The sequence below is a fragment of the Pithys albifrons genome, chromosome 1 (genome assembly GCF_047495875.1).
Source record: "Pithys albifrons albifrons isolate INPA30051 chromosome 1, PitAlb_v1, whole genome shotgun sequence".
Lineage (NCBI taxonomy): Eukaryota > Metazoa > Chordata > Aves > Passeriformes > Thamnophilidae > Pithys > Pithys albifrons.
In genome coordinates, this window is record NC_092458.1 from 57,387,579 (window position 1) to 57,531,757 (window position 144,179).

General features: G+C 40.8%; 1 protein-coding gene across 7 annotated transcripts; it reads right to left on the bottom strand.

Moving 5' to 3' along the window:
* Positions 1-19,319: 19,319 nt before the first annotated feature.
* Positions 19,320-110,624, bottom strand: TSC22D1 (TSC22 domain family member 1). Of its 7 annotated transcripts, XR_011697336.1 has the most exons (6): positions 110,119-110,623; positions 106,669-109,508; positions 79,170-79,276; positions 76,439-76,500; positions 72,421-72,606; positions 69,344-71,459 (listed from the first exon to the last, which is right to left on the bottom strand). XR_011697336.1 is itself a non-coding variant. In XM_071550787.1 (4 exons), exons 2-4 carry the CDS (start codon positions 109,473-109,475, stop codon positions 20,471-20,473), a joined length of 3,117 nt encoding a protein of 1,038 aa, XP_071406888.1. In that variant the 5' UTR covers positions 109,476-109,508; positions 110,119-110,612; the 3' UTR covers positions 19,320-20,470. The 7 variants fall into 7 exon arrangements, 4 of the variants coding, with proteins under 4 accessions (XP_071406888.1, XP_071406878.1, XP_071406911.1 ...); XM_071550787.1 differs by lacking the exons at positions 69,344-71,459; positions 72,421-72,606; positions 76,439-76,500; positions 79,170-79,276 and adding exons at positions 19,320-20,728; positions 21,777-21,828 and having other exon boundaries at positions 110,119-110,612; XR_011697334.1 differs by lacking the exons at positions 76,439-76,500; positions 79,170-79,276 and having other exon boundaries at positions 72,421-72,674; positions 110,119-110,624.
* Positions 110,625-144,179: the final 33,555 nt, after the last annotated feature.

Consider the following 144,179-nt stretch of genomic DNA (forward strand, 5'->3'; position numbering starts at 1 on the left):
ACCTCCTTCCCTGCTCAGTGGCTGCCTTGGGGATGGGGCGCTGCCAAAGTCAGCCCTGGTGCCAGCAGGGACCTGCCCCAGGACCTGCACCCATGGGGTGAGTACTCAGGGCCAGGGGAAAGGAAACAGAGTCTGTTGGAAGACACTAATGATGCTGAAATTTAAAAAGGCAAGGAAAAGGAAGAACAAAAGGGAGACAAAGTAGAAATTCAGTTACACTCCAGAGCCAGGGGGAAGGAGTCTGTCTGTTACTCAGCTTTTACTCCACTGCTGTTAAGCTTTACCCGTTAAATGAATCCAATAAGTAATTATCAGTATATGCCAGCTGTTATTTTGGTTCTGGCAACATCTGCATTTAGAGAACATCTGTTTTATCTGTGAAGCTGTAAGTGCTATGGTTAACATATTGGTATTTAATGTTTGGGGTTTGGTTTGGTTTTTTTTCTAAATATTCAACCTGTTCTGTAGTACCATGCTAGCAGTACACATGAAAATGAAACTCCGCAGTCCAAAATTACTATAAATTAATGAACTTCTCCTTTCCATGTTTGTTCCCAGCCATAGAGCCCTCTTCCCCCTGCTTCATTGTACTGACTTAAAATAAACTGAATAGAAGTTGCAACATCTTAGCACATTTCACATAAGGACATTCCTGGCACATGCTGAAAAACATCTCTTCTAATGGTTTTGGAGGGGGAGGGTAAACAATTTAGCTGGTGGCTGGGAGGAGATTCCTATATCAATAGCAACTGAAGCACCTCAACAAGAGAAAAAGAGGAAACTTTCTGAGACAGAGATGTTATTGAGTTGTTGAGGCTTTCAGGTCTCAGGGCATCTACTATTTTATTTACAGATCCTCTGTGACTAAATATTATTTTTCAGTTACTATATTGTGTTTTACAGTTGGGCTTCTTATCCTCCCTTCGAAGCAACATGACCACATATGAGGAGCATTTGTTGTTTGAGGTTAGAAGATGAAACCAACAGAGTTCCTTATCTTGTCTTTCTGTGTCTGTTTTTACATGAGCTAGTAGACCAAAAGAGCAAAGCTCTAACAACCAAAAACTCCTTTTTCCCCTCTCCGCACCCATATTTTTGAGATCACAGTTGGAGAAGCCCCTTGTAGGATACAGCTGCTTTCTCTGTTTGGTTTTGTTGTCTGCAAACCAGGTATGAACATTCTTCTGAAGGGTGGGCAGCAAGGGGAAGCGGTGGGCTGAGTTGGAAGGTGGAAAGCAGTCATCAACCTGGCATGGTTCCTTCTGAAACTTGTGTTTGTGGCTTAGGAAAAAGCTCTGGAATATTCAATAAAGTTAATTTTGCTGCCTTTCCTCCTCAGACTTTCAGCATTCAATATTTAATTGCTGCTAAGTCTTGCTAGAAAACATGCATGGACATGAAAGCTGGTCAGAGTCTTGCTTGGTACCTGGGATACTGGTGGTTATCAGGTGCTGTTCTCATGGACTATTCTTATGCATGTTGGCATCTGGTGTGGGAGGGTATTGACTGTCACTGCTGTTTTCTGGATTATCTTTAATCACCCTCAAGGGAAGACTTCTGGGTGAGCCTGGGTGACAACATTTGCTCTTGTGTTTCTTGTTTTAGGTTACAAGCTTATTAGAGACTTCTAACTGGGATGAATTGGGCCACTTTCTCAGACAGGGATGGGGGGCCCTGGGGGGCTGTGAGCATCTGGTCCCTGAGCTCCACTGTGCTCTGTTTGTACCCAGAGGCCTTTCAAACCCACTCAAGCTTTCACAAGGCTCGAAGTGCTTTCAAAAGCATTTGCTTTTCCCATGTTCCAGGAATCACACTGAATACATCCAAACATGACGTTTCTATACGCGCATGCTGGTACAAATCATTGTGTAAGGTTATCTCCTTACACACGTTCAGCAATGTCTGGCCAAGCTGGGGTTGGTTTTTAGTCCTGAGCTTTAAGAACTGGGGCTGCTGTGGCTTTTTGACTCCGTGACGTTTTAATAAGAGGGAAAATATATAAAAAAAGAATATTACCAGCTTTTTAGGCATATCTGATAAGCTGTCATTATCTTCAAACTGTTGTTCCTTGCCAGAACAAAGTGCCCAGCCGTTTCAAGCATCCTTGGGCAGACAGCACAAATGCTGCTTCCTGTTCTTCCTCCCTGCATGTTCGTCACCCTAATCCAGTCCTGTAGGAACAAAGGATACAAACTCTGCCCCAGAGCACCTGGAGCACCAGGATGCCAAGAAAGAGGAGGAGAAGAAGCAGTGAGCACAGGGGCTGAAGTGTGTTCCAACTGAGACCAAGTCAACAGCACACAGCTGCATAGGTCACCTTATCTCCTGAAGCTCATAGATAGATTTGGGAGAAAACATGATTTTTTTCTACCTGTAAATGATCATCCCAATTGACAGATGGATTTCTGAGCAAAAACATGTGTAGTGTTGAACCCTGAAGGGGGTTCATTATTTGCACACAGTCATCAGCAAATCACACAGAAATTTCGACTGAGAAACAGAATTAGTTTCATTACCTGGAGGCCCATCTGAAAAAAAAACACAGAACTGATAATGACATAGGTTTAGTGCTGGCTCTCAGAAACTCCAACTTTTTTCTTTAAAAAGTTGGCCAGGGGAGCTGTGTTTAGAAAAACATTTCCTGATGGTAGAATCCATTTCTGAATCACTTCGTGAGCTCCATGCAAATCCAGGTGGCTGCACCCCAGTAGGTGACTTCTCCCCAGTGCTCATCACTTATCTCAAAGTCTAACCTGAACTCTGTTCCTACTTCAGCTTTGGGCCATTGCTCTTAGTCTGTCACCTCAGAGTAGAGCAACAGCCTTCCTACATTTCTGTTGGTACCTGTCACTAAAGCTGTTCCCATCCTCTCACTTCTTCCCAGGGATGACTCCGAATGACCCCAGAAGTTACATGCACAGGCCTGTATCTTATGTGTATCAGAGCTAGTTCTTGTAATCCTTTTCTAAAGCCCGAAGGTGAAAACCACAAATTGGCTCTCAGGTTGGTTTCTACACCTTCATTAACCTCATAGCTTTTACCCTTAAACTGACTTTCATAGAATCATAGAATGGTTTGGGTTAGAAGGGACCTTTGAAGATGTAGTTTCACTCTGCCCTGGCATGGGCAAGGACACCTTCTGCTAAAATAGGTTGCCAGCCTGGCCTTGAACACTTACAGGGATAGGGCATCCACAACTTCTCTGGGCAACCTGTTCCAGTGTGTCACCGCCCTCACAATAAAGAATTTCTTTCTAATGGCCGATCTAAAGCTACTCTCCTTCAGAATGAACCCACTACCTCTTGTCCTATCATTGTATGCCCATGTAAAAAGTCCCTTTCCAGCTTTCTTGTAGCATTTTTTTCCTATTGCACCACTCATCATGTCACTTCCCAATGTTTCTTTTCTGCAACACCATGGCATTTAACCTAACATTTACCTTGCTGATGACTTCTCCCCATTCCATCCTGCAGGAATTGGCAGGGATTTAGGTTCACATCTCCTGAGCCCCACCCAGGGAAGCTGATTGCAGGAGATGATGGCGTGACCTTCCCACCATGCCTGACTGGGACTTTCCCCAGTGGAGACTCCTGACACACCAAGTCACATCTGAAAGGCATCTTCTCAATAGCCACTTCATCTCCTAGACTGAGCAAAGCCTAATGTCTCTTGCACATGAGGATGCAATAGCAGTCTTCCTCTCTTTCTTCATTAATTTGCTTCTACTGCCAGTAAAAGCCACCAGCACCCAGGGCAAGTGTTACTTGGCTGTAGCTGCAGAGGAGATGAGGGACCAAATGGCACTGCATGGTGATGGTGTGAGTGAAGCGGAGATGTCCTTCCTCTGAGGCATCCTGACAGGCAGCATCACTTCCAGAGCACTAGCCTGGGTTCTGCTGTGGGTCAGTATGAGGGCAAGGTGTCCCATCCAGCACCAATGTCATCCCAATCTGTGGGAAGGTGTCTCCTCCTTCCCACTGGCTATTGAGGAAGTGGAGTGACTCAGGTCTAGCTAATTGATAAATACTTAGAACTACAACCAGTATATCCCACTCAGATTAAATTAGGGTTTCCAAAGGGCCCAGGAGAGAAAGGCATCCTGTGGATATGCAACGTCACCACTGCTGAAGGTGTTCTCATGTGCCTGCAATGGCAGGAGGCTGAAGCAAATTTGCACACACTGGAACTGATTGCAGAGCCTGGTGACTTCCCTCATTCCTCTTGGCGCCCCCCCCTCCCCCCCCTCTCGGTTCAACTGTTGCACAAAGTCAAGGATTGACAGGTCTTGCAGCAAGTTCTGAATCACGGGTTGAGAGCACCCTTCCTCCAGATGCTTGCAGAAGATGCAAAGCATTTGGGTGCTGCAGGAGGCAGCCAATACCCACTCTTCACCCTGCTTCACCCTTTGTGTTCAGGGCAGATCTGATGCAATTGCTTTTGCCAATCCTCAGGGGACATTTCCCCATCTAACTCCATCCACATCCCCACTGTGTGCTTCTGAGAGCACCCAAAATCCAGTGCTGGTCACAGGCCCACATGCAGAGGGGAGCTCAGGACTCTGGCCCTGCTGACGGAAGAAAGCACTCTTCCATGTGCCCTCCTTGCCTTGGCCCATCTCCTTCTCCGCTTTATTTCTTGTGACAAATTAACTGCGCCGGGTCTGTGGAAAGCAGCTGGAAGAGTTTCATGCAGGCAGTGTTTTTCTCCTTTATACCACTCAGCAGGCTTCAATCTATTCACATCTTCCTTTCTCTTCCTTTTTTTTCCCTCTCTTTTCAGTGAAACTTCCTACAATTTCAGCTTTTTGGCTGACTTGAGGCTTGAAATCTCTCTTTCCGCTTCCCTATGCTTCCTCCTGTGGTAACCCTTCATGTGCCATGGCCTTGTTTGCCAGAGGTGTGCTATGAAGAGCATAGTGGAAAGCTGCTGCGTTTTTGGCGGGAAGGATGCCACCACTCCCAGGTTACCCCCTTAACCTTCTAGAGGAGGCAGGAACATCAACTGTTTCACTCTGCAGATGCACAAGGGAAGAGATCAGGACGCCATGAATCCAGTACCTATACAGCTCCTCAACGTCTCATGGGTTTTCCAGGATACAGTCATTGTAATCCAAGTGTCAAGCTGTCAGGACATATTATCTCTTCTCCCCAGCTGTCCCTGTGGGTTTTGGATTTGTCATGAAGTTACCGACACCTGTTCTGTGTGATTGTATGCCTCTGAAGCCACCAGTGAAGAAAAAAGCTTGATGCCCCAGCTGAACATCGTTCCCTTTCAGTACCCCATTGTCCTCATTTCTCTCTTTGGCTTTTTCCTAATATTACAGGCAAAACTCAACAAAAACACATACAAGGAATCTTACAGTGAAAAGTTTTCAGGACACACTACAAGCTGTGCTGGCTCCATCCTGCAGACAGGTCAGGCAGGTAGATGCCCAGCATCTTGGAACACAAGAGGGCTGCAGGTTCAGGCCCTCAGGGACAGGCAGGAAGTGCAGCCACTCTGTGTCACAGCTGCCTCAGAGCAGCTGTGCCTCAGGCTTGGACATCCCTAGTTTTGATGGCATAATTACAAACACATTTCTGGCCATCTCATGCATTTTGAGGACTTGCCACAGCCTGATCCAGGAAAGGCAACAGTCAGCTGCTTTTCCATTTGGCAGATGCCTGTGCAGCTGGAAACCTATGCGAGGACACCAGTGTGATGTCCCACCACCAGCCAGCCTTGCTGCCAGCAGCAGCCTACACACGTCCAGCACTTTTGGGACATGGGTAGCCACAAACCCAGCTGTTGCTGTATGGTTGGACTAGATGATCTTTGAGGTCTTTTTCAACCTCAGTGTTTCTATGGTCAGCAGTGAGAGGTTCACATTATTGGATAACAGCTAAAACAGGGCAGGATGAGTTATCAGAGGTGAATGGAATTCCTTACTGGGCTTTTACCAATCTACATAACAACAAAGACCTGCAACTGAAAGGACTTTTTTACTTCATATAGATTTTGACCATATTGGGAAACCAGACTGGAGCTGCTCTTATTTCCTTCCATTCATCACTACCTTGTGTGATGACTATGTATGTCTGTTTCTGGATGGTGTTCACTGTGTGTACACTATCATATGAAACCGTTTGATGCTGAAATTAATATTAAAATAATAATGTTAATTATAGTAATGTTAATAAAACCAATAACAATATTATTAATAATGATATGCTTACACATATGGTGTGACATTGGTACCCACTTCCCAAATAGCTAGAGTCAGGCTTGAGTCAGACCTGGAGCTTAGCATGCTGATTCCTGGAACAGATCCTCAAGTACTACAGACAACTGTCTCAAGTTTATGCTCCAGATCGAGCACCTCTTTCAGGTTTTATTTTTGTTTAAGAAATGTATTTGCCAAAAATAGACTCTTGCTGATCTGGAATGTTTTTGGACATTAAACAAGGCAATGGCTACAACGCAAGAGTCATCTTTGTCACAATGATCAACTTCATCTCTCTTTTTAAACAAGCCAAGTATTTCCAGCCTCGCAGCCCTGCCAGCTCCACGCACCCCCATACTGGCAGCAAAGTGTGGGGCAAGTTCAGCACCTGGCAAACTTGGTCTGGTCAAAAGCAAATGCCAAAGGAAAAGCCCTCACCAAAAGTTGCTCTTAGGAAATGCTCTTTCCTGCTTTTTATCTGTGGTTGAGAGTTCTTTTCATACAATTTCATGGCATTTCATTAGTGCTGCACATTATATAAGAATATTTTATTTTTTTTTATTCTGTTCCATTTTAAAACTATTAAAACCATCTGCCACTTAGTAAACACTAACATATTTTCTTTTCTAGATCAAAGTGTCTCCTGTCTGTGTTTTAATGGAAGTTTGACATTATTTTTTTTACAAGACAGGCAGGAGACACTTTGATCAGATGCCAAACTGTTTCACTACAACAAACAGGCAACACTCTGAGCTAGAAATGATAAGATGTTATTATGCGCCATGATGATTTCATGACATGTCAGCCATGATGTTAAAAAAAACCCTAGAGAACATATAACTTTAAAAATAAAACTGTGAAATTCCAGATTTTTTAAAAATGAAAAATTTATGAACTGAAAGCATTCCTTTTATATTTTTCCTCAGATCTCTGACCATTTTGTACCATTTTGGACTATTTTTTTTAACCTTTTCATTTCATCAAATTAGCATCTTCTGTCAAAAACACTACATTGAAAAAATTCTGATGGATTCTACTTCAAAAGCTTTTTTAAAGTCTTTTTTATAGACAGGAGTTTATTGTCCCTGTCAGAGAAGAAAAGAATCACCTGCTGGCTCTTTTGTCATTCCTGAACAAATTAATTGCTTGAGTATTATTTCATCCATGTTTCTCAAATGTCCTGCTCCCCACTGCTTCCACCAACCCCCTGTACACATTTGCCTTTTATCCTGGGATGCAGAATGACTCCACAGAGAGCCCATGGCTTTCCAATAACACAAATACTTCAGTTACACAATGGGAAAACAAAACAAAAAAACCCCACTAAAACCAACAAACCCCATGCACATTGCAATATCTGCTTAATTTGAAGAGAAGAGCTCTTCCATAGTCAACTATGCTAAGCACCTGGACACCACAGAGGGACTGGGCATGAGTGTGCAGCCCCTAAACATGGGAGCTGCAGGTGGAGCAGGTAAAAACAACCAGCCTCTCTTTCTCCTCCTAAAAGCAGGTCTTCTGCTTTGTCAACAAAAGCTATTCTAGCTTTCCATGTTGGGCTGGTTTAAAGGTAAACTGGCAGGAGAAATGAACCCAACTCAAAATTACAAGTCAAAATAACAATACAAAATAACAAGTCAAAGTTACAATTTAAATAAAAAAATTAAAATAAATACAATGATAGAGAGAAAAAATTGGTTTTAACCCACAAAACCTACATGTATAACCCAGCACCCTGGGGCAATATCAGAATGGTGTTCATTTGCCCCTGTGCTGAGCACCACATGGTCCCCTGAATGCAAAGTGAAATGAAAGGAACACCTGCTGGTGCAGATGACGGTCACAGTCTGGTCAAGAGTGGCAGTCGAAGTCCTGTGGAGGTTCTGGTCCTCCTCTGGGGCAGATGAGTGGTACCAGAAGTCCCCAAAACCCCAAGATTATATACCCTCAGGTTTGGGTGGGAATGCCCAGCACCTCCCCCAAGGTGAGGAGTTTCACAATGGGTGATTTACTCTGTGAGTCATGGGATATTTTTGGAATCCTTGATGGCCCATTAGCAGACATGGACCCTCAGGCTGCATGTGAAGGTGCTAACAACTCCACAGAGGGGTTACCACAGCTCCAATCTCACAGGCTTCTTTAACACCCAATCTGTAGCCTGAGGGGTCAGGTATGCCCTGGGCAGCTGCTGCAAATGGTCCATTTTTAACAGTTCATCAGAAATGATACAGAGGATGTAGAATACACAGTTTTGGTTACACTCACACAGTGATAAGCTGGTCTCACCTGCTCTAACTAGGACACATGTGGACAGCCATAGCTGAGGAAAGGTTAATTATCTGCTATGGACATAGTACCTGGAGGGGATGTCCACAACCCAGGATAACTGGTAGTAGAAGGACAGCAGCACACACAAGGGCAGCCTGTCTCACCAGTGGGAAAAGATGGGCACTCTACATCTAAAACTTGCAATTTATTTCATGCTGAAAGAGGTGAGAAGTTTCACAGGCCCCGACAAAAGTTGCATCAAAGAAAAGTCTAATTGGGTATTAGGGAAAAAACAAACAAACAAACAAAAATGAACACTGCAGAAACTGGAGGAGGTTGCCCAGTAGGGCTGCAGATTTTTTGTCCTTGGAGATTTCCAAAACTCAACTGGATGCAGCCCTGAGTGACCTGCTGTAATGCCAAAATGAGCCCTGCTTTGAGTAAGAAGCTGGATCACATGATTTCCACAGGTCCCTTAAAGACTCAGTCATCCTACATCTATGTTTTAATGTCCTTGCAATTACGTGGGATGAACCTCAGGTCAGGAGGTAACAAGTCTTGGGTTTGCCCAAGCCTGGTCTTGTGTACTTAAGTGCAGCAGCAATGGCATTTGCTGTGGTGGTAGTGCAGATAATAATCTCCTACACCACGCACGTGCCATCAGAAGAACAGCACTCAACCCTTCTAGGAGAAAGTCCTTGGCTTCCCAGGTAGCCTCATTTCAAAGCATGCATTTGAATCAGTCTGGGATTGAAGGACTCCTATCACAGCACCAAGGTCAGGAGTAGACCCAAGACAGTACCAATCTGCTGGCATTTTGGCACAAGGAGTTGTCTCTAGCAACTGAACCACATGCTGGTGCAGTGTCAACACATGGAGCCCAAGCACAGCCCAGGTCACCACACACCAGGGTTCTGTGCCAGTATGAGCAATACAAACCAACACCAAGCATGGGCCATCTCACATGTAGGTCTGCTTTCCTTCCCTGATGCTTCAGGTTGGCAGGTGTCACTGCCCCAGAGATGACTTTCCAACATCACTGGAGCAAAGGCTGCTCAAGAAATTATTAAGCCTTAGATCTTCCTCTTCCCTTTTAAATGTATTTCATTTGGAAACAAAAGCTACAGGATTGTTGTGCATTTGTCATTTCAACCCAGCAGTAAGTATCTTAATGTGCAATAAACATTATTGAGAGGAAAGATCAGAAATACAGAGCCTGGCAGAGCAGAGGTTTGAGTTGGGCATGGCAAATCAAGCGAGAGTAATGCTATTATTCTATCATTCTAGTTTTCCAAACAGCTCTCCTGCCTTTTACTATGCTTCTGATGCACTCCTGCAAAGACAATATGTAGGAGACTGGGGATGGGGTCATTGCAGTGGCTGGTTATTTTTGTTCAAAATGTCTGTTGCTATTTTTCAGTCTACTTAACCAAGCCAGTGATTTCTACAAAACAAAAAAGTCAGTGTGTTCTCTTGACCCTCCAAAACACAACCCAAGCTTTAGGAAACCTATTGTCGGAGAGTTCTGGATCCACAGACCGGCCCTCACTGCTGGAGCCACTGTGAGAAAACACCAATGGCTATAGGGGGGCTGTCCTGTTGGGCATGGAAGGGCATTAGCCCTGGCTGCCTGGGCACTTTCTGTAAGAGCTCAAAGGAAGCAATCTTCAACAGAGCAGGTGGTGACACACACTGCCCATTTGTAGATGCTATAATAAAAGCACTCCAGAGTGTCTTTTGGGGTGAACAAATGAATGGTGATTTTAAGAGGCTCACTAGAGTTGTAGCACTCTGCAACCCCAACTTGAATGCTGCTTCTCTTCACCCGTCTGCACAGCTGACAGAGAGGGGCCCTTTGCCTTCCCCATTTTTGTAAACAAGCTTGCAACCTTTATTCCTGCCTTAAGGAACAGATTAAATTGCTTTTGATGATCTAGAATAATGTCATCCTTTATTACCTCTTCAAAAGCAATTAGTATTTCAGCATGATTATTTGCAGATATTATGAGTCACCAGATAAAACACTTCAAATACAAAAATGGTCCTTGAGAGGGAAATAGATAAAAGTTACTTTAAGGTTAAAAATCCAGCATATGTTTAAATATCATGAAACTGTCACACATCAAGAAAAAAGCCTCAGTCCCATTTTGTGAAACAGGAAGACTGACCCTGTGTTTGTTTAATCCCAAAACCTTAATTTTTTGCAGGATCAGGGCACCATAACACCAAAAGCAGTTTGTGTCACTGCCAGGGCACAACAGCAAGTTAGATGCCTCATGATTTCAGAGCTGCCAAACTATCCGGAATGTCAGGCCTAAATATGTTGTTTAATCTGAAGAAATAATTTTGGATTTTTTCCCCTTATTTCTTTTCTGATTTCTAGCTTGATGTATTGCAGCTCATTGATATTTTCAGCTCTTTTACCCAGAAACAGGAGGGTAGAAGCTGACTCATTCTTGATAGAAAGGTACAAGTCTCATAGGAGCAGTATTATTTCAGCAGCTTGTATTTTAATAGGAGCATCAATTCTGTACTGCATTATGGTAAGGTCATCAGAAATTAGCAATACTGAAGGTTTATCTGGGGTTTGCTTCCAACATAGATGAGAGCTGATATATACTATGTCTGTATTGATGTTGCCAAGTAGCCTCATTGGCATCCTTCAGACTTAAGTATAGATAGAAACAGAGGCTTGTGAAAATTTATATAAAAAATAAAGGTTGCTCTTCTTTTCTCTCTTTTTAAAAAGAAAAGAGAAATTAAATGTCTGAGAGTTTTCATCCATAACATCTCAAAAGGGTGTACATGTTTTCATTTAAACCTTCCCCTAGCTTGGTTGGTCTTCTGGGAGCTGGAACAGGGATGAACTGCCAGACTCCTGGAAGGACTCTCTCTTCCCTCAGTGGGCTAGGGTACGATTTTGATTATGTAAACCACCGGAAATTACCAGGTGTTTTTTATTTACATTAGTTTAGGTTGAGGGGTTTTTAGCATTCCTTTTGATTAATTTAAATGCCCATCATAAATATATATCAAGAAAAGGCAAAGGATCTAATCTTCTTTTAAACAACAGAGTGTTGATATGAGAGTTCTTTCCTCTCAAAATTATTAACAACAAATAGCTGTATTTTCACAACCCAGGAAGAAAACTTCTCAGAAGAAACAGGCACTTGCCACTGAAGCAATGTGGTGAAATGCAAAGCTGTAGCATGGGTTGATTTTACCTCCAGGTTGCCTATGAGATGCCATACTGAGAAGAAATAAGAGTGCCATGGAAAATTAAAGTGTTTCCCCTGGGTTACAAGGTGCAGCCCTCTCCCCACCCCGTGTGCCTCAGCACCAGTTGGGGCAGCTGAGCATTGCAGCTTCTCAAGGGAAGAGTGTGTGGGCAATGGCCAACTGAAAGCTCTCATGTCACCCGGTCTTACAGACCTTGTACCTCCTGATCCAATGGATCCATTGGATGGTCTGGGGGGTCTGGACACGTACATCTGCTCTGCCAAAACCCAGATTGTCCAGGAGCAAGTTAAAACACTGCTGGTGTTGAGGATGCTGCAGTAGAAAAGAAGACCCAAACCTTCTCGCTGTCAGCTCTCTAAAACAGATAGAGGCCTGTACCAGACTTCCCCTTCCCTGAAGGTTTCACTTCCTTCACTTATTAAAAATATATTACAAGAACAACATAGTGAGAGAGGAAACAAAAAGAAAAGGTGTGCTGTCCTCAAACCTTTTCAAATTTCCCCTCCTCTGCATGTGGTTCATCATGGTTGCCTGGCCCTGATATTTGCTCCCAGACCTTGCTGGCTACCAATGCCACCAAAGCCGCCCAGACCAGAGTAAAATCAATGCATACCTCTGACATTTTCAATGCAGGTATTGGGATCCAACAGGTCACATCAGAATACAGCCTCTCCCATCAGCTTTCTCTGTCCTACATCTACTTGAGCACCACCAGTTCTGACTTATTTGTGTCCTATTTGGAGCTGCTTCAGTTTTCCTCATGTGCCCTGGCGATAAAAGTACTGCTGCTCCTTAGAAAATCCAAGTGCATTTATGGGACTTAAGTAGTAAAGAGGAGTAATTTACTTCTGAGTAAACAGGCTGACCTGGCTCTTCAGTGATGCCAAATTTTTACTCTCTCCCGCTTTGCAAGGAAGAGGAAATGAACTCCTACCAGCCTGCTGTGAGGAATGGGTCCTCATTTCAAGCATCTGTAAGCAGGGCCAGCAGGGCAGGAGGGAGGCCAAGCTGGCAGCAGAAGTGCAGAACACTGCAGGCTGCAGCACAGGTGAGCCCAGAGAGAGCATTCTGGCAGCAACTGGTTTCAGAGATCTGAGATCGTGAGTTTAAGCACATATCTAATTGAATTGCAGATGTCTTTTCTGATGGCTATCTGGGAGCAAAGCTTCAATTAAAGCAGCAGCAAAGAGGCAGAACAGGTCGGTTCTCAGTAATAAAACTAATGGAAGGAAGAGTGGCCATTTACTGCAGTCTTCACAAGGAACATAATGCAGGTAGGTACTTTTAACAAGATTTTTTGGGGGAGATGAGGGAAATCTGAGAGTTCAAGACGGATACGCAGCTTCCAACTCCTAGAGATCCTAAGTGTATGTTGGACTGGAAAGCAGCTGACAGTAATTTAAATAATCCACAAATAAGCTCATCTCCATCCCTTCCCATGCTCCCTGATGAGCAGCAGATCACTTTTCCATTCTGAAGGCCACAGAGGTTTGTTCTTCTTAACTTTGTTTTTTAAAGGCTGACAAGTTTTATTCACTACCTCTTTGGTTACTTTCAAGATGAAAGTCAATTTGCCCTGAGCTTGCACTTGCCAGATCTCAACTTTCACCATTTTACAATGCCTTTAGAGCTCCAAAAACAGAGAAGTTGAGCAGAGCTCTCAGTCCACCCAAAGTAGAAGACTGTAAATTGGAGAGTTATGACCTTTCCCTTTTTTTTTTTTTGTTTTTGCCTGTAGCTACTTTCTTATCATGACTTGAACCACATCCAATATGTATTACCACATATACACATGACTGAAAAACCTCTCCCACCCACAGCAGCTGAAGAAGTAAAGCTGAGCTTCAAGACAGCCTAAGAATCTAGCTCAACTCAGGAACAAGATTTTTGAGAGCTGTTTTCCCTTTTCTCAGTTGATTGTTACACTGTACCCAAATACCTGCTGTGCAGCAGTTTGGAGGCCTCTTGGCCATATCCTACTGAAACTCTATTGCTTCTTGGCACAACACAACTCTCCTGGGGGGCATCTCAATGGACAATCACCCCCAGGGATTCAGTTTCAAGGAAAATAATCAGAGTTTTGCTCATTTTCCCTTTTGAACAGCTGCCCTTTTCCGACATATTTACAATGTAAGGAAGTCAGTTTATTCATGGTTTGGCTCTTAACTTTGTTGTTGAGTTTGGCTTTGCTCCTGTTGGAAATTGGACCACAATTCAGGAGGGCAGTTGACAGTGTCTGCTGTAAACTCCTTGCCCTGGGATTTTCAAACAGGCCATTTGTTGACCTAGCTCAGCACATAGTAAATAAATGCAGTCATAAGAGTCTGCTTACTCATTGCAGGAAAAGAATCAGGCCAGTGGCAGGTGTTTTTCAAAATATCCACAAACATTTCAAATACTTAGGTTAGTTCCAGATTTCCCAGGAGCTCCCTCCAACAACCATCCTCCATTTAATTTCATACATCTGAAGTACAACTGAATAGCAAAAGTTGGAATTGGGTTCATTTCCTTGAGCTTCTAACTTCTTTCAGGTTTACCCTGGCAGAAAATTCTCCAGGAAGTTAAAAAGCATAACCCTAAAGAGAGTGCAAAAAAGCTAGAAATAGTGCATCACCTGTAAGATGTAAACTGTTCCTAGTGTACTCAAGATGCTTAAATGACACATATAAAGCTAAACAAGTATGCAGTCAGTCAGCAAGCTGAAGTGCTGCTATTTCACCCCACGAGGAATTAATAATAATTAAAATTCTTTGTATTGAGATAAAGAAATTCACTATAGCTACAAAAATCAAGGGTGGTAATTCCCAAATAGTCTTGTAATGTTCTTTATCCGGTTGAAACACAGGAAGCTGCCTCCCAGGCATTGATTATTTTTCCATAAGAATTAGGGAGAGGCATCTCTAAGACGCTGCATTTACTCCATTGCTGCTGGGAGATTTTGTCTGGGTGCTCTCTGGGCAGTTTCCAGACATGTTATTGAAGCATATTTCTCTTTCTTTCCACAACAGTTACTTGCTCGCTCCCCGCCCCGTGGGACTGGGGAGAGAATCAGAGAAGCGAGGAAACTCATGGGCTAAGATAAAGACAGTTTAACAGGTAAAGCAAAAGCTATGCTTGTGTGCAAAGCAAAACCAGGAATTCATCCATCACTTCCTGTGGGCAGGCAGGTGTTCAGCCATCCCCAGGAAAGCAGGACTTCATCACGTGTAACAGTGACTTGGGAAGTCAAATGCCATCATTTCAAACATCCCTCCCTTCCTTCTTCTTTCCCTGAGCTTTATAGGCTGAGCATGATGCCATGTTACAGGATATATCTTTGGTCAATTGGGGTCAGCTGTCCAGGCTGTGTCCTCTCACAACTTCCTGTGCGTCCCTAGTCCACTCTTACTGGTGGAGTGGGGTGAGAGGCAGAAAAAGCTCTTACTCTGCCTCAGCACTGCTCAGCAGTAACAGAAACATCTCTGTGTTATCAACACTGTTCTCAGTACAAATCCAGGCTATAGCCCCACACTAGCTACTATGAGGAATATTAGCTCTATCTCAGCCAAAACTGGCATATTCTCCACTTCTGATTCCTTAACATTTACATATTGCTCAGGTCCAACCCTATCCAATACATCCGTATTACCCACCACCACTCTCACCATCCTTTGATGTAATACACAGGTATCGTTCCCTTAGTCAATGAACCACCCCTGAAATGTCTGTCAAGTGTCCACAAATGTCCACAAAATGTCCATTGAGCTTATTTATTCCATGACTTTGGTCTCCATCTGTTATGATGGTCACTCAGGACAGGAAAGATGGTGTGTTCTGTGGAGCTACTGGGCACCAAAGCCAGCTCGGGTCACATTACTGCTGCACTTTCACTGCTTCTTGTAAGATTTGTCTTCCACGTCTTACAATTCCTGTAACACACAACTCAAATTACAACAATTTCAAGGTGTTTTAATTACAATCTCCCCCTGGTCCTTTGGACCTGACCATGGGGTTTAACATTGAAGTTAACTCTTCCCCTTGCCTCTACTCTGACTTGGACTTTTCCACAGGCTGCAGCCCCTTAGGAGTGTCCCTACAAGTGAAGCCTTATCTATGAGACACAGTCTCTTCAGGGGTGTACCTGCTATGGCATGGACTTACCCACAGCCAGTCGCTTTGAGGTACGCCAGTACAGACCAGCATAGTCTTATCCATGGGCCACAATGCCTTCAGAGATTTACCTGCTCCGGTCAGTCCCTTCAGAAGTAAACCTGCTCCAGCATGGCCTTACCTCTTACTGCAGTCCCTCCCAGGGATGTATCTGCTGGGCTTGTCCACAGCCACACACTTTGAGGTACTCCAACGTGACCTCAAGCACAGCCACTGATGCTTTGAGGTGTACCTTCTCCAGCATGGACTTATTCTTGGGCTACAATCCCTTCATCGGTACACTGCTGTGGCTCAAACATAACCACAAACATGGATGCTGTGAAATGCACCCGCCCTGCTTATCCAGGGCCACAGATGCCTCAGGGTGTCCTGCTCCTATGTGGACTCATCCACAGGTCCCAGTCCCTTCAACTCGAATTCACACTGGACTTCCAGCCTGTCCAGGACAGCAGTAATGCCCTGGCTATCTGCCAGTCCCAGCACATCGCCATGGCTGTTATCAAAATGCTCCCATGCACAGCAGAGGAAGGTGATAAGCAGCACAGCAGCACAGCTAGCAGCCACTGATGAGAATTAGACTCTAATATAGTCAGGCAAGAAAGCCCCATGGCAAAAACACAAGCCTGTCAATTAGTAGCTAAACAGCAGTAACAGCTATAAAAACTGATCTGGCACATTCCGAACAAAACTGATGTTATTTTGAGCTCCATGTTGGTTGATAAAAGGACTGCTGTGGTTTAACCCCAGCTGGTAACTAAGCACAACAGGCTCCCCCAGTGGAAGGGGAGAATCAGAAAAGTGAGAAAACTTGTGAGTCGAGATAAAGGTAGTTTAACAGGTAAAGCAAAACAAGAAATTTATTCACCACTTCCCATGGGCACGCAGGTGTTCAGCCATTTCCAGAAAAGTAGGGTTCCATCATGTGCAACAGTGACTTGGGAAGAAAAACACCATCACTCTGAACATCTCCCCTTCCTTTTTCTTCCCCCCACTCTGTATGCTGAGCACAAGACTATATGTTACAGGATATCCCTTTGGCCAGGCTGGGTCAGCTGTCTGGGCTGTGTCTCCTCCCAGCTCCTTGTGCATCCCTAGTCCACTCACTGGTGGGGTAGGGTGAAAGGCAGAAGAGGCCTTGACTCTGTGTCAACACTGCTCAGTGATAAGAAAAAGGGCTCTACTATCAACACTGTTTTGGTCACAAATACAAACCATAGCCCCCAAACCAGCTACTGTAGAGAAAATTAACTATCCCAGGCAAAGCCAGCACACACAAGTATTTATAGAGCCCCCCCAGAACCTGAAACTGGACTTGCCTGAGAATTATTTGCAAAAAAAATTATTGGGTTAAAAAAAAAAAGCCACAAGAGATAAAAAACAGCAACCTGGTCTCAGTGATAATTTGGTTAGATCAGTTTATCATATTGCTGTTAAAAATGAAGCAAGCATGCAGCTAATGGACAACATGAAGTTAAATGACAAACAGCTTGAATACAGCCTAAGGAGTGACTGAATTGGAGATACACAGAGAATAAAAAGGTTGACATAAAAGAGGTTACATTTAATGACTCGCTGTGGATGAAAACCTGAGCATCTCACAGTTTGTACAAACCACCGATAACATTTGATTTAAAGTTCTTTGGAAAGTTATTTGTTATAGAACAAAAGGAAAAATCAAAACAATTCATTCCAGAAGTATTACAACACAACTGAAAACCATCTAGTCTTTGTTTGGACTTCAAGTGCAATTTTAGTCAATTTGATTCCATTTCATGGAGAGGCTGCAGCTTTGACAGAGCTGTTGCTAAGATCATCTCAGCAACAGAATATTGCTCAGACTAACTTCAGCAATTAATAAACAGCTCCAAGAACTAGCCCCATAGTTTTAAAACTATCCAATACCTTAAACTACCAGATTTGCCATCATCGATTTGCCACTGTTTAACACAGCATACTAAAATTATTAATGTATTGCCTAATAAAAAACCTGAAGAGTTCCAGATCCTTCATTAAAAAAGTTAAATTAATCTTGATTTTAGAATATGCTAAGGCTGCTCTTCAAACAAAGTTGAAGGAATAAACCCAGAGCTCAATTTCATGTATAAACAACAAAATTCTTTGCAAATTTTGGTAAACAAGGCGTGTGAAAAAGTCAATCTGCCTGAGTATATAAAAAAGTCAATCGTCACAATGTTAAGGTCTAGAAGCACTAAAGAAACAGAATCTAAAAGCAACTGGAAACAATTAAGCCCTTTAAAAAGCACTAAAATTAGCATTCCTTTTGTGGGATCCAAATAATTCCAGTGCTGTTCTGCCACAAGGGCCATCATCAATTTCTAATTTTAGCTTAATCCATGAAAAAAAAAAACCCTCGCATTTCTCTCTGGTGCTTCCTCATTAAGAACACTCTTAAATCATACACTGAAATCTCGAGAACACACACTACAAATTCAAATTCACACTCCCACAGAGACACACCCATGTATGCACTTGGATATGGCAATCCCAATAAAGGCAATTCAGCTACTTAAGCTGTGATCCAGCAAAGCAGTGCCTGAACTGCTAAATGATGAGGATCCACCAAAACCAAGAATTCAGCTATAAATTACACAAAAGGGTGACCTGTCCTACACCTTTGAACCCTCAGCCTTCCTGTTTCCTCTGCTACACTTGATTACTCTCAATAACATGAAGCTCTACAAGAACAGTATTTCCTGATTGTCACTACATAGAACAAGTGGTTATATATGACCCTATAAAGAAATGTTTGTAATTAACCCTTACATTTTTAAGTTAAAATAATTTCTTGTATTCACATTGTAAGCAACCATTGTAAAACTACAAATTCCTTTGCTCTACTGGTTGCAACTTATTGATCTGATCACACCTTAACTATCGTCATTCACCTAGACATTTGTAGGCTTTGATTCAATTTAACCATCATTACTATTTTTTCCAGATTTAAGGAAAAGTTTTATCTACACACAGACCTCAAAATTCCTCTCAGCGTTTTTCAGAAGGCAGAATTAATACTCTAATACAGGCTGACCCTCTGGGATGCTGCAGTGCTCAGGGCCTCTTTCACCCTGAACTAAGGGTGCAGGATCTGCTGCCAGCAGGGGATGACCAGTGCCCAGGTGAGGGCCGTTTCCCACTACAAACAACTTACATGTCATGGCTGATCACACACCAGATGTCTGTGCTCCTAGTCCTGACTGCACCAAAACCAGCAGCTTTGCTTAGTCAGGCCTCTTACTCCCCCCTCCTTTGACTTCACAATCTGTGTTTTTAAGAACTCTGGGAAACAGGAGCTGCATTTTCGGCTGAAACTAAAGCTCTGAAGCCAACAGACAGGATCCTGCACCCAAGACTCTGGCTTCCTGACCTCACTGCTCATGTAAAACTGCATTGCAACATCTAGAAAATAACTGCAGTTAACACCAGTACAATATACAAACAGTGATTTATCAACATTGTATGCTTTATTGAAAGTTGACAAGTGCAACAGTTAAATACATTGACGTGTTACAACTGTAGAGAACATGCACAAAAACATATGCATACTACTATACAGATCATATGCAAAAAATCCATCCTGGGAAATCCAATTTTTTTTTAATTCATTGCTAGCAGGGCTTGATAATTTTTGGAGTGGTTTTTCCCATCTCGAACCAAACTACAATGAACAATGATTTACTTCAAGATTATCAGCAGCCAGCGAACTTCAAAAGTTACACAAACAGCATAAATCTGCCAAATTCTGAACAGTTGTATAGGTGCATTCTTATTCATGTAGCATAAAAAAAAACTTTTCAAACTTCTTCAGATCAGCCAATGAAACAACTAAACTTCAATCTGTACAACCTAAATAGTTACAGTTTTCTATTTTACAAAGTAATTACACTAAATACACAATATACAGTAGGCAATTAACCTTCATTGTAATTATCCTATGACCCAACAACTGTATGTCACCTACCTGCTTTCTATATATAATACAGCTTTATGCACCTGTCCGCTGCTTCAGAAAATGGTGCAAATATTTGCACTTAAGGTTTCAGGTGACAGTTAAGTGTTAAACACTGAAATTACCTTTCTCCCTCTTCCTCTTAGATCCTATACACCAGTCCATACTTTGGAACCCCAAAGCACTAGCAAGGGGACTGAGCCATCGCTTTTTACTCCAGTCTATTTCTTCACATTTCCAACCTCGAAAAGCACTTTGTATCAGCTGTATCACTGGATGAGTGGAAGATTTAAAAACAAACCAAAAAATTTCAGGCATGCAGCTTCATTCCTCAGCCATTTGCAGAAGCTGCTCAAGTCCCCAGTGTATTTGTGCTAATTCTCTGGTAGAAGTTTATTTTATTCAACCAACCTAAGAACAAAGACTCCTTCAAGCCAAAGGGATAAGGGAGGAAAGAGGGAGACAGATAAGTGCATAATACAGGGGGAAGAAGTCTCTCCTGATGTGTGCAAGTCATGGAGTCCTCAGTCTGGCTTGTAATGTGCATTGAAATGGATGAAGTGTGGCTGTAGCGGATTCCCGCTAGTCCTTCTTGCTCTGGGCAGTCCAGAGGCCAACAATCACGACAGTAGTGGCATCTTGAGCTATGCTGAAGGCCCTGACCCCTGTGATGCCGGCTGAGCAGGCTGCTGTGTTGTCCCTTGTGACTGGGAAGAGGAAGGTGGAGAACCAGTCTGCAGCTGTGCTTGGAACTGGGCAAGCTGCTCTGGGCTGGCAAGTGTTTTTAGCAGAGTGTTTTCTTGCTCCAGCTGGGAGTTCTTCTCGATCAGCTCTTTGATTTGCTCTTTGAGGACTTCCACCTCCTCCCTTACCGCATACATCAAGTGACTCTTCACCAGATCCTGAAACGCAGAAGGGAACGCGTCCATTAGGAAAGCAGCTCAGCTTTTTAGGAAAGCCAAGCCTTCCCCCTTCCCAGCTCCGGTGTGTCCCCAGCTCTGCATCCCGCGCCGGTGCCGAGCCCCCGCCGTCCCGCCCCGCCCCCTCCCGTCCCGCACGTGGGAGCGGCGCGGGCACAGGCCCCGCCCCCGGTGCAGGCCCCGCCCCCGGCGCGCCGGCCGCGGCCAGTTCTGGGCGCAGGCTGCCGCAGTTCCCTCCCTCCCGCCGGCCGCGCGCGCCCGCGGGTGACGTCAGGGCGCAGCGCGGCCAATGAGCGGCCGAGTTATTTATAGCCGGGAGTTAAAGGCTGGGAGTTTGCCTAGCAACAGCCGGAGAGGCTCCCGGGAGAGCGGCTCCAGGCACCGCTCCAGTAACAAAGGGCGGCCGGGCCCCCGGCACCGCGCTGGGCGGGGGCCGGGACAGCGGCCCCCGAGGGGAAGCCGCCGGCTCCGGGCACCGCGACGCCCGTGCTCGCCCGCCGGGAGAGCGGCACGGCGGCGCAGGATGCCCCGGCTGCAGCCCGCGAGGGATGCTCTCGTTTGGCGTGCGCTCTCCTGCGCTCGGGGCAGAGTTGAAAAATGAAATGGAAAGTAGCGCGGAACGCCCCCTCTTTGCGGGTGTAAAACCCTGCAGGCACACGCCGCTTTCTGCCCCAGCAGCGCCCCTCCGCCGCCGCATGCAGCCGCGATCTATCGCCTGGGGAGGCAGGAGCCAAGCGCAATGCCGTCATTCCTTCCCCGGCATCGATACAGAAACGTGCGCATTCCTCCCCGCGGGAAGCCTTTGATCAATTAAAATAAATTACAGAAACAAAAACCCAAAAAACAAAACAACCTAACAAAATCACACATACTGAAAAAAAAAAGCCCCAGAAACCAAACTCGTCTTCCCCCCTCCCTCCCCGGTCTCGCTACTAAAACGCGTCCTCGCAGGGGTTAACCATCGCCCGCCGCATCCCCATATTGTTTACTGCTTCAAACGCGAACGTTTTATGTCCCCATCGGTACATACCATCGCTTGCTCGATTTTGTTGTCGATAGCTACTACGCTTGCACCAGAGGAGCTGCAAGAGAGAAAGAAAGAAAAAAACCCATACATTAGCAGCGGCTGAATTATTTAAGAGACAAGAGACGCGGGCATTGGTAGCCGGCTGGTTGAGAAAGTCATCCTCCCGGCTGCCCTGCCGCCGCCTCACCGGGATGCTCCAATGCAGCAAAGCAACCTGTGCAGCCCCCGAGCCCCCCGCCCGCAGCCAGACCAGATATCCCGACATCCTGCCCCTCAACAGACCACAAAGATGGAGCTCAATGGCAGGCTGCGGCAGAGGCGCTGGGCGCCGGGGAGGGCAGCAGTCCGGGGGGAGAGGCAGGCGCCGATGCCGCTGCTGCGGCTGCCCCGGACAAAGGAGCCAACCCGGCGCTCACCTGCCCCGCCAGCACAGCCGCTCGGACACAACATTTATTTACCTACTGTCGAGCCTCAGAGACGAGTTGTCTGTGCCCAGCAAGGACGATAAGAACGAAATCGAGAAGTGTCTTAGTTGATAAACTCCTAGATCCATTGCCACCGGTCTACAACATTGGGCATTCATGCGACCGCGGCCAGAAACGCTCCACGGAAAAAAAAAATTAAAACCCAGGTCTCGCTCCTCCCGGCGGCGTGTGTGCGTGCGGGGCCGCTCCGCCGGGCGAGGCGGGGCCGGGACCCTGCGGGGCTGCGCTCGGCCGCTGCGAGCGGGGTCAGCTCCGCCGCTCAGCACAAAACCCGGGCATCCCGGCCCCCCCCATCATTTATGCGCCGGCGCCGCCTCCCATTGGCTGCACCGCCCGCGCCCCGCCCCGCATCTCATTAGCGCGCCCTCGCCGGGCCGGCGGCGCCCCCGCGGGACGGGCTCGCACGCGTGGGAGGGCGCGGGGGGGAACACGGCTCCGTCCTCCGCAGCCGCAAAGCCCGATAAGCGAGGTGGCGGAGCGCGGCTCGCCGTGCCGACCTGCACCCGCCGGAGTGGGGGAGGGGACGTAATTAAAAAGAATTAATAATAAATAATAATAATCGTAATCCTAATGATAATTAGCGGGCCCGGGGAGCGGCGGGGAAGCCCCGCACGGGTCGGCGGGAGCGCGGGACGCACCGAGGGGCAGCCCGTGGCCGCGCCGACACCGCCACCTATCGTCGCGCGGCAGCGCCGCGCCCGGGGACAGTCCAAGAGCGCTGCTCCCGGTGCCCGCACCGCCGCCTCGGCCCCTGACCCGCAACACTCAGTCCCGGAAAACAAAGCCCAGACCCGGCAGCTCAGCCTGTGTCGCCCGTGCAAGGCAGTAAACGCAAAATACACACACACACACACGCATGCACACAGATAAAACTGTTTCAGACTCCTACTATTCCCCTTTATCCCTTACCCACACCTATGAAAAAAAAAATATTCAGCTACCGATCGTCTACAAAAAGCAACACAAACGTGTATTTCCAGCACGCCAGCTGACACTATGCTACAGTAACAGGTAAAATGCCTCTTCACTTATTTTTAGATTGCACCATACGGCACTTACAGTCTTAAAAGTTGCAGCAGTGCATGCATTAATAAAAAGATTCTTCCTCCACTAACTGTGGTGATTTTCTCAACGAATGTTTATGCTCTCGTGTGTCATGGAACACAGCAATTACCACCACTGCCCATTCAAGTGATCCTCTCTACCACTCACGGCTTAGAAAGAGACCCAATTCTGAACTAGAAAAAGACCCAATGCTGAACTAGACCACCACAAAATACTGCCACAAGAAACAGACAACCTCTAAAAACACGGTTTTCTAGAGCTGCACCTTCATCTGTCAGTATATTACTTAAAGACACTAAAAAAAAATAAAGTCAAAAAACTCTGCCATTCTCCATAGCAAACTTCTGCAAGAGCTACAAGTCACATACGTCACAGGTGTTGCTCCCAGAGAAGCAGGAAAGCCAGGAGGCATGGAATAATCATCTTAAAGCTAAATTTAGCATTTGTGTATCTGCATCATCCTTCTTAGTTTATTTATGTTGTCCTAGACTACTATTCTTTCATTCAGTAATGCCAGCAGAGTAGTACAAATTAATCCTATTCACAGGGAGGTCACATTTAAGAATAAGAGTTCCTCATACACACTTTCCCAATATCACATAGTGTTCACATCCCCCAAAGACACAGCTCTCATCTCGCCCTTTGGATATCTGGGGAAGTTGCACAGGGTAGCACCTAGCAGGCTGAAAATTACACAGAAGTGTAACAGCAAGTAAACTGGAAGCAACACATTAGAACACATGCATCAAGCTCCAGCTTCCCACCTCCTGATGGACAAACATGAGTAACCACGTGTGGAACATACACTTCACCTGACCACTTTCTCTGCCAGAGGTTACTTACTACACACGATAGTACTAATCGTATTCAGGGATCAAGTGAGCCGTTTGATAAACAGCTCCAGAAGCACATCATCTGTACTGGAGTCTGCATCAACTTTGGTCCTAGACTTGATCTAAATTAATGTTTTATGATAGGTTGGCCTTGAAAATCCGTAATATATCTGGAATGACTCCTCTCCATGGCAGTTAGTCAGGACAATTAACGAAACTGCAGCTGTACACAGGCTCTGGGGCAATCTCCGTCCCTGGAAGTTCTTAATCAGAAAAGGGGCAGAGTAGGTGTAAAAACAGGTAAGTCCTATCTCTGCTAATCAGGTTCTTATCAAAGAACTTGAACTCACAGACCTGAACAGACATACCCTCGAAACACCTGCTTTGCTGTTGCAGGACAGACAGCAGATATTTGTATGTAGTTTTATTAACAGAAGTAAAAATAAAGTAATAGATGCATTCCAAGATGATTGTTGGTGCTGTCATAATGACTGGTAATTATCAAATGCCATTATTCCACTTAGGGCAGAAAAATGATACAATTCTCAGACTCAATTAACAATAAATAACACTGCCCTCTTTATATTAATCTTCACAAAGAAGAGATAACAGATACGATACTAAATCATATTCCCACTAAACTCATTAACCATGTTCCATTAACTTCAGTGGGCTTTCAGCAAAATCTGTCATTTATTTTTAGATGCCTACAAGCAGAACTGTGATTCAACAGAAAGCTGTCAGCTGCGTAAGTAGGATTGCATATTAATATGCATGTTCTGCTTTGCTCACTCCATAAAAAAACAGACCATAAGTGTCCCTTTAGGGCTGAGAAAGGTCTGAGTGTTCAGATCGTCTAGGAAATAAAAAAACCCCACATTATATTGATTACTTTCATCCCCAAAATGGAGTGAAATTTGGGGAGAAAGAGTGGGGAGAGCACCACTATCTCCCAGTGTTCTCATCTCAACAGCACATTATCTGCCTGAGAAGGACAGAGACTGAATTGTGTCAAAGACACAAGGTTGGGCTTTTGCTGTTGCTTTAAAAAAATGACTCATTTATGAAATAAAACAGATGGAAGGTTTAAGGACAATAGTCCTCCAAACTCCATTTCACACTAGAAGGGCGTCTACTATGTTACTCAAAACCTTCCAACAACCTCTTTTAATACCTATTAACAGATAATACAAGATACTAGACTCCTACAAAAGCTTATATTCCTGGGAGCAGAGGTGAGAAAGGCTGCAGAATTCCTCATTTCTGTAAAGCTACTCTGGGTCTGCACTGGGCGGGACAAATTCATGCCCCTGTTAGCCCTGGATATGCGACGAACGCGAAGGGCATTTTTTGAGTCTCCTCATACAGGATCACATGCTTTGGAAGCCTGCATGTCTACGGAGCACCCGAGGTGTTTGCAATCTGTATAAAGTAATAGATACTCCAGATGAGTGACTGAGAAACCAGCAGGGGAGAGTACAATATAGCAAACAAGTAGCTCACCAGCATCTTTGATCCTCCAATAAATTGACTGCTTCAGTTAAACACATTTTGAGTAGTCAAAGACTTTAGTATGCGTAACCTTTTGTAGTGTTTCAGTTCTTAAACACTGTTTCTCCCACTAAATAATTTCCCCTGGTTTCAATTTATTCATGCAAAGCACTTGAGAAAAAAGTCCTTTTCATCTTAAGCACATAATGAGGGAAGCTGCAGCACAGAATCATTTTGTCTCTGTGCAAGTCTGGTTCGGCATATTTCTTTGCGTGTTAAAATACTCTTTCCCCTAAAAACACCTATCGTTCAAGAACCTTCTCAAAGCATGCTCCCTTTAGATGAAAACATTAAGAGCCCTAGATAAGCATCTCCTGAACTTAAAATAAATCCTGTCTTTTGACTGTGTTGCAAAGGCACCACATCAGAAACCATACTAGAAAGCAACAATTTCTGTCATAGCACACTTTCATCTTATCCTATAGACAGGCTCAGATCATGTGGACTTCCAACTACAGAATAACAAGTACTGAAGAGGTTAAAACCAAAATCTGCTATTTACTCAAGAAAAGGTTACAGCAATTAGATTCTCCCTGACATCTGACTGTGCATTTCACTTGGCATCTAAAAATGGTGAATGGCACAGTATTATTCTCCCTTAAAATTAACAAATTCAAACCTCTGTGTATTGACAGACACCCTCCTTCCCCTCCAATATCCAACTTACACAAAAGTGCTCCAACCTAATAACCAAAAGAGGAAACTCTGGCTGCAGTTGACATCAAAGACTAAATGTTTATTTCAATAGGCCATAATATTTTTTCTTCATCTCAGTAAAGGTACATAACTGGAGAAGCTGTCCAAGGAACTTTTTTCTCACAGTCAGTCATAAATATTTTTTAACAGACTAAGGACCAAAAAAAAACCCCTCAAAATCCAAAATAAAACAAACAAAAAACCCCCCACAATAAAAAAAGAAAAAACACCATAAGCCCTCCACTTATAGTCTAAATAAAGATCAGAGAGTCTCAACCAACTTCCTTTTCCAGTCCCAAACTTTAGCTAGGATCTTGATTTAAAGAAGTCAGACCACTGGGAACTTACTGCTCAGCTCCAAAGGCTATTTATTTCATTTCTGGATTTAATTCTGCAAATTTCAATTTACATGCTTCTGCTAAATTTAAGAAGCTCTTGCTATGAGATATTACTCTGTCAGTGTTCCTAAATGTGTCCTTTTCCTCCCCCATAGTAAAGTTATTTGCATCTATAATTTAGATTATTTGTTGGTGTAGGGTGATGGCCCTGATAAGGCCTGATGGGTTGAGGGAAATGCCTCGGCCCTTCTGGAGAGATGCTCCAGAGGACAAAGGGCTTTCAAACTGGTAAGATTAACAAAAGATGGAGTGTTAAGACATAGCACGGCCTTCTTTTGCCATATCTTCAAGGGCCCACCTCACCTCAGGGCATCACCATCAGCCTGCCAACAGATTGACTTAGCCACACAAACCACATGGAAGAAAAAAAAAAGGTATAAAAAGTGTTTGGAGTTTAAACTCCAGTAGGAGAGGGAAATATGCCAGTATCTCTGTGAGGGTAACTGCTGCAGCTTGTCCGGAACAATGTAGGGGTGAGGAGACCATGTGCTTTCTATTTTTTCTAACTTTACTTTCTTCCTTTGATTCTTACTTTATAAGCATTTCTTTTACTAAATGTGTTTTGCTACCTTAATACTAATAACAGTAAATCGCTTCACACTTTGCTACTTTATATTGGTTATTGCTTTTTGCTATTCTTACTTTGCAACTACAGTAACTGTCTTTACTTTCAAGGTGCAGTTTCTTTTTTTTTCAACATGTATGTTGATAAGAAGCAGCTCTGCTCTTCCCTTTTGTTTTGTGTTACAGAGAGAGTGGTGTGCAAGATATTTTATTGTCCTGTGTTATTGAGTGTCTAGATAGGTGTTTTAGGTGGCTGTGTTTTTAGTTAGTAGTTCTTTGTTGCTAGTTTCTGTCTGTTGTGAAAATGAGATACGTTGCTGTATTGTAACTTGAGTGTGTTTGTAGAATGTGTTTTGTGCTGGTTTCTTTTGGGGTCTTTTATCATCAATTCAATACAATCTTGCAGCTGAACGTTATCACCGGCAAAGCAGAACCCACAATAACTGTCACATATTTGTATTAATAAATGTTATTTCGGGAGCTGTTGTGAGAAAAGTTCTTTTCTCCCTGGCTTAAGTGTGGCTTCAAGTTAGAAATCAGAATCCCTTCCAACCTGTGGGCTGTCCGTTAGTTGACAGACAGTGTTGGGAAACATAAGGCTCTGATTGTCTGGAAGCACTTACGGCTAATAACTTTTAATACAGTTAAGACTAGAAATCTTTGTATTTCTGTCTCCCTCCTTCCTTTCACATGACAGTTGGCTATTTTAGTTCTATAAAAAACAGATAAAAGGGAAAGCTATGCAAGATGCTAGCAAAGTGCTATATTTATAAATTCTTTTTCTTTTTTTTTGCCAGATGTGCAAGCATAACTAAATAAATATTTAGTGGAAAGAATACATACACCCTACTAGGGCTCTGGAAATAACCTGACAGCATCTCTAATCACAGTGCATACACAGAAGTATCATGCTGTGAGCTCTGCACAAGAGACAGGAGGCTGCATTTAAAGCAAGAGGATAACCATGCAAGATCAAAAGACAAACAAAGTGCAGTTCTTACTGGTTCCTCTGAGGATATCTTCTTTCTCTTTGACAGGTAACTAATTGCTAAGTCAACCTCAGTTGTTTTTAATGAGAATTATAATGATTCTACCAATTTTAATGCTGACAAAACAAAACATTAGGTCTATATCAAATACCTAGATATGGACAAACACAGATGATCCACTCTTTACTGGTCAGAGAGAACTCTGCAAGAAAATGAGAGTCATCTTAAAACCATCTGGATGCTTGGGGAGGGATGTATGGCACCCCTTTCCTGAGTTCATCCATAGATAACCATCTAGCAATGCAGCTGAGATGAAGCTGAGATGTTTGAGTATATGCACTGAGTTTCAAAGCCTCCCCACAGAGTCATCTCAGGTCTATCATAACTCAAAACCTGAAATTACATCCAGATGCTACTCCACTTTTTTAAAGTGGTTATACATTTTCAGTAACATGTGACTTGGGAATCACAGGCTTCCCTAATTTCGGATCCAACCTTAAAATGAGTAAGTAAAAAATATGTACCTTCATTTAAAGTGAAAGACCTCTTTAGCATCCCCTAAAGTGCCCTTGACCGACAACAACAAAGGGTCCTTCAATTATGTCAGCATCCTGAAACTTTCAAGTGAGACATCTGAGTCAGGAATTGATTTTCTTTCCTCCAGAAAGCTGCACACAACATCACTCTGCACACTGACACTGTCCCCAGGATGGAAGGGGAAAAGACATTTAGTGTTATAAATCAGCATATATATAGAAAAGTGAAAAAGTGTTACAACCGGTAAGTTTCACTACCCAAAGCATGGAGTTGAAATTAATTTTTTTATTTACGTGAAATTAGGCTTAAATAATTTTAGATTTAACTCATAAAGAGTGTTCAGTTCCCTGGTCTTTTGTGTAGCTTTCACGTGTAATGTTACTCAAAGGCAAAGAGAACACCTCAAAGCAAACCCCACTTACTGTAGCATTTAATCCCATTTTTTTAAACTGTACAACAGATTTTTCAAGCACATACTCCAAAATTAAATGAAGAAGGGAGGAAAGAGTCACTGGAGCATTTCAAGTTACACTTAACAAAAGAACATGGCAAGCATAGGAAGCAATTTGGCACACTGACATGATGAGCATTTGGAAAGATGAAATTTTCTATATTAAAAGGCATCTCTGACCAAAGGGACAAAAAGCCCAGGAGGAACTCCAGGAGAGTGGCTAACACCCACCCACCTCAGGCTACCTGGATAGCACCTAGTGAGATTTAGTAATCAAATTAAAACCCAACCAAATTAACCTGAAACTGCGAAGGGTCATCTACTATTTTTAAAATTCTTAATATCTTCTATTTCCTTAAGGCTGCAGAAAAGTCACACCAAGTCTCATGAAATGGGAATACTATGTTCTACTGAGTGGTGAAAATGGTGGAAGTGGGGGATGGAGGACCTTAAGGCCCTCCATTTCTGCCCTCCTCAGACCTTTGTAAAGCTTTCACCTGGTATGCCTTTTTTTCTGTTTGTTTTAACCACTTAATCCATTCTTTCCTCTTTTCCCACCTCCTCCCCTTTTTCTAATTTTTCCCCTTGAAACTATATTAAAAATCTTGGACTGGCTAATAATTTAGTCATGTGTATTAAAAAAGTATTTATATGGCATTAACAGCTGGCCCACACTTCACACATTTGCCCTTTGATGGCCATTTTTCAGTGCAACACTTGAAATCATGCCTGTATTCCCACACTAGAAGCCTATCATGCTGAAAGCCAACTCTAAGTTGCTAGGAACAAACCCCAAAACTCTGCAATTAACCAGCGCTGTCCTATGGTCTTCAGGAAGTTTGGGAGAAGTTCCCTACTCCAGCTTTTACAGAAATTAGTACAAACAGCCGATGATGAGAAATATGGAAACGAAACATAAGGTAAGACCTCAGTGTGGGAAATGATCACTTGGAATGCAGAATCTGATCAGATGAAGGTTGGCCACCTCCTAGTTTTTTGAGGTGGCAGGTAACTCATCATCACCCTGCTGTGCAGAATAATTTTTTTAAGGCCATTCTGTTAAACAATAATAAACACTGCAACACGTTTACACGTGTAGGACAATGAAGATGATAAGCTGTGAGTTCAACGGCACTTTTCTTCTTTATCCTCTATCCAGCTGATCTTTTACACTCCTGCAACTTTAATGAAGTAGGTGAATGACTTTCACATTAGCTCCCCTGGCTCTAATGCATGCATATTACACAAATTTGTAATGCCATATTTCCTAATCTCTGGGAGATCAAAATACTCCACTCCAGTTATGTCTCAACCCATGGTTTATCATTTAGTGACCTTCTAAAACAATACAGAGAAAATTCAAGACCTGCTGATCCAACCAAGCAAAACAGCACTTTAACAGGCTGAGTTCACTGTAGTGCATTTAAAGGTATTTTTATACCTGGAGATTTTAATTTATAGAAATCAAACCCCATGTATCTCCAACCATTCAGGAAGCATGGGGAGAATTTCCATAAACACACAAAATGTGACCTGATTTACTGCACAGCGCCGTATCCCAAAGTCTTGCTCTCCTTTATCAGCCACCAAATTGGGCATTTGCTGAATAACTTTTTGCCTAACCTGTACCTTCCCCCTACCCCCTTCCCCCTTTCACCCTGCTTCCTGTGAAAACAAGGATATGAGAGGAATTTGATGAATGCCTATGCTCCAACTCTGCACAGCACTGAGAAGCAGGTACAGCTCCACTCTGGAGTGGGAAAGCACTCACAAGCTTCTTAATCCTGGCATAGCTTCAGTGAATTAAGAGACACAAATCTTGCTGACTCACAATCGCAGAAATCCCAATACAGTATCTCTACGTAAATTCCATTTACACTCTCCTTGATGAAGGAACAAATTGTAAAGCAATACTGATTTGAAATAGAATGCAAGATACCTGGGAAAGTATGTAATACCATGAAATGAGGTGAGCTTAAAAATTTAAAGACCAGTATTTTAATTTGACCTGACTGTGCCTTAGGGTTTTAGAGATGTATTACCTACTTTAGCACAACACTTTGTTCTTGCAGACCCGCCACACTGCAAACCACAAAGAACAGAACACAGATGTGCTGGCTCAGCATATTCTGAACATGTCCCTGGAGCACCTCCTAAGCCAGAGACTGCAAATAGCTGGCATTGGTCCAGGTCATCTACAGAGCGTCCATATATCCTGAAGGCCTGATTCTCCTTCAAGTGGGATTGAGACTTCCTCAGTACCCTACTGATCCTCTAAAGGAACCTCAGGCAGTTAGAAGCTCTCATTTTCCACAGGACAGCATCTTCTAGCTTATAAGCAGCAAGTACCTCAAGACATTGGATTCGTGGTGACCACACAGGGCAGACATCACTCACATTTAGCTACCCTTGAGCCAGACATTCTGCAGACAGCAGAAGACATACTCTTAATCTTTTAATACATATTGCGAAGGAAAGATTACAGCATATTACTTCATACCTAATCAGTATCTGGGCAATCGTCTTTATGCAGAGGGGGCTAAATTTATGATTGGCACCTTGTTTATGAAGCAGTCCTGTTTGCTCCCTAAAACTGCTGCTGCCTCTTTTCTGGTGGGTATAGACCTAAAATGTTTCATTAGACCTTCCAAGGGTCTTTCACACAAAACAAGATCCAAGACTCATGTATATAGTATCTCAGGCACGTAACACTTCTGAAAAACAATTACTTCATCCTCCAGAAACCACTGTTACTACAATGATACCCTGAACCTCTCTAGCTTAAAAAATTAAAACAAAACCCAATCCCCACAAAAACAAAACCCAAACAACTCCAGACTCAGAAGTCTGAGATGAGTAACCCACTTAGTAATGCATGGGAGCCCAAAACAGCTCCCAGGTATGTTTCCTCATTCTCAAACAGGCTGTTAGCTAGGGGGCCACTCTTCTACAGGATCAGCCACAAGCTGCCACACTGCTGTCAAGACGGGACAGAGGGAAAATCCCTGCCCCTCTTCCAGCTCTGCCAATGCAGCCAGGGAACCACTGCTATAGTGTCCCATAAAGCACAAGAGGACAAGTCACCTCTTCTAAAACCCACCCTAGGCAACCTCCCTTCCAGAGAGGCATTTCTGCTCCCACACAAGGTACAGAACAGGGAAATTCCTCTTTGACTCTTCCCAGCTACTGCTAATTGCCAAAGCCCTTGGCCAGGTGGACAGTAATATCCATCAGCAGCTCAAGTACAAGCAACGTGACAACTATAAACAAAAATATTATGTTTGACTCACAGGGTAGCACTGCTGCAACTCAGACAGGTCCTGCCTCAAATTAGTTTGCCCAAACCTGTTTTTCAGTCCCATTTCTGAAGAAATCAGCATTTTAAAACAGGCTGTTGATAAACTGAAGCGGGTAGAAAAGAACTACTGAGCTGATTCCGAGACTGGGGTTTGGGATATTTTACTTATACAGATAGACTGAAAGATGTCAAGGTACTCAAAAGGATCTTTGAAGGACCAAGATGCGACTTGAGTGAAAAATTACCTTTAAATAGAGGGTTGCCAGACTTTTGTTGTATTTTTTCATATTAGAGTGCAGCTATTTAATATTTGCTTCTTTTAAAAACTGTAGGAATGACTAGTTCATAAAATATAGTGGGTTTTCTATACCTTGATATTGTCAAATCGTAGGATCATTTAGGTTGGAAAAGACCTTTAAGATCATTTTGCTGAGCTCCTGCACACCCATGTAGCCCCCATTTCCAGCTGCCTAGTGCTTGACAGTTCTCCAATAGCACATGGATCACTTTTCCAAAGCAACCTGATGGAGCTCCAGAGTCTAAAGTCTGGATCTTTGAGACTTCATTCTCGCAGCCAAACTTCAAATGAAAACTATGTATAAAGTATTACATTTTACTAATGGTCCAAGTTCTTAGTATGCTCTTAGCTGCCCTTGACTGCAAGTGGGAAAAGATTAACCAACTGTGTCAGTATCCTCTAAGTTTCAAAGGAAACGCCTGACCCTGGAATTGCTCCTCCTTCCTCCAGAAAGATACATACAACTACATGTTCTCTCTCAAATTCTGCATCTAACCCAGGAAAAGGTAAATGCTTCTTTGTATTTGACCCAGGCATTCAGCAGGGTCAGTCTGGGGAGAAAATATATAACCATATACAATATTAGCCAAGAACAGCTGCCAGAGACGTTAAACCTTCTCCTTCATTTGCAATGGTGACATGACAGGCAGCCAACTCTAACTCGCCAAAAAACAACTAAGAGAAAACCAGCATCTCTGCAAGGGAAATTAAAGGAAACAAAAGCAAATGAGAATTAAACAAAGTAGCTTGCTGAACAAGACTGCAGGAGAAATTGTCCACATTTTCTGTATAATGTTAACAGATGCAAACTTTGGTCTATGACTAGAGGTGCTATATCACCCTTCTACATGTATCAGTAAAAATCAGTTTATAGCAAAACCTCTGAATGCTGCAGAAGAGTTAAGGAAAATCACACATCTACTCCATCACATTTTTTCATTACTCATTTTGAGGAATAGCTTGGTTCACGGTAGGAAACAATCTTCTCAATACTTCTTTCTTATTCAGTAAATTATGATGACACCAGTCATTGCTGTATACATGTTGCTCATACATGACATACTTGTTGCCATTATATATCAATTGCTATTATAGAATATTTCCATTAGACTGGTTCCTTAGGCATTCAGATTAATTTAGTATAATTTTCCATGTTCATTTGAAAGTTCAAGCATTTTTTCAGAAACTGTTGATTATTGAAAAAAATAAAACTGAGCTTTTAAAAAAAGGCTTTTAATGTATAATTTTATATTCTTTGAAAAGGTACCACTCACAGAGGAAAGCTATTCTCCACAGGTGATACCACAAACACAACATGACAGAAACGTCAAGTTAAATATATTAGTATTAGTTGATATATAGGATTAAGGGGCTTGGATTTCAAAGGTGTGGCATAACAAAAGCACCAGTTTAGGAGACCAGAACTTAGGAACAAACTCCATGCTCCCTCACACAGATGAGTATTTGCCTTCTTTACAAAGAAAAACAACTCTGCAACATGAAGAGTCAGGGCATTTTTCCCCCCCACTGTCATGTATTTTTAACTCAGTAAAACAATTCTTCTAATTCACTAAGTTACTTGGTATTTACTTTAAATACTAGAAAGGAACCACATCAAAAATATGTATTTCATATTTCACTATTTATATGGAAAAGGAGGTTAATAAATGAAACTTGTAGAAGACTAAGCTGTATTTTAATGTCTCTCCATATATTTAACAAGACTGATTAACTAAACTTCTCTTTCATCATGTGACAAAACAGAAGATAGTGTATATTATAAATGAAAAGTATTTGAATGAATACAAACTTATTTCGTAAGTTTTAAATCCTGTTAAAATTCTCATTTTTCGTTTAGTATTGTATCACTTAAGATTTGGAATAATTGAAACAACTTTTTTTTTTAAAAGAGGAAAGAGAAATACTGTAATGGCAAACATCTTATGTGGGTTATTTTAATTATTGCAGTAAAAATATTTCAAGACCTGTAGATTTTCACTGAATAAGTAAACAAGTCTGCATGGCAGTACACTCAACCAGTATGATATTTCTAGCTTGAAATAGGTCTAATAAGTGCCAAGCACCTTGATTTAGAAGAAGCAATTTTAAATATTTGCACAACAAAATAGTTAAAGGAACTATTAAAAAAAAGGAAAACCAAATCAAGCATTTACATATTAAAAACTTAATATAAATACCTCTTCAGATGCTGTTCCAGTTCCAAGAATAACACTTTCATGGTTATTTGGTCAGGACCTTGTTTCTGGAGAAGTGTCACTTTCATTGATGTATCTATTTAGTACCTGCTGATAGTTTCCCCGGGACAGAGGGTCGGAACAAATACCTCTCAGTCCTTGGTGGCCACAAGATTAGCATTAGCATTCCACTATTAGCCATGGGTCCTGAACTCTGCAGCACTTGCAAGAATTGCAAAGCCTCGCCCGTTAGAGATTATCCATTTGCTTCAATTCAAACTTTGCTGAGTTTAATAGTGGTTGGTCATGATCAAGAAAAACAAGAAGGGCGAACAGTGACGACACCACAGATCCCAAGATCACATGGTGTTCTGTTACATAAAGCATCAAAAGAGATTAAAATCTTCATGATTATGTTTTCACATCTCAAATATATCTTCTTTCAGCAGTGTCAAATTCGGCAACTCTGAAGCTGACTCAGCTTGCTCCTACTTTTTGTGAAGCACACGTTAACCAATACAGGTAGCTAATTCGGCTTAGAGATAGGAAGTTCAAGTTGTACTGTTTCTCAAAATAAAGTTCTCAGGCTTAATGGCAGTTCTAATTAGACACAAAATTGGCAGTACCCCTTTTGCCAGGAGATACTTTACATTGGCAGATCCTCTCCCTGATTGCTACTTTAAAAAGAACCAGTGATGAGAGTATGAGACATGCATCTAGTTAGAGACTTCTGCAGATCAGAACAAGATAGCAACTCATCATATATCAAGCCAAAAAAATCAATCAACTATTGCATTTTCTTCCTCAGCGAAACACAGATCCCCATAAGGAGGTTTTGGTGCATTGTAGTAACTCTGTACCATGTAACTATAGAATCATAGAATCAATTGGGTTGGAAAAGACCTCCGAGATCATCAAGTCCAACCCTTGGTCCAACTCCAGTCCATTTACCAGATCATGGCACTCAGTGCCATGTCCAATCTGCGTTTAAAAATCTCTAGGGATGGTGAATCCACCACCTCTCTGGGCAGCCCATTCCAATGCCTGATTACTCTCTCTGGAAAGAATTATTTCCTGATGTCCAACTTAAATTTCCCCTGGCAGAGCTTGAGCCCGTTCCCCCTTGTCCTATTGCTGAGTGCCTGGGAGAAGAGACCAGCTCCCACCTGGCTATAACTTCCCTTCAGCCTACATGTGTAAGAACCGTTATCCAACATTGTTTCAACCTAAACATATTCCTTCCTCTACCATGCTGAATGCTTTTCAGTGCCAAGAAAACTGACTCCCCACAGTACATTGTGGTGCAGCAATCAAGATTCATTTTCCTACTCTACAGGCAAGCTGAGGAGCAGGAGATAACCCCTCACCATGGAAATAGCCAGCTACTTGCAGAATGACTGCAGGAATCGCCTCGCCCCCCCCCCGCCAAGACAGCATGGGCATTGACATTACTCTTCCATCAGACCGGAACCACAAAAATGCAGAGGCAAAACCAGAAATTGAACATATCAAGTGTGACTTGGACTTACTGCTGACTGCTAAAGTGATGGCAGATGCGTCTCCTCAAGCAGATTTGCCTTCTAAGACCATATTGGAAAGAAATCAAATGAAAGAGTTGAACAAGATCATAGAATCAAAGAGTGGTTTGGGTTGGAAGGGACCTTAAAGATCATCTACTCCAAGCCCTCTACCACAGCCAGGGGACTCCTTACAACAGCAGGCTGCTCAGGGCCTCTTCTAGTCTGTCCTTGAACACTTTCAGGGACAGGGCATCTTCAGTTTCTCTGGACCTCCTATGCCACTGTCTCACCACTCTCAAAGCAAAGAACTTCTTCCTAATATCTAATCTAAACTTGCCCTCTGCCAGCTGGCTCACAGCATGGCCATAAACTATCTATTTGCATTTCTGTTCTACTTTGCCAAGGCAGTGAAGAAGTGATTGACAGCAAGAGAAGCAGGTATTACTCAATAAAAAAAGAAAGGAGTCTGGCTTGGGGAAGGAAGGGAGGGCTAAAACCAACTCTACTTATTAGAGCCAACAAATCTACCATCACAAACAGGGAATATTTTGTTTAGGTGGTAGTGAGGAAGCAAACAAAAGAAAAAAAATTGTAATTTTTTTTCCTTGGGAATGAGGGATGCAGTGAGATTAGTTCTCTATTCCCAAAGCCTAGAGGCAATTCAGATAATTTGAACAGGCCATCAGATGTACTAACTGTGAAGCAGGGCAGAATATTTTGCCTTGTACGTGCAAGATGTTCCTCTGAAGGCACACCAGGGAGATTGAAGAAGTTACACTTTACAATAAATGTTTCTCTCATTATATCAAGTCTACCTCAGCACAGCAAAGGAATGGGAAACAATCATGGCCATCCTCTTGCTCCCTCTGAAAAGCCATGGAGGTGGGGCTGGCTCAGATGGTGGAGCAGTTGTATTCCTGGATTGTGGTCTTTGGAGAAGAGGCAGGCTATGGCCATAAAAGAGGGATACTTACTCTGAAAGCAGAACTAGTCTTGAAAACTTGAAGTGGAGACTTACATGGTACAATCACATCTAAAAGAGGGAGGTGGGTCAGGCTTCAAGGAAAAATAAGCGAGGAGCAAAGGGATCAACGATTATAGCAATCAACTATGAAGACTGCCACAGAACATTCTGAGTTGGAAGGGACCCAGAAGAATCATCAAGTCCAACTCTTGAGTGAACGGCCCATCAAGGGATCAAACCCACAACCATGCTGTTCTTAGCACCACGCTCGAGCCAACTGAGCCCAGTATCACAAACTTCAAAATTCAAAATGAAATATTACTTATAGCAAGGAGTTTTGCATATTTCAAAGAGCTAAAGCATCAAGCTGACTAGAAGAATGCTCAAAACAAATTACAAAAAGCTGAACTAAGGTAGAAATTTTAATTTCAGTGGAGTCTTTACATATCCTTCCAGAGTCAGAGACTCAGTACAATAGTAATTCCTAATGAATCCTACTGGTTACTGTATCTTACATATCACATATGCTACAGCTTCCCTTGAACATTCTATAAAGTACAGAGCTGACCTTCCCCTAACCTCTGTAACATCCTTCTTGCCCTCTTTATTGCCTGTATTCCCCTCTGCAAAGCTGCACAGTTGACACCAGGTAGGAGAACAACCTTTCTCCACAACTATTGTGCATGCAGTACGTGCACTGGTCGCAGGTGTTTTCCAGGCTGCCTGAAAAAATGAGTACACATCGAAGTATGTTGGAGAGGAAAAGGTATGAAGGCAGCGATGAAGGCAGTGATGTTAACTTTTCCTGCAGACCGTCTTTATTCCTCCATTCCTATTCCAAGATGCCCTCTGAACAGGAGCTCTGTCACACTAGCAGCTGTGTTATGAGAGTTAAAAACAAGGTCCAGGAAGTTATGCACATCTGACCAATATATCACTCATCTCCAATGCTGCTCTGATTCAAATCTGAGTTTCCTGTATAGCCAGAAACATCAATAAGTGTTAGATTACATAGGGGGGAAAGCAATTTCTTAAGGGACACAAATCTAAGCACTGAATAAACTTTATGGAAGATTAATAACTGTACTATCAGCCCACAAATAAAAAAGATACTGTAAACAGCTCTATTTACAACATCCTTCTTATGACTTTATGCTAAAATCCTTGTAACTTGCTCTGCTTATTAAAAGAAACCATGTCAGAGTCAGTTTGAAAGTGAAAAGCAAATACATATATACAGCCACGCATGTATGATGCAGAACTACTGAATATATTCAGCTGCTTCATTCTGCAAAGAATCAAGTTCACTGCCAGACCCACAAACAAAACACATCGGTAGCTCCATCTCTGGTAACACTAATCACCTTTCCTCATGCTTCAGACCCGACTCTGCTGACGACTTTATAGTCAGGCAACTCTGACAGGCTTCATTTGATGCTACTTCTTTAGCTATGTCAAGTAAAAGAGTTTCTATAACCACTGATCTAAAAGCATCTGATTTAAATTCATCACCTTTTCACTTGGGGAAGGGGGCGGATGGGCAGTGTGTGGGTGTGTGTGCAGGTGTGTGTGTGTTGTGCCCCAGAGGAGTCTTATCAGTTCCACTTAACCACCTTGCTGAAAAACAGCAAAGGATTTGCTTTGTCAGTTACCAGACTGAAAACAAATTAAACTTCAAACACAACTGCTTCAGAGGCAGCTATTCCGATAACTACATGATTTTTCTCATAAGCATTTCCCATAAATTTGGTTAAAGCTGGTTACAGTGCATTCAAATAATTAAAGGGATTACTCAGTTATGTGTAAGTCAACAACTTACAGGCAACAGAAACCACAAAGAAATTGTAAGCTTACTGGATTAACTAATCACTTGAGCATTTATACTGCTTTGAAAAATAGCCTCTAGCTGCAACTGAAAAATGCCTGAAGCACAAGGATCTTCATTCTTCTGCATATTCAAGAATTCAGCATCAAGCTATGCTTTCCTTCCTTTGTCCTGAACCATCCCGGCTCTTATATAAAGTGACAGATTGTGCACAGATGAATTATCACTCTGGGTACATTAGAATGTCAGATATGGGTAAATTTTAACATTTAACAAAACAAAAAACACAATTTTATGCATGATAGCATCAGGGTACCTAGGTTCTCCCCCACCCATAGTTCTTATACCCAAAGAGGACAAAGGAGCATATTTTAAGATTCTTAACATGTACTGTAGACAGTTTTGCTTCAAAAGAAACCAAACCAAACCACCGGCCCAAGTTAAAATCTAATCTGTAGAGTGAATGAATCTGGCATTCAGCCAGCAGAATTTACTGTTTATGTCAGTCTGAAGTGTAGCACTTCAGCCCAAATTCCTCAGCTGTCACACATCACTGAGTGAGCTGCCATACCTTCATGGTTAGTTGGTTCATTTTCCATGTTCTACAGAGGACTTCAGAGACAGTTTGAATAATGCAGATGTCATCATAAGAAAAGCAGAAAATAAAGCACAAGCCAACCTTTTTACTACACAGAGAAATTACATTACAGCACCCTATGGTAACCATGTCCATTTTGATGTGATGAAACAAACCAAGAATTTAAAATTCTGATGTGCATATGAGTGCTTGATAAAGCAGAAAATATACCAGATGTTCAAGCTCTTCTAGAAACTTTAAAATTACAAACATGCAACCCTTAACATATTTAAGGGTTAAAAAGAATTACTAAAATAGTTATCCAAAATTCACAGAAGTCACCAGGACTCAGATTTCCTAAGTTTCTTTTGTGATTACAGCACAGTCTCCAAGACTATGATTTACAAATACAGCAAACAAACCTTTATATGAAGTTATGGGAAATGTCCAATATACCATTTGCATCTTAACTTACAGATTTTTTTAATATTTTGTTACCTTCCACCCTCTTATCTTAAATAATTTCTTTTCATTTAAAGAAATTACCAACATCACATAATTCTGAGGACTTTGTAAAACTCTGCTTGTTAAATTCTGAGTTAATTCCCCAGGGAAGAGATATGTTTCAAACTGAACTTCAAGCATTTAATCACAAAGAACAGACATTGTCAAAGCATATTCAAGCTGTGGAACTCTGTTAGTACTGGGACAAAGAGTAAAGTATATTGAGGGGGAGGAGCAAGTAATTGAGGGCATTGGTACTTAATACATATTGGCAATTAGAATAGTTACTGTTTACTGCTTTTTTTATTGTGGAGATGAGTAAAATCAGATTAAGCCCAAAGGAGATAAGTATAGTATCTACTCACTTCTACAGCTAAGGCACCTCTTTACCCTGGCTATGCTATGTTATCCTAGTCTAAAGCAAGTACTTCTTTCCTTCATTGCAGCACCTGTGAAACCCAAAGCAGCAAAATTTCTGATTAAGGGGAGCCTGATAAAAATGAACCAGCAGAGTAACAACAGCTCAGCATTTTTTGATCTAAGGGACTGTCAATTTATTTTGCATGTTAATCAGCAGAATACAAAACTAATAATGAAGGATTTGCAGGTATTCAGCCAGACTGGAGGGGAAGGAATCCTGTCCCTCAAAACCTGTCTTTGGTGGTCTTGGCATTTTTTAAATTAAGCATACAAGAGAAAAGTCGAGAATACTACGAAGTAGCCAGAGAATACTATAAAATTGCCAGTCATATAATCTGTAAATGAAGCCTCCCAGTTGAGGGTAAATTAATTTCAACAGGCAAATGCAGCATGAACCAAGACTCAAAGTTTCCTACTGCAAAGTGAGAAGGGCCATTCAAAACCTTCACAGGACAATTGCAGAAAAAATTGCTGTGCTGTCCAAACCTCCAAACTGAGACTCAGTATCACTAAGTGTTGGCTAACAGAAACCCATTACAGCTCTTACTGGATATTCTTCCTCAGTAATTTTGGAACTTTATGAGACTAAATTACAATAGACATTTCTTGGGTACTTTTGGTGACATCTACATTAAAAGGAGTAAATTAAAGAGTTAGATCAATGTAGTTCTAACCATTATCAAGATAGGAAGAATTTTTAACTCCACAGCTCTCTTCCCCTAGATTTTCCTTTCTTTCAGATTCCAGAGAACAGCCTGTATTCAAACAGCTAAACCCATAACAAGGTCCAAAAAGCTTTGGAAGCCATAAGGCTTATTTCTAACAGGTCAGCCTGTTTCAAAAAGGAGACCAGTAGAACATGGCCTCTGAGACACCACATAAGCACCAATTCATACAGGAGTAACCAACCCCTTCTGGTAACGCAAGCACAGCAGTTATAACATGACCTTCAATGCTCTAAAGCAAACTGCAGAGATGAGAGACACCAGGGTTTTCTGTGCCATGCCAAATAGTTTCCCATGGAAGTAGGAGCAATGCTTTGTCATCCTGTTTCTCTGCTTCAATAAAGCTGACACCCTGCAAGACGAGATCAAGCTAAAAAGTGATTCTCTGATGTGTAAACCAGAGTAATGCCCTCCAGGAACACCTTGCTCCCAAAGAGAAGGCCACCCCACCAGGCCCAAGCATTCAGCTCCTGGACTACTCCAGGACCTCTCACGAGCAGCACAAGGCAAGTGCCATGCATCCAGAAGAAAGAAAGGTGTAACTTGCTGCTGAAAGTGAAAACTTTGGAGTCTGCCAAATGTTCTGTGTTACCTGTTCACATACAAATAACTTCCATGGTGCTGTAAAATCTACTTAAGTGCTTAAAGAGGTTGGCCAGTAAAACATCAACTAAGTGACACTACAGGTGACAAACTAAATACCTTGCCATTGAGACAATGATATCACATAATTTTTTCCTGTAAAGAATCCCATCAGTGGCCCACCAGGAATTATTATGCTACATTAGTTCCATAGTCAACAATACCCTAACATGAAGCATTAGCTCCTTTAGCAGGCATTGGAAGACAGCAGTAGTCCTATACTTCATTATTTTTACTGTGAACATTTACTCTGTATCTATTTTGGTATTCTTCTAAACTGATTTGTGTTATTTCAGAAAAGACTGAAAGTCACTGTCTTCAATTTTCTTATCTGGCTATGTAACAACAGCCAGCAATTCTGAAATCAGCAGCTTCTGACAAAGCATTTTCTTCAGAGACCTTCGGACCGTATTTTTGTTTCTTCCCTTATCAGTCAGGAGCACAGAATGTGACAACATTGCAGATGTGCTAAAATGTCCCTGAAGCCAGAAATTGGGACTTCAGTTCCTTAGCCAGTGATTTTCTTGAATTTAATTGCTCTAATCAGGTGAGTAAAAACCTATGAAGGTCATTTGTGTAGACCTAAATAAGGGTTTGGGAGAGTATGACCACATCTCAGAGGAACAGAGATTATTTTTATATACACTATTATTCATGAGACTGAGAAATGTATATATAATGAAATTAAATATTAAATAACAGAATCATAGGAAAACTATTTGGAACAGATTCGGACACTAGAAAAGCACATCAGTGGAGTAAAGAAAGATATAACAGTAAGAAGCAAAGAATAGAAATAAAAAGCCAAGTGGAAGTAGGGAAGGACTAGGGAGAAAAAGTAGTCAGCCCAAGCCCAGCAGCAAGGAGAGCAAAGCATTAAAGAGAGAAGGGTCAGGAACTGCATGAGAGACTGAAGAGGATAAAGGAATTACAGGCTAAAAATACTCAAAAGAAAGGTAGCAGCAGATGTTATTTTTGTTTTGTACATTTAATACAACATCATAAAACCCCAGAAAAAGCATTTCTGAATATACCATTTTTCTGGTAAAGAAAGCAAAATATAGGAAGGGAAGAATTAAAGAACTAAATCTACAGCAAGCAGCTACCAAAGCCCTGCAGTTTCCCTTGGCAGACCAGCAGTGCCATTGATAAACCAATGCTATGACGTTACTGTCCTATGATGACAGCTTTTGGGAAAGAGAAAGGGGAAAAAATAGAAGTTTCAGACTTTTAATCCTCCTTCTCTGCGTACGTGAGCAAAACCATCCAGCCTATGACGACTCTCTCCTTAATTCATGCTCCAAATACAGTGTACTTGAGAAACGCTTTACTGTGAAGTACCAGAAGTAAATCAGTCACATTTGCCAAGACCTTTATGTGGCTCATCTTACCCCTCTTGAAAGGGCTAAGGTGACAATGCTAGGGTAGCTCACTCCAAAACAACGCATAAAGCCCTGAAATGTGCTGTCCTGTCTTTTGCAGCCATGCACTAAAGCATCACCACCATCCACGTTCTCCTGCCAGGAGCACTGCAGAACCAGCAGCCCTTGGTTTAACCAGCAGGGCAGGTGCCCTTCAGTGCAGGTCAGTTAAACACCATTCAAAGCAAAAACCCAGCCTACACCTACCTTTCCACAAACACAACTGATTTGGTCACTGCAAGCCTGAGGATTTTTTAGGAGTGCAGCATTCCCCTGTGAGCTGCAAACAACACACTGCTATTTTTGCTCCTCTTCAGAGCACAGACATTTTGAGTGAGGAGGACAAATGGATGAACACAAAGCCAGTTTATTGACCTGTATGTATTTCAGCTGTAGTTAATAATGGCTAACACTTCATACTGTTAACTAAGAAATGCACCAGAAGTGGTAAGGATGATGGGTTCTAAATATATTCAAAAGACTCCCTATATTTCAATTTATGAAGTTAAAAGAACTGAGAGTTCTTGTCCCCAAGGCATTTGGGGAGATGATGGATGGATGGATGGATGGATGGATGGATGGATGGATGGATGGATGGATGGATGGATGGATGGATGGATGGATATCAGTTTACTACTTTCTCCTTCAGTGAACAGTTCAATATCCCATTAAACATTTGCAATGATTCTTATTGGTGTATACATACTGATCTAAGTCCACAGACATAAGTAATCTGCTCAGGCATTCAGAGCAACAAGCTTTCCATTGACAAAGGCTGAACTTTCCACATTTTAGTAACAGCTATGAACACAGCTAGCAAGACAAGTTGAATAACATTTTTTCCTCTCACTCCATTACAATCCACTACTGTATTTCACAATGGGCTCCAACTAACTGCCATGAAAGGTTCTCCTGCTTTACCCTTCCCATATGTTCTTGCCTTCTCCTCTACATTGGATCTGATGGAAAACAAAGAATTACCAACTGCTACACCATGTGAACAATATAAAAGTGAAGGCAGAAAAGAGTGGCTGGCAAAGTGGGAAAAGTGAGACTGTATAAACATTTGTCATTCTAGGGTGCTTTCCCCTTCCTTACACACATGTGCCAATTCCACTATCAGAGCATAAAGTCCTCCAGGAAACACCAGGCAGGACATGCTACCACCAAAAAGCAAATAGGAAAATTTGTTAGTATTTTCTACCAGGCTATTTTATTGTTAAAGGAAGAGGAATACTAAGAAAAGCAGATAAGGAAATAAATATCCCTGGCTAATTATCTGTTCTAAAGAAACACATCATGGCAGTGGGATTTCCCTTTTCCAGGCTACAGGTGCGTGGCATGTCTGGCTCAAGATTCATTGTGCACTGCCAAGCAGAGGGCATGCTCCGTAAACACAGATACAAATAGACTGATATTTACCTGTGTCAGAAGTTTATCAGAACAAATGAAGAAAAACATTCCAAAGATGATAAGCAGGTAGGCAGAAAGGACAGCAGAAAAGAGAAGAAATATATCAAAATTATAATCAAAGTTACCATATTAAGAGATACACAAGAGCAAGTAAAATTAATGTTAAATCTGTTACTTCAGGGTTACTCAAGAAGTGACTGAATCAATTGTGCCTAGGAACAAAGAGGTATTGAATCCATAGATACAACATTATGCAATTATTTTATTCAAAAAGTATTGTTAGAGTATTGGATTGGTCACATGTAACTGTGTCTAGTCCATTCAAAGGCACCCTTCAAGATAAGTGAACAGTTAAAAAACAAGTCTGCTTGCAAGCTTACTGAAAATAATTCACACACTGAGTATCATGCAGCGTTTCTCAAGGCTCACTTTAGCACAGACAAGGTTAGGTGTCTTGAGGGTAGTACTGAGGGTCCCTGCCTTGTCTCCACTAATCACAGACACAGCCCAGCAGAATGAATATCCTCAACCAAGGTTAGCCTTTATAAATATCCTTGCCTCTTATAAAGCCGATTTTTCAGTGGCCAACACAAACCAAACCCTAAAAGGAAAGCTCATAAAACAAAGCGCAGGTACGCAACAAACGAAAATCAATTCAGTGGACTAAGAGAATTCTGGTTGCTAAAATCCATTATGCACAGCACCTACTGGTATTCTGACTTCACACAGTTACTCAAACTGAGACCCTTACTGGGGAGGAGTTTAGTAACACCTTTTCTATTCCTGTGCTTCATTCTGGCTTCTGAGCCCATCCATTTCTCCTTTCCCACCTCTCCTGTATTGTTTTCTCTGTTCTTTTAGGTACTTATCCCTTTGGTTTGGTAAACTGGCACACAGTAAACCTTCAGATGTTCTCCCTTCCCTTATTCCCAGAAGACACAGTTGACAATGATATTCCAAGCATGAGGGAAGCATAAGAAGATGGGTAGAGGGTGAAGATGATGGATATCAAGTATGCATAACTCCTCTGAGCTACAGCTGTGTCTGCAGGAATGCAGAAAAAGAGTGTTCTAGGACACCCCACTGTAAAGAAAGCTGATATCCATAACACAAAAAGATCAATCTGGCACCTTTAAGAAAGCTAGAGACAACAATGTTTTTTTCTTTTTTTTTATGCATTATCCTAAACTGCACAGACTAACCTTAAAAACATTTTAGCTTTATTTCTACTCAAAAAGAGTGCTCAATATCTAGCAGCTCCCATTGCTCTAAAAAGAATAGGAATTAAAAATACACAATGCTTCCATAACCAAAAAGTCCCCAGTCTCACTGCAGGAAGGCTCAACATGGTCACCACTCAACTCTACCCCTTGAGGGCTCCTTATATGTGGAATTATCTGTTACAGTCACTCTAAGACAGAAAAGCCTTCCTTGCTTATTAGCTAAGAACTCAAAGTATAAATACAAGTATAGACCACTCATTATTTTTCTTCCAAGCTTCATACACTTTGGGAGTTATTCAATCAAAGCAATAATTAAGGATGCCTTGAGAGTACCGTACCTGAGCAAATTGTATTCCAATATACCCCACTGATGACATTGCAGACTCAGTTGAACATCACTCAGCCCTGGCAGCTTTGAAGCATTTTCTGCTTGTCCTTCTTTTTGATGCATTCCTCCTTTTGTGGTCCATGGGCTCCTCTAGTCCTTACAGAGGTCAGGCAAGCCCGTGGTGACAACTTCTCCCCAAAAGTCTAGCTCTAAACATCTTTTAAGTTGAAAGCTGAATAGCGGTGAAATTTAAATAAGAAATACCAGACCAGGACTCTGCAGAATCAATCTATTAGAAGGTGAAATAATCACCATGATACATAATGCAAAAAGCAACCTTAATGCAATTAGCTACTTCCATTAATCCCGTCTTCCCCAAAAGGAAAGGCCTGCCTAACTTACTGAGTACCATTTCACAACTGTTACACACCATCAGAATCTGCATCCTTGTGGGGCATTGCTATCCCTTCCCATGTCCCACTAAACTTAACTATTGTTAGCTTGGTCAGAAGTGAATTCAACTGCGTTTCCGACTTGCAGACGCGAGTTATGTACGCGGTTTACATTATAATTGGACAACACTCAAAGAAGCAGAGCCAGGCCCCAGTAGGTCCCCGCACCCCTGGCAGCGGTTATTTAAGGACACCGCTCCCGGCGCCAGGCAGGGATGGAGGGATGGATGGCGATGGCTCAGCCGCGCCACCTGCCGCCCGCGGCCGCCGCCGCTCGGCCCCTCCGAGCCGGACGCTGACACACCCGCGGCCGCCGCCGAGCCCTGCGGGGTCGCTCGCCCCCCTACTCCCCCCCACTCCCCGCACAGACACGGGCTTGGCGGGGAGCGGGGGAACATCCCTTCTTCCCTCCCTCCCGGAGGCGCCGGGACAGCCCGCCTCGCCGCCGGAAAGGCGGCAGTGCCCGGTCGCGACCGCCAGGGAGCGCTGTGTGCCCGGCCGAGAGTCCCTCCCTCCCTCGCTCGCTCCCCGAGCGGCACCGCACACCTGCGGCACAGAAATACGGAGACACATCGGGGCATCGCAAGTAACGCGGCGATACGCCATCCCCCCTGGAAACGGAGGCACGACAGGGTGATTTAGCCTGCATTCGCACAGACACAGAACCATCTCCTTTATACACAGAGGCTGGGTATAAGTAAGAGCATCTGAGCAGACAAAACCTGACTGACAGTGGAAAGCAGGTTCTTGGATGAGCGTGGAGCACAGCCCAGATACAGGAAACCAAGACTTGCCAGGCACATCTGTCCCCAGCTGCTGTGCATCCCTGTAAGCCTGGGCCACGCACCTGCAACGAGCTGATATATCCCCACCTAGTAGTTTTCTTTTACTCCTGAGTCACTGCATGAACAACATGCCACAGGGAAGCTCACAGGGACAGAGTCCTGCCAAAAACGTGAGAGAGAGAACCTCTGCCCTGGGACATGTTCCCACCAGCATCTCCTCTCACTGACTGCCCCATGAAATGGGGCCTCCAGGATGCTGTACCAACCCTGCCACCAGCATTTTCCCCAGGGCATCCATCAGTCACTCACTACACTTTCAGGTCTAAAAAGAGCTTAGTGCCAAAACCTCTGTTGGTTTTTTCTTCTGGGTAAATACGTGAGGCTTTGTGCATGCAGGAGAAGCCCAGATAAATCTCCCTGGTGTTTCACATACAGGAAACCAGCATAGCTTTGATTACTGGAGCCTGCTTGTGAATAGAGGCAGAAAGAGACAGTGATCTGAATCAGACTGAGCACACCATGTTTGCCTTGGGAGAGGTAACCTGCAGAACACAGCAGAGAGGCTGCAGTACACCACGCTTGCCAACGCAAGGCAAGCTAAAGCAATGTGCTCCCTTCTCCCCCCTCTGTCCTCTCATCAGCAAAATAGCCAAAGGTAGCAAGATACACTGGTGTTACACCAGAAGATCCACACTTGGTGAGAAAGGAGAAAAACAAACAAACAAAAGGATAATTTAAATTTGGGGAGCAATAATGCGTAAGAAAACTATCTTTTATTCCCTTCAAAACACCGAATTGGCAATATTTAAAAAACCTTCTCTTTTCCCCACTGCAAAACTAATCTAACCTCTCAAACTGAAGTAATCCTTACATTACTTGGATTACTAGATTCCCTCTAGTGCCTTCCTGAAAACTCCCCTAAATTTACTCCTTCCTGTTGGTAGGAGGTCACTACCCAGTCCACAACAAACACATGCCCACAGCACTGCAGCTTTATTGAGAACAGACTCACCCTCTGGGCCAGCCTCACAGCATATGACAGGAAACAAAAACAACCCCAACAGTTGTTTTAGCTGAAGCTGCCAAAGGGTCATCGCACTCTCACCTCCAACTCAGCCCAGCTCTGCTCCTTGGCAGTACCTTTGAGAAAACACTAAATCAGTGAGAGGCTGTGAACTAATGAACACTATTCCTGGGAATCCCTTGCTGAACCCAGCTTAAGAAAGCACACAAGTGTACATACACAGGGCACACAAGGGGGGCGGTATGGCAGAACACAAAGGTTTTAGAGTCTTAATTTCCAAGACTTCTTACTTTTAGAATATACTCTTAAAAACGAGGGTTTATGTTTTGTTGGGTTTTTTAAATGTTTCTTTATGAAAAATGTGACTTTTAATGACTACAACTGTACAACTGCTTTCAGTGCTGGTGAATATGCAACTCGGTGTTTTTCCTTTTTGTGAACACACAAACACTTGAAGGTATTGTTTCTTGTTGCTTTTTTCCCTTCCTTGTTTTTTTAATTTGTTTGTTTTAACAGAGCATCAGCCAACATGGCAAGGACTCCTTCTTCAACTGCCAAAAGCATCACCAGTATAAAAGTGATGTCAGCACTGTTTTGTTAGTAACGTTGGCTTTCCCTCTGAAGAGGCAGAACATACACATTGCCAGGTCAAGCATTAATGGAAACCATTGTTAGTTTTCTTAGCCCAGCGGTGTGAAAGCTTGTAAGACAAGACAACATCATCAAAAAATATCTAGGTTCACCTCAAAATCCATATGCTCAGAAACTCAAGTGACTGAAGAAACAGCAAATGTAATCACAAAAAAGGGATTAAGCCTTGACTTTTTTTGCTCTCCTATACCTCACCTTTCCCCTCACTAACTTACCTACTCATGCACTGGAAAACAGTATTTTGCAGAAAAAGATGTGCCTGCAGAATTGTGAACTCAATGAAAACCAAGTACTTTATGCAACCTACCCTTCCAAATTTAGTATTGAATCAACTGTCATAACAGGATTTGACACAAGAGTCTGAATCTTTTGTTACTGTGCCAACCTGGAGTTTTGTCTACTATGGTGGTTTCAACACTGCACGTAGACTCCATGAGTTATCTGATGAAACCCGTATTTACACTTTTAATTAACAAAGCAATGTTTTATTCAATTATTTCACTGAATCATCTTAGTTTTCCTGAAGTAACTGAGTTCTTTCTACTGTCTACTTCAGACAAAAGTGAAGCAGGCAGTGAGTTTTTCTTCATGAGAAAAATCTCTGCAAACAGACCTTGGACAGGAAGAATACTGAAGGACAAGTGTTCTTAATTGACCAAATATCCATGCTATAGGTTCTACAATTTAGAGAATTGAAAGTTTCTACCTGCAACATATGGGAACAAATAATAACATGGCAGGCCCAATAAAAAGAAAAAAGCAATCAAAAAAAAGTAGCTAAAATGTAAGAGTTCCAAACTAAGTTAAGTATGACAGAGGTGTTACAAAATTATAGAAAAAATTAGACTGAAAAGGCCCTTTGGCTTTTATCTAGTCCACTCTCCTGATTAAGTGAGAGTGGGCTTCAAAATTCCTTCAGGTTGCCTTCTGAAGCAATTGAACAAGAATAGACAGAACTCAAAGCTCATGAGCACTTCTACCCTGCCTGACAGACCACCACAAGTTGGAAGGTGCCATCTAAAAGACTCAACCTTAGGAATGCTGCACCCAAAATGGTCCAAACTTCATGTGGACCTTGCAATTCAGACCAGCAAAGGCGACACATTTGTGATGCCCTACCCTCAAATAAAACAGCACAAGCTAGTTCTTGAAAGAGCAGAAAAAGAAAGAACAGAGCATGGGAAGAACCAGTAATCAGTTTCCAAAATATTACAGCTCTAGGATATGAGAATCAGGAAAACTGCAGTGAGGAAAGTACAGTAGGCAACTCCTCAGAACATACTGTATATTAAGCTATATTTCAAAAATTGCTTCAGCTATTTGACTTCCACACTCCTCACTCCCGGCTGGAGACCAAACCAGAATCTCAGTTCTCCAAAATCAGTAGCCTTGCCTTTAGTATATCATACCCATTCTCTTATGACAGTTTAAGATAAGAGATCACACTAGCCCAAAATATGAGGGTAACTCTCCTCCCTCTTGGATGTTTTTAAGAAGGAAAGTCCCATGCCTGCAGACTTTCACTGGCAAGGGTAATAAGGGCAGCAGCTGAAGACAGCAAGAAACTCAGCACACGAAACCTTGTCATAAATCGTCAACTTACATTTGAACTGGGGAGGGTGAGGGGAAAGGGAGAGAAAGTGAAAAATTATATGAAAACACAACTGAATACATCAGTCACACAGAAAGCAACAGGTTTTATAGTACTGTCCCAGATGAAATCCTGCTGTCTTGCCTTGCAAATCTAAATACTAGTTTCTAGCTCTGTATCACCCCAAAACCTCAAAAACTCACCAAAGTAACTGTATTGCCAGATTATGCAAATTAGATTCAATTAAGTATTTAAAAACAACGGACAGAGATAATTATATTGTAATTAGGTATGATGTCATGATCCAGGGTGCAGACAGCATTGAAAGAAGGCTATATCCAAACTGACATGAGAGATGCTATCTAAAATAGAACCCCAAGAGACTGATCTAAAACATTAATGCCAAGTAGAATCCATTTCAAAACGCTACATCTGCAATACATGTGCAGACACACATACACACACATATATATATGTAATATCACACAAAAAAATAAAAAAAGCCAGGCAAAAATTAGAATACTTTGGTCTCAAATTCAGGTTAAAAACATGCCTGTGAATCTGCCTAAGTTTTATATGCTCTGGTGCTGTTCTGTAATACTCAAATGACCACTTCCAGAAAGTTCATTACCTGCATATCTTGGGATTGTTTCCTTCATAATTTATCACTCTGAACCACTGTTTCTGTCCAAGTGTTTAGATCAATGTTGCCTGAATTAAGCCACCATTAGCAGTTTGTTAAAGTGCAAATGTACGTGTTTAATTAGCAGTTCAGTGGATACCGATCTCTACAGTCACTACTGGAATTCAAAAGCAAAATACAACAGCAAAAGGGGAACAGAAACATTAGGGGTTTAGAAATCAACATTGCCTTCATCTGTATGTGAGAGAAAAGAAAAGCAGGCAGGCTACATGAAGAGTTAAGACTATGTAAGTGAACTGGAGACAAATCTTAACTTTGCATCATCCTATTTCACTTTATTCTCAAAATGTCTGTGTTATGTAACTACACTTTTAAGTGTTTTTGAAGTCTATCAAGAGCCAGTTACTTTTTGAATCCCACGTGCTCTTGTCTGCAATGACTGCCAAGTGTAAACAAACAAAACGTCTTTCTATAGTTTCTAACAGCTGAAGACTGGTATTTCACTGTTTCAATAATCTGATGGTCACAAACTTATAATAGAACTTTCCTCATGTTTTTTTCCAAAAAAAAATAAAGTTATACTCTAAACTGAGCTCTAACAGCAAGGTTAGAGACATGCTGGAAATGTTTGCAATACATGTTTGCTGAGGTTAAGAATAGCCCAAAGATAAGCAGTTGCCTAAACTTGGCAGTTATGAACTGGAACTCTACACAGGCACAAAACATTCTTCTGATGCTCAGACTCATTTGTTCTCAAACACTGACTGTCCTGGCTCCAAAGCCATACACAAGTTTAATGAGGTGACAATCCCATGCTGTCACAAAGTTTTGAGAGATTCAGGTCACAGAAAAAAAAAGAAAAAACAAAACAACAAACCATGGGTAATTTGACACAACAGGAACTCACTGAAGAGAATTAGATAATAGGTGCTGAGACTTGGGTTTTTCCCATCATCAAGATAAAAATCCTATTTTCTTCACAGCATTAAATGAGAAGGCTCACACTTGGTATCAGAAAATGTGTGTATATTTGATCCTTGAATCTTGGAAAGGATTTAAAGAAAACCTCTGATAAAACACATTCTTTTCAGGAGAGTCACAACCATTTCTTTCCCAAAGCTTTCAGAAACTTGAAACATCTTAAGGTATCTTACCTTTTATATGCATCCCTATAAAACTAAACTTGGAGGAGTAGGTTAGTGCAAAAAGGAAAGGTTTAGCAATGCACAGAATGTCATCGATGGCAATTGAGTAACTCTGCCTTTCATCAGCAATAGTGCCATATTGAATCTATCTTCATTAACAGCTTAGAATTTCCCACAGTGTTTGTCAGAAATACCAATCTTGCAAATTTAGCATTATTTGATCTCACATACCATCTATACCATTCTCCTGAAGCCACTGTAATCTTATACTGAAACAATCGTCAGAGCAGCAATAATTCCCCCAGCCCCTAAAACACATCCATCTTGTCTACAGTTAAATGTATTTTATTTTTACCTTACACTTAGAAAAATAAAGAACATGAATGCCTTTTTTGTAGTCATTATTTCTGTTTAAAATTTGATAAACAACATACATAAACACCCTGAATACAGACACACTAACAGTAACTTGGGTAAGAGTAACTGTACCTGCCTACTCTGCATTACATTTATCACCAGTTAGCATAATATGTAAGGGTCCACTAAGTTCAAATGATTCCATATTAGGAAGCTGCACTGCATCATTTTTCAACTGATTGTAACTAAACTGGACTTTTCCCTGGAACTGGTGATCAGTTTCTGAAAGCAGATAATGTACAATTATGTACAGATTCTTCACCGAAATTAGTCAGACATGAAAATTATTCCATCTTCTTTCATTTTTTCATAGATTCTGACTAGGAAGTAAGTACTCAGGTTTCCATTAAAAGCAAAAACAATGGTATTATGGTCTCTTGAGAATATAAGAGGCTTCTATTTTCAGTAAAACAGCGCAGCTTCACATCAGCATGCAGGACCATTGCCATGTCATTGCATTTCCCAATCATTTAGAAAATGGAATTTCCAGATTTAAAAAAGGGCAGGCACAACACTCTGGATATTTGCTCATCAGATGTAATCAACAAAAATTAAATTATGACAATTTAGACTCAAGCTTTACCTCAAAACCTGTCTCCCTGTCTGTGTACAGAAGACAACTTTTCATTCTTCTCTAAAATGGCTGCATCACAGAGCTGACTTTCAATGGGAAGTCCCTCTACCTATTGATGGATACTATCACTAAAAATACTTCCTGGAAATCAAGTATTGAATAAATTTTGAAGCTTAATGGAAGACCTGTTTTATTCCTCGGATTGACTCTCAAACACATTAACAGCATGATCCTCAAATATTGGCTAATAAAAATGCCAACAAAAGACAAAAGAATTACAAAAAAAATACCACTCAGAAAGGCAGAATAATATTCAAAATATACCAAAACACAGGAAAGCATCATCAACACAAAATAATAAAAAATATATATACAGCTTAAAAGAATTTCAAGTTTTTTATTCCTTTCTTACCCTAAAGACCATGGGGAAAAAAGGGAACCTTATTCAGCTTCTCTCTTCTCCATTTCATGGGAAACAAGTTTCATGTTTTCATCTTGATAATTACTACTTTTATCTTTTGTGAATTATAGTCACCCATTTCCAACTGAAACCAATGCATTTATTAACTTAAGTAAGAAGGCTTTGGGCTTCAAGTCATTAAGGATTTCAGAAATATAGGTTAGACTATCTATAATTAGCATTCCTGATGATTTAAACATGGTTTGATGATTACTAAATTCATCATGTTTAAATAAACACTTCTGACTCCGCATCAGCAGAATAGAGACATTTTCATCAACTAATTTAGCTTTAAGACTTTTTGGCAAGCAAGAATAGGAAAGAACCAATAGCTTTGTAAGATCAGTGAAGGCAGGAATAGACATGCAACTATGTTAACAAGTAGAAGGGAAAATATTATCATGAAACTGAATCCAGAACCATCGCAGACAACTGTTCCCATACCCCAGTGCTTTGCATTTTAAAGTGACTAATTGGTAAGCAGACACTACATAGACAAAATAAAAAGTACTTATCTAAGTATTCAGGTAAGGGGATCTATCCTTTTTTATTATGAACAAATACTAGCATGCTTTAGAAAAGTCACATTGTATCTTGTAGAGGCTACAGATCATAAAATGGAAAACATTTGTTTCAGTACAAAGTGGTCAAAGAGGATGAAGCTAAGGATTTTTGAATCAAAGATTTAGTCCTATAATGGAGCCACAATATTCAATTGCCAATGATGAGCAGGAGACATCTCAGGAAGTCACCTGCTGAGTGAACCAGGAAAGAAAACACAAATAAAAAGCTCAGTGTATCCACAGTGGAAGAATGTACAACGACTGAAAGGACATGTGCTCATTACAATCCTCAGCAAAGAAACGAAAACCAAAATCAGACACTGTAATTATTTTATCAGTTCACTATTGTCCAGAACTCAGAACTTCCCACAGCTCTCAAAGATCTGACCCACATTCAACAACCAGATCCAGAACATTACAGATCATCTGAACTGCAAAACCTTGTTTCCAATACACTGGGTACCACACAAGGCTGACTGCCAATCTTCCTAAACCCTCACAGAAGGATTTTTTCAAAGATGAATATAATCCATTAAACTAGTTTATTGATAATATACCTGCCCCTCCTCACCTCCCAGTAATTGCACTAGAACACGAATCATTTTCTGTATCAGGTTCTAAAGTCTGTTTTGTCTACAGACTCCTTGGAAACTTGGTTTGCATGACACATTCTTTCCAAAAGACTCCTCAGCTGAAATTAACATTTGTTGGGGTTGTTTTTTTCTTTACTTATGCTAAAGATGAAGCATTTCTAGTTTCAAAAATTCACTCTAAATTCTTTTATCTCAAGTTCAGCAGAGGACCCCTCCTTACATCTTCATGAGGCAGGCATTCCAACCTACACAGTTTAAATCATTCTTTCCAGAATCAGTAACACACTCAGCTTTTATATATTCCATCAACTTGTTCCACATTAAGATATTGGAGACCTTTAACTCTCTTTTCTACTGTGTTACATCAGTCTTCTGCTACTGGGCTGCATACAGTTCCCCAACACCACAACCCATTGTGATTTTTCAGTATGGACACATGAAGCAAACCATTCCTCATCTTTCCTCTACATCAGTTGCTTTAAAATAGATGAGACCGTAAAATGACATTGAATGCCTAATATGAGCTTCTTCAGAGGTCCTACCTCATATTAAAAATGAAATAAATAAAAACAGTGACAGATGTATCTGTACTGGGGACACAAATATGACTGAATATACTAGCAACCTATTCACACAGTGGCTGTGACACTCTGAAACAGCCTTGCGGTGAAGTATCTGAAGCTCCACAGAGAACAAGAGCATCAAACATTTATTCAAAGGATTGCTTCAAGTAGCTTTCGACTTTTCCTGGGTTTTTTGTTGGTTTTTGTGGGGTTTTTTTGTTTGTTTTTGCATTAGGGTTGTCTTGATTTTTTTGACTGGCAGCTATTTTTTCCAGCCAAACAGGTGGCTGAGAGAATTTAACGAAGCATTTTTTAAAAACTGTCAAATAAGTTTAGACAGTATTACTAAGTAACAGTTTAAGTGAAGGTTTTATGAATGATGGCTTTTATTCAGGTGAAGTCTTTTATGTCATTATAGAGAAATTTATTACAGGTTTGATATGATTTGCAAACTCCACTAAATCAAAATAGAGAACTATGTCAGAGACTTAATTACATGCTGCTTTTGTATGGATTTTGCTTTAGGGACACATGCATGGAAAAGGCTTCAAGGTCAGACCTAGGACACTGAATTTGCCTAAATTGTCTCAAAACAAAGTGCAACAATAATACATAAATGACAATATGCTCCTAAAAATATTTCATTAACAGTGTGAAAATCCACTTAGTAGAAGTCTAGCAGAGGAACTATATGCCAACTTAAAATTTGATATAAAACACAATCTTCTTAGTTATATATGTTCAAAGTTAGCTATAAACGGTGTTATCTAAGACCTCTGACTTTCTGTAAGCCTCAGCATCTGTAAGTCTTTACAATGAAATTATTTTCCACTATATTACAATTTCTTTTATGCATTCCATCAGCACCGTACATATGAAAACTGAAATCAGTATCTCCTGAAGTAAATTATCACAGACATTCAGTTTGAGTTTTAGTAAGGTGAGATTTTTCAAAGAGCCTCGGCATCCCTTTTCAGACCCACATCCCTTTATCAGCAGCTGCCAAGTCCAGCAGCCCAACAGAGGTGATACAGCCCTGAATTCTTGTCCCAAGGTCCAGCCCAGTAGCAAGGCCAAGCACATGTTCCCCTATAGGAACAAACAAAAACACATGCACAGCACACACAGGCACACATCTGGCAACACATGTCAGTGCAAACTCAGCACTTCGGTAAACACAGGCAGCACCAATGTCCTCTTCCTGCTCCTTTCTGGTCAGGGTCCAAGTCCATTAGGAGAACATGTACATATGTGTACACACACGCACAGAATACACCCGGCCCCTGTAACTGGCCTTGGGCTCACTGTTTCCCGAGCAGCTCTGCTCTCACCATCAGCCTGCCCAGCTGCCAGCACAAGGCACACCAGCCCTCAAGGCCCCACTCCAGGTTCTGGTACTCAGACCCGCTCACAAACATTAAGATACTCACTACAGATCCTAGAATTTGGTCTTGGACCATCTACCGAGCAGCTGGTCCTCAGAGCCTTTGGCCTCTGGTTACTTCATGTATAAATACAACACACAAAGGAGAGGCTCAAGCCAGACCCCTGAGTGTTCACAGTGCTTGGCCTGGACTCCCAGTTCCTTCACTTACTGACTTCTCCAGTTGTCTCATGTAGATGCACACTTTTTTTTCTGGACTTCATGGCCACTCCTGGGTCTCCTCTCCTACTCCCTGGCTAGTCCTGCCGCACAGTCCCTAGGGATCACACCCCGCCATGGGTGTGATATGACCCGGCACGTGGGCCCATGGTCAGACTTGAGCTGCTGACACTGAGACCACCCCACAGGCACATGCAGTATAGACCCCCTTACCCAATAAAACAATTAGAGTTTAATGAGACGCTGCTGGTGAGAACAGGGCATGGCCAGACAAGCATACTGACCAGCCACCTGCTTACACACAACCAGCTTACTTGATCCATTTGCTCCTCTGTTTTCCCTGTGGTTATTCATTCCCCACAAAATCACTCTGATCCTTTCTTTCCCTGACCTTGCTCCCTCCTCCAAGCATCCCATTATGAGTCATTTACAATCATGAAGTGCTCTTACCTGTACCTACCCCCTTCCCAATCTGCAAGCTGACCTCTGTTTACTCAAGTGTCTTGTCACCCAGGTCCTTGAGGGCTGATGATCTCCAGTGACAGCCCTGGCAGGAGCCAGGTCAGGGGGCTAATTTCCCTGATGAGGTTATCGGGGTTCCCCGCCTGCTGCTGTGCCTCAGGGCTTTACTGAGCACATGGAGACCAGCCTTTTAATCACATAACCTATCACCCTTAATATTTCCCAGCTGAACATTCAAAGCCATTCTAAGAGTATTTATCAAAGCCATGAAAATAACATTTCAAAGTTCAAAGCTAGTGTGTTTGGAAAATCATCATGCTCACCACTTGGTTTAAGTTGTGGGGTTTTAAATTTAAAAAGGCGTATCATTTATCAGATTTACTGACTCAAGTTGTTGCTCTTAAGTGTCAGGTGCTTATTCATGTGTAAGCAAGCTCTAATAACGTTTTCCAACAGTTATCAGGGCACTTAAGTAATACAAAAAGTACCACATACCTTGTTGACCATATCATATTATATTTGCTTTATAAACACTCATGACTGTTAATGTTATTGCTAAGCAACTGGATGATCTACCATACAGTATTTGCATAGCAGTATTTATCAGAAAACAGATGACTTGCAAATCTTTTAGTTCACAATCCAAAGAATTACTCACCTAACACTTGGAAGATTTTTTTAAACTTCAAATAAATTATCAAATTACTAGATGACAAAAACCTCATTATTATTTAAAAGATTCAAACTGTAAAGAGATTAAAAATATGGGCGCATTTGAGGAATTACAGGAAAGCTAAAGTTTTAACTAGACAGCAGCTCTGCAAGGCAGAAGAAGCAAAACAGGAGACATTATACAGAATTTGTGAAGTCCCATTTCATGCTTAGAAGGTAACAACTCATCTCTCCTTACCTAGCAGTTACAGCAGCTGCAAAGATGCAAATCTGTTCATGTAGAGAGAAAAAACCCCACACAGTCAAAAGAAAAAGCATTAGTCAGAAAATGGAAGAGGAACAGACAAAGAGGAACCAGGGCTGGTTCTTATGTTACAAGTAAAAAGCCACCCTCTTCCACTGCTTCCTCACATCCTGCCTTCTCCAGTAATCCTAATTGTGTCCTCCTCTTCCAGTACATGGGGCACTCTTACAGATCCCTCTTCATTTCCATTTTTGCTGAAAAGCAGAGGTTTGTTTTTATTTTAATCACAATCTTGGTGTTTCCAACTATTTGATCCCAATGACATAATTTACAATTTGGCAAAACAGCTGCTGTTACTGTATTATTGTTCCTGAATTATACTCTTAACACTGCCCTCGAGTCTCACTGTTAAAAGGTTCATTGCCTTGTGCAAAACACTCTACAAAAATTCATATTCTGAGGGAGCAATGAGCTTCGCCAGACAAGCTAAGTGAGGGAGAGTGGCTGGGCAAGCCCACTGAGGGCAAGCAATGCAGGCTCTTGTATAGAAGTAAGATTTTAAGGGCTGAATTTCAACGAGGAGTTTGGAAAATCTGACTTAAATAAAATGTGCTCTCAACACGGCAATGATGAACTGAAACCCTGTCTGCCACTGCTGTGGAAAGGTCAAACATACACTAAGAGTCAGCATAAAACTAAATGCCCCATTCTTCCATGCAGAAGCACCACCTCAGTTGAACGGTGTAAGCAGCCATACACCAGCTGAGCAGCAGCAGGAGGAGCTCATATATTCCTGTTCGTGAGGTCAAAACAGTGGGTAATTTTAGAACTACTCCAGAAGAGACACATTTAAAATAGACAGATGAATGACAGGAATTTGGAGTAGTGGGTGAGACTACAAAAATTCTCATTACCAAGTGTCTGGAACTGAACGATCTACTAGCTAGAGAATCATCCAAATATTAGTTAGGCAGCTTTTCTAAGCATGGAGCTTCAGAAAGTCTGTGGCCACCCACGCTGCCATATGCTTAGGTTATACCAGACATTCCTTACAAATTGTCATTTTTTTGTTTGATTCTTCCCTCATAATTATTGATTTCTCACCTGTACTATAATTGAGGAAGATGCAGCATCAGTGCATTCTAAAGCTCAACATGGATGCAAGCATAAAAAACCATCAAGCGGAAGAGGACAGACAACGGATTTAAGCTACTTCTGCATAAACATTGACCTCTTAGCATAGTTCGTGAAGGTTCTAGGACAGAGAATCACTTTCCTATATTTAACATGAGAGAGGAAGTTTCAGTTTGCTTGCAACACGAACATGACAACAGTTGGGGCAAAGGGGGAAAGAAGTGACAAGAAGGATGTCCTACCCACAAAGTGGAAGTGGGTTTCCAAAATGGAAGAATATTGCTACCCTTATGAAAAGGAAAAAAACTTTCAAGACAACACTTAAATTTTTGGCTAACAGCAAGAATTAGAAGTAGAAAGAAAAGGCTAAAGAGAAAGGGCACAACTCCCTACTTCTCCAGCCCTACAACGTCTATTTAACATGCACTGCATTAGTAAGAACAAATTCCCATAAGAATAATTTAAGTAGTAGCTTCCTCAGGTTAAATAGTTTTATAATACACATTTAATATTTATACAATGACGGTACCTGGCATCATACAGGCCTGAAGTCTCTGTGGATAATGGACTACTCTGTCTCCAGGTTAAAAAGTAAGGTGTTCTAGAGACATCTCTGAATTTATCCAGGGAGACTTAGGGAATACAGAAGGAAGTGGTACAAGACAGAGAGACCCTTTTAAGTATATTATATATAGTTACTCATATTAATCATGGGGTTTTAAACAATATCACAAAATCACATTATTTTTCAATATATTAAAAAAAAAGAACGGAAACAAAGCACCCGCCATTGGTGTCAATGGATAAATACTCGTGTACTGACAGACAAGGATAATTTTAATATTGGGATGTGATAGTGTCAAATAGGCAGTGATTTAATGCCATTACCAAAATAAAAAGTGGGACCAAATTTAACACTAAGTCCTGACACATCCAGTTATGCTAAAACTTGGATGAAATACTCAGAAGAAAATATTGCAAAAGTAAGAGAATACTATCAAATTCTATATTGATGATCAGGGAAAAACAAATTTTAAAATCCTCCAACTGTTAATGTTTCAGCACTCAGGTCACAGAGGAAATGACTAACATGGCCAAGTGTCTGTTATATCAACATTATTTTAACTATTCTTTGTGCAGAGTCTCCTTTCATGTAAAATCATGAGTGGGATACTTAGTTTTCAAAGTGTATGTACAATGGAAGGAAAACAAAGTTTTTACAGCTCAAAGATCATTTCCTATACTTACACTTTCATTGCTATCTTAAAAGGCAGGCAACAAGATTAAAATTAATTACTTCAACAAATCGTGATTCCTTTACTGTAATAATTAATCTGCAAAGAACTTTTAGTAGGTCTATGTAACATCAAAGTAAGCTCTAGGAAAAAGATTGGTAGAAAACAAGAACTCCAGCCTCAGATTTGCATTAGCACAATTAAAAAGTTACAATCAAGCTCTGTAAGATGTTATGTTGTGTAACCATATGAACAAAAAGTACTTTCTGTATGTGAAGCACCATCTGCAAGCAATAAACTTCCCTATCTTATTCTGGCCTCCAGAAATGTGATTAATGGCCTTTCACACAAAAGATACACAACTGGAGGGGGTGCCAAAATAAACCTGGAGTACTTGTGTTTATTGTACCAAGTCCTACACAATCATTAAGAGTTCCCAGGAACTCTGAGCCTCTCCTGAAAGTCTGTATCTCACTTCTCCCTACACATGCCCCACACCACAACATCTATTCTAACATGCTGCAATAAACAGGTTTAATATAATCCAAAAGCTGTTAATATGCCCCAGATCTCCAGGTTAAATGTCAGAACAGACCCTCTAAACAGCACCAGCACAACTGCTTAACACAGCATTTGGGGAAAAAGCAGTGCCCTGTGCACTGTAATCGTTCCAAGCAACAGATCTCAAATAGGCATGTTTAGAGTCAGAAGGTACCCCATAATTTGCAAGACAAATACAACAGATGACTACATCTATCAGAAACACCGGCATGCCCTTCATGGGCACATCAGATCGCAGAAAAAAATGAAAATAAAGATTCCTAAAAGGTTAAGATACCACAAGTTGGCAACAGCGTTAGATAGTGCCTGTCTATCTGTAAGGACCACAACGTCTCCATCAAAATTCAGCAGCCACCTCCCAAGGAAGCTTCACTGCAGTGACAGGCCCACTGTCAATGCCAATGCCACAGAAATCTTAAGCATTGCCCAGAGAGGACTCGATCCTCGTGGGTCCCTCTCAACTCTGGATATTCTACAATTCTGTGAAACAGAGTAGTATTAATGACTCCTCTTGAATTCTTAGATGAATGAAAGGTCTTTTTTATGAAAGATCTTTTTATAGATGGCCTCAGGACTCAAAAGCATCTTATCAAAACAGAAATATTCAATTGATGCCCTTGTAAATACAACACAGAAGTAAGAGAACCACTTCAGCACTTGAATCTACTTATAAAGCAAAAGGATTTCCATTTTTTCCCCCTCCAGTGGAACATTTGGTTTTGATCTTATATACTGTTATGGTTGTCACTAAGAAATAGTCCAAGTCCACCATATCTGAAGTTTCAAAAGTACTGAAAAATTAAGTTGCAGGTCATGTGATTTCAGTACCATTTTTAGAGGACATGATTCCCACCCTCCTCCAGCTGTAGCCCATTTTATTCCAGGTTTCACTGAGCTAGCATTCAGGTACTGAACCATAGGAATGACAAAGCCATGTCTTGCTAAGTAAATCTAGTATTGTTTTGTAAATCAAGGAAATCCCTTCTAAAACCACATTTACAAATACTTATTCTGAACTAGGTTTGCACACTCTTATTCATTTAAAATCTTCATCTTTAAACAAGCTAGTGATATATCTGTTCCTTACTGCAACAGCTACCACAAGCAGACAAATTCAACTTATTTCTTTAAACTCCACAATTTAAGATTCAGAACTAAAACCACCAAACACCACAACTGGTTTGGAAATCCACACTGCTTACATAAGCCATCTCTTTAACTTATAGTGCACATCAGTGACCATCAGAAACATGTTAATACTTTATTTAAAAATGAAAGAATTAACTGACTTAAAGCCTCGTTAATCAGTCTGTGATCAGCATTTAAACCTCACTGCCCTTACAGGGCAAGAGCATTCAGGTCAAGTCAAAAAAGTAGCACACAGGAGTTAACAGATGGCAAAAAAAAAAAAGCTTCCCACAGCCCTATCTAGTGACAGAGGGGGCACCATTGCTGCAGTAACTGATCACTGCTCCTTGAGGGGACAAAGCCACTTCATTACACATTAGTGCTGAATCACCAAAAACTACTTAAATGTAGTATAGTAATATTGTTTTGAAAGGTTGGGGAGAACTTATTTTAAAGCCCTTATCTACTTAAATTATTAGATGCTGGGTTTGATGGTCTTTAAAGTCAAAAGGAAGTAGTTCTGAATTCCCAAAGCTGTTTACAGAAGTGATATTCCTCACCAACATGCTCTTTCTGTAGAAATATTAGATCTGTATCCGTTTATTTACACACAGACACATAATCTCATTTGCAGAGAAAACTAGACCTCATACTCCAATGTACTCTTTCTTACAGGCTGCAGGAGTTTGGAGTTGACAGAAATTCATGCTTAAACTTCCTGAGCACTAAAAAAGCTACCAAAAGTAATAGTTTGGAAGCTGCAGAAAACAGTATCTGTCTCACTGAATCACCTCACTTTAAAAGTAGTCATCTGCATCCTTAACTAAACCTCCTTATAAGCAGTGGAATAACTTCCCCTGGAGTCCATGCAGAACTCATTATCTTAGTCTGTTTTCTCCAGGCAGTCATGTTAGTTGCTTTAGTTTGAGTTTTTCATTTCAGCTTTCATTTTAAAGGTCAGTATGAGTGTGTAGTGCTACAAAGCAGTTCAGACATCTGGATTTAATTCACCACTTCTATATACAAAAGCATAACATTTTACATAAAACATTAAAAATTTATATCTGGTGCCTTTACGTGTAAGACGAGTTTGATTTAGCAAAAGGCTAACACAAACTCACAGTTGAAGCTGTCACTAAGAGCATAGCAAAAACCCACCATATAAACAATTAAATATTTAACACACACACAAAAAATCTTCCTACTGCCTTTAGGGAAGGAAGACACTACGACAAATTTAATAAAAAAATAAGGTCAGTGCACTAAATAAGACAGGAACTAGGAAACAAGGGCAGAAGGCTTATAAGAATTAGGTGGTCCTCACTAACTTTCACACCATTCACAAGTACAAATTATTCCTTTCTAAAACACCTCAAACTGCGGAGGGAAAAAAACCAACAGCGTGCAATCTCCAGCCTCTGAAGATAATTATTTTTGTGCCATGTTAAAAAGAAATGTTGTGTTATATATTATACTGCACTTTAGTCCTAAAACTCTGCCTTAGGATTGGTCATAACAAAATTCTTACATGACAGCCTATGATTAAGTCTGAATTTTGAGGGAACAGTTTCCAACTTCAGGTGCAAATGAGGAAATTCAAGTTCATTTGGGGTGTAGATACAAACCTTTGCCTTATAAACCAAATTAATTATGTTTGTATTGAGACACCATCCATGGGTCTCATTTAATAAGAAAAGTCTCCTTCTTGGCATAGAGAGAAAAAGGAGAAAATTACATCCTGAATATTATACAGACTGAGCTGATGTTTAGATTTGAGGGGGGAGGTAGAAACAGCATTCATAGCACAATACAGTTGCTGTAATTTTAAGTTAAAAGGCCCATTCCTATATTTTGATACAGGTCAAGGCTTTATTAAGCATTGACATTAGTGTACTTTGTAAATTAGGTTATGGATCCTACTGAAAGCAATGAATTTTCCAGGTTTATGTAACATGCAAGGATTCTCCAAATGGTGGAAGGAGTTTGCTAAGTAACTAAAATGTCTTCATTGTACCAGAAATTGAGAAAACACAGGAGTGAACAAGGGAACAACAAATATGGTACTCTTGCAGTTTTATCGTATTTTCTTTTAGCTGGTACAGAAAAAAACCCCAACCAACCAAAAAAGTTCCTGCAGGCAACAGGAACATCTGCCTTGCAGAAAGTCAGTAACTACATGATTTACTCCAGTGAAGTTCACATAAAAACAAAGCTCCAAAAAGGAATGGCCTGAAAATAACTGAATACCACATGTCCATGTCCAATGGGAGTACTCACTGAACCAAGGGCTTACACAATGTGGTTCTCAAACATCTCCAATCTGTAAGTCTGCATTCTGTGCAAAAAGCCAAATACAAACAGTCAAGTCATAGCTCTTGCCTATACTTACTTTAGTATTGACATAAAGGTAGAGAGGAGAGATTCTTTAGCAAGCCAGATTTTGAAACAGTAGGTGCTTGAAGAGAGACACAGGCCAGATGGTAGTTCGGGTGACAAAATGTGGCAATACAAACCATTCACTGCTTAAGTGTAACAGCAAGTGAAGATCTGAGATTTATCTCATCCTTTCATACGTGGCACTGAAGCCCATAAAAAAATGTTTCATTTGCAAAGGAATGGGCAACAAGCACAGAGAGCCTTTTATATCATTATTACATTGTCACCAAGATTACAGTTCTTAAAAAGCCTTTGAGGTAGGCAGAAAATTAATCTGAAACAGTAACTTGAGTTAAACTACAAGCAGGAATTTAGTTGTCAAGGTTACCTGGACTGACAAGCAGAATGCCCTGTAGCTGAAGTACTGCCACACTGGAAGCACTGGTTTGACTGCCAGCCATGGAGATACAGTCATGTCTTCCAAGTAACACGATTTTTGGAGAATGATGTGAGGACTGACATGGGGACAAAAGTTGCCTTGATTTTTCTTAAGCATTTATTTTCTGAACAAATGTACTGTTTATTGTTCATCATTCTCTTGTGCAAAACTGTTTTATTAAAAAAAAAAAAAAAACAAACAAACCCCCAAAAAGCAGTTCTGAGCAAGTTAAAAAGGAAGTATCAGAGAGACCTGACTAGTGTACTCATTCAAAAAGGATAGATGGCGGAAGTCTCCAAAACAGATGCAAGTATAGGGAAGAATAGCTAAAAAAAATTGATAAAGATTAGCACTAATACAAAGGAACAGATTTTTAGAAAATATCACCTGTTTAAGTACAACAGGAACAAAAATAACAATATAGAAATCACTTATTGGAACTTCCTCAGCATAATGCAGAACACAAGAAAGCACTATTTTTCCTTAAACAAACCCCTTTGAGGAATTACTTAGTGTGCTTTGTAAATATTGCTTTACAAAGGTCAGAGATCAATTAAGCAATATATGAAAAATATTAGTTGTATTCTAGGATACTATGAAGGTAAAATGGAGCAATGATTGGTACAGGAAAAGTTAAAATGTTTATTGTAGCACATTCTCGTTTTTACAACTACTCAATTTATGAGGAAAGAAACTAATATAAGTTTTTTCTTTCGATGCCCCTACTCTTATGTTCCTATCAATTTTTTAACCTGGTTCTAATTTCAACCAGTTACAACACAGTGTTGGACCTGCCAAGGATAGACAAGCTCTTAGAAAGTTACATACAAATAAATGGACAAGTCCAGAAGCCCTTTTAACTTGTCCCTACTTTCCCCTTAAAAAAGCTGCAGCATTAACTCAAGTTTTAGACACCATTAGGTGATAAACCAGTGTCCAAAGCACAATAAAGCTTCAAATCAGTACTTGAACACACAAGCTGTAAATCTGTGAATCCAGACTTTTTGCATTGCTTATGGGGGGAAAGGTTTAGCTGCTTTAAGTGATTTTCTGTCAAGTCTACTGTCTGTTAAAGGAGAGTTCCTACATTAACTGGCTGCTTGTTAGCTCAGTTCCTGTGCTGTTCCACTATCCGACCAAGCCTCAATCTCACTGTACTCCTGAAGCCACTCAGGAACACATCTGTACACAAGAACGGTGCTGATGTCAGCTGTTCTTCATTTACTGTTACATATTTCAGTCTGATTTCATCTCTCCATTGCTTGTATACACACTCAGAAGATTTTGTAAATTCATTTTTCATGCTTCCTCATCTAATACAAAGTACTATCAGAGACCAGGAAAACATTTTTTAAAAATATACCAAATTTTACTATTCTGAAAAGTTTTAAACCCATGCCAGCAGCAGGTATGTGAAAATTCCCCTGAAACACTCAAACGGATAAGGATGCTTTAATGTGGACTCTAAAGTAATTCCATCTGGTGAATAAACCTCAGTTCAAGTCAGGACAAAGCTAAATTTTGGGGAAATCTGTATAAATCACATTTTTATCTTCAAAAGTCAATTACAAACACATTAAATCCAATTACAACCATTAAAGTTTTGCTATTTATTCAAAAGCTATTTACTTCAGAATTACAGGTGATATACTTATCTGAATTTGGTAAGAAGAGGTCAGATACTGGTATGGTTGAGATTGCTGAAGTAGTTCCCAAGAAGAAAATCACCCCAAGCCATATGCCCCTCTGTGCAATCTGCTACAACCCTCCATCAGGATAAAAAAAAAATTATTTTGCCCCTGTAAAAGTGATACCCTTTTGTGCAAGGTATGATTTCTTTACTTACTGTTCCATAAATGTAGTCTACCCACATGTTTGCTTGACCTCCATTTCATCAGTACATGAAAAAAGCAAGAAACATCAGTTTTTACCAGGGAGAGAGAGCAAAAGAAAGCCACTCACGTGAGTGCAGATCAAGGAAACAAAGCAACATGATACAGGACAGTGCAGGAGAACAGGACATTTATATTCTTTTAAAAATTAGCAAGTGATCAGGTAGTGTCACTGTCATCAGCAAAAGAATCACAAACTTACGGTTTTTAACACTACTTTTTGAATATTTAGTTCACCACACCATCCATGCAATTTAGACAACCCAACTTAGATAGCAAAACCCAACAATTTCTGAGTCAGCCCACCCCAACTCACCTCATGTTGCTGACATCAACTTAGGGACCTGTCCTAGGAGCCGTGCAGCCAGCAATTCTTCATAAAGGCCAAGCAACAAACAAGACTGGAAGGGTTCAACCATTTGTTACCACTGCTTTCAGAAAATGCCTTTTTCCAGCTTTCAATTAAAAATACTTTTTCTAAACTTACCCCTAAATCACACTCATTCTTTTAAGGATGAGGGATTCTCTCAGGCCTGGTAAACCAAAGTATGAACCTACTTTCCTCAATTAAAAAAAAAATCTGAAAAAAATATTTTTGTCACTGCTACCTGTTCAAATCCCAATGTCCTGCACACAGGACTCAAAGAGTAAAATCTAGCTTAGAAAAATCCATCAGCAAACCTCTGCTAATGGAACCAGTCTGGCTTTCAGAAATTCACAGAAAACTTGATTTTTTGTTACCCATCTCCCTCAGTGTAAAGCAAGGGGATAGAAATATCCCAGAACGTATACTCCTTAGTCTCCTGTTCTTGTTTCTAAAACCAACATAATTTTCTGGTTTACAAAGGAGTACTTTTTGATAAATCTCCCTTCCTGAAACTAAACTTACAAAGGATCTCTCATACAAATGACAAGTTTAGCACTGGCTGAACTTAGCAACATCAGTGAGATTTTCCCCCAAATTTCCTGATCTTTACAGACTACTTCCTGACCCTCAGAGTATCCTGTAACAAAGAAAGAGCTGCAGCATAAGCCACAGAGGGTGGTCAGAAGGTGGAAAGAAGAAAGTAAAACTTTTAGGTTAAACAAGATAGCTCTTCTGGGATAGGAAAAAAAGAGCTGTCAAAAGCCAGGATTTTATTGACTGGCTATGTGGAGGAGCTGGCACCTGGTCAAGAAGATATTAAGGATTATATGAAGTGTGTTAGGTAGCTCAAATGCTCAAGGAAATCTTAAAGAGAATGGGAAGAGGATAAATAGGAAACTACAAGCCTATTTTGCAAAATTCTGTTAGTACTGGGGACTAAAAACCTCTAAAATTGTACAGTGCTTTTCCGTGTTTCCTGGCATCCTGAAGTTTATCAGAAGAGTCACTCAATGCTCATACAATTATGTTAAGTACAATATAAACAAGAAGAAAATTGTTTTAGACATCTTTATTATTTAGTAACACAAAGGCAGGAGTTATTGCTCTAAAGATGTATCAAGAACCCCGGATTCCAGCTGTAAAACTCAGAGCATGACAGTAACATCCTAACACAATGGTGATAAACAAGAAATATCAAAATACTACCTGTAGAATAGCAACAGCCTTTATGGTTTTGTTTTTGCTTTTGTTTTTCTCTAATTGTGATAGGAAGGAGTAAAGTCACTTTAGAAACTGAGACAGTAACAAAGACACAGTTCTCAGTGCCCCTTTTTTACTTTACTGTAAGTGTTCAGCATTCATAAGTATTTGATGGTCCTCAATTTACCTCCTACTCCAGAACAAAATGACCAAAAACTGTGGCTGAGGGAAGTATGCCTATTAAGAACAAATGATATCAGAACTTAAAGGGACTAGAAGTTAGAAAAACAGGCATTTTCAACTAAAAGCACTGCTGGCACAGATCTCTAGCCACAGATGTTAGTATTCATTTCTGAGACTCACAGATGTTCAGCTTTTAACTTCTAGATTACTCCTGTTCAGCAAACAATTCATGTCTATACCTGTAGCAACTACTCAATTTTAATTTCATCACATACATATTTCCACGTATTTTAAGAAAATAGAATTGAATTTGATACATTAATCTGATTTCTTTTTAAACTCCAACGTTCACAAGTGTTACTGTGGTTGCATAGTTTAACACATGCATCAGACTATCTCTTTTCTAAAAATACCAGGTTATAAATTTAGCACTTTACTTGATAACCACAGAAGCAGCAAGACAAAGAAGTTTGATATTCAGAACAAAAAAAGATATTAAAAAGCCAAATTTCAGAAAGTCCAGTGAAAGTGGCTCACTACATAAGTATGTACTTAAACAGCACCATCTGAACAATTATTTTTAGAATGTACTAGAACGGCAATGCATTCCAGCATAGTAAGAAGTCACAACGGCCATGAAGCAGTAGCCTCAGGGCTATATTAAGACTATTCAACAATTTAAATAAGCCAGTGAATATAACAGAAGACCTAGCCATTAGTTGGAAAACTGTTTTGTGGTAACTGATTTAAGAAATTAATTAGATTCAAGCACATGCATCTAAATAGTTTACTCCAACTTCCAGAACCAGAACAGAAAAATAAAAGTGCTCTTTACCTACTGCCAGAGGGTCTGGTCTGGTTCACCCTCCTGCCACACATTCTCACACTCAGCTCCAGAACAAAAGTTTCCCCTTTCCTAATCTGAACATTAAAAGTCAATCCTATTCTTCAAAACTAATTGCCTATAGTGAGAACAACAAAAGTACATGGGCACGCGTGTGTGTTGCTCACTACGGCCAAACATAAGGTTTTTATTTGAGATCTCCCAAGACATTTAATTAAGTTTGGTTGCAGAGTACCTTAGGGAGAAAACAATTAAAAGCTTTTTGCTTTCTAACAAATAACTTCTCACTCTTAAAGCAAAATCTAAAGTTTTTTCCACTTTCATAGTTCTCAGCACTTCCAACATACCTTTTTGCAACACAAAACCACAGGAAACCTCAAAAGGAGCAGCACTTCCCGTATTGCCCATTGTGACATTTTGGCTCAAATATATTTTTAAGTAAATCTGAAGAGGCAGAAGCCTAATTAAATACCATTTTCACAAGAAGCTTTATTAATATTATTTCTAATCATTTTAATGTGAGTAGAAAAGGCTTTACAAATATAACAGTCTGAACCACAGCAGAACCCTGTTTCACTGATTCACATGGCATCTCCTGCAGCAAGATCCAACCACATTATTAGACCTGCAAACTCTTAATCTTGGATTTATTGACTTGATCTTCTGGAAGGAAGATGCCAGACTTTAGGTTTTCTATATGACATTGTAACAAAAGGACTGTGGGAGGCCAAACACATTTCCTAAAGAACGATGCATTAGAAGTAATTTTCTGCCTAGGCCTCCATTTCTAGGGTGGTTCTGTGTGATGGAAAAAGGAGTCATTTCTTTCCCAATCCCATTTTTGTCAGGAGATCCTGCTTAAGGAAGGCCAAGATCCAAACCCAGTCATCTTCCAGCAACATAAATGGCTGTCAAGATCTTCTGCTGAAGGCTTGTGATGCAGTTTAAAGGTTAGAAGGTATCCTGAAGCAATTTGGAGGGAATGAAGAGGGAGAGAAGAGTCACAAGATGCACCAGAGTAATAATGCATGTAACATAGTTCCAAATGACTTCAACTCAGCACGAAAGATGAACTGGTAAAATCTCCTTAAAATTTCATTGCCAGTTTTCAAGTGATTCCTTTTGCTAAAAATCAAAAGGGAATTTAGAATCAACTTCATGTGCCAGCAATGACATAGCTGGAAAAAGAGAGGTCTGACTGTGGGCTACTGATGTTTGCAAGGAAGAGGCTGTCGCTCTGCACAGCATGAAGTGAGAAAGGCAGAATTTACCTGAGTTGATTCCCTTTCTTTGGGCCTGAGGGATTGCTGATCATGTAGGTTAGCAGCACATCCCTTTAATCAGAGTATTCCAGTCTATTGCCTTCACATGGACTTCACAAACCCAGCAGCCACAGGCTGCTCTAAAGGAAGAATGTATTTACACATTTGGAACTCAAGAACTTTTTCGGTGCTGGGAATTCAGTTGGATTTCAAATTGATTGGGCAGCTTCCACCTTACAGCACATTCAAAACCAGCACTAGTGTAAAGAGACAGGGAGGAGATGAAAATGGCGTGGCTGTGGGCCATACACAATCACTGGCCTTATCTTGGCCCCAGCCCCCAGTTTCTACCTGATGTAGTTTCCTGTCTAGAGAAGGGTCACACCAAGAATTTCATTAGTGCTTCGCAGAACTGAAGTACAAATATGACCCATGGACAGGAACCTTACACAGAGGCATAAAGAACATTCTTTCCAAGTGCTCAGAACATTTTTTCTCCTCTCTCTCTCTCCAACACTTTTTCTTTAAACTGCTCACACTCTTTCCCTCTCTCAGCCTAGAGAAGTAGAAGGCAACATCAACAAAAAAAAATGCATAGAGAAACAGCATAAAGTCCATCCTTCACACCTGAGCGGATGGCAGTTCAAAGGGGCCCTACCTACCTGCAACCCTGTTGTTTGCTTCAAGAACTCTGCCCAAGGAAAAAGACGAGCAAATCCTGGAAGCAGATCCTTCCCCAAAGGAAGTTTCTTTCTGAGTCTGCAACCTGGAGCTTTTGCTTGAGACTCAGTCCTCTGAGTGGATTCTTTCTTCAAACTCTCACATTGGTTCTTTACTTTTGTGGGCAGCTGGAAAAAGAATGAAGCCGTAGGCTGAGGCAGGGACTCCATACTTCCAGGATAGGGAGGCAGAAAGACTGGAGGGGAAGGAAAAGTGCTAGTTGGTAACTTCTTGAATAATGACCTGCATTTCCTCATTTTCTGCCACACAGAGACATATACATAGTCACTGTAATAGGGGAGGATGACAAGAGATGAGTACTAGACATGCAGTGTTTTCATGCTCTGATGCCAAAAAAACCCCAAACCCATAGTGTTGAGCTGTGAACTTTCAAGACTTTTAAGACCTCTACCAATAGATGAGATCAATCTTAAGATGTTTTGTCCAGAAAGTTCTCTCAGTTCGTTACAAGTAGATGCAGGTGGGGGTGAAAAAAATTTAAGTGCTCATTTCTTGGAAAAAAATCCAAATCTCTGTTCACTTGCTCTCAAGTGAATTAAAACGGCATTATTGCAATGCAGTGAACATCTCCCCATAATCTCTTCAAGAAAAAATCGTCATACTTACCTGAGTGTTTCCCTCACCAATGCCTTCCTAACACCATTCCCAACTCCTCTGTAAAGGCCTTACTCCAAGTTCAAGTCTTCTACTTTATTTGTAAAATCAGACTGATCAAACATGACAGCAGTTTAAAGCTGTTATGACAAACTCTGATTTAACCCACGTACATTGTGAGTGCTGTGAAAGCTAAGAACCTATTCAAGTTCCTGAATCAGGTTTCTGGATTTCTAAAATATTCTTTTTTCCAAAACTATAATGCAAAAGAGAGACAAAATTTTCTTCACAAATCCTGAAAGCTGCTAAGACTCCAGTGAAATTTTATCAGTAGCATGGAGCCAATAGGCAACAAAACAGAACCAGAAGTCACTGGACTTTGAAAAGTTACATGCACAGTTGCTCATGTATGAATTGACTGGTTGCCATCCAGTACAGTACCTTCTGCACAACAGCACAGTGTATGGCATTTGCATGTGAGGCAGCCACTGAGCTGTTGGCCTCAGATGAGGCACCAGCACTTCATCCACAGTGCTCGTCTTTGCTCTTAAGACATCAAGTAGAGTATGATCCAATAGGTAACCATGAATGTACATTACTCATTATGTTTGATGCAATTTTACTTAATTCATTTTGGGCAATTGGTGGTGTTTCTTCATCCTCTCCTTTAGAGCACAGACCTAAACAAAACAGTTTCACATGGTTAGGTACCTCATGTGTTCTTCAAACACAAGCTTTCCTCTGCTCAAAGAAGCTTTCTTTCATCGTGCTTATAACAATATAAGAAGATGGGGAAAGAAAAGCTAGGGTTTGTCATTAAAACCATAGCAATTTTTGCAGTTAGAGTAGCATACAGAATTTTTTTTTCAAAGTGACAGATGAAGCCATCAAGGACAGACCCTAATATCCTATAGTCATTAGAACAGAAAAATCAGCAAACTGTTTCCCGAGAAAGTGCTTGTGCACGCAGAAGGATGCTCTGCTTCTTGGTTCCTCTGAGGATACTGAATATGGCGATGCTATCTCAATCTAAAGCAAGAGGGTTGAGTCTAAATAGTGTGTTTCACAAAAATAATAGAATTAATTGTCTTTTAGTGGAATTTCATGACTTTCCAACATGAAACCACAAAGTGTTCCTTTCAATTTGACAAAGCATTGCCTTTTTGGTTATTTCAGACCAATTTTTCAAGACTAGAGAGTCAGGTTCAGTCTTTTCATCCCATATGCATGTTCTTGTGAAAGAAGATCTTCCTGCTTGGAAAGAATAATTGACGAACATACACATAAAGGTACTTGGCCAAGAGGTATCTCCAGGCTGATGTTTGTACTCCCCTTTCCCCGTAAAGGACACAAGATAAAAATGAAAGAAGAGGAAATACAATAACTAGAGCACATTTGGTGAAAAGTTTCTACTTCTCTGTATTTGCCGGCTAAGAAATATCATAAAAGGGCAATAGAAGTTAAAGCACATTTCTCCTCAAAGACTCTCTTGTGAATACAATGTTCTTTTTAACCAGATAACTTGAAAAGTCCCTGAGAATCAAGGTATTCCAAGTTGCTAATACTAATTACTTATAATTCATAACTACAATGCCATGGGCAGTTGGCATTTTGCCAGCTCAACCAAGACAACAGCACCACAGGCTCAATTTCAGGTGAGACATTGAAGCCTATGAACACTACTAAGATTTCTGAAGTCAATACTCCTTTCCAGTTCAAAGTATCAAAAGGTATTAGAGCAAATCAGATCAAATAGAATGGTTCCTTTCAAACAGGACTCTGCCTAGGGCCTCTGCGAGAAAACCTCCTTCACAGTGAAGGATACTATTCAATGGAAAAAGGCCCAGATCACCTCCAACATACTAAATTGCATGAGATCATCTATTGTGGTTTCAAAAGTGTAAGAGTGAGGAGTACTTGGTCTTGTTGGAGTCACATCTCTTCATCAGTAGAAGAGAGAAAGATACAATGTAAAATTTAAGAAAAGAAAGAAAGGTATTATGAGGACTTTGTTGATTGGTGTTTTCCTTATGGAAACAACTGAACAGTTTCTAGATCAATCTGAAACATGCTGTTAGGAATGAGCTGGTTTTAAATTCCTCTTCTTACATCATGGTCATGGTATCTCTCCTTTACCAAGAAAGGGAAAACCCTTTAATTTTTATCCTTTTATATATAATTCTTCCTTGAACAGATTTGTCTGAACTGTAAAGAATAAATGAGGCTGGTAACTTCTGTGTTCTAGCTATCAAAACCACTACCTTTATCGATTCCTACATACAGGTATGTATTTCAGGCTGAAACAACTAAATCCTCCAGTGTTTTGAGATGAGAAATGTTAGTAAATACTCCTTTGCTCTAAGACATAAAAGAACAGAAAAAGAGGTCTAGAGAAGAGCATCCAAAGTACTTGAATCCCTCTTATGGGAATCTCAGGAAAAGTTTCTTTGTTGCCTCACCTCAATCACCAGAAGTAATTCATGCTACCAAGAAGATATGTTAAATTAGCTTAAGCACTGAATATCCAACAGCTCTTCTCAGTCACTGTAGTGTAGAGTTTGCTGATTTATGTCAAGGGTAGGCTCTGATGGGATTCTTTTAGATGGAGCAGGAAGAAATTATGGCTGTGATGACACAAGAACATGTTGATGATGACACAAGAAGAACATGCTGATGATCTTCAGATAGAAATGAAGTCAGGAAAGGCACTGGTAGTTCTGTTTGTGAGTATGCACAAGTCAGTAAGGAATCCTATTATCAGTGTTCTCATCTCCTTTGGGCAAAGAAAGGAATCTCTGCAATGTCTTTCCATAGTGACCTGACTGTTGATAAATAGTCTTGGGTAGAAAACTCCCTTTAGTGCTTTCTTCCACCTCCCTTCTATCTCTATAGAGAATGTTTCACTGCCAGTTCTTGAGTCTGTGAAGAGTGATCTCCATTTTTCTGCTTCAGAGAGCAGAAGCTCAATAGCCAAGAAAGAAAAAGTTTAAACAATTGTGAGTAAATTCTACAGAATACCATCTGCAAAATAAGCAAAAAAATTGAATCTCCATATTTGGTAAATGGTACAGAATATAAGCAACAATACTTATTTATTTCTAATACTTCAGCTCCCACAACCACAGGATCAACGTGAAATAACATGGAAACAAAACAAATTGTTATATCCAATTCAAGTTAACTGTAGTCAGATCAAATACTTATCAACCCTCAAACTGAAATTTTAAAGCATCATGCAATTATTTCAGATTTAAGGTGCAACTAGCCATATGGAGTATTTGCAATTCTTAAAATGATACCTAAGTCTGGGTTAAGTGGTTGTTGTCCTGCTGCCATTAATCATACCTCTAGAAATAGGTGCAGGCTGCAAACCCGCCGCAGAATCTATGCACCAGCATCCAGTTGAACTGTTATTCAAAATAAATATTAGAAGAACAGCAAATTTTAGTAAAACATATTTCTCCTGGACACTAACACCAACATGGCATATGTATTAAAGTAGCAACAGGAATGATATAAGGCTGTTTAAATTGCAAGCTACTGACACTATAAAAAAAATGCTAGTTTTCTAAAACTTCCTGTTTTGATTATTTTTTGGGGAGGCGAGAAGGGGAGGACGAGGCTTGATTCAAGGAAGGGTTAGAAGTCATTGAGCATCATGATAATGAGATTGGATTAATGTTATCCAGTCCCAAGACGGAGAAAAGACGGCAAAACCATCAGTCAAAGTGTTGATTTTGAAAGACTGTCATGCAACGTTTCATTAAAACCTAAACATGCCCACAAATAGAATGGTAGGAATCTTGACTTACTAATTTTCAGAATGTGTTTTAAAGCATCTGGCTTCTTTCCAGAAATGTTTCATGCTCAACTTCTTCAAAGGCCCACTAACAGCCAGAGGGCCATAGCATTGTCTAGATTACCAGACAAGGCATCAGACAGTACCTGAGACTGGCACAGGTACCAATCCCTCAAAGGCCCTTCCCACTGCCAGTTCAGGAAAGGCAAAAAGCTATGGCTTGTCTGAGCTCAGCATGACAGAAATTCTGAAATTACACATAGCTATCACAGCAACACATATTTGAGAAGCACAGCCAGTATTTCTTGGCACATATACAACAGCAGAAAAACACTAGAGGTATAAAATTGAATGATTAGTTGATTATAGCAAATACTACCTTGTAAAAATAATTTCCATTAATAGGTGCATCAATTTTATACAATTAAAGAAATGGGTATTTGCTAAACAATGTTATAATTATTTTGTTCTTTTAAAAGCTGTTTACATTCCAAGAATATTCTTAAATATCTTCATTAACATGCTTTTTATTTCTTGTCAGCTTTTGTGCCAAGTACAGTTGAGAGTAAACATTTTTGGCCTAGCTAAGCCACATTTCAAATCAGATTAACACACTTCACTGGCACTAACATATATTTCTGTCATAAAAACAGACCTCCTTTCAGTCTTAGGGAAATTCTATGCTTCTGGGCAGAGTGCATGAGCCAATATTTAAAACAATAAAAACCAACAGTATTTTTTAAAGATGTCATATGATGCCTATTTATTCGCTTCTTTCTGCTTAAGAAAGCTAACTATAGCAATAAAGGTTACAGTATTTACGTGTATATTGAACTTACTAGACAAAATTACATAAAACCTGTAGTTTCTTAATATTAATAATGCCTTTGTACTTTACTTTGTAGTTCTTAATACATGACTTGCTTAATTTACTTTGATTCCACTTACATGCAATTAGGTTACACAAATTTAGGCAATTTTTTCTTAAAGCACCACTTTTCTTACTGAGTTCTCAATCTTTGCACAATTCCTACACTTCTCTGGCCAGAGTGTTTCAGGCTGTCCAGCTGCAGAACCTGGAAGCTGAAATACCACACAAGTAATGTTGAGATGAGTGATTCCAATATTGTTTGACAGCCACACCACACTGAAAGCCTCAATTTTTTTGTTTGGGCGGGGGGGGAGGTAGGATGAGGTCCAATCTGAACTCTCAGATGAGAATAGCTCACGGCTTTTCTCTGCAGGTTTTGACCCTTGATCATCTCCTTCATGTCTTTCCTCTGGTGTCTGGGCTCTCTGGAGAACTCAAATAGAGCAGAAATGCCCCTTTCATGCAATATTTGCTCCATTATATGTATTTGGTAGATTAATGTTAATAAAGGGCGATATGGATGCACCAATTTTAAAAAAAAACAAACCTGCTGTTTTTCAAGTCACCATTTTCACAAAGTTTTATTTTGGAAAGTACTCAAAACTCGCATTTCAAATTTCAGAACTTCCTAGATGACTTTCCATACCCAATCCTAATTTCTACAAAGGGTTTCCTGACCCCAGAGTTTACAAATTTAGCATGCACTCTGACCAACAGGCTTGATCCTTTCCTCATTTTCAGCAGCAAAAAGAACTCTAGAGACAAAATTGGAATGAATTTTCTAGTAACTGTTACTGCTAAAACAGAGTGATGTCAAATGCTATTGTGAGCTGTTAGTTCTTCAGCACTAAGAAGTTTGAGATGCAACTGAGACCTATTTTTGTCTAACATGTTGACAGTGGAGAAAACTGAGTTAGCCATGACTTGCCAATGCTGCGCAAAGCACACCAGAGTATCTCTGCAATATATAGTCTCTTAGGTTCAACATACAAGTTTAAGTCTCATGTGTAGTCAGTGATGTTTTAGATCAGAATCACAGTTTTTTTGTTTTTTCCTAGTATGTGTTAATAGGACATGAAAAAAGCATTCTAGATTATACTGTACATAATCATTTAAAGCCAGCTATCTTTAATGAGCTAATTAAATGTTTACTGAAGATTTGCTGACTTAACTTTCTTTACTGGACTAGTGCCTCAAATTCACCAAGACTTCAGTATTAAATTAAAATTGTGTTATTCCTTCCAATAATTCCATTTGGAGTAAGACCACCACAAGTTTTATTATAAAAATATCAGTCAGCTGAGGTAAAGGCCATTTGACATGTATCATTTTGCTCTGCTTAAGTAAAACTGTTTGCATTGAATTGTCCCTTTATCTTCTCTCCATGCAAGCACCTTCCCACCTACCTGCTTTGATCAGCCAGAACTCCCAGCTTTTGCACTAGACCCAATTAACTTTGGCAGTGCCTCTTCACAGGCATACCAGTGTGCAGTGTTTGACTGTCATTCTGTATCTGTTGAAATATTAGCATTTGGTTTAGGTTGTGTGCAAGAACAAAAAATCAGTATCAAGTCACACATAAAAGAATACATACAAAAACCATAAAAGGATCTATTTCTAGCCTATGCTTACTGTTTTCATAAAATTATTCAGAACAGGGAAGAAGACAGACATCAAACATCCATACCAAAATAGAAACTTACCCCACTGACTGATCTGAGTTCGAGAGTGTTTAACCATACACTGAATCTCACAGGACCCTCTTTCCTTTGAGTCAAGATTTCATTGACAAAAATAATCACAATCCAGGGCAGATAAAAAAGAGTTTCCCACACATTCAGACAAACACGCAAGACACTATCATAGAATTGTGACAGTTGGAAGACTTATGAATGCTCTTGAAAAAGAAAACACCACCACTTGGCTCATTACTGCACATTTCTGTATATGATTGATATCTACAACATGCATAGTTTATTCTGAAGTAAGACAACATACAACAGATAGTCTTGACGTGACACTTATACTGTGAAATTAGTTGCCTGATCTGATTACTGTACCAAATAAATGCAAAGGTCAGCGTTTCCTCAGAAGAGTTGTTACATTTCTGAAACACTTTTGCCTGTAAATTCCTAAGATCAATTCTCCTATCAAAGTCCAAGATGTCCCCTTTATTTCCATTTTCTTTTTAAGGCAAGATTCTAAAATAAGTTTGCTGCAGGACTGAAGAGATCTGTATTTAAAGTTACCAAGTTTTAGCTGTATATTATATGAAAAGTATTGTAGTTTCTAAATAGCTTTTTAGCCACCAAAAAAAAGTTCAAAAAAACATACAAGCATTCTATGCTGCTGTTACCTCTACAGTCTTTCAAGTCATACTCCATACTCCACCTTGTAGTTTACCAAAATGTACAAAAAGGAAACTATAGTGCATATGACAAAGGTTGACACAGCCAACATAAAGAAAACTCCAAAGATGCCTAATAAAGTAAAAGTCTTTAATTGTTGCCACCTGTTAAAAATTTGCTCTCCAGAGGTTGTGGTTAAGCGTTAATTCTACACAATGCAACAAAGAATGAGTCTGTATTTTTTAAATGCAGTTACTCTTCCAAACAGCTATTTCCCCAAGTTTAAAATGATTCTTAATTCATAGTTTAGTACCTGCATAACTGAAATTCCCACACGCATTTTGCAAATTAGACCAGAGTTTAATATTGCATAGCTGCTTTTCTGCTCCTCCTTTCTTTAATGGCCCAGCATTATATTATTACTTCACACACATAATTTTACATGTGAACATCACATAATTTTCTACACTTTTATGTCTCAACTGTTTCTATTGTAGACTTCAGTCCAACAGGAACACAACTGCTATCAAGATGTGCCTTCCTGTAACAGTCTGCTATTCAAAGACTGGACAATCTTTGAATGTCCTTATTCTTAGTCATCAGAGAATTTCCATTTTACCAGTCAAGTTCTTTCAGTCTAGGTTATAAAATAAAGCACACATCTATATCTAAGCAACCTGCATGACAGAAAAATCACATATAGTACCCAAAAATATGCATTCTAATGGTACTGACATAGGCAAATGCACAACTTTGTTGAAGAGAAACTATAGGAAGTATTTGTGTGAGCACACAATGTTACACTTCAATACAGCATTAGGCTCTTTTCCCCACAGATAAATGGAACACAGATTTCAGAAATACAGGATATTCCACCTATGCTAAAAGTCTGCTTTACCATCAATGTATCATGATATGACTCCATCTTTTCATTTTTTTCTCTCTTGTACATGCAAAATACATACACAGAAAAAATGGGTGTCATAGAAAATACAACAGCAGTAACAAGATACCGATTCACTCAGGACCACAATCAAGTGATACTTTGATTTCATACTTACTATGGTTCATTACAATAATGTGCAATGAAACATACATTCTGCATTAGAAAAAATTACTTGGAAGATGCCTCCCAACTCCAAAGTGGGCACAGAGAGCACTTGGCCAGGGGCGGCAGGGGAAGGAGGAGAACATGAGGAAGGGTGGAACTCCACAACTCCAGGGGAATCACTTCACCACCTGTCAGAAGAATGTCCATTGGCAGACTGTTCCCAAAGAGCCAATAATTTAACCATAATAACCTTGGCCTTTAAGGAAATGAATCATTGACTGGATGGTACAGATTTTTGAACTCTACTATAGCTAGAGGATTTAAGTGTAGCAAAACAATACTGAGTAAAGACTGAAAAAAGTATGCAGATATATGGCAGGCATTGGAACTCTGATGATCTTTGAGGTTCCCTGCAATCCAAACCATACTACAGTCCTGTGAATCTAACAGCAACATAATAAACAGTGGTAGAAGACATTATTGAGAAAGCGTAGGTATTTTAAAGGGAAAGTGACAACATGTAAACCTTAACATTCTTCTCACTGCATACTACCAATCCATCTTCCCTTTCCCCACCAATTCCCCAGCGTGCATTAACACTTATTCCTTCCCTCTTTTTCACTTATATCAGAGCAAATAGTTATTCTGAGCAGTGTCCTAGATAATGATGTAAAAAAATTATGCCTGTGTGGCAGCTTCCAATCAGAAGTCAGTATCACCTGAGTACCCTGTTTTCCAATTGCCATAAGGCAGATTTAAACTACCACTACACATTAATTTGCACCATGAATATGTACTGTATATAAAGCTGGTCTGAAGCAAAAACGTGATACTATGGACAAGGATGTCAGTAATCCATCTCCACATGGCCTAGTCATAAAGTACACAATCCAGTGGAAGGATCCAGAGTTACTGGGAGGAAGCCAAATTCACACAAACTTGGCAATCTGTTTCAGAACTGGAATTCGCATTAAACACAAAAAGCTACCAGTTACAGGGAAAGAGGGCTCATAGCTCTTGTAGCAATTAACTTGTCTCTATGTTTGATTAGAATGATTAATTTTGTACAGAAAATGACTGAGTTTATAAAAATCTACTTAGTTAACATAGAGAGTTTGGAACTCCATAAACTTAAACATTTCTAGCTATTACATTGAAATGGTTTGCAATGATAAACCCCTGACACTCAAAAAGATTACTGCCTACTACACATAGCTTAATCTCATTTTTGACTGAGTCCTCAAAAACAAAACAAAAACCAAAATAACACAAGAAACCAAGTATTTCTGCTGCATGGTCCCTACAAAACAATATTTGAAGCCCCTATTCGACTTAAATCCAGACTGACATGTCCAAGAACAGGAGACTGCACCCACAGAGTAGATAAGCATGGCCCTACTTTTGCCTCCACAGCTACAAGGGCAAGGAACAGAGGGATCTCCAACATGACTCATTCTGATGCACACCAGCCATCCAGGTAGCACACCCTAAGTGGAGAGAGCAATAGCCCCATCGGAGTTTTTTCCAGGCAATCAGCAAGCCAAAATACACAAAGCAAAAGGAAATCTTCAATTGGGAACACAGAAGAGATAGATACAAGAAGAAATTAAATTACTGGGGGCAAAGGGAAGAGCAGCAAGGCAAAAAGAAAAGGGTAACTTCAGTGCCATAGTCAAAGAGTCTCCTGATAGAAATCTCTACAAGTCCTACACACACACTCTGCCCTTTTTTTTTTTTTTTATAACTCCAGTACTCATGGAACTTTTTATTTCTGAAATATTAAAAAAAATATCCAGGGGGACAAACACACTTGAAAGTAAAATCTTTTAAGGTTAGTTCCTACATCCTACACTCCTCCTGTAGCAGAACCAGTGACTGGACTGAACTCCACTGACTTCAATACTCTTGAAGCATTAACTTTATTAATTTATGAAGCCACTGGCAGGACTGGAGCCAACATCATGGGTATAACACTTTGGCTTCAACACTAGCCTGACTATTGCATCAGCCATGCTATTTTTAAGTATAATTCAGCTTTGCAAGTCTATATGGTTTTTATTTTGTTTTTACACACTGTTCCAAGGCAATTTTGTTCAATGCCACCTTATTTGCCACATATTTAAGAGCCATTCCAATATCATACAATGTCTGCCACTGACAACATTTATTAACAACAGTGATTGCTACGCTTAACAAAAGAGCTACTAATATTAAAATCTATCCTCCTAAATAATATGTCAAGTTGGCAAAACATTTTTTACTGTTTTTTCAATTTTACTACTTCAGGCCATACGAAGTATAAAAATGTTTGGGATCACTGTGAGAAATACTTAAAAAGCATCACAAGTACTAAACCTTGAAACCAAAACTTTTCACAGAGGCATACAACAAAACAAACAAAAAAAGGCACAAGAATTTACAATGAAAATTTTGAAAAATTAAATTATATCAAGGTTTAAACAATCAAAGCAGGGGCATGCTCAAAAAGAGAGCTTTCAGCCTTGAAAACTTACAACCAGGTCATTTTATTTTATGCTGTATTTCAAAGAGCTTGATCATTTGAATTTATAGTTCATGATTTTAACATAATTTTATCTCTGAATTCGCACGTGCACTCTTCTGGATGACCAATGAACACATTACCACTCAATCAAGCATTTAGAAGAAATTAAGCCCTATCCAGAATATTTTGCAACAGATAAAACTGTTCTTCCCCACAATTGTTTTAATTGCTCATTTTCAGGGAGAAGAACATTAAGTTCCCAGTTTTTAAGTACCCAACATTGTAGATGTCCTTTCCTCTTTCATCAACCACAGCATGAACAAATGTTTTGAGTACGTTTTCCACCTACAAATGGTTTTGAGTGCCCAGTTTGAAGTATCCTTGTCCCAGTTTCAGTAGCATTCTTCCTTTGAGACCACCAGTATGAGTGTGTTTTAGAAAAACATGAAATGAGACTAGTCTGGGCTAGAATAAGGATCATCCAAGAGACAGCATAAAATAAGAATCAACTAAAACCAAAGTGGTTTTATTAGAATATAAACCTTCAAAAGAAAAAATTGAATGTAACAGTTAAGTCAAAAGTAAAACAGAACTACAAAAAACAAAACCAAAACAAAACAAAAAACAAACAAACAAAAAATGTCATCTCAGGGTTGGGGAAAAGCCCTTCACCGCATATTACCTTGGTTTCGATTTGCTTAATACAAACCAAAGTATGAAATATTTTCAGAGAAGCAAAACCACATTTATGAAAAATTTATGAAAGGTAGAGCAACACTCTCTCAGAACTCAACATTACAAAAGCCAAGCTAAGAAGAATTTTGGAATTCTCCATCTAAGGCTGCAAGAGAAATGCAATAGAATCCCTGAGGCAGACTTGCTGAGCCTTCCCCAGTTCCTATACTGTTTATCTAAAGAAGTGCCTCCCTACAGTTTTGAGACAGTTTACAACCTCAGAAAACATTTTAGAATTTGATTTGTCAGGTTTGTTTCTCATGCTGACTTGATGCTTAGACTTCCTTTCATTTCCATCAAGGCACACTCAGAATGACATTTGAAATATTGGCAATTTCTCACCCATAACACGAATATATCTTAAAAATGCATCATGGGAAAACAGGTTTATCATTTGTGAGACTTCTGTTGTCATGATTAAACCATTGGTCCCTAAAATACAGAACCTGGCAAAGGGAAGACAGACAGACATACAGATAACTCACTCGCCTGTTTTTTTTGAATTCTTAACATCCAGGATTTTTGAAAAAGTTTCAGAGTTCATGAAAAGGCTCACAAGAGTGTTTGAAGAGGAACATGCAGTTGCCAATTCCTCCACCTTTGTTTTGCCTCAAGTTATCTACCAAAGCCATTTAGCAATTCAACAAGCAGGAAAAAGAATAGTTTGAATAAATCTGAACAATGATGCAAAAGGATATTCCATTTCCTAGGCTCCAATACATCCACTCCAATCTGCTTACCAGCCAAAGTAAAACCACACAAAAACTTAACAAGTTCTGAAATTCCACGAGCATGTTATTTTCACTCCATCATGCACTTACACCACATTCTCTACTAGGTCACGAGACACAAAATGAGGAAAAGAAAGTGATGTACAGAAACTTGTCCATGCTGGAATATCCAGAAACAGCAAGTCTGAAGTACCTCATGAGGCCTAGTGAACCCTTGAGCGTTAGAGGTGAATTCAGCAAGTCCAATGGAAGTACCTCCCCTGTGTGAGGCTCTCACCTCCCCACCTCCTGCTTCCTCTGGAAGGAGCATCAGAGCCTGCACAAGCTGTGACAGCTGTCCAGAAGCTTGTTGGTTGCTGCCCAAAGCAACAGGTTAACTGTGTACCACAAAAGTGGAAAAGTAGACATACAACAGCAGGTTTTCCTGCAATACTCCACCAAACTACAGTTCTTTACTTCAAGTTTGTGCTCCCCTCTGCCAGCACCAAAGAAAAGGAAAAAAATTCAGACTTTTCTTTCCTTAGGGGTCTCCCCAAAAATATGTATAACAAAATTAAAAATTCCTCAGTCTCAAAGGGTTGAACTCATGTCAGCTTTGCTGATAGCATTGTGGGTTTCAGGATTGGAAGGGCCAGAAAAAGGGACATAATGTGGCTATCACACAACAAAGGGTAAAACTGGTAAAGCATTAGTTCTAGATTGCAGAGGGAACAGTAAATTCTTATGGTCCTTCTAGAAACTTTATGAAAAGCTAGACTTGCTCTCTCTCAAACTACAGTATAGTAAATTAAATTCTTTAAAAAAACATTCACCATAGTAAGATTTGAAATATAAAACTATACACAAATTCTACAGCTTCCTAAAACTTGCTACTAAAATTTAAATCATATAATTTATTCAAATAAACTAAATATGGATAATAAAGAGTGCCAAAACTGTGGGCTTAGCAGAGATAAAATACTACAGTGATTTCACACTGCCTTTCCTTTCACCTTTCCAAAACATCCCAACTGAAGCCTTGAAATGAAGCATATCAACTGGTTAGGGAGAAAGGCAAACATGCAGACAGCAAAGAGAGAAAAATAAAGAGACCTTAGGAAGGAAGGAAGCTGTTTGAAACAAGACAGCCACTGGAATTTACAGCAGTACCTACATCAAGCTTCTCGAAAAATGTTCCTAGGGGGAAAAAAGTCTAAATAAAATACAGGTGTATGTCACAAATAAGTTATTAGTGTTCTAGAGAACCAAGAATTAACTGCAAGTTTAAGAAGACTAATAAAACCCAGGCTTGTAGTCTATATATCAACCTAAGATGTTTAAGGGTTTTAGTTTGAGTTCTGTGATTGAAGAACAATGTTATCTGTTTTAGTGAAGCACTATCTTCAGTTCTGGTTTTACAATCATGAGTCCCAACTTCTATGTTAATTTCTTTTAAAAAAGTAAAACAGAATCATCAAACAAATCATCGTGTTTTGTAAGTAATATAGTTTAAAAGAAAAATGTATAGAAGTATATTGAATTATGCACAGAATCACCAACTAGCTGAGTCTGGAAGAGACCTCTGGAGACCCTCTAGTCTAAATCCCACTGCTTACAGCAGGGTCAGCCAGCAGAAAGGAAAAACAAGCTACAAAAGAGCAGCAAGCTGCAAACTGTTCCTGCATGCTGACTGCTGAGACTCAGAAACAAACAAGGCCAGCAATGAATAGGCCACCTTCTTCTCCTCCTGTCCATTTCTTAAAAAGCGGGTAGCAATGGTACTTGTACTTCATTATGGGAAAGAGAAGCTGTCGGGATGGATTCACATGGAGGAAGTCCTGCCAGAAATGGATTTGTGAAGAGAATCAACAAGCCACTGATAATGCTCTGACAACTGATGGTTTTAATGTTGTTTGAATGTACAGAATGTCTGGTAAAGTGTCTTTTTGCAGTCACTGCTTCTTCCCAGAATACCCTGTAATCTCAGGGGTCTGGAGGAAGGTTGTGACATCATGTTACCTGAACCCCTCTCCTACTGAATGCAAATCCCCTTACTCCCATTGGCCCAGAGCCAAACTCCCCTCTTGTCTCTTATTGGTGAGTTTGAATCCCTCCAAAGTCCATATAAACCCCTGACCACAAATAAACACTCTCTTTGTTCTTCTCCCTCTAGGGTGGTCTCTGTGTGTCCTTCTCAATGGGCTCCCAGGGACAGGGAATGTGGGGAGCACATTTTCTCCTAGGTTATGGAACAACCTCAGGGACCAGGAGAATCATCATACCATTGCAGACTGCATCCAGACAACACACAGCACCAATGAGGCAGAAAGAATCCCCAAAACAGCAAGAAGCTGCATTTTAGAGCCCTGTGTACTAGTTTTTGAAAAAGCAGATTTTCCTTTACAGGAACTCTCCTGCATTCAGAGAAGCACAATGTGCCACAAAGCATTAGGTAACTGTATTTAACGTATCATTCTAACACCTGATTATCACATCAGTAAACTTTGTTGTTTACACACGTGCCACAATTTGATATTTCCCAATTTAGGGGAGGTCTTTCTCTTTGTCAAGAGCCTCTTCCAGGCCATATATACCATTCCTTCGCTGACAGGAAATAACTACTATGGATTTGTAACTAAAAACCGATATATAGCAAAATTACGGTATCACATCAAAAGCTTGACATTTTAGAGTTTTATTTTCATGAGACTAAAATGCTTTATGAAGATATCAAATTCTTCTCAAATGATACAGTCCAATAACTGTATTTTTTATGTCTAACTACTTGTTTTCAAACTGAAGAGCCAAGAGACAGTACAGGAAATGTGTGAATTTTCTTCTATCTGCATGACTTAACCCAGGATACACCAAAAGACATGAAAAAACAAAGTGTGAACTGACACAGAAGCTTCAAAGAGCAAGTTCCAATTAAGAGCAAAGACAGCAAGTAACATTCAGGGACATTATTTTAATTGACTTCAAGAGATTTGCATCAGGATGCTTTGGGACACACAGGTTTGAAGAGAGTACATGCCAAGACTACTAAATAAACCGAAAGAGAAGAAAGCAAATAATGTAACCAGTCTTGAAGAATGAGTATTAGCATGAGGGGGTTTAGGTTGGTTGAGCTTGTTTGTTATTATGACATTTAAGTGTCGAGTTATACTAACTCAAATCCATCAGAAGAATTAAGGAGATCAAAATTGCTCATCCCTTGTTGTCAAGTAAACCCTAACAGTCACATGGGACCCATTAAAGACAGTGATTTATTTAAAGTGGATCAAAGACTGAAATTGTCATGGGCATTTCATATTACATTTCTCTATTATGTATTATAAAGTTTTAAACATCAAAGACTTTTTTTAAGTTAAGACATCTCTTCTAGTTTTCATAAACTAATGGCCACATTAATTAAGAAGAAAACACTACACTGCAAACACACTGGAAGAGATGTAACACAACCCATGAATAATGTCAGTGGCTTCAATAAACACTCCTGAATTACATATATGTTTTCAACTAAAGTTACATTAATAAAAACTTTAAGTATACAAAGAAGTCAAAGTTGTGAGAAACCAAAATCCTCAAGAAGTTATGCAGATTCCTGTTTTTGAGTTTCGTTGTTACAAGAGACAGAATTTCAAAGAACTAATATAACCAACTCTACGTCACAACCGCAGCAATTCACATTTCCCTTTTCTCTTGCATTTTTAGTGCACTGACATCAGGAGGCACCAATTTCAAAGCAATTTACATGGTACAAGTTAGACACTCTGCTGTTCTAGATTCCCTTTGGGTTTTTTTTCCCTGAGCTTTGTCTTCATCCTCACCACTTAAGTGATTTTTGGGGGTGTTTTTGTTTTTAACTTCAAAGCACTTCAGTACCATCTTGATAAACAGTTTTTAACACTACTTAAGGCACATCAAATAGCCAAACCAAAGTATCTAAATCCTTGGCAATACCAGAAATTCAGCAATTCTTTTCATCATTTTTTTTCCATTAGTCTCAAAACCCTAATTACAAAAGCATGATTGTTTCTGAAGCACAAACAGCAGTGACAATTCTTTTCAAGGGCAAAACAGAGTCACCACACTTCTTGGTTCTAAGAAATTAAGAAGAGTATCAGGAGCACCTTACCTTCTCCTCCAGCAGAAACAAAATTCCATCCATCCCCGCTGCACATTAATCAGTATTGCTCACTTCGAACACTTATGCTGAAATCCTAACTGATTGCATAATAGAAGGTTTTGCAAAAGGAACCTATTAAAATTTCTGGCACCAAGTTATTAGACTAATTAGATTTACAAACTTAGCTAACTCAGCAACTAGTGTCATACAGAATTACATGGCTAGTTCAAAGTTTAGCCCCTTATGCTTTTGAACTGCTCATCACAGGCATATCCTGTCACATCCAGGAGCAGCACATACACAGACATTTCTTACATGTACACCTGAAAAAAAAAGTATTTTCACAGTATCATAAATACTGAAGGTAGAAAGATAAGATTAAGACTTTTAAGTTCAGCATGAAGCTCTAGTCAGTGAGAGTGTGGAAAATGTTTCTGAAATATGCTAGCCAGTCTAATTAGATATACCTAAACATATTCAGTAAGTATGGCAGCTTAAAATAAAGAGCTAAAACACATACTATTACAGAGTAGTATCTGGAGGAAGAGGATATATTTACAGCCTTGGCTTTATCTTCTGACCTGCCCCTTCTCTCCCACCAGTGTTCATAAGTGTTCCCCACTGGAAGATTTCTTTCATACCAACATAATCCTTCAAAGTAACTGAACAATGAATGCACCACCTTGGTGCTCCCATAAACACAGCATATTGCAGTATCACTCAGATTTGCAAATTTCAGAGACCATCCAGCACAAGGAGGAAAAATTTCCAGAACAGCAAAGATCAGGACATGCCTAATGCTATTTTAGACAATTTAGCATATTCTAGTGTCATATTCAAGATGTTTGACTAAGGGTATGGAAAGATAGTATAGATGAAATTACTACATAAACAGGTTATAGACAAAAAAGTGATTAAGAATAGAAATTAATGCCAAGACACTAACACTAAGCAAAACCACATTTTCTAACTGGTCTCATACACAGATACCTGCCATGCAAAGACATGGAACATATTACACATTCAGTTTTTTGAATTTTGTATTTTCAGAGTAATTCCCTCTAATAGTACCTGATATGGCTGCAAACAAGGAACATTTAAGAGAACATTTCCTATATACCAAAATACAAACTGGGGTAATTTATTGACTTCAGTAACTGCAAATAATTTTTACAAAGAAGCGTAAGTTTTGCCAAGCTTTTTTATATTTAAAATGAGATTTATTACTCATTTTACTATTAACGTGCATAATTGCATTATTTCTACGTAATCCACTGCACACTCACTTTAAAATCTAATCAAACACCCTCTCCAAACACGAAGTACAACCCCTGAAAAGTCTGCAGATTCCTCCAGCTTCTGAACTAAGATTCCTGGGAGAGGTGCTGCATATCAAGTAAATAGTAATATTCAGCCACATGGTAAGGACAGAAATAGGCAGATCCAGTACCTGGGACTTGCCTTAATCTTAACTCAGGTTTCAATCTCAGTCCTTCCCACAATGGTGCTCTTTTGGGGATCATATTCAGGTCTTGTCTAAGCACAAACTCATTCAGCAAAACACTCATTTCCGCACACTGGGCAAGATATAAATGTGATCCTCTGCTGCTGGATGGATTAAAACAAAAAACGACACAATGAAAAGAAAGCTATTTTCAATATACTGCAACCTAGAAGTTCTAAATAAAGTCAGGAAAAAAACCCCTAAGTAGATTACTTGTCTCCTTTAGGGTTTAGTGACCTCTGACGTGCTTGCTGATCTGCAGAGCATCCGATATGCCAGCAACCAGAGAAGTCCTGGAAAATGTGCTCCAGAATTTATTGCTAGCATGAAGTCAAATTCCTCCTCAATGTTACTTACTTAAAACATTTGAAAAAGGAGCACTGTGATGAGAGCATGTTTTGAAAAAGTCATGCCAGATCTCAAAGAGTCCTGGTAACACTCTTTTTAAAAAACAACTCTTAATGCCCTGGTTGCAAACATAACCACACAGGCATGAATCAAACTGAACTGTCCTATTCTCTTTTTTTATTCTGAGGACATTTCAGAGCAACTCTGGTAACAGCATTTACCCGACAGAATTACAAGAGGAAGCACAGGAAGCATTTAACATCTTTTATCCAGAGTCCTTTCCAGGCAGCAGAACCTGTTAATATTAAATGCTGCTTTTTGCCTGTTCATTCATTAGCAACAGCTAACAGAATTATCCAGACGCTGTGATAGGGGGTTTTACAACAGAAGGCATCTTTCCTTCCCTGAGGCAGGATGCAACTACCAAGAATGACTGGGAGGAACAGGGAAGAAGGCAGCTAAAGGCCACCCCTTTCTCTGGTACCAGCAGTGTCCAGCAAAGGACAAACAGCACACACTCCATCATGTAATCACTAAACACAGAAACATGTTTACAAAGAACTACCCTACAAAGCCCTACAGTGTAACCTGACATACAATTAAGAATTTCAAAGATACCCAAGCAGGTAAAACAGAAAAATCCAATTGCTGAAAACAGTTGTTTTCACCTCACTGGTGCAACTACCACTTTACCCTGTACAGCCTGCGGAATTCTTTGCAGTTACATCCCCTACATGCACTCCTACAATCAATTAAATCCTTTTGTGTTGCCAGCAACAATTGTTGCTATCTAGGGAGTTTTTGAAAGATTTTAAGCTTACTCTCAAATATTTTGTTAAGTAGGAATATAATTTTAAAATTTTAGAAAATTTAAACTTAGATTTAATAAAAATTAAACTTTAAATTTAAATTACATGAAGTTTTAAATTTAAATAGAAGCTCTTGGAAGCTTTAAGGCATCTTCTTTTACAGGCCTCCTGGATGTTTGCCAATGAGGCTCTAATGGCAGTGCTATAGCATCCAAAATGCTATTTTAAGCCATTGCTGTGCTGACTATTACATTTTTCAAGCACAAGAACATCTTCCTGAAAAATAACAATTGTGAATAAGTGGCTTTGTTCTTAATGAAACAGTATCTTGCTTCTGATTATATGACATCTTAATTTCTGTCCTATGCTTTGACAGAGCAGGGCAGTTGTTTCACTTTTCCCTACTTTAAATGTGCAACAACCTCTAAACTTTTGCTACTCTATAAATTCAAGAACACCTCATTGCATCATGGGTAGCTTTTAGCAGCGATGGCATCATTCACATTCCTATAATCAACAGTCAAGGGGTGTGTATGGCCTCCTTCAAAGATTTCAGCTCTGTTTTTCCATTTGACTCTGAAGTTCTCTCCTGCCCTCTTTATTGCTATGATACTTTCAATAAAGTTTAAATAAAAAGAGTTTCAAGTTTTAGAAGGTATGGAGCAAGATCCTGTCTTCAATAGTTGCCAGCACCAAGTACTCCAAAGTCACTGAAAAGGTAACAGTAGCAGCTACAGCAGATCTATCTCAGAGGATGTACTTGCTTCCCCTGAATTACCCAGACTTAGTCCTAGAAGCTGAAGCCACAAGTATCTTCATTTCCCCTGTACTATTATAATTCTGTGTAGTTTCCTACATAAGAATACATACACCTGTACACAATTTTTTCCTCCATAGGCTCCTGCGGCAATGAGCTTCACAGACAAAATCTTCCTTAATATTAGCCAAGGCAATTTTACCTGCGGCCTCTTGTTCCCAAATTATTTGAGGGCACATAAGGTCTAAATCCTGATCTAAGCTAGATTTATAATTTAATGTACTAAAAAGTGAGTATGTTATCACAGCTTTAAGGCTCCTTATGAGTCATTGTTTCAGTCAGAAGTCTGATGTAGGTTTATCATTCAGCTTTAGAGATTTATTTCTTGGTTTAGGTATTACTTGGTCGTTTCATTTTGAATTACTTCTAATCCTGTAGATTATATTTTTCATTAAAAAAATTACAACACCACAACTGAATTCTGAGATGTTGTAGGATGGGCTCCAGCAACACAGCAGGCCTTAACTCATCAGCATTTTATTTTCTAAGACTCAAGTACCTTCTTAATTTACAAGATGGTCATTCTGGCTTACATCTGTCTATGCCAAAAACAAATTACTCTTTTGGTACATTTGGCAAGAGATTTGGAACTCTTAAACATATTAATTCACCACAGTAATAGTCGGTTTGGTAAGTGTGAAAAATCCTCAGGAAGGCAAATCTGACCAGAGTTAAGACACCCCACTGTACTTGGAGAATGTATCTGTGACATAAGAAAGAAGGAAAGCCATTGACCCTGACACTGGCTCTACTTCCTACTAAGACCAAATGTTAGGAGCAAGCAAAACTAGTCTACAAGGGCAACACAAGGGGCTTATGCTTCAGCAAGAACTGACTCTCTAGGAAAACAAAGAAGGAAGAGTAATACAAATGGAGGTCTCCCCACAGCCTGACAAGAGGAATCAGCAGTGCATCAACTATAGTTAATCGTTCGCACCATTCTTTTTCTTACTGCCTTTTATTGCGTCTGCTCTTAGGGCTCACCAACAGACAGACTTGCTTTCCCCAGTATTTATCATTCATCAGGAATGGTTCTCAAGCAAAGAACAGCAGATGCTGGACCAAACTGGACAAATGGAAAAAGCACAGCACACACGGCTGAAGCAGAACTGTGAGACACCATTCCAGACTTTGAAACAGGATGCATTAGTTCAAGCAGCATGACATTCATTTTGTGAACATTATCAGGAAAGGAGGAGAACAAAGTTCTGAAGGCTGTACTTAGGTATGTAAGCAGAGCAATAAAGTGAAGCTACAATACAAACAGTTCACACCCAGAAAAGAACATAGACTAGGAAATCTTAAAATGCAATTTGCATACACATAAAACATGCTAACCTGGAATATCTACAATTAGCATTCAACACTTGCTACTATTATGTATAAATCTGGACACTCCTGGCCTCAGGAGTTAATCATCAATTAAAACAGTCACCTCCAAGGACATGTGGCATCTCTACCACACTTGGTCACACCAGCCAGACTCCACAAAACCCATTCTAGCAGGCCAAATGTTTCTCTGCTAGTCATTTCTTCCTATTGGAAAGGGACCTCCCACCATGAATCATTAAGAGAGCAAACTCTTCCACCCCTTCCCAAGAAATTACACTGAAGGAAACAGACACAAATATATTTCTAGACACCTTGCTGGTAAAGGCTCAGGAGGCTCTTGTAGGTAAAGGTTTGAAATCTCTGTTGGGAGGTGCTCCAAAATGTAAACCTCAATTCAGGATTTTCAAGTCGTCCACCTCATCAGGCTCCTGTTGAGCTTCCTCTTCAGCAGCTCTATTACTAATATTAATTACTTAATTAGAAGAATTAACTTGATCTTCCTTCAAGAAAACCAAGGTGCTAAGCCAACAGCAGCCATGCTGGCATTTTAAGTGTTGATTGCCATGTTTCAAACACAACTTGTATTCAATTTTAATTTTCAGAAAAGCCACTACTGAAGAGTCTTAATTTTCATGTTTTCTATCTGTGCAATCTTAATTCAACCCACCACATCAATACTCGAGAGAAAAACTGCTTATTTCACCAGAAAAAAATGCAAATCTCTTCAGACACAGCATTCCAAACCATTTCTTGGCTGTTTGAGATTAAAACCAACCTTTGTTTACCACTTATAAGAACAATTTCACAGAAACGAGTCACATTCACTGACACACACCATAATTAAGTAGGATTTAGACATGGCTGGATCTTCTTCCATGAAGAAAAGAGCCAACTTTTCCCAGCCATTATTTTGGGTACATTTCTCTTGTGGTCACTTTAAGGCAGATGAGACTACCAATGGTAGTTACTTCTTTCAACTCTAATTTCTGAAACAAAATGCAGATCTTTACAGCAACCTCATGATTTCTGAAGGGGCTTTTCTCCTAAATCTTGATTCTTCATTAGAAGCAGACAACATAAATCAATAGCAGAAAACATGCAACTGATGAGCAAAAAGTAAAAAACAAAAACAAACAAAAACCAAACAAGAAACAGTGTTTACCCATCATGCTTGAAGGATTCTGCACTGAAACAGATTCTGTATTGGAACAAAGCATTTTATAACTTATACCTTAGGTTAGAGTATGTAATTCAGGATACAAAATGCTACCGAATGTATTTGTTTCATTTAATATGATTTTTCATATTATTTTTACATTTTTTAAGAATAGCATCCACAAAAGTTTTTAGTAGAAAAGGCATTAAGAAATTCTAGCATATAATTATAGAAGCTCTACATATACACACATATTACAATTTACTACAGACACCCAAAACTTACCACTGACTATTTCTGAGCACAGCCCTCCCAGTGCCAAGTTGCCTGTGCCAAACTGTGCAGTATCATTTGGTGAATGCAATCTGTGTGATTCCAGTGGTCACAGTAGCAAAAGCATGGGCAGATTTGTCTGCATAACAAAAGGCTACAGACCCAATCCAGCAGACATCGACCTTCCTCTTAAGTCACAGAGAGCAGCCCCATTGCTACTATAAAGTGCTTTGTTCCAGAGCCATCCAACAGCAACTTCTAAAGAGTACCTGTAAATTCACTAACTCCTAGAATTTTTAAAGCCAAACTAGAAGGATGGATGCTTGGCATTCAGGATAACTGCATGGATCTCACACTGATCTAACCTGATCTTCCATCTAAAACATAATGAAAACATGTAACAGAAAGGTATCTCAATATTTTGGGGTTTGGGGTCTTTCCTTGTTCTTGCAATTTAAAATGAATACAACATTTTAGATGTTTATAAGATTTACATGTTACTAAAACATTAAGAATGGTTTAGTCTATCACGTTCAGAGGTTGGAATAGAAAATAATTTTTTTAATAAAATTTAAAAAGAAAAAGGTTTCCTTAAATGTTTCCCCAATTAAAAAGCATCAGGAAGGAGGATCACATGCTTAAACACTTAAATATCAGTAAATATCAATAAGTCCTCTATTTGAAAATACCTATAAACATTTCATACAATTTCAATGTCCTTTACAAAATTCTTTGGAGAACTGTGATGCTTTCAGAGAAAACACTTTTACTTCAAACTCACAGGAACTAAAAAAAACCATTCTAAATATTTTAACTATTTGGACAGTAAAGATTACCAGATACTGGATTCTGACAGTCAGACAAATGCAAAAAATGAGGATAAGCACAACTGCCTGCTACAACATGTTAGCATTCCTTTTTCACCTTCCACAGATCACAGTACTCTCTAGAAGCTGAAGATGCCTTCATGGAGGCACATGCACATTCTACACCAATCCCTGAGCATTTATGAGTAGTTTGACATTTCACCCAATTTGGGATATTAGGGGTACTAAAAGAAACACTTGGCAGTGCAATATGCCGATCCATTCTTAACATAATAACCTCATTCAACAGATTAAAGAGGTACTTTTATACCTTGAATTCATTTGAGTGCTACAGTAAATTATTTAACAAGTACTTAAAGTACCTAGTCATTAACTCATGGTTCCTTTTATTTTCACTTGGTCTTATTTTGTGAGACTGCAAGAAATGAAACTAAGAGCAGCAATTGCTCATTTTCTCACCAGCAGGTTTGTTTAAGGCTGTTTTATTAAAAAAAGTCTTATATCTTCTTATATGCATATATACAGATAAACAGCATTAAGGATTTTATACCAAAGGATTTAAAAAAAAAACAACTAATCAATATGTTTAGTAGACATTTCATGTTAAGGACACGTCAAGATTTTCCACTGAATAGTTTATATATAATATAAATCATAATGCTAAATATAAACTATTACCATAAAATCCTTGTCAGATTTTGAAGACACTCAGCATCTGAGTATCCTTCTACTGCAACTGACATAAAGGGACAACGACAATTAATATCATGCACAAGCTGACACACACACCCACACAACAATCATGAAACATCCCAAGTCATTCTGCTTCCCCTTACATGCCTTCCTTTACAGCAGGCATTGCAGCATGAACCCTCATGAAATCCTAAAGGGGAAAAAATAGCATTCCACGTCTGTCAGGCTCAATCTGGAAGTATGAATTAAAATGCTGTTTATAGTCCACAGCCAGACATCCCCAGAAAAATATGGAATCTTTCATATGGTACAAAAACACATTATGATACTTCGACACACATACATCTAGTAAAATTACCAAGCTGAAAATAATATTCCAGGAAATCTACAGAACTCTTTTATTTTTTTTTCCCTTTGCTTATCCCAGCTCAGTGGCAATATGTGCCAAACAAGTCACTCATTATTCAGTCTCTGCCTGAGTTTTTCCTTGCTCTTCTTTAAAAAGAGAAGTATTCCAAAACTGCGATAACAACAGACATCAAAGCAATCATACATGAGTTACTGGGTTAATTTTTAATCACAATCTTCCTTAGTAGCTATAAAGGCACTAATAAATCAAAACAAATTTAGTATGGATACACTGAGTATTGTGTTCAGTTCTGGGCCCCTCAGTTCAGGAAAGATATTGAGGGCCTGGAGCGGGTCCAGAGACGAGCAACAAGGCTGGTGAAGGGACTGGAGCACAAGTCCTATGGGGAGAGGCTGAGGGAGCTGGGGTTGTTTAGCCTGGTGAAGAGGAGGCTCAGAGGTGACCTCATCACTGTCTAGAACTACCCGCAGGGAAGTTCTAGCCAGGTAGGGGCTGGTCTCTTCTCCCAGGCACTCAGCAATAGGACAAGTGGGAACGGGCTCAAGCTCTGCCAGGGGAAATTTAAGTTGGACATCAGGAAATAATTCTTTCCAGAGAGAGTAATCAGGCATTGGAATGGGCTGCCCAGAGAGGTGGTGGATTCACCATCCCTGGAGGTTTTTAAACCGAGATTGGACGTGGCACTGAGTGCCATGATCTGGTAAATGGACTGGAGTTGGATCAAGGGTTGGACTTGATGATCTCGGAGGTCTTTTCCAACTGAAGTGATTCTATGATTCTGGATTTTTTGATTTCAACAGTTTCTTATATTTAAGTTATGACTGCCACTCATCATCTCTCTGTCATCTATACACAACTGTGATGGAATTGGGTGAAATTAAGGTTAGAGGAAGCTCGAAAGGCATTTAAGTTTCCTCTCATCTTGACAGGGATTTCATCCTCTACCTTGCACAGAGTTCAGTTACTGGAAAAACATTGTTACTGCTATAATGTACATTTGTTTACAAAGATTTAAAAGAAAATACCACTTCTACACCAAGCACAAGCAACTCACAACAAATACTAAATTCAGAAACTTCTAACTTTATGCAATTAAAAGGACTGTTGACCAGGTATGTAAACACCAAAGAAGATTAACACCCAGTTACGAGTAACTAGGACTGTTATTGACCCACAACACAGCAGATTACAAATAAAAGACCAATAACATCTGCAAAAGGATTGTATAACTTACGTTTGTTTGCATCTTCTGATCTTACACGAAGAAGTGAAACAAATGTAACACTGAGGATACAGAAATAAGCACACAGTAACAGCAATGCCTGCTGAGATTATGTTACTTGTGAAACTCATCATTAGAGCCACACTGCAGTACAATTGTAAAAAAACCAACACCCCTGTTATTAAATGCATTAAGACACTAAGACTATTGTTGAATGTGAATCCACATTTTCAGCAGCTTTCAGCACTGTCCCTAATACTTAGCACAGTACTTTGACACTGTTGCTTAAACAGCTGCTGGAGAAGTTCAAATCTCAATTACATACCAAAAAATCAGAGCCCCAAAAACCTCCTGTTGATATCCATGCTAATTAAAACAACCAAACACACACAAACAAAAAATCCCCACCCGCAACCAAACCAAACAACAACCAAAAAGGCATGATACATAAACAGAAGGCTAGAAAAATACTTGTATCACACAGAAGCTCAAACAATTTGCCTGGTCTAGTTATTTAAGCAGAAAGTTACAAAACACTCTACAACCAGCTTCCAGTTGCTACCAATCTATATATCTTAATAGAAATACTGCCTGCATTTTTTAACAGACTATGGTCCCATTCATCTAGTAAGTTCAGTTCTAAGTCTAAACTTAGAGAAGATCCTCTGCTGCCTAACAGTTTATAAAATGGTACTTCTCCACTGTATCCAAAAGAATGGATTATTCAAAAGGATGTAAACAGATGATCAAGAAACCTCTTAAGTTTAATTAAAACAAATATAAAGCCTTTTCATGATAATTTCCTTGAGAAAAAGACAAACATCAGTGGTACCTGCATGTGTTGCTCTTCAAGGACGACAGTAAGCTTCAAAAGGTGTGTTAGATTTCTAATCCATAATGATAAATGAAACCTCCAACTACTTTACTTCCTACTCTGTTCTTCTGATGTACTTTCAAAATTCTGTGCCCATTTCAGTTTGCACCTTCAGCAAAGAAGGCTAATTATAATGAGTAACAAGTACTTTGTTTAGGTGGCCATTTTCTCTTGAACAAAGAAAAGTTACTTTTACTGTTCTGGACCATCACTAACCCTGCACTGCAAGAAGAAAGAGAAAACGGCACAAGAACTTCAAGCCTGAATGCATACAATTCTTAAATGTAAGTCCTAATTGCCAAAGGTACTGAATATATGAAGCCTCACCAACACTCAAAATAGTGTAATGAACCATTAAACACAAAGGACAAATATTTAACAAAACCCACATAATACAGAGCAAAGTAGAAAAAAAACTCAGGAGTCATTTCTGGCACCCAATAGTGTCCAAATAATTTGAAGGAAGCATAATCACAAATTAATTACTTGCTCAAATTAAAATGGTGAACGAGTTTACTGTGACTTTTCTACTCTACCAAAACACTTTAAGATCTTACTTTGCAAGTGTAAAACATTTCATAAAACTAACAAATTCTCTTCATAAACCATAATATTGTGTTTGAACTATGATGAGTATCCTTCTTCATCTCTGCACAGCACCCAAGTGAGAAGTCCTCCTTCAGTACAAGCAAGTCATTTAGTCCACAAGGTAACCACAAATCTATCCTAAACTAACCTAAACTATCCCAGGCTCTACCATTTGCATGTATGGGGTCATTATAATCCCTGCCTGCCAAACATTTATAACCTCTAAATCTCTCTCTCTCTCTCAACTTGATTCAGCTTCAGTGGAAGATGAAGACTTCTGCAACCACAAACCAAATCCTGCTTCCGACACTGACAATGCACAATTGGCTTGTGCAAAATGAGCTGATAAGGATTTCTACACCACTGACTGTAGCACAATTACTATCTTTGTTCACAAATTCCAAAGGCAGAACAAGAGTTAAAGTGTTCCCAGATATTACAGCCAAAAGGATGATCAGGTGCTCCAATTTGATAACATAATTATGCCGCACTTCCATCATAAAATTCCTAATTCTGGATGCTTTAAAACAGGCTTAAATAAATCAAGTGGTATCTCCAGTCACTTAAGAGCTCTTTCCATCTTAGCTTAAGGCTATGGTTTCCTGTACAACCATGCTGAGAATAAACTAGTTCCTTATTTACTGTGATGATTACCATGAAATAATTTATTGAATAATCTTACCCTTAGTCCCTCTTAGCTACTGTTGAAGAATGGTTTTGCTTAACAGCACAGTCTTTGTGGTATAAGTGCAGTAAATGAAAGATATAGGTCCACTGTAAGAAGAAGTTTGCAGTCATTCGTTAAAACATAATTTCTATTCCACATAGTACATTTTAGTCTCATAAATTAATCAAAAGAACAGTAAAAGAACCAGTGCATTTAATCAATGAGAACAAAGACACACTATTCTTTTCTAGTAATTTTTATGTTTCATCTACATCAAACTGCAAGCCTGTATCACAAATTATTCTCAAAAAGGTCATACCAAGAATACTCTTGCTATTGTCACAGTGATCTTCAGGTGTCCGTAACTTCTTGTGTAAAAGCCTATATTAACAATAGTACTGCTTACAATTTCATCTACTTCCTATGCTGTTAGAGACAGGTCTGAAAAGCCTTATTTACTTTATTACCCTCTGTAAACTGAGCAGGTTATAGAGGGTGCTTTTGTAGCGCAGGTGTGGTAACCATACACATTTTTACTCATGCTTAAGCAAGACACGTTAACATACCGGGGGTTGCTGGGTTGGGATGTGGGTTTTCTGCTTGCTTGGGGTTTTTTGGAGGGGTAGTGCTGTTTGGTTTTTAATTATTGTCCCCTGCCACTCTCCTAACTTCGCCAGCTTACCACGAACAGTTAGTCATTACTCTGTTGCACATTATTTAGATCACAGTAACTTGTAGAGGCTGAAACACTTCACTACCAATCCATTTGTCAGTGTGTTCAATTTCCAGATTAGCCTGTAAGGAATGCAAATTGTGAGATTGTAACGAAGACTGGTGTTCAGCATTAACTATTTTAAAACCTTGTTTGTTTGTTTTGACATACACATACATGATAGAATACCTATGCACTGCTCCACAGAGCAGCCAAAACTGTAGTGTTAAGAAACATTTTCTGGAAATCACGTTATCAGTTGGAGAGATTAATTTCTCAGCATCTGCCTTATCTTAAGTGCTATATTACTGCTTTTACAACCCTCTGGTATCTTTTGGTTCTTCCTGTCTTGAAAGACAACTCAATACTGCAGCAATCTTTAGTTCAAAGCATATCATGGCATGCAGAAAATGCACCTATAAAAGGCATCAGGAAAAAGTCCATCAAAACAGGTATTGCCACATGCAGCTGGTCAGCAGACATACAAGGTGCAGACACAAATTCCTCACTGTCCTTTACTGAGAGCATAGAGCTAACAAAGTCAATTCCACCAACAATAGGTACTTTATTTCATTAGATGAAATGAGAAACTGGACTTGTCAGCATGACAACAGCTAGCATGTTTTCTTCACCAAAGTGCTCTCTTTTACTCATTCAACTTGCCATTAACAAGGTTAACAATTTTCTCAACTTCCATAAAAGCTAAATTGAAGAGATGAAAAGACTTTCTTAACAGTCAATCTCCTAGAACTCAAATCATGCAGTTTTCAAAATGGTGGCAAGACTACAAATCCAGTCTACAATCTACAAAACAACACTGCCCCTAGGATGCAACTAAAAAAAAATCCACCATAAATCTATGCTAATCCATCATAAATCCTTTGTTGTAAAGTATCTTTTTCCTTTCTCGGCAAATACACAGCAGCAAAACCTTCAGCAAATAAAGAAACCCATAGAAACTCTAAAACCACTTGCAAAATCAAAGTATGCAAAACAGCTATTGCATCAAAAAATTAACTGAAACTTCCAGTTCTACTTTAATATGTTCATTCACTACTACTTACTAAAAATCATTAAAAAGTATTCAATTACATCCGTAAAAACATCTCATTTGCATCTGATCAGCCTTCCCACTGTGTAGCTGCACACACGATGAAAATTAATCCAGTTTCCTGACTCTACTCTTGCTTCACAATCTAGTACTAGTTACTACTACTAGAGAGTCTCAAAGGTTGCTCACAGGTCATTCAATTCTCTCTTCCAACCTCTGCACAAACTCAGAAACAAGCCAAAACATGTCTGACACAGAAAACATGTCTAAAGAGATCTTTTAACATAAAATTTCTCCGAAAAAAAATATGAGATTGTCAGATAATAACCAATACTTTTTATGTGCCTTTTCCTTCTTTCTCTTTTGCTGCGCTGTTGGATGAAATGCACAAACAGATGAACACAAGTTACACCAGCCTAAAGAATGCAAACAACTCTACAGGAAATGCTGCCAAGGACAGGGAGGCAGTTATTAGTTCTCTTATCCTTCATTCACAAAATCTGCTTTGGAGTAATGGTAAACAACATTTCAGATTAAGTTATTTTTGAATTCACTTACAGCAGCCTTTGTAGATGCTGTAAAATATACTGACTTTTTAAGTTTTCACTCAACAGACAATTTAAGAATAACGTAAGTCTACAAAATCTTACTGCAAGCATCTGTAACATAGTAAGGCATTCTCTATGAAGATGTAGGACTAATTTTGCAACAGTAACTTTAAATACACCAAAAAATTCACTGTGATAAAAACACGCCTATTTCTATGCTTAAGTTTCAAAAGCATAAAAATAAAAACACCCCTCTTCTACAGTTCTGGAGATGAAATACTAAACTCAAAAGGCCATGTCTAAAATTGACAGGATTTAATAACCAAACTGAATAAATCAAGGTAACTGTTGCAAATCCAAGAAACTATATGAGAATCATGTACTACAATGAGTGCATACCATGCTTCAAATGAAAAAAAAAAAAAAGAAGATATTTAACAACCAAAAACATGGCCTGAGTTTTTGTAAACTGGAAAATTAAGAGACGACACATCTACCAACACAAAAACACTTCTGGCATACCCAACAGGCTGAAGAAAGACTAACCAAAAGAAGTACCAGTGCTTGGTGGTTTTCGTTTGCTTTTGTTTTTCTTTAAATACAAAAACTACAAGAGTATTATTGGTATCCTCTCTTTAGTAAGAAATGTTTCCAAATTAATTTTCCATACAGCATTCTGCTTAGCAGTTCACTTTTAACATATCTTCTTTCTAGTCTTCACTATGACTTGAAATAAAAGTCATTCACACTGGGGAAATAGAGGTTACAGTTCTCAAAGCAGATGCACTCCACAATGTCTATATTTAAAAGGCCATGCCCTGATAACAGCCACAGAAAGAGCTTCAAATGGTGTTCTAAAAACTGAACAGACTAAAGACTTAAAGATACTGGTGCGTCCCTAAACACAATTATATACAGGTTTAAGAAAAGCTTGGGAGTTAATCTATACAAGGTATTACAGGGGTCAGATGTTTTTCCAAAGGCACACTAAATGGAATTTTACAGCTTCCTTTGCTGGCCCAATTATGTCATCACTCACTTCTTTCTGCTACCTTTTCCCTTGCCAGGTTTAGAGTCACTTGGGATGCACTGATAGAAATCTCCAGTGATAGATGTGTGTGTACAGATGAGACACAGAGAAACTGGGATTTTAAACACAGGTATTTACAATATATCCACTTCTTAAATATTTATGTACTTTTACAACACACTACCCTTTACCCTCCGTAAAAGAGAGTATACTCTAACAAGCAGGTAAAAAGAAACTCTCATTAGAGATATCCAGTGGCCAGAGAAACAAAATAACCCATGTTGCAATACCTTTAGTGAGCAATGAAATCTAAGCTCTGGACCAAAATTACTCATGACAATGTAAGTAACTTGTCCTGAGATCCCCTGGAAATGGGAACAGCAGAGATCTCACGAGGTTTTTAATGTTACATACATAGATATAGGGAGAAGCACTGCTGTAAATGGTCTGATTGTACAAGAAACTGACCAGGCCACTACTGTAATGCAAAAAAAAAAACCACCCCATAATTATTTTTGGTCTCTATTTAACAGAGTCATATCCTGCTCTGTGTAAAGAATCTAAATGATTTTCCAACTGCAGTTAAACAAAAATGTAGTCTACCTGGAGATGACAGATTGAACAAAGACACAACATGCATGGGAGAAGAAAGGATATGATCTTTGGCTAGCCAAATAACAGAGGAAGAAGGTATTTCTGGCTATTGTTACCCTGAGGGATTTAAACATTCTGGAAAAACTACCAATCATGACAAACTGCTAACATATGCTCTTAAAATCAAGGTACAGACACATGCTAGATACCCTTTTGCAAAACGCAGATGATCAATGAGCTTATGATTGCCTTACTCAGCTAGGATCCCCTGAAAGCTAAGGGGGCATTTTTGGCTGTTAAAAAAAAAAAGGGCAAAAACAACCACCAAACAATAAAACCAAATCACACCACCAAAGACAAATGGGACCCATGCACAAGAAGAAGAGAGTCTTGGTTTAGAAAGTTCAAATGAAAGCAAAGCAAGAAACATTTTTGAGAAAACTGAGTGCTAGTAGCACAACAGTGACACTGTCAGCTTTAACACCTCTATCTGTCTTCTACCACCTTCATGTACTTATTGACTTAAAAAAAAACATAATCAGAATGAAACTGTTGGAACTTGTCTTCCAGCACTCCTGGAAGACAAGCTGCTACTCATTATTGTTCTCTGGTATCTTAGACAGACTTAATGAAAGCAACAAAGGCAGTCAACACCTTATGATCAACATAATCAGAGACTGCTGATAGAGTTAGGACCTTCAATACTAAGAAAATAATCCACCTTTCTCAGCAAGCTATTTTATTAATTTTTTTTTAAAGTAAAGACTGGCCATTGATAATACTCCTGATTTAAGTTATGGCACTAAGAAGACATTTAATAAGTACTTCACCTCCCATTGCTATGACATTTTTCCCACCTTGTGTTTAGTGCCTTACTTTGTCTCCCCACCCAAGGCTGGTTTTTTCTAATGTTCTTTTCTGTCTTCCCCCATGTTCCAAAGGCTGCTTACTTATCTTAAAAGTAACTTCTCTCATTACTGTAGATTCTTAGACAAGAAGTTCTCTGGGAGAAGCATCAGTCTTCCTGTCCACTTGCAAACTCATATCACAAGAGGTCCTCAATACATTGAAGACTTTCCACACATGATTAATATCAAGAAATCACACTTCAGAACCGATATTTTGATCATTTCCGACTGTACATGCAATAGCTTTTCACAACTGATGCAACTTCTCTGCACACACTGTTAAAGAAGCGCAAATATTCACATGTATGTACTGTTAAGAGCAGCCAGTGGTCATTTACTTGAAAAGGTGAAAGTGGGAGAACATACATGGTTTAAACAGGTGAAGGTGGGAGAAAATGTGCAGTTTCTTTACTCTGACTGCACAGAATCCGTGTACTAGATTCAAAGGCTCACCATCCCTCCACAGGCCTGAGTGGCTCTCACCACAGACGAATGCTTTGAAACAAAACGATCATGACCAAGAGTGCCCCAGTTCAATTTTAAGAACTGCAACAGTGTTGCTGAAGCTCCCATTTCCCACAGTACCATTTGCCTAAAGCATCTCCCTGCTGTCAAAGAGAAGGCTTTTACATACACCAGACTCATAATTGGTACAACTCTAGTAAAGCTGATACTACAAAGAGAAGCTGAGGCAAAATGAACTCTAGGCTTACAAAAAAAACCAGAAAAATCTACCTAAGAATAAATATGAATTACTTCAGTATAATAAATAATGTAAACTACAATCACCACTAGCATACACACATTCCACAGTATTCTTTTGTCTTCCTCTGTACAATGGGAATATACACACTGTCACAGATTGTTAAACACAATTTACCCACGCAGTACTTTCAAAGTATAATCAATACAACCCACCCCCTCAAGAGAAAAACAAGTTCTTTAATATAATACCTACATGTGCTGCGACCTGAGAAACAATATTTCTAATTAGACAGAAATATCACTCTGCTTCATTTCACTGAATGGCTGTTAACAAGACATCCAGGTTAGTGCAAATCAAACTATCAGAGTCTACCCTTTGATAAAGTTACAGGCATTCTTACCTCTCATCCTCACCATCTACAAGAGGCGTTGTCAATGGCAGCACCTTCAGCGGAAAGAGGGATGCAGAGGATGGCATGTTGCTGCTACCACCATCTGAAACAGTTGATGCTCCAACACCACTCTCGACACCGGCAGCTTGAGGTAAACCCACCAAGGAAGGTTCTGTAGGGCGTCTGCCATCTTCAATTTGGCTTACAACGGGCTGAGCTAGTGATTGTGCGGGGAACTGGGTAGAGCTTAGTGGCATCTGCTGTGGCACACTCTGTGCCACTGGCATACCTATACTTGTTGATATCAAGGGAGGCTGACTAACACTTTGAGCCAAATTGCCATTCTGTGATATATTCTGTGGCTGTCCCAAACCTACAGAAGCAGAAGGTATGCCAGGGACAGCTGAACCAGCTTGACTTGCTGCAGGAACAGTACCAGCAGAGGGTATAGGGCTAACCGCAGACAGCTGCTGGCCAGCCATCCCTGGGACTACAGATTCCACTCCTTGTGCCTGCGGCTGTACAGGTAACAAGGTGTTTTGCTGAGCAATGACCATTTGCTGAGGAAGGCCTGAAGCACTAGCTTGTAATCCCTGCTGCATTATTCCTGTCTGCACAGGCTGCACTACTTGGGAAGATGGAGGAGCAGCTGTTGACGGCATAACTGGAGGTGGAATTTGGTTTGCAGCAGACGGTGGTTGCACCACAGCAGCTACGCTTCCCTGCTGCCCAACATTCAGCATCTGACCACTGGCAGCTACACCTGGTATTGCTGCTGGAGCATGTGCAACAGGCTGAGCTGGGGCAGCAGCTGGATGTGCTTGCACTGAAGGCTGCATGCCCTGTGCCTGGGCAACAGGAACTGGTTGCCCAGCTCCTGCTCCAGTAGAACTTGGCTGCATGGCAGGGGCTGGAGTCTGGAGGATCTGCTGATGTTGAATGTAGTCCGGCATAGCCCCCGTGACAGAGTTTTGGTTCACCGACTTAACATGACCTGCAGCCATCTGCGTAGGAACTGGCTGTTGCTGCTGTTGCTGCTGCTGCTGTCCGTACTGCAACTGCTGCTGCTGCACCACTGGCAAAGTCTGCGCCGGCTGCGAATACGGCAGCTGCTGTTGAGCCATACTCTGAATGGCAGGTTGCTGGTGGCCCAGGGATGGGGATACACCTAGTATATTAACTGGGGCTGGCTGAACCCCAGTAACAGTGGTTAGACTGGCCTGTGCAGGGGGTTGGACCCCTGGCTTCTGCTGTGGATAATTTACTTCTTGAGAATGCAGCTGGACTTGTGCAAGCTGTGATTGAGAAACACTCTGTGGTATACTAGATGCTGGAATTGCAGGAGGAGCAGCACTGCTAAAATCCATCTGCTGTGGACCCACACCTTGAAAAGCTTGCTGCTGTACCACAGTAGGTGCTCCCATTTCTCCACTTCCCACACTTTCTGTATAGTGACTCAGTGTGCTTACATTGCTGCTAACAGAACTCCCACTGGTGCTCTCCCTTTCAGAAGTCACTTCAAGCGGGTTTTGTTTTATCGTCTCTACTGCTTTGTTTACTGCTACTCCTTCTGAAACTGCAACAGTGTTTTCTTTATCATAGAATTCAGTGCATGTCCATCTACCTTTTTTGAAAGGTTCAGAACTAGAATCTAATTTTACAACCCTAAACCTTGACGTGCCAGATGCAGGTTGCTGCTGGCTTGATCCCACTGCCGTTCCTGCAGTTGGATTAGTAACATTGTTAATGACACTAGAGGAAGCACTCGTACCATTGCCAACACCACTCAAGATATTCACATTAGCATTGCTGCTAGTTCCAGACAAAGCACTTACATTACCAGTACTCGTGATGTTGCTTAAATTTATAGTACCAAGCACATTGCTTGCCACACTAGAACTACCACCACCCATATTACTTAAGGTACTAGTTCCAGTAGCAGGACTTACACCTAAATTGCCAGGAGTATTTGTAGTGCGCATATTAGACACAGCAGATGCCGGGGAACCAGTGGATGATGCAGCAGAAACTGGTGCAGTTGATATAACATTGTCAGAGCTTCCAGTTGTTGATAGTTTTCTAAATGATGGACTGGGTGGTGGTCCTCCAGAAACTGGGGCACTACCCACCCCAGGATGCGATGGATGATGGTGTCCATGGTGGTGGTGGTGAAGATGGTGGTGATGATGAACATGATGGGGGTGAACACTTCCATTGATCACAACACTCTGCGGTGGGTGATGAGGAAGAGGAACATGCTGCTGAGGAAGATGAGGCTGGTTTGGAGAAACAGCCCCAGGAGTCTCTGCCTCTTGGAAGTTGTTTAGAGTCTCTTCAGAGGAGCTCCTCTCAGGTTCTCCCAAGTCGGTGGCCCTGGATAAAGATACATCCAAGATCTCTGAAGATGACAGGTCTTCAGTGTGAGACTCATCCAGGTCATCATAGCTTTCTGTATCCTCAGCTATGCTGTTATTAGAGCTCATACTAGCTGATATTTGAGCAGGGGTCACACTGGTAATCTGGAAGCCACTTTTCTTTTTCATTTGAGCTCCAGTCTGTGCAAGAGGCTGTGGCTGGAGCTGAGACTGTGAGAGGAGGTTCAGGCTTTGTGGAGGAGGGGGTGTCGGTTGTGGACCCGATGATGAAGCTGCTGCAGGAGATGGAGGCGGCGGCTGGACCAGTAAAGGCGGCTGATAATCCTCAGCGGAGAGGGCAGCGCTCCCAACGCCGGTACCTGGTGCAGTGGGAGCAGTAACGCAGCTGCTGCCGCTGCTACTGCTGCTGCCCCTTCTAGGAAACATCGCCGGGTGCGCCATCTTCCTAGCACTAATGTCTGCGGCTGAGTCAGGCTGGTGCATTGTATCGGGTGTATTTTAAGAGTGCAGTCCCCCGGTATGGAGAGAGACAGACACACACACACATACACACACACACACAGTTAGCTTTGCGCTCAGGGCAGGGCAGAGACACCACCGCGCTCAACCCCCCACCGGCTCCCGCAGCGCTCGGGCTGAGGCACCGCCAACCACCACCCCCTCCCCTCCTCCTCCCTTCCGAGACAGGGAGGGGGCGAGCACCGGTCCTCCGACGCCTCTGAATGTGACACTTTCAACCCTCCGCCATTCACTTTCTTCCTCCCTACCCGCCACCCCCTCCCCACCCCCAGTTTGATTTCCACCACCACCTCCCTCCCCGGCCGCACCCCCGTTCCCCAGCCCCCCGACTGCGCCTCTCCCGGGGGGCACCAGCCGGGCCGCCCCGGGGCGAGCACCTTCCCTTCCTCCTCCCCGCAGAGTCTCCGCGGCTCGCCGGCAGCGCCGCCCGCCCTCCCTGCCTCCCTCCCTCCCAGCTCGCCGGGGCGAGCGCAGCCGACGGGCCCTCAGGGCAGCCCGGCGAGGCGGCCGGCGCCCCTCGCCATCGCCGCTGCTGGAGGAGCAGGAGGAGGGCGCGGATACGTACAGCACTGGCGCACAGCAGGGCGGCAGCGGCAGGCTGAGCCGGGCAGGGACATCCCCGTCAGTGGCAGCCATGGAGCTGAATCATTTTGGGTATTAGAGAGACGGAATAAGGATGGAAGAAAAGCAGCAGCAGCCCGACAAGAGAGTCCATGAAAAGGAAGGAGGGAGGAAGGGGGAGCCAGCCAGGCAGCCTCTCTCTCCTCCCTCTGTGTCTGGCTGTCTCTGGAGGAGGCTCCGCTCCGCACGCTCTTCCTTCCCCCTCCGCCGCCTCCTCCCCCTTTATAACAGGCGGCACCCGCTCGTCCTCCGCAGAACCGCGCCTGGAATCTGCCCTCCTGCCGCCGCGTGCGCGTCCACCCCGTCCTTTCTCCCCTCGGGCTCTACTCGCAGCCTCGCCGCCGCGGGTCTCTCTCTCGCTGCCCGCCCGGCCCCGTCTCCTCCCGGAGCGCTGGAGGAGGCGCCGTGGGGGGAGGAGGAGGCAGCGCTCGCCAAAGGGGAGGGCGGGCGAGAGACAACGCAAGATGGCGGCGGCCGCCGCGCACGCGCGCGCCGCTGGCAGACATAAAGCCCGTCTGGCCGCGCCGCGCCGGCGGAAATGGGACTCGGCCCGTGCGGCGGAAATGGCCGAGCGGCCCCGACTCCGGCCCCGAGAGGGCGGGGGTGTCCCGGTGGGACAGGGGGAGAGGCTGCGGCCGTGGCCGCGCCGGGCAGCCGCCCCCTCCGGGCCACCTCGTGGCGTCCCCCCCAGGTGCCCCCTCTGTGCCTGCAGCATGACTGTGCCTCACATGACCTGCCGCCGCCTCCCTCCCCCTCTCCTAAGGTCCGCTGCAGATGCAAGTTATTCATCACCTTCTCCTTCCTCCCCTCCCTCGGTCCAGAATATTCCTGCCCGCGCCTTCCCCCCGCGCACGGGGAGCACAGCGGGGTGCGAGGGCACCTCCCCCGCTCGGGGCCGCCATCGCCTTTGTGCCTCGGGCCCCGTCCCCCGCCCCGGCGGGGTGGCCGCCCAGGGATCGCCATGGATTCCCCTGGATCCCGGTCGATCCCTCCCCTCACGCTCCGAAATGGCCGGCGCCCACCCCGCAGGGCGCTCGGCGCCGCCGCTGCTGCGGGAGCGATGCCCGAAGGTGTGGGGTCAGGTGGAGTCGTTCACCTGCATCCACAAGGAGCGTGTCAGGGAGTGTGTGTGCCTGTGCGTGTGTCTGTGTCTCTGTGTCTGTGTGTGGAGGAGCTTCTGATGGGAGCCCAAGAGGAACCTCTCCAAACCACTGATCAAAATAAAAAGGTGCTGTTCTACAAAATTTTTAAGTCACTAAATGGGATTGGTGTGAATTCAGCCGACCTGCCCTCGCTGTTTCAGTGCTGGGCAGTGAAGCTCAGCACACACACCACAGTGGGGCTGCTCCCACCCCATCCCATCCCATCCCATCTCACCTCATCCCACATGGAGCTTCTCCTCTTCATGGAGCAACAACCATCTGACCTCTGGAGATGCTTGATGCACACGAAGGTGCCAGGAGACCTCTCTTTGCCTCGTTGTGCCTGTTGGCTTGCAGGGAACTGCCTAGGAGGTTTCTAATGGCCACCTGACAGATGTGCACCACCAGCATCGCTCCACCTCTCCCATCAGCTCTCCAGACCTGCTTTCAGGGCACCATAGCTTGGGTGTCCTGCATCCCTACAGGTTCACACCCTCTCCTCTCTTTCTCCAGCAGCCTGGTGGTCAGGTGTGCACTGTACCTGGAGGGCTGCTCATTTTCACACCTGCTGGCAGCATGGCCTTCTCTCCAGAGGAATCCATGTGCTGGTGGAGGTGTCTCAAATTACTGCTTTGAAATTGCCACGGGTTGCGGGCAGTGTTAAATAGTGTTTGCAGGACTTGGTGGGGCTCAGGGTAATGCTAATGCAGCCTGCCAGTTAGGACACTCAGCAGGGCACAGGGTGCAAACAGGGCTTGGCTTTTGCTGCAGTGAATATTTAAGCACATAAGGAAGAGTAGTAGAGCTTTAACAAGAAAAAAGTTGTGAGAGTCCAAGGTATTATAACACATAGCTGAGTCATTAGAGAGTTCTTGTGGGAGATGTAAATGTTAGTTCCTTCAGGCAGAGAGGAGATTTGAATCTCCCATGTTTAGTGTATTTAATCACCAAGTATCCAAAAAGCTGCTTTTCTTTCTCCGTTTTGTGAAAAGGGTGAGGGTGAGGATTCAAGGTCACACACACAGTGCAAGCTTTTGCTGCCTCTTTCTGAATTTCACCCTTCCATCTTGCCTCTCCCTCCTAACCTGACTTATCTAGCTCTCAGTCGGTGTGGGGATGGGGGTGGTTTTTGAGAAAAGCCTGCCTTTTGCAGCCTAATTCCTTTTATCTGGAATGCAGATAGGCAGCTCAAGTCTCCAGGTACCTGAAAGGTAGTCTTGCAACCCTGGCTTCTTCCATGGCTGTACTGCCTTTATACAGACACTATAGAACAATTCACACATAATTAAATAAGATTCTGCCTTTTCTGAGAACAAGATAATATTATTTTTTTAAAACTGATAATCAGACAGAAGACCATACTTGAAGAACATACTACCTGAACGTGAGCTCCCCTTAGGAAAGAGCCTTCATGTAACCCTCACAGATTTCAGGACAGCATCATCCAGGTGTCCACGATCTGTCTACATCTGATCCTTGGTGCAACACAGGTCTTAGATTGTCTTCAATGAGATACGTACATGTGTAAACATTTTTGAGATGAGAGCTTGATATTGCAAGCCAACTTCTGTTATAAATTCATGTTCTGTCTCCTTATAACTTTCTCAGAACAATTTCCTTGAGGAATTAAGTCTTCTGTGATGAGTTGCAGCTCAAAGATGATTTTTTGAATGTTTGAACAAAATCCAACTACTTTTAAAACACATAGGCTATGAATACAGATGAGTCGGTTTCTCTCCGTAAAAATGTGTGCAAAAACAACTCAAAAAGGATTGAGCAGTAAAGTTTGTGTGACCTAATCGACATCAGCAAGCCTGAAAAAGAATTAGAATAGTAGCATTGTTACTGGTTAAATGTTTGCTTTGCTCACAGTAACTAAACTATATTCATTTTGAATAGCTGATAGTATTTTGGGCTGCATCTTAGTAGAGCATGTGAAACAGGGGTGTTTTTTTTAATTGCTTACAAGAGAAACTGAAGAAAAAATGAAATTCAGATGACAGTGTTAACTTATTTGGTCACTGACTAGTTAACAATTCAAATGATGATCTAGACTAGACAAAGCATGTCTGAAGAGGCATGTTTAACTTATTTTTTTAATGCTGTAAATATGAACATTTTCACGTTACGCCCTTTTTATTTGCTTATCTGTTTTTTTCAGGTATGTGTTTACTTTTCTTTTTTTCATTTTTTGTGAGCCTTAGTCTGTGCATGAAAATGGGATTCTCAGATTAATGGTTTTCATTTTTTTCGTATCCATTAAAGTTTATGACATTAAAAATAAACCACTAAAATTTATAACTGTTATAGATTGTGTTCTTTAGTTTTTCAAAGTGGGAAAAGAAATTTTATCATATACCTGATTTACCAAACACAAAATACTTAAAAATTCAACCACCACACAACTGACCACATGAGGACAGTACGTGAAATTACCCAATAGTTATTCCAAACAGGTCTACCTGCTATTTTTTAATTAAGTGCACTGGTCATCCAGCTGGAACCAGAGGCTCTTGTGTCACCACTGGATGGATTCTGCACCTTGTTGACCATGGTCACTGCTCATGACTACAGGGCAGACGATCCTGCAATCCCATCATTACCTCAGCTGGAGACTGGCGACTGCTGCAGGGTTACCAGGGTGGAGGAATCCCTTTGGATTGCATCTCCTACATACATGCTTCCCAAATGAGCAAGCACAGATGAGCTTGGTGCAGTCCTTGCTGCCAGGCATAGAGAATGTCTGGAATAACTCTTATTTCAACTTTAAAATCTTACAATTTGGGCTAGTGCAAGAGAACAAGATCTTCACAGTGTAAATATTTAGAGATCTGTTTCCCATATATGTAATATTTCTTCAGACAGGAGACAACAAGCCTTGTTACCACCACAGATTCTCCAAGGATACCAAAAGAAGCAGTATTTTAATGTTTTCTTTGTTTGGCTCCTTTACTATTTGACACAGTTGTATGCATTCATATATGCAGTAGTTTATGTCTTTGTACAGAGTAATTAGAAAGTCAACAAACAGGAATACTGTGGGGTTTTCCCTCAAGACAGTCAGAATCATGACAAATCAGTTTGATGTGTGCTTTAAATCCTGTGTGACTGCTTCATAAATATTTTTTTAAACTTTAATGAAAAGATTTTTTTTCCTATGAAGGTGCCATTGTTGGTTTAGACAGAAGGCTTTTCTGTGTTCATTAATATTGCTGACTGTTGTCTCTAAGTTGATTTGCAAATATGTATGCCATTTTTCTTTCTTCTTACAGAATTACTCATAAGAAAATTCCCACCTTTCAGCTCTGAAAAAGTGGTAATTCTGCTTCTGCATTTTCTTAGAAAGTTCAAGTCAAGTCTTGATCTTCCTTTCTTGTTTTGTTTTTGGTTGGCTGGTTGGTTGAGTTGATTGACTTTACTGATTCCAAAACGCCTACTGAGACATTTTTCATCCCTTATTTTAATTCTTATTAAATAATGTTGAACATTTGGGAAAGGGAAGTTTTCTCACAAGTTTTTATTAAATAAATGCTTGCAGAAATCAACAAATCTAACAATCTTTTTAAAAAATCAGCTCTCTTTAGACTTGTCAGGTCTACTCCAATACCAATATACTCAAAATCCTATCTTCCTAGATCATCTGGAAAAGGTGCTTTAAAATATTTGCTTTACCTGCACTTGGGGAATGTGGCCAAGTAGGTAGTCTTTTTTTTTTTTAATGGAGATTGCATTCAAATTCAGTTCTTATGAAAGACTTCTAGAAGCTTTATCACCACTTTATAGACTATAGGTGTGTGGACTATGTGCAGGACTATATAGACTATATTGCAGAGTGAGGGTGAAAAGTAAGACCTCCACCAGCCCATGACTAATGAATTACCAGCCAAAAGACCACCATGACTTTATCACTGTCTTTCTCTCCTCTACTTCTCCATTTTCATTTGTGTTTGTAGTCAACTGATGTACTTGCATCTTACAGATTCACCAAGTTCTGGAAAGTATTTCTCAGATACCTCAATCTACAACTGTAATGAATACAGCAGCAGTGTAGTGTGATAGCATTTATTTAAGTGTTTGTAGAGTACAGGTCTTAGATTGTTAATTATTTGATCTTTGATTAGTCAGCCAAATGTTATATATAATTAAGCTGAAGATTAAATAAAATAGATGGTCAAATCAATGGAAAATGATCCTGCAGTTAAATAGACCCTCCTTTTTTTTTCCCTCTGGAAAAAGTAGCAAGTCAACAATTTTTTAGATTAGTTTTAATTTGTATGAATTAATCATAAACATTTGCATAGAACTGTTTAATAATGTTGGAAATGTGAGCTCTTAGCTTGTAGTTCTCAGTTGCAAAGATTGTGTGGAATTGTTTTTTCTTTTTACTGATCCTAACCCTGATAGAGGAAAGTGTTTAAGAAAGTACTTTGTGTTCCATGACTACACTGGGAATTCTGTGATGTCTAAAAGTTCTGCAATTTATGTGTGAGTTTCTTGAATGATCAAGACTGACTGTGTCTGTTGTGATAAGGCAAAAGTCTTTAAAATCTCAGGCTAAGAATAAATAATTTTCTTCTTTTTTCCACTGAAGAGACAGCCTTCTTCAATGCCGAATCTTTGGAAACGTAGAATGTGTACTTACTTAGTATTTAACACAGCTACACAATTTTTATCATATTATCACGCAGTAATGGGAGGCAGATAGGATGTCCTAATTGCAAAGGGTACAGAGAAATTCTTATTGAACTCGTTTAATTGTTTGACTCTCATGTAACTAATTTTCATCTCCCTTTTGGCTGTGTCAACACTATATCTGCCCATCTAAAACATGTTCTGTACAAGCAGTATTTGTTTGCAGAAATCCAGAATTTTCTATTGGGCAATACTTGAGCAGACTTTAACTTTGTTTTTTATATGCAGTAGTCGTAGTGTAACTGAACTGCTTACTGAAAGCAAGCACAGACTGGTCATGAGCACAGCAGAAGTAATGAATACTCACTTAGTATTTTTCCCCATAACTCCAATGACAAAAAGTCATCTATACTATATTATTTCTCTGCTAAAGAACATACAAACTCATTTACAATTACAGTAAACTTAATTCTTCCATTTCTGTGAGGTCTTTGGTTTGTTTCCCTACTTCATGATTTTCCAGGCACCTTCTATTATCTCTGCATTTTAAATACTATATATGACACTTTGGGTTCTGCACACATACACTGACAAGCCCTGGAAAGTCACATTAAAAATCTCCTTGTGGCAAAAATTCAGTGAGAAGCAGGTTTAGGTTTTCCAGCTCAAGCACAAGAAAATAATTTGCCTTTATCACTCAGTAGAACAAAAGATGTGCAAAGTCCTGACAGTTCAAACACATAGTCAGAGGCTTAACTTCAGTCATGTGAATAGTCCCTTTGACTATTAACTTTTGGTCACTAAGCCCCTTAAAACTTAACATTAAATGTGTAAATATTTGTAGGCTCAGAAGACAAAAAGATAAGGTATGTGCTAAGGTGTGGCCTTATGGAGGTATAGGATTATGTTGACCTTCAGTTGGTAACACTGTTGAGTCTTTACCAAGAAGAAAGTTACTCCATATGCTGCCAATATTTTTTTGAAAGTTGCTGACATTTTGTCTAATAGGAGCTTTGTGTCTTAGTTTAAAGCCAGCCCTGCAATATTTCACTGCCTGAGGATCAAGCTACACTACCTCATTTTCAGTTTTACCTGTTATTAAGGCATTTTGACTGTTAGTAAGAAACTAGAAAATTGCCTGTTTTAAATAGGGCATCAAACAAAAATACATGCTTCTATTGATTAGAAAGTGCCTTATTTCTCTTCAGTCTTAATACCTTTATTAGTAGTTTCGGCATGGAAGCACTGAGGAGAGTTTAAAACTCACTGGGTTCACTTGCCACATCTCACTGTGAAATTAATTCCTAGATAATACACAAGGAAGGGCAGAAATAGTGTGAGAACACATCTTGAAGCGTGTTGATGAAAAAGCCTGTCCTACTTGAGTAAGAGGCAGTATGTCAGTGTGTCTGTCCTGTGAGACAAAATACAGCAACACCATAAGCGAGAGAATTGCTCTCTGCAGCAAACACCCCCTTGCCCAGTGTCTCCCAGTTGTCTCTTTTAAACCATCTATGGGAAGCAAAAGACAAATCATGGTCAACACACACGCTAATTTGAGCTCAGAAACATGCAGAACACTTGCTCTCAAATTGACAGGTGCCTCCTCAGCAGCTAGAGAGGACAGTCAAAGGGGAATCCTTGGTGAGAGGACTTCTGACAACTCCCTGTTGGCATGAGCTGCAGGAGATGGTACTTTTTTACTTGGTGCATAGAGGAGGAAGTTAATAGGATACAAATGAAATTCATAGACATGAAGATAAGAGGTGGTGCATAAACCAGATAGGTCCAGGAAATAACATGCAGACTTAGTATTTCCAAAGTGTATTTGCTTAGTTCACACACTTTAGTAAACACAAAATTAGAGCTGATTTTGAAATATGAAATGGATGCCAAGTAACATTTTTAATGTTTGGTGACTTTTGTAAAGATGGTGTTCCTGGTATACCTTATGATTTGTAATAATTTAAGGACATTATGGCAGTGGAAGTGGAGAACAGGAAACAGCCCAGAGTAATAGAACGAAAGTGATGTTGTAAAAAGCTGGAGTTTCAGTCATGAGATGTGTTTGTTTTGTGAATGTCCACAGGCCGAGGCATTAAATCACAAGATAATAATCTGTGACTATTTAAAGGAGGGGGGTGATATTTCAGACCCAGATTCCGCTCACCCCCAGTGAGGTACCTGAATTAGAAGTGTTGCTGTAACATTGCTTGTTGAGAGCAGGAACTTTCACCTACAACCTCTGTGTCCTCTGGAGCTGTCTCCATTGACTGCTAGGAGAGCCCAGGGTAATTAAATGTCTAGTGTGTGTCTGTCAGTAGGGATGTAGAGTAAGATGGGAGGTACGTGAGCTCATGGCATAAGAAAAAGAATATTTAGACTGAACATCAGAACAAACAGTTTGGAAGGTACATTGGAGACTAACAGTGAAATACAGCCCATGAGAAAGTTATAGAAAATCAATTACAGTGACACTCAAATTTAGCCAGGATAGATTACTAAAGAATTGCCTGTACAGAGTAATTCTGTGCAGATCAAGAGAGGGCTCATCTAATCTGTAAGATTATTCCTGGTATTAATATATACAACACTCTCATCTGGCAAAGGACAATAATCAATAATTGAAGGGTCTTACCTGATACCAGGATTAAAGTGACAGATGGTTATCCATTGCAGGACAGAATGTGATTTTATTCCTCAACATTATGCCAGGGAACAAAATCACATTCTTTACATAGATAAATATATGCACATATATAAACATACACATATGCAGGTAAATATGTATATGTATAATCTTAATATATTTTTCCTAACTGAAGCTTGGTGGTATTCTTATTGTCTGCTAATTGACACTTCTGCATCCTCCTGCTGTCAGATAGTGTTAGTCAAGGGTGTTTTGTGCCTTGTTCAGTATGGTCTGGGCAGCTGAGATCTCTTTCCCATGTTTCTTGTCTTCATTCTCACAAAACTGGGAAGCTCAGTACAGTTCACATATACATAACCTCTCAAACGTAACACTGGTGAGGAGATGAAAACAGATTTGTGGATTTAGCCCTGGCCTCATGTTGCTGGTGTTGCCTGCTCTTCTCTATTCTGGCATCCACTGTGTTTGGAGGCAGTGATGCTTCCTGTTGATTTTAGAAGAGTTTAGGTACACCAAATCTGTACTGTACAAATTTCTTCACTCCCACAGCTTCTGCTGGATAATCTAGCATACCTTTAGCCTATCACTTAAATTATATACCATGTTCCTTAGCATACTTAAATGCATTTGTTGAGGTGCTGATTCTGGATTTTTTCTTCACTTGTCTTTTATCGTACTTTTCACTTCTCCTTTTCTGTAACTCTTTTTCCTTTCTGATGCTTATTTTCTTTCTCTGCAAAACTTCCCCTTTGCTTCGATCAGTTCTAGCACATAGCTTTTCAAAATACTGCTTCCAGGCTTCCAGTTAGACCAGGTTCTTCTCGGATAAGGTCACAGAGAGGTTATGCTGCTTCTCAGCTAATCCTCTGAGGCCTAGAAACAGGTTTTTCAAGCAGAATAAATAACTCTGCTGAGCCATTATGCTCATTGCAAAGTGTTAAATAGCTGATTTCAGTGTTTTTGTAGACAATGATGAGTGAATACTGCATTTTGTTTCTTTTTTTAGCTTGCTTTCCTAAGGAAACAAAGCTTACACAACTGTTCTGCCTGGCTGTCTCTCTGCTGTCTGTCAGCCCCTCTTCAGTAACTCTGAACCTGTTCGTTGATTTCAGATTGGAACAGACATCACAGAAGGTACACTGGCACTGAAGTTCATGCATTTCTATAGCTTGGGAAAGGATGAAGTCCTAATGGACGACTCCCATGGACAGGCAACCCCATGGCCATTCGGGGTGGCAGTGGCCACAGCATCACAGTCCAGTCTGCAGGGTCTGGCCAGACACCATGTGGCACTCTCTGGGGGTAAAATGAGCTTAAAGAGGGGGGATGTTTTGGTGGGGAGAAAACTAGGAAGTATGTAGGCTTGCTCTGTATGGGGGGACAAAAGTCTATAGGAAACCAAGTTTTGTTCTTGCTGTCGTTCATGGAACAAGTGCATTTGTGACAAAGAAATCAGCATGCAAAAAGAGTTTCCTTCACAAGACTCTCTCTCTTCATGTGTATGCACATCGTAGACTCATGGTGCATGTGTATCCATTTTTTAGTTGGTTGTCTCAGTCTTGGATTTGGGTCACTAGGTGACACTGAAATACAAACAGATGTTAATAACATTGCAGCAGGAATGTTAGGCTTCATTCTTTGGTACCCAAGAGATGGAGCCTACAGCTTGCAATTTTCAGAGTCCTCCTGAGCATTCAAGTTTCCATCTCCTCAAAGTCTTAATCTTCTTCTCAACATTGCTACAATTTTCAGCTGTTTATCCTTACAGGAAGCTGTTCTTCAGATAGCCAGTGTGCAGATACTCAGTATTTCTCCTATGTCTCTCTTTGTGCTGTGGAAGATGAGATTTTGCAGCTGCTGGTTAACCGACTTCATATTCTAAGATTTTAACACCTTTTTGTTTTGACCATGGAGGTCATGGTCTGAATTCTCAGTTGTCACTACTGATAGCAAAAAAGGTAAATCATCTCATTCACATGTTAGGCAATAAAGGTTCACATAATTACAGTGTCTTGAAAAAATAATCAAGGTGTCAGCTACTACAAACAAACCAGAGAACAAAATCTGAACAGCTAAATGAATGCTTGTGAGACACTGAATTATTATATTAATTATTGGATCAGACCAACTCAAGTGGTGGGGAGAGGGTGGGAAGGAACAGGTCAAATCTCACTGGGGTGAGATAATGCTTTGTCCCACATGCCAGTCCTTGTGAGTGTCCCAGGGCCGCCCAGAGCAGCTGTCAGCCAAAGACATCCCGGGTGCACGCACACACACACACACCCTGGAACTCCTAACCCAGCCTCTGATCAGCTCACACAGTGGAAGCACCACTCTTCAGCCCACCTCAGGGCCGCAGAGTGGCCGGTGGGCTGGAAGTCCTGTCTGGGAGGGGTGGCCACAGGTGGCCAGGGCACATAAAAACAGCAACCCATGCGTTCATCTTGGCTGAAAATTGGCCTATTTGTACAAAGGGTATAACTGCAATATCTATGGGCAATAGAGAATCTTAAATGGATTTGCCATTCTATTTTGAGAGTTCAGCTTACAAGTCCAATAAGTATCAAAAATGGATTTGTAAAATTCTCTAATGCTTGATATGTTATTATTAAATAAGCCAGGACTATATGAAGTGCTGGAACTCACCAAAGAAGAGTGCTGATCCACAAGTGAAAGTGAAGAAAATCACTGGCCAATCTGCTGGACTACCCCAAAAGAATGTTTACTGAACAGACTGATTGCATGAACTCTCGCCCCGCATCTTGATTTACATCTTGCCTGCAATTTTGAGACTCATGGGGTGGGAAATGATGACTTAAGTAGAGTGGAGTTTCTATAGTGACTGAACTCCTGTTTTTGTTACTGAAACAGCAATTGCCCACTACATTATTCCTCATACACATTCCTCTTTTTCATCTCCCTTTCCCCCCTCTGTCTGCTAGGTTAAGAACCTACCACTGCCACTACAGGAAGAAGAGTCTAATTAGATCTGGTCCTAGTGGTTGTTCCAGCCCATGGGGTGGTGTGAGACACTGGATTATTATATTAATTATTGAATCAGATCAGCTCAAGTTGATGGGGTGGGGGGACAGGAAAAGATAGGTTTAATCTCACAGAGGTGAGATAATGCCTTATCCCACATGCCAGTCCCTGCAAGTGTCCTGGAGCAGCCCCAGAGCAGCTGTCAGACAAAGGTACCCCAGGAGCACACCCACATACAACCCTGGAACCCTTAACCTAGTCTCTGATTGGCTCACACAGGGGGAGCACCACCTTCACCCTGCCTCAGAGCCCCAGAGTGACCAGTGGGCTTGAAGTCTCACCTGAGGGAGTTGGCCACAAAGCAGCAAAACCAGCAAGATGTGGTCTCCATCTTCTCTCAAGCCCTATAATTTGGCCATATGGAAGCTGGACTTGCACAGGACTCTGTAGTGGTAGCGATATAATTTTCTCTATTTCTCTCCCTCTTTCTTTAATTTTTCTTCTTCTCTTAATCTCCTTTCTTAATATTTTGAGTAATTTGGGGCTGAATGGGTTGGCCTTTCCTAAATTGTATGGATTAGGATGTGCTAAGCCAATGCTTTGTGGAATACTTTGTTTTGGTTGAATGTTACCCTTTAAACTTTTGCCAAGATCTCTTAATTTTTTTAAGGTTTACCAGTGAAAGTACCCTCTGAGAAACATGTGCAGCATTTCTTCTTTGCACTCTCTCTTAAGGTGTTAAAAGAACCAAAGGCTCTTTTAATATGTCTGCAAGGTGAATATTATTGGAGCCTTGTATATTTTTAAAGTAAAACTCTTTGATGAGCTTGTAGCCCAAGACTTGGGGTCTTGCAATGGTAAAAAAAAATACTCATGTATCTGGCATCTAGGGCTGAGAGTTGCTGCATCATATCTGAACTGGATGCCTGAGGGGAGTGAATTCTAAATAAGGTGCAATCAGCTAAACAAATTGTTCTGCCCTCAACAGATTTAATGAGGTCTATTTCTTAGGGGTTTCCACTTCATACTTGGATTCTCCATTGTCTAATATGGTAGTGACCTTGATCCAAGATTTCATTGTGGATGGGGCATTGTTAAACCCTTTCCTTTTGGGTTTCTCTGCCCGTGGCTGTACTAAATCAAACAGTCCTAGGGGACACTTCTGGCCTCTTGTGTTCAATACTCTGACTGTCAAATTGTCCAAATGGTGCTTGGCATGGTGCTGTTCTGTGCCTGACAGTTTTCCCAATGGTTCCTGAACCACAGGAACAGTATGGGGGTGAGCTTTGGCCAAGGCCAATTTCCAGCAGGTAGTTTGCATTTGGCCACCCTGTTTTGGAAGGCAATGGTGTTTAGTAGGACGTGGCATGGGCTGTTCACTGCCTGCTGCCCTTAAAAGCAGAAAATGGTCCTGGAAAATTTATTGTAGCATTATAGACATAGTTTCTGCTATCTATAGGAATTGCACCTTTTCCTCTGGACTACTGATACAGTAATAGGGCTTTTATACATTAGCTAACTGCCTATTTATACAGTCCCATAGAAAACAAGTGTGTTAGAAATCCCTACTCTGCTCTCAGGTTTGGCTGGAAGTGGCTGAGTGCTTCAAAGTTACTAGTAGGTGATGGACAGTGATGATAAAGGGAATTCATAGACATGCAAATGTACACACACATTTGTTCATGTATGTGTGCTTGCATAAAGGCTGCAATCACAAATCTTTCCTAAGGAACTCAGGCTAGGAATGTGGTGAACAAACAAACTGGTCAAATCTGGTGGAACATTCTCTGTAACCCATCTCGGTGGTTTCAATGGGGTAGAAAGTAAGTGAAAGAGTAGAGTAAGCTGTAACCTGGGGACTTGTCCCTTTGGAGCTCTACATTGCTCAGGCAGCAGGAATTACTTCAGTTGAACTGAATTTTATGCAGAAAAAGGCCACTGAGAATTAATGCATGCTATTTGAACACATTTGACTACATTGCATAGCAATCTATGACTGTGGCTGTACAGAGATGTGCATGAGCTACCATTATACCAGCTTGGGGTCTCTCATCAGCGTAATAATCCAAAGCTCAACACAGATAGTAGAAGCCATTTGAGTGGTGGGATATATTACTGGTTGGTGAGCTTGCCCTGAGCTAGTGAATGTGTGAGCATACGCAAGGTGGCTCATTCGAGGTTGAATGAAGGACATTGCAGTATGTGAGAATGGCCTACCCAGACAGTACCAGCACTTGGCACACTCTAAAGCTTGTGTGCTGTTGCAGTTCATTTCCAGCCTGAAGTACCCTCCTGCCCTTTGAAGTTGCAAAGAAAACCTTGAAAATATGATCTGCACTAAACTTGGATAGCAAATCCTCCTGAGTCTGCAAGCAACCGAACCAAAGGTTGCAAGCAGTGAGAAAATAGCTTGTACTTTCTGTAGCATGAAATCTTCAAGAGGGGGGTTTAAGAGGTCAAAGTTAGCAGGTTACATGTAGACTCTTCAGTAGATATAGCTTACATTCAAAGCCTGAACCTGCTGCTCACGCTTCCCTTGATATACAGTCCCTCCCTACATGCTGTTCCCCAATGCTTGAATGCGGAATTGTTGATATGCTATCAGCTGGGGGCGGTTTATTTATTCTGCACAAGCAAAAGAAAAAACATGTGCATGATGTTTTTATACCCACATTCTAAGGAATTTCCAAACAATCTGCACTGAAAAAGAAAAGTTTCCTCATGGATTTCCACAAGGACTCATAAAAATACAGGTTCCTCATGATTTAGATGGTGATTATGAATTTTTTTCTGTCTTATCAGCAACCAACTGAAGATGAAAGTGGCAACGTTAAAGGCAGCATTGTATAGCTAGCAAGGGTACAAGACATTACAGGCTGTCAAGATGGTATTGTTCAGGGCTATCAAAATTAAAGATAATTTATGCATTCTAAGGGAGGCTAAAATCAAGGCCTCGCAACTGCAGAAGAACCTAAACATTATCGTAGTCTAGCTGCTAGAAATATCTCATTGACTGAATGTTAATGCATTTGTGGGCTTTCCAGGAGTGCACACTGAGGGCAACAAAAAATGGAATGGAGTTTAATCTGGAAGGAGACAAGAAAATTATGTCTTTCTCTGTTAGAATCAAAGCCAAGGAGAATTTGGACACTTTCCATTACTTAGAACTGACTAAGCCTCTCTTTTGAATTTAGTGTAGTGTCTATTGCAGAGATGCCAGCAAAGCTATCCATCAAGTGCTGGGAGCGAAAAAACACAGGTGTTCTCCTAACCCAGCTATTTATAGGGAAGCTTGCAATTGCATGTGATACAAACACCCTGGTTGTATTTTTACTTTTCAAAGCTCTAAATCCAGCTCTTTGGCTGAAAACACAGCTCAGAAATGATAATTGGCTATCAGTTGTAGCTGTTTAGCAAACCTGAAAAAACAGGAACTAAATGTAGGTACGGGAGACTGGGAAAGGAGGAGTAAATCTGGGAATCTCTGTCAAAAACATACTGGTTTGAGAAAAAGGTGTAAGGGCACCAAAGAATTTGCATGGTATATTAGTAAAAGTATAACAATATTTGATCAAAACCTGTACATCCAGCCCTATGCATATTTAGAATAAAGAAAGTGCTATGGCTTCTAGATACAGACTAGGTTTTGAATTGGCACACATTTCACTAGACTTCCCATAAATTTTCTATTTGTTCTCCTGATTTCCTGAGGGAATCCTAGGTAAACTATTTTTTCTAAGATGATCAGAATTGCCGTATGTTTCTGAAAGTTCTCATAAATTTGATAATTCTTGAGGCTAAAAATTATAATAAGTATGAAAAAAATCTGGGATTAAATCAGAAATGTTTGCAGCCTACTGAAGCAATCATTTAGAGCTTTGCATAATGATATGAACTGTTGCTTCTTTTCTCAACATGACTCCTATTGTCTCAGTTTCCATAATAATTGATTCAATGTATTTTTAACCACTTTTTAAAATAAGTCCCATCAGATTGCAAAGCCAGCAACAAATAAAGCAGTTTGAGATTTTTACCTCTCGCAGAAATCTTCCAGCATTTCTGCTTAAATTGATGTGTAAACACATTGACCTACTTTGGCAGAGATCTCCACAAGGGTCTTACAGGTCTTAGAGTCTCTCTGCTCTGTTAGTTCTTTCTACATGCTTTAAGCAAATGATCCATTAGAAAGTCACATAATCAGCTGTTAAATTTCTGGAGGACAAAGAAAAGTGCATATTTATAAATAAATACATTTTTAAAACCAAAATCCAGTCCCTATTCTGTGTTGTGAGAGGGATTCTGCTTGTTCAGAGGCAGCAGACTACGCAGACTACCTGCTCACTTGAGAAGTTACTAGAAAAGACAGCATAAACAAAAGGTGTGGACAGCAAATCCCAGGATATTCAGTTTTTTGGGAATACCAGAAATGTTACAGTCTCTGCCTCAGCTGATCAAAATAAATATAAATAATTTAAACAGAAAGAGTGTAGATTTAGATTAGGTATTAGGAAGAAATTCTTTACTGTGAGGGTAGTAAGGCACTGGCACAAGGTTGACCAGAGAAGTTGTGGATGCCACACCCCTGGCAGTGTTCAAGGCCAGGCTGGATATGGCTTTGAGCCACCCGATCTAACGGAAGGTGTCCCTGCCCGAGGTGGGAAGGTTGGAATGAGATGATCTTTAAAGTCTCTTTCAACCCAAACCAGTCTATGATTCTATGAAATCATATCCCAGCAGTACTTGGTTCTGTCTTGTGCAAAACCCCATCATTCAGAAAGGCACTTGAATACCTTAAGGGAGTCAATAATGTGACTATAACTATACCTAGCTTTTGTTTGCAACATGTCACAGACAGCATTTAATCCTGTGCCTCTCTTTTCCGGTGTGCTCAGTACCTAGAAACATTGCTATAGAGAAGCAATGATGACTGATATCCTACTGATGAAAGGCATTTTTTTAACAGAGCAGAAGTGCCCCTGCCAGCAGGAGGTTCAGGAGCACTACCGTAGTACTGTCCCTATAAATAATGTGCTGTGACCATTTTACTCCTCTTTGTTGAGCCCTGCATCTAACATATTATTTTTTTAACCTACTTTCCAAAAGATTTGACATGAGTGCATGTTCCTCCCATTTTTTACCCAAACGGCAGCAATTATATGTTTCTGTACAACATGGAATTTTTACTGTGTTGGATAAACAGATAGAGGTCTCAAATACCTTTGGTTTATACAGGTTTGGTGGAGTAGAGAAGAAACGTTGTGATGTCACTTTTAGTCCTGATAGGACAAGAGGATGGAAATAAAAGAGCAGAGAAGCTATACTGCATAAAAGCTGCATAGTTTTAGCTCTCCCCAATTTCACAGACACACAGCTGCAGGGAACCAGGCTCTCCTAGTCCTGCTGCATGGCAGCAGCTGCAGAGGGAGGTTCTATAGCAATTATTAATACAACAGCATATGTGATGATGATTTTATAATACTGACGTAAGGTAGGTGGGGAAGTGACACACAAAGCCCCACACCTACCACAACATCATAAAGTCTCTGTGGAAAGCCAGTGATAGTCACTCACAAGCCCAGACAGAGGCTGTCAAAACGTTCTATGTGATAAGCAATGTGTACATTGCTATGACACTATCAAAAGTTTCCCGTGCAAGTCATGCCATCTGGGAAGGGCAGTCTCATTCTGGACCAGGAAGGCAAACCTGGCACAGGCTTTACATCCCACATCCAGACCATTTTTAAAATATACTTAAATGCTTGCAAAAGTTGTGCAATGTTGTCCCTCGGTACCTTAGTAAAAGAAAGATCTCTGTGAACTCTCAGTTTCATTGGCACATAGTGAAACCCTGATACTATGGAGTGCAATAGCAATCTGAGAAGATTGCGGTACCAAAGAGAACAGCATCTAAGAAACCAGCTGCTCACCAGTTCTGGCCTGGACTCCTGTGGTTAACATTATGCTTCAAAGAAAGTTTAAGTGACAGCTTGGGCACAGGCAGCTGTCAAACATGGTTTAAGTTCCTGGGTGGTTTATTGGTGTTGTGGGGGTTTTTTTTAATGCTTTGCTTCCACTGTGTTGTTTCCAATTCATAATCAAAGGTGAAAACCTTTCCTTAGCAATAGCAAAACTGCTTTCATTTAGAGTGTGTCCAAAGCTTCTAAAACAGATTTGAGTGAATCTTATGGGGGTATGGCATGATTTTTTTTCCTCTGATGGAACCGAGCCAAAGAAAGATGTATTTTCAGGCAGAGCCTGTGGGTACTTTCAAGCCCTGAGCAGCTCATCAATCCCAAAATCCATCTCCTATCAGAAAAGTCAGTGTAAAAACTGGTCTTGTTTTATGCTGGGAGAGGTGCATAGACGTCTTCTGTCTGGTTTATCTAGTGTGTCTCTGTGAGGGGCAAGCAATAAACCACATCCTATGGCTCTGAGAAATATATACCATCACATTGTGTGTTCACAGTATTTATGACATTACTTGAAATACACAAACCAAGAAATGCAGGATTTGAAAAAAACGAAACCCTAATATTGGTTTCTTGGAGTGCTGAAATAGCACAAGATAATCTTATCAAATGAAAGCCTAGCTCCAATGAACTCAGTAGGAGTTTTGTTTGGGCTTTCAAAAAAAAGGTAATTTAACTGTAAACTAGTTTATTGCTTTCACCTGGTAAGGACTACAAAGTGAAACTATATCCCTGTACAGTAGACAGATATTTGCCAGCTATTTTGGGTTGGGCTTAGAAAGAAGTAAAATTTGCTCAGTTCTTTCTTTTCAGTCTTCTAATTAATTTCTCCTTAGTTCTACACTGTCTTCTTTTGCTGCAAAGAGCAGACATTGAATTGGGATTGTGTGTGTTGACAGTCCCGGCTTGAACCTTCCTGCGGGCTGGCTAAGATTTAACAATACATTTTTTCCCATGGTGTTTTCTGTCATGTATTTTTTTAAACAAACACTTTTCTGTCAGCTACAGAGGACACAAAGAAAAGATGTGCTGTAAAACAGCAAACAAAAGGCAATTTCAGGTTTATGATTTGCAAAATTATATAATTATACTGGCAACTCTTCTTTTCTGTGATCTCTTCATAAAGTGTATATTCTATTTATTAAATGTGCTATTCAAAGGAACAAAGGCAATTAAGGGACATTTCATTAAGAAGAATGACTCAATTTACCTTTGGCCGCAGAAGCATAAGCTGTACTGACATTTTACAGAGCTACTGCCAACAGATCTGGACTTTGGCTTCAATCTAGAGGAAACAGACACCTGAAAATGAGCCCAGATGATCATCTACTTGCTGCCACATTAGCTGTGAAAACTCTGACGAACATGCAGAGCTATATGAAGTCACATGGCAAATACTTGGTGCCATCACATGTACTATCATTCCTTGTGTTCAGGTAACTCATTTTTCTGAGAGAATAGTCTTATGGTGCAATTGCTATTGACATTATTGGTCTGAGCTTGATCCCTTTGAAATCAATGATATAATTTCTGTTGTCTTGAACAGGAGCAGTATGGAACCAGGAAGCCATTGAGCTAAACCACCATACACTGCTTTGAAAGTTAAGGAAGCGTTAAGGTCAGAATAATAACTTTCATTAAGTATGACAAAAATCAATACCATTTGCACTGCCCAGATATTCAGCTTGTTGTACATGCAGATTATCTGCATCTGGTTATCACACTTCATAATCCTGGCCTGGCACTGACTGAAAAAGTGCTTTACAAAAGGTACAGCCCAGGGCAGAAGACTCCATAAAGTCAATGTTTTTACTGCTTTTCTTATTGATTTAATAACCCTCTTACCGCGTACATGTTTTCTTCTTTCTTTTTTTTTTTTTTAAGAAAGGGGAAAAATAAATTATATAAGATGATAATTTAAGTAGTGCTTTCTGATTGTCCATGGAGAGGCATAAACTTCATCCAGGATCTGGAATACAGCCAGGAAAACTGCTGAGAAGATGGACCCTTTGTATCACGTGCTGAAGGTCATCATGGGACCCAATGCAGACTTGTCTGTGGACTCTGGCTCCATCTCTGTAGGCACCAGTGTCTCCCTGTATAGGAAGCACTGTGTTAGACACCAGGAATCAGTACTGTCAGCTTGTCAAGTGGGAGAGAGGTACTAGCAATTAAAAACTGCAGATGTGGTGGGTATTACAAAATAAAAAAGAGATGGGGCAGAGGATGGAGGAATCACCCTGAAAGAAGCACTTGGATTCCTGCCATCCCAAAGACCTACCTGAAACAAACAAAAAAATTGAGAAAAGGAACAGAGCTGAATCAAGTCCTGCTCCAAGTCTCTCTGTTGAGGTGGTAGCAGTGCATCTGTTTCTACTGGTCCATTAGCTTGCACGCTGCTCTGATTACTGCTGGCAACAACATTTATTTTGGGATTTTGTGTATGGAGGGAGGAGAGAGGGGTGATTTTGCTTGCTGTAGCTTGCAGGAACCCTCTTGGTGCTGATATTCCTGTACTGCAATCCATTACTTCCAGAAGAATTGCTGGACTTACTCAAGCATTTGCTCTTGGGCTTGCAGGTTAAAGGTGGCTTGCCAGTCCCTTTTCCTTGGCCTGTTTCTTAAAATGAAAGTGGCACAGTGTCTGCTGTAGACTAACTACATGTGCTGGATTGATGCAGCTGCCACTAGGTTGCAGAGGACAGACTGGCCAGAATGAAACTGGCCCCTCCAGCAGCAGCAGCTGTGCTTGCAGCTCCATTTTTGATTGGGTGGCAGCAACCACAATCTCACCTCATCTTCCTTCTGCCCAGCTGCTGCACCCCAGACCTGACCCCTGGGGCTGATGAGAAGGTGAGTGGCTTGCTAGGGATGTGGAGGGAGAAGGTCAAGCAGCTCTGGGTATGGATTTGGAAGGAGGAGGGTGCCCTGCAGAGTGGGGATGAACAATCCCAAATCCCAGGTCCAGCTGTTGGCTTCTGAAGTCAGACTCCTTCCTAGTCAGGAAGGTCAGCCACATATGCATTGTTTAAAATACAGCGACAGAAAACCCAGTTAAACACAAGTAATGAGAAAAACCTGGTGGCATGAGGTCAGAAGCAGGCACGAACTTAAACTTATTGGGAAAAGCCTGACTGGCAACTTCCCTGCTTGACCCAGTGTAAGGGAAAAGGTGCAGTACCTGCATCTGAACTCTTCTTTCAGAGGTCACATTCTAAAACAGTCTTTTGAAAGCATTTACACAAGCTGAATAGCCATATTTTATTTCTCTAATAATACTAGTATTTGTAACCAACCACCATAAAACCTGTAGTATAAAACAGCATGGCACACTACCCAGGATTCCTCACAGCAATGTGTCCATGCAAGCTGGTTACATTTTTATGTGCCAGGAGCCTGCTTGCTGTAGGAGGTATTAAGTTACAGTGAACATAATGAAATGTTATGATATATGAGCCTAGATAGATTGATCATTTCCAAGCAGACATCCCACCAGAAGCAGAATTCAGACTGCTAACCCACACTATGTCACAAGGCCTTTTTGCTCTCCTGAGCTTTTAGGTAAAGTAGCTTTTTAATTGCTTCTAGCCTAGGCACAGCAGAAATTTCTTGGTGTGTATGTCTCTTAGCTGAATTAGGTTGGTACTCGGCCAGCCTTGGTCACAGAATTTTGTTGAAGAAACCTCATACTGTTGACTGCAGTAAGTGTTTCATAAGAGGTGATCATTGCCGACATAAATTAGATAATAGAGGAGTTATCTTCAAGCAGTGTGCTCAATAAAGATGATTGAACAAGCATGGCTACAACATTGGCCTAAATATAAAAACTTACCTATTGCAAGTTTCTCTTTTTCTACCTAGTGTCATAAAATATGAGATAGGATGTAATTTATTTCACAGACCAAAATAAAAATAGCTTAAATAGTACTATTCATCATTAAAAAGACCTATGGTTTTTCATGCTTTATTCAAAAAACAAAGCAAAACCAACAACAACAACAAACTAAAATTTTCTGTTATTCATTGGTCCCACCAGCATTATGTACTGTCTCACCATGCAGCACAGCTTGTCTCTGACAGTTTAGTTCTAAGAGGACTTTCTTAGGAGATGGAAAATCCCTTTGCACCTCAGTCTAGAGGAGTTCAAACCCCCAGTGTCCACACCACAGGAAACAACACAACTCCATATGTGGTCCAGTCTTTGATCTTGCTGAATATAAACCACTCTGCAACACAGATTCATGGAAGCAAGACGGTAGAATTGGCTGAGAATCACTTTAAAGGCTTGGGGTTTAGGAACAGAGGATATTAGAACTCCATTTTTTTGCTTTACCTGAAATTAAATGCAATGCTGTCCTAGAATCAAGGACCTGAACCTCAGACTCTCCTTTCCTATGAAACTTCTTTGCTTACTGGTGTTATTAAGAACATATCTCCATGGGTTATGCCATTTCTTACGTAATCAGCAGAAACAGATTATCTTCTGAAGGTCATTAGTTGCACTAGAGCCCAAATTTCAGTGGGTTTTGGGGCATATGTTCATTTAAGATAGAAGTAGTATTTATTGAATTACACCTCTCCTAATTCTGGCTCATAGAAAGTGAACATTCAGTTCTGAATTTGAGGAAATCAACAGCTTTGTAGCCTAAATATAAGACAGTTTTATCCATGATGTTGACCAGAGTATTTTCCATTAGCTTTGATACAAACCCAAAACTATTTAGATAAGGTGCAGTGATTTATAGTAGAGATGATTTACACAGTTGTAACAGTTAATACCTGTCTCCATGTCGGTATTCCACACTTCTGAACAAATGTTACTGAAACACTGGAAGCTGAATATCCTCCCTTCCAGCTGAAGGTCCAGCCTGCTTCTCACTGCAGTCTCTAGGAAGTTTTCCATGGCTTCAGGACGCACTGGAGTTGGCTCAGAGTCTGTTCCTTTAAAGCAGCAAACTGGTTTAGCTAGCGCAACCAGCGCTTTGCAGACAACTCAGCAATTATGGGATCGTATAACTACAGTAAGAAGCTGAGCTGCAAATTACTGTAATTATGAATATTTCTGTTGCAAGGCAAATTTACAGCCAGATATGTCATGTCAAAATTATTTTATTTTGTGGGTAATTCTAATTTTGCAATACATTTCTAGAACTTCATTTTCCTGTTAAACAGCATTTTAATTTGAAGAGTCTATTATAGTGGTTGTGGTGGATTATTGTTAGAATTCAGAGGCAGATTATGAAATGCAAACATGCTAAATCCTGATCCCAGACAGAATAGCACAGTTGGGAATGGTGATTAATATCTTCAAAAGGGTATTGGACAGTGCCTCAGAAGAGGCTAAGTTGACTCCAGTTCCTCCGATGTACTCACATAAGGCTTCCTCTGCAATAAAAGGGGAGAGACAAACACCTCCAGAGAGCTCAGACTTTTGGGGGTGTTCCTCTCAGAACACAGAAGTAACATGGGGTAAGACTGCTCCCAATGTGTACCTGGCTTGAATGCCAAAAGCAAGGTGGTGGGTCTTTTGTATGACTTTGAGTAAGATGCTTTACCTCCCAGTGCCCTTTAAAATTTAGTTTTTCACCTGTACAGAGGAAAATACCTAGAGGTTTAGGGAGGATATATTCACTGGCAGCATTTAAGTTCCCAGAAACTTTGATAAAATGGTCTTGCTCATTAATAAGACAACAATTTCCCAATCATTTGTTTATCACAAGCTCATGTCAGGTAATCTGCATCACTGCTACCACCTCTGACCTTAACTCCATTTTGAAAGCAATAGAGACTGCAAAGTGGCAATTTCCACAGGTTTAAGTCTTATGAAACATCTCCAGGTTCCAGCCGTGGGACCATTTTTTAAGTAAACTTCCTTACTTCCAAAACATCAGCCTCAATAAAGTGGCTTAATGCCTCCAAAGCTTAAGGCACTGCCCAAATGTTAACTGAAGGTGATGAGCAGCACAGCACAGCCTGTCTTCAGGGGATGGCATGATCGAGTTCGTGGCCTTTCCCTGCCCCATCCGTGATTGACACCGAGCAAGTGCAGCAGCTTCACCCGGCTCTGCGCTCGGCTCAAGACTGGGACCCAGTGCCAGTGGAAAGAGCTGTGACCTCGGGCCACCAAAAGCAGGAATGACCTGCTCACCTTTGTCTTTGTATCTAGTTACATTAGGCTCCTTCTGAGGAGGAAGCCAAACAACAACCCCGTCTCTTGCCAGCTTGTTCATTAGCGGTTAATGGGACAGGCTTGACCTTGTTTCCCTGCAGCTGCCTCCTCTGGTGATTGCAGGGGGCTTGAGGCATGCCTGGCATGCAGGGCCGGGCCGGGGGGCATGTTCTTGGCCAGTCCCAGGTGGAACCCATGACCTAGGCTGTTTTTCTCAAGGAACAGCTGCAGGCTGGGGCCGGAGTTGGCTGCAACAGCATATTGTGTTCACAACGGCTGAGTTGTGTGCGAGGGGTGCTATGATCTTTCAGCCCCCTGACCTGGTGATAGAGGGTACTTTTGCCCTGTATCCTAAAAGTTTTGGTCTCAGCAGTCTCTCTGTGATATTCAGGAGCTCCCAGGTCTAATAACCTGCCCCTGAGAAATAAAAACTTTGTCTCCTTTGTCTGTTGCAGAGGTAGCTGATAAAGATGGGGGGTGGGGGGGATGAGGTGTGGATTTGCTTCCGCTGCAGTCTTTTTTTCTGCTGGCTCAGGTGTCTGGCAAAATCTCTCTTCTAACTTTTAGGTGCCTGCAGAGTGAAGACTCAGACGAAGCTATGCAGCCATGTCATAGAACAGCCTTGCTCACCACCTTCCTGCTTCACAGCTATTCCTTGAAGCTTGTGTTGTACTCCCGGCTTATTTTCACATACCTCATATAGACTTTAAGACTAGTGGTGAGGCGCTGACTCTGACTAAATGGTCTGCAGTGGGATTTTCTCTTGGTGAAGTGTTTGTCCCCAGGCCAATACAAATGAAACCTCTGTGTTTAGGCTTTCCTGCTGATGGCTGTACGGCCAGCCTTCCTATCCAAAGGCATGACCTTGACTACAAACCAGTAGGTACCACTGAACCAGTCCTGTTTCTGAGGTGCAGTTGGTAGGATCCTGACCCTGAACCTTTATTTTAACAGTGAATTTCAGTCTTTTCATTCTCAAATGCAGAAAATTCCAAGAAGCTTTACAGTGGAAATGGCCTGTGCTGGGTCTCTCTTGCCTACATGCTTTTCAGACAGCTGTTTTGTTCTAGCAGGAATATTGTGAGACCCTTGTGACCAAGCTGCTGGGGACAGAGGGCTTTAACAAGTGCAGAAATGACTTTTCAGAGACTGAAAATGTCTTAATGGAGAGCAGAGAATAAAGTGGTATAACAAAATACTGACATGTCGTTAACTTCTGCATTATGTCACAGCCAAATTGCTTAGCATCAATATTGTGTATGGTGTGGCCTTGCAAACGTCCCCGCCAATGAGGTTAATTCCCATCAGCTTGAAAGCTGAGACTTGATAGGCCCCTTAGTGAGGTATCAATTATTTATTTTGTGCACTCCAAAAGTCTGTGGGTCCCTTTGATATGCAAGATGACTGTTAAATTAGCTGCTGAAGGGCTACTGCTGCTTTTCAAGCTTCAGCCTCAGCTAGAGACATTTCCACCTCATTGCTCCTCATCTCACTCATTTCCTCATCCAGCAAAACGGATTTAAGTGATTACTGCTGGGGCTGCTCCTTCCCACCTGCACATTACAATTCACTGTCCTGCACTTGTGCCGGTGCAATTTTTTGTGAGGGAAAGCAGTAAATCAGGCCATTGAAATGTTAGTGCTCTTCCATGGGATGCTGTCAATGATTTCGTTCAGGAGCTGGTTGTCCCAACATTTGCTTCTGATTTTCCTCTGCACAGCCAACTTTTCAAAGGTGTCCTTCCGCAACCAAGGTGGTCCACTCAAACCACCAGGCAGGGCACAGATCCTGCATAGCTGTTGTCCTTCTTCCTCATATATGGCAAACTAGATTAAATTCCTCATTAAATTCACCAGCATTTTAACTCAGAATTGATGTAAATAGCCAATTTAAAATAAGCCCAAGAGGAGATATTTAAATATACACTTACAGGTCATTTATATTCTATTACATTATATTAAGCTGGAAGATCCATGTGTTATTTAACTTGCCCAAGACTTCTCATTAAATAAAATTGTAACAGTTGTTATAACGCAGAATTTGTTCATGCTGGTTAATAGCCAAATATTTTAGTTACCTTTAAGAGTAAAGATAGAGAAAAAATATGTGGTCTCTTGTGAAATAAACATTTCATCTATGTCCTTTGAATATGTGAGGTGAAAACCTATACATTTTTCAAATTTTAGAAGTGTAAATGAATTCAGTCTTCTTGATTTTGTCTCAGACCTCATATGTTCAGTGGGCTACTCAGACTGTGGGATAGTTATCATGGTAGGTGTATAAAAATTATTAATCTAAAGATGTGTCTACAACAGAGTTTTTGTTTACATTGAGTGAGTGTTTCCGAAATACATCCTCCAGGCACCTCCACTTTCCATGCCAGCATTCACATCACAACATAGTTTCAGCAGTATCAGCTGGAACACTTGTTGATAAAACTCAATGGAAAAATGTGCCCTAGGGACACATCTGATGCACTAATGGGATGAGACTAGAATGTGACCAATATGTACCATGTAAACATCAAGTTTTCTGCATCTGATCCCATTTCACTGAACTACTTGCTTAAGTGTACACGGCCTGAGTCAATGCTAATTATCAAAGCTCACCTTCCATTGTGAAGATGTCTGGATACATCCTAGCTAAGTAACTTAGAAAACTCACTTCTTTGCCGTTCATGTTACAGAACGTGACTCCATCCCAGGCATGCATCTGTCTATAATTTTTTCAACCTACCTACCAGTTAGGACCATGCCTGTGAAGGCAGCTTAAACTGCTTTCAAACACCAAAAAGTCCTTTAACAAAATTAGGTATCTGCAAGTAAGAATCTCTGCTGTGCAAAGTGGAGGTGCAGCTTGTGAGTCCTGTCCCTCTCGCATCCCGGGAATACCCAGAAACCTGCTTCTTGGCATGTCATAGCATGTTGGCACAAAACATAACTAGGCCTCAGAACTTGAGCAGAAGCACCTCCTAATGATGTCGTGTGTACTAGATAGTATTTTCTGGAACCCAAACTATGTAAATAATGTCTTCTACTGACCTCTTTCTCCCCTCTCAACTCCCAGCCTTATAAATAACTCTTACTTCCACCTTCGGGATTTTTCCAAAGCCCTGCTGAGGCTTTGGTCTGCCTATTTTTAGCTTTACATTTATTGACAATGGTTTCCTCCTTCTCTGCCTATTCAGGCTGCAACGTAGAAAACAAAAAGATTATTTGATTCCAAAATTGGCTGTCCATGGACAGATCTGTATAATTTTTGAAGACAAAAAAGAGAGGTCATGGGTTCTTTCCATCACAACTGGCATAGAACCATAGAATCATAGAATCGATTGGGTTGGAAAAGTCCTCCGAGATCATCAAGTCCAACCCTTGGTCCAACTCCAGTCCATTTACCAGATCATGGCACTCAGTGCCACATCTAATCTCAGTTTAAAATCCTCCAGGGATTTTGAATCCACCACCTCTCTGGGCAAACCATTCCAATGCCTGATTACTCTCTCTGGAAAGAATTTTTTTCTGATATCCAACTTAAATTTCCCCTGGCAGAGCTTGAGCCCGTGCCCCCTTGTCCTATTGCTGAGTGCCTGGGAGAAGAGACAAACCCCCACCTGGCTAGAACTTCCCTTCAGGTAGTTATAGACAGTGATGAGGTCACGTCTGAGCCTCCTCTTCTCCAGGCTAAACAACCCCAGCTCCCTCAACCTCTCCCCATAGGGCTTGTGCTCCAGTCCCTTCACCAGCCTTGTTGCTCTTCTCTGGACTCACTCCAGCCCCTCAATATCCTTTCTGAACTGAGGGGCCCAGAACTGAACACAATACTCAAGGTGTGGCCTCACCAGCGCAGAGTACAGGGGAAGGATCACTGTCCTGGTACTGCTGGCCACGCTATTTTTGATACAGGACAGGATCCCACTGATCTTCTTGGCCACCTGGGCACACTGTTGGCTCATGTTGAGCTTCCTGTCAATTAGTACCCCCAGGTCCCTTTCTGCCTGGCTGCTCTCCAGCATATACATCCTCTGCAAGTCACTAGGGCAGCCATGTGCTGTCTGCCTTCACAAACGTCCTGAGACCCAAATACAATCAATCATCTCTTTGGAAGCCATCAATGAAGGCTGTCATGCACATAACTAGGAGTAGGAGGGCAAGATGCAATTTAGATCACTCCAGTCAAAAAAATATTGTCACTAAATGTATAGGAAAACTGCTAGATACTTTTTCCCATTTCTAGATGGGGTGCATTGCCGCACTAGTCTTGAACTGTGCACATGAACTAGATATAAAATTGCTATTTGGGCAAATTTCTTGCCATGTGTTTGGATGTGGGGTGTGGCAGGCTGTATGGAATCATGCCAATTTAGTGTAGTTGAGAAGTGCAAACAAACTTATCAAGAAGAATGGTATGCCCATACAGTTTATGGAGGTTAAAGGAAGATGTAGAATAACTAGATCCCATAAAATGTTTCTTTTTCTAATGTCTTGTTTTATTCCCATTAACCAAAAAGAGGTAAAAACTCTCAAACCATGTGTATTTTAGCTGCAGGTTTTTATACTTTACAAGTCCTTTCTTGTGGGGCAATAATGCAGAAATAGTAGAAAACAGTGATAGCATCACTTTAAGCCATAAAAAGATAACTCTTGGACAGACATAACCATAAGAACATTTATCTTTCCTTGATGTTCTGCTTCAGGATCCAAATTTCAGACAAATCCAACAAGAGAGCTCAAATGACAGAAAAAGTTGCAAATTGCGACAAAATTGATTTTTCAGAGTTACGTGACATAGGACTCGATTTTCAGAGTTGTACTTAAAGTGGGACATATGATTAAAGGACTTGCTGAATCAGAGATTTTGTGTATACAGCTAACGGGCTGTGCAAATAGACTCTGATTTCCTCGTGAAGGTGTAACTATATACAGAGAAGCTGTACACTAACTGATACTACAACTTACATGAACACTACCTGGGAAAACACAATACATAGTATGGCAGTAGCTCCAAAGATTTTCAACTGTGAATTGAATTTTAACTTCTGCCTTACCTCCACAGGTAAGATCTGCCTTGAAAAACCAGTAGGTTAGACGTGGTCTGTGGTAGCTTGATTCTCCAGGACTTGAAGTGAGTCAGACACTTGATCTGAGGGAGTAATTGATAGTAGTGATAGGTTGCCATCCAATATTTGGACCAGTGAGAAGATGAGAATGATAGCACAGTTTGTGGGTGAGTTTCAAGACTGATTCTTGCCAATGGAGAAGTGCTAGGATGGCTTTAGTCCAAGACCACGGTGGAGAACATGCTCCAGTCTCTCCCAACCTTTGCTCTGTTTCTTTTCACAATCCTACCTTATTGTTCTGGTCTCCTTTCTGCTCTCTTTCTGACCTTTCTTGTTTGCCAATCTATGAACTGTCTATCCTTCACCCAGACTTTTTTCCCAGTCCTTGGTGCAGTCTTTGCAGCACCCCAGCTGGCAGGGTCAGTGGCTTTACCTCCGTCACAGTCTTTATTCCTCTTTCCCTTCCTCTCCCTACAAGGCTCCTGGTTCTGAGACACTTTGGCCATGACTTCCCGTAATTGTGCTGATGTTTGTTTCCTCTGCCTTTGAGGTGGGCATGTCCTTCTTCATGCAACCTGGGCACTAGGCAGGGGAATGTCAAAAGGCCAGGATAGACAGGTGTCATGTTGTCTATTTGTGCACTGAGAGCCACCAGCAGCAAAACATGGGGACAGTGAGGATTGACCCGTGGCCCTGAGCTGGATTCAGCCTGCACCAAGGATGGCTCTGCAGAAGTTTTGGTATGTGAGAGCTTGTGAAAGAGTGAAACACGCTTCAAGAAGATGCGACCCCCAGAAGAATTTAACAACCATAGTCAGGCAAGATGAAGACCAAACCACCATCTCCCCCACAAATGAGTCTGAGAATAAATTGATTAATAACTGCATTGCAGAGGTGAGTGATGCAGAAGAGCAATTCCGAGGAAGAAGTTGGAAATTTAGTTGGTGGGGAAAGGTTGTGTCCATGTACAGGATGTGTAAGAACTCCTTTACCCTATATTCAATGAAGTCCAGAGGCTTCTTACAAAGCTTCTAAACTAGAAATTTCACAATACACTTCCAGACCTGTTTCCCCAGGTGTATCCCACTTTGCAGCCTAGTGTTCCTTTACCATAGTTCTACCTGCCTGCACAGCATTGTATAGATTCAAAGCAACACCTCCCATCACACCCACAAATGAATAGCTGGGGCAGACAACAAGGCAGATGTGTAAGACATTTGTGGTATGAAGTGCTACTGAATAAGCAAGCAGCTCTATACTGATCTGGCTCCTTTTTGCAGATGGTCACAGCGAGCAGCATCCTGCAAGGGAGCATTATAATGGTCAAATCCTGAGCTGACAAAGGCTGAGTAAGTGTAATAATATCTGCAACTTGAAAGAAAGGATTGCACAATTCTTGACAAGAGCAGATGGCAAGATAGTGTTCTTAGCCACAACTGATACTGATCTACGAGCAGGAACCACAGATCTTTATTGCAAACATATCTTATGGCAATTGATGCAATCCCTTAATCAAAAAGCCTTGACTGTTCCTCTAGTTAATTCCTCCATCCCATCGGCATTACTGGGCAGTGTCTAGTATAAGGCTTAGCCACATAAGCAGCTCCTAGATTCCTATCGTGTGAAGATGCTGGCTCGTATCATGCATTACATCAGCCCAGTCAGATTAGATAGAGAAAGGGGCTTTATTCAGACTGCCTATCAGCAGTGCCTCACGTAGATTCTCTGTCTCTTAAAGGATCAAAGGACTGATGAGTGATCCAGATCCCAGACGTCATGGCATCAAGAGACGTATCCGTGGCACAAAAATTAGGCAGCTCCTGTGTTGGAAGTGCCTACCAAGGCCATAGCAACTACTTGTCTTTTACAGCTTAACATAAACTGTGACTCAGATTTTCTGCAAGGGTCTCCTTAGGGAAATTAAGTGAGTTCAACATCATGATAAGCTCAGAGTAGGTACACAACCAATATTGCAGGTCAGCTGATCAGGGGCAAGTTGATCAGCTACTACAACTGCTTGCAGTCATGGACCTGTGACCTTAATCTAGACAAGGGAAACTGTTTTAGCACAGATTAGCCAGATAGAGCAGTTATCTCCTCATTAGCCTTCATTTCAGTCTGAGCTGTACCTTTAAATATGTGATAATATTTTAAAATTAAAAATAATTTTTAACATTAATGTTAAGAGCTAGCAGTTAGCACACACTATCTAATGGTTTTTACAATAATTCCTTTTGTCCTAAACTAAACACTCACCGGTCATAAGGAAATCACCCTCTGTATTTTATTTTTCATTTATCCTCGCTTTCCTTTTTGCTTTATGTGCACTTTTCTTCCCTTTCCCACAAGACCTTCCGTATTTATACTTGCTTCAGAAAGCTGTTGCTCTCCAGTGTACCATACATAATATTAAGCCTATGAAATTGGCTTTGCCCTTGACTGTTTACTCTGATGCCAGCAAAGAAAGATATGGGAAAGGTAAGGAGAGAAGGGAAGAAGTATTTTTAAAACAGATGCTCCAGTGCTGGTTTAAAATCCACTTTACCCACTGTTTAAAATGGCTAAGGGGATAATCAGGTTGTGAAGATGCATATTCAGATGGTATTGGGGCAAACAGTTCTCTCCATGAGGAAAAGAGGATTCTCATGCAGAGGGAATGCCAAACACAGTCTGTCTCAGTGGGCCACACCTTGAAGTATGGGCAGACAAGGTAAATGTGGGCCAGTCCGTATCTGCCCCTATAAATATGCCCCAGGCAATCTCCAAGCACATCCCTCCTCAAATCCCAGCACATGTTAGAAAAATTCTAATGGCCTCAGGGAGAGCCCAGGGCTCATGTCTGGTTTAAAGGTCAACTGTGGGTGCCTGGAGCAATGTCAGATCGAGTATCTACCTCCTTTGGGCAGCCCTTGTTCCTCGCTCAGCTCCTCTGCACACCACCAAACTTGCCCACTCAGCACAAGTAATCTTTTGTAACATCAGCTGAAGTGCATTCATTTCTAAAAACCACAAATTAAAAGCAAATTCGGCCTGTGAAATGCCAATTGTACTTTTCATGGGACTGTCTTTTCCTCTTCTATCTGTATTGCTTTTGATCTTTACTGCCGTACATTTATGCACACTGCCAAGGCTGGGGGATTTACGTTGCTGCTATTTTCTTTTCAAAGAGGTGAAAATATTATCCTTGCGAATCAGGTGTTAAGCTCAAATGCTCTCTGTGCCACTGGAGTCTGAATCCACACCCAGGGCTGTGGGCAGGGCATTTGCCTTTCCCTTTCCTTGGTTCAGCAGTTCTACAAACCCAAGTGCTTGTCTTTGATACTCTGCACTCTGGTTTATTAAGATTCACAGACATTACTGTTGCAAACACCAGTGGGTATAGAGGGAGTTTTCACATACCAGCTGAAAAACAACAAAGTGACATTGACTCAGAAAATGAAACATAATACATTTATGTGAAAACCAGCGAAAGGCAGATGTTCAAGGGGATGAGAAACCTGAAAAGTCAGAGCTCTGAAGGAGAGTCAGGAATGGCAGAATGCGAAGGATGAGTTTTGCAGGGCAATGTGAAAGGAACTGGTCAGGGTGATTTTGACCTGATATTACATGGGCAGACAGGGCGATGTCAGCAGTACATGCTGGAGCCTGCTGCCTGGTCACTCATGCAGGATGCCAGACCAGAAAGCTGAAGGCATAGCAGTGTGGGGCATCCCCATGGTGGAGCTAGACTGCAGTTTGCCTTCCCCTGTAGCCTTTCAGCATCATATACCTACACTCCAGCAGTCTCAGTAATCCTGTCTTCACCCAGGTGTCTCCTCCTCCCCATCGCTGCTGTGCTACAAATTAACTCAGTTCTCTCTCAACGCTGGTTGCAGCAGGAGTGCTTCAACTGAACGAGGCCTCAGACTGGCCAGGTCTGCAGAAGCTCCTTTGTGTCTTGTCTTGCAACAAAAGAAATTCACTCAAGCAATAAAGTAGATGTCATTTCTAAATGGTGGTGTTCTGCAACACAGTTGTAGGCATCAAAAGGAATTTTCAGCTACTGATGGAAAGACTATAGATTCAGGTTTAAAATTTACATAGCTCATAGTACCATTACTTTAGGCTACCCTTTCAATATCTCCCTTGTGCTTCTTGAAAATGTAAGGAAGTGCTCTTCAAAGGGGCATTGATTTCAATGGGACTCAAAGTAAAGTACATGCTCAGAAGGTGGGCTGAGGTAGGACTTACAATTTCTTCGTTGAACAATAGGTCTGGCTTGTTGTATTTGAAGTGTATTTTGAATGCAAACATTTACCATTCCTTGGGATCTGTTCTGCACAAGGACAGATTCCCTTCACTCTTCTCAAATGGTGCAAAGAGAACTTTGCTGGTCAAAACCAGCTGGAGAAGCATTTGCCCCATGCAAGCAGTCATTTTTCTCTGGTCCCTCCTTCTCTCTCCTACACAACAAAGAAAACCAAACTATGTGCATGAGGTCTGCAGAGAGGTTCTTACACACTACAGTATTCTAGTGAAATCAGTACACCAATGAACCCCTGTGACAGCTGTAGAAGTTAGAAAATTCCAATGAATCCTGGCCTGAAGGAGCTGCTGGCAAGTTCCCTTTGCTTCCTTCCATGAATCTGGGCTCCACGCAGAGGGCAAGTACCCTCATTTTCCAGGCTTCCCTTAGGTCATTAAATAAAAGCATTCTTGTGGCATGATAGGAACAAAAAAGGAAAAACTGTACTAAAAGACAAAGCAAACGCATGTTCTGTCCCCTTATTGCATCCAAAATATCATATAAAATGAATAAGAGATTTTACACTAGGGTTCTTTTAATTTCCCTTTGCCAGAAGCTCAGTGTAAGTTGCTTTCTCCTTGGTCTGCCCTTGTTGGTTCCCTCTCTTCACAGCTGAGGTTCTTGTGTGACACAAGCAACTCTCTGTGTCCCGATGTCTGGACATCTTCCCCAACATTTTCAACTGGCAAGGATTCTACAACAGCTTCCCTTACAGCCTTTCACCTACATCTGAACCCCTTTCTGTGCATTTTCTCATCCTTGTGTTGGTATTCCTAAAGCTGCATTGCTCATTTTGAAGAAGTTTTTGAATCATTTCCAATGGTAATCTACTTTCAAAAGCAGAACACATGGAAGATGTTATGTATAAACATGGTTCAAGGCAGTTGGTATAGCTACCTTTGATCTTATCTTTTTTTCATACTTTCCTAGAGGAGTCTGGATAAGAAGGTCTTTCTGGTGGACATTTTCTGAGGTTTTTCAATTTTTTTGTGACATGATTTTATTTTCCCCTTAAAGATGGAATCTGTGATTTTTTTTTCCAAATTATTTTGGTTTGCAGACATCTATCCTGTAACTCTGAAATTAGGAGTTCAAGCTTATCAAAGGCTCATTACTCTTC

Bases quoted from the DNA above. Each gene is read 5' to 3' on its own strand.
- TSC22D1 (XM_071550777.1), bottom strand. From the start codon at position 109,517: ATGCACCAGCCTGACTCAGCCGCAGACATTAGTGCTAGGAAGATGGCG. The intron at 21,829-106,668 runs GTAAGAATGCCT...TCTCTCTTGCAG, and splicing joins GTAGATGGTGAGGATGAGAG to CTCCTCTGGTGCAAGCGTAG. The intron at 20,729-21,776 runs GTATGTACCGAT...TCTGCGTTTCAG, and splicing joins ACAAAATCGAGCAAGCGATG to GATCTGGTGAAGAGTCACTT.